The sequence below is a fragment of the Sarcophilus harrisii genome, chromosome 1 (assembly GCF_902635505.1).
Source record: "Sarcophilus harrisii chromosome 1, mSarHar1.11, whole genome shotgun sequence".
In the NCBI taxonomy this organism is placed as follows: domain Eukaryota; kingdom Metazoa; phylum Chordata; class Mammalia; order Dasyuromorphia; family Dasyuridae; genus Sarcophilus; species Sarcophilus harrisii.
The window spans coordinates 673,023,940-673,148,380 of record NC_045426.1 but is presented as its reverse complement, the minus strand read 5'-3'; the positions used below and the strand labels follow the sequence as shown (position 1 = coordinate 673,148,380).

At 45.1% G+C, this 124,441-nt stretch overlaps 6 protein-coding genes and 1 long non-coding RNA gene across 10 annotated transcripts; 5 read left to right on the top strand and 2 right to left on the bottom strand.

The window, feature by feature from the left end:
- The first annotated feature begins 10,729 nt into the window (after positions 1–10,729).
- CAMSAP3 (calmodulin regulated spectrin associated protein family member 3) lies at positions 10,730–30,911 on the top strand. The gene is made up of 18 exons (XM_031948367.1): positions 10,730–11,042; positions 19,481–19,734; positions 19,830–19,952; positions 20,084–20,170; positions 20,360–20,392; positions 21,011–21,058; positions 21,360–21,498; positions 22,047–22,186; positions 22,767–22,860; positions 23,257–23,311; positions 23,515–23,588; positions 23,704–23,773; positions 24,333–24,951; positions 27,043–27,346; positions 27,441–27,540; positions 28,753–28,865; positions 29,307–29,425; positions 29,603–30,911. The coding sequence occupies exons 1-18, from the start codon at positions 10,895–10,897 to the stop codon at positions 29,903–29,905; spliced, it is 2,823 nt and encodes a 940-aa protein (XP_031804227.1). The 5' UTR covers positions 10,730–10,894; the 3' UTR covers positions 29,906–30,911.
- A 1,047-nt stretch (positions 30,912–31,958) lies between these two features.
- On the bottom strand, positions 31,959–42,377 carry XAB2 (XPA binding protein 2). The gene is made up of 19 exons (XM_031948341.1): positions 42,185–42,377; positions 39,453–39,601; positions 39,201–39,324; positions 38,908–39,105; positions 38,589–38,723; positions 37,940–38,104; positions 36,706–36,850; positions 36,296–36,447; positions 35,942–36,061; positions 35,706–35,837; positions 35,475–35,606; positions 34,843–34,956; positions 33,877–34,039; positions 33,551–33,741; positions 32,830–32,952; positions 32,563–32,734; positions 32,346–32,475; positions 32,144–32,250; positions 31,959–32,064 (listed from the first exon to the last, which is right to left on the bottom strand). The coding sequence occupies exons 1-19, from the start codon at positions 42,335–42,337 to the stop codon at positions 32,003–32,005; spliced, it is 2,667 nt and encodes an 888-aa protein (XP_031804201.1). The 5' UTR covers positions 42,338–42,377; the 3' UTR covers positions 31,959–32,002.
- An 8-nt stretch (positions 42,378–42,385) lies between these two features.
- LOC100930332 (protein PET100 homolog, mitochondrial) lies at positions 42,386–52,216 on the top strand. The gene is made up of 4 exons (XM_031948346.1): positions 42,386–42,598; positions 50,659–50,745; positions 51,300–51,332; positions 51,745–52,216. Exons 1-4 carry the CDS (start codon positions 42,488–42,490, stop codon positions 51,820–51,822), a joined length of 309 nt encoding a protein of 102 aa, XP_031804206.1. The 5' UTR covers positions 42,386–42,487; the 3' UTR covers positions 51,823–52,216.
- Positions 52,217–58,408, bottom strand: PCP2 (Purkinje cell protein 2). 2 transcript variants are annotated; one of them, XM_031948345.1, is made up of 6 exons: positions 58,252–58,408; positions 55,883–56,009; positions 55,657–55,809; positions 53,667–53,781; positions 53,204–53,346; positions 52,217–52,410 (listed from the first exon to the last, which is right to left on the bottom strand). In XM_031948345.1, the coding sequence occupies exons 2-6, from the start codon at positions 55,892–55,894 to the stop codon at positions 52,291–52,293; spliced, it is 543 nt and encodes a 180-aa protein (XP_031804205.1). In that variant the 5' UTR covers positions 55,895–56,009; positions 58,252–58,408; the 3' UTR covers positions 52,217–52,290. The 2 variants fall into 2 exon arrangements, with proteins under 2 accessions (XP_031804205.1, XP_031804204.1); XM_031948344.1 differs by lacking the exons at positions 55,657–55,809; positions 55,883–56,009; positions 58,252–58,408 and adding an exon at positions 54,494–54,649.
- Positions 58,409–58,476: 68 nt separating this feature from the next.
- STXBP2 (syntaxin binding protein 2) lies at positions 58,477–77,521 on the top strand. Of its 3 annotated transcripts, XM_031948343.1 has the most exons (21): positions 58,477–58,560; positions 59,619–59,668; positions 60,133–60,214; positions 60,447–60,523; positions 60,617–60,695; positions 60,805–60,908; positions 61,032–61,180; positions 62,108–62,192; positions 62,288–62,418; positions 62,530–62,637; positions 62,955–63,012; positions 63,486–63,551; positions 64,145–64,225; positions 64,426–64,564; positions 64,696–64,805; positions 65,150–65,245; positions 65,542–65,627; positions 65,763–65,923; positions 76,518–76,658; positions 77,006–77,083; positions 77,279–77,521. In XM_031948343.1, the coding sequence occupies exons 1-21, from the start codon at positions 58,524–58,526 to the stop codon at positions 77,407–77,409; spliced, it is 2,049 nt and encodes a 682-aa protein (XP_031804203.1). In that variant the 5' UTR covers positions 58,477–58,523; the 3' UTR covers positions 77,410–77,521. The 3 variants fall into 3 exon arrangements, 2 of the variants coding, with proteins under 2 accessions (XP_031804203.1, XP_031804202.1); XR_004231260.1 differs by lacking the exons at positions 76,518–76,658; positions 77,006–77,083; positions 77,279–77,521 and adding an exon at positions 66,073–66,194 and having other exon boundaries at positions 65,068–65,245; XM_031948342.1 differs by lacking the exons at positions 76,518–76,658; positions 77,006–77,083; positions 77,279–77,521 and adding an exon at positions 66,073–66,839.
- A 14,192-nt stretch (positions 77,522–91,713) lies between these two features.
- MCEMP1 (mast cell expressed membrane protein 1) lies at positions 91,714–98,823 on the top strand. The gene is made up of 7 exons (XM_023498798.2): positions 91,714–91,852; positions 93,028–93,135; positions 96,103–96,234; positions 96,771–96,821; positions 98,148–98,261; positions 98,460–98,534; positions 98,640–98,823. The coding sequence occupies exons 1-7, from the start codon at positions 91,774–91,776 to the stop codon at positions 98,669–98,671; spliced, it is 591 nt and encodes a 196-aa protein (XP_023354566.1). The 5' UTR covers positions 91,714–91,773; the 3' UTR covers positions 98,672–98,823.
- A 4,786-nt stretch (positions 98,824–103,609) lies between these two features.
- LOC116420811 lies at positions 103,610–113,649 on the top strand. Its single transcript, XR_004231259.1, has 3 exons — positions 103,610–103,647; positions 105,747–105,857; positions 113,501–113,649. It is a non-coding gene; the product is annotated as an uncharacterized LOC116420811 (long non-coding RNA).
- Positions 113,650–124,441: the final 10,792 nt, after the last annotated feature.

The following is a 124,441-nucleotide window of genomic DNA, read 5'->3' as shown; positions in this document are numbered from 1 at the left end:
TCTATTCTATCTAGCTCAAGTTCTCCAAGCCCAGTGTAATCTCTGGTTTTCTCTAAACCTGAATTCTCTAGTCGCCTTTCAGACAACGCTGTTTGCCACCCCCAAATATTCCACACTCCAAGTGGGGATTCACCCACCTGAACTGCAACATCCAGGCCCAGCTCTGGAACCACTCAGCCAATCAGGAAGCCTCCTGATAGAAGCAGCTGGCTTGGGGGCTTTCTGCCCACATTCTTCTACAATCTAATCACTATCTCCCTCATCCCCCTGAGCGAGACAGACAAGGAAAGTTAAGCGGTCGATGAGATGCTGCCCATCGTTTAGGGAAAAAAAAATCAGAATAATAGAACTTAATTCACATGGTGAGAGGCAGGTTGGCACTGTAGCAGGAGAGCCAGCCAGATTGGGGCCCTGGGCATATAATGGCTCTGCGGGTCTCTTGTCCTTGAGAGTGCTAGGCAGCTAAGACAGTTAATTTGTAGACAAGGTGCTGATCTTCATATACATCTTCCTTGTCTGTTCTTTATTGTTGAATTTCTGTGCCTGGGTCAGAGTAGGTTTTTAATAAATGCTTGCCTTTCCACTGTGGTAGAGGGAGTTCCTCACTTGCCACACTCATGCACCCTGGGTCTGTTTTTTAAAAATGGCACGGGTCATCTGCAGTGCTCCCAAATGAGAGTCTTGTTCAAGAGACTCTGTGGTATTGGAAGAGGCTGGACCTAGAAAGCAGAGACTTGGCTTTGAGTGAGTGTGGGACCCTGGGCAAATAACTCAAACTCATTGTGCCTCTGTTTCCTCACCTGTGAAATAAGGGAAGAACATGATTCATTGTCAAGCTCCAGCGTTGCTGTGCAGAAAGCCCTTTGTAAGCTACAAAGCGCCATAGAAATAGGAGTTCTTGCTGTTATTACAGACAAGACGTAATTAAGCCTGTGCATTAATAGGAAGATTATTCTGGCATCAGTGTGAAGGATGGGTCTGAGCAGGGAGAATGGAGTCAGGGAGACCAGGTGAGTCTATTGTAATAGTCCAGGGGAGAGGTGAGGAGACTCTGAATTAGGGTGGGGGCCGTGGGAATGGAGAGGAAGGATGGAAAAGATACTGCAGAGATAGAATCAGCGGGACTTGGCAAAAGCTTGATTGTGAGAAATGAGAAAGAGGGCTCAAGTCCTGAAGTTTCAGGTCTGGGTAGCCAAGAGGATGGTGCAATGAGCAAAATGTAGAGGGAAGCGACCACGTTTATCAGGGAAGGTAAATGTGGTTTTGAACCTGCTGCATCTGTGGTATCAGGGGACGCCCCCGTGTCTGTCAGGCAGAACAGAGGGCAGAGAGGTAGGGTGAGTGACAGATTTGGCCAGCATCTGGGTAGGAGTGATAGTTGAAGCCATGAGAGTGGATGAAATCACCGAGGAAGAAAGTGTTGAGAGAAAAATTAAGAAGCCTGAGGGTAGCACTCTGCAGAAATGCTTAGGAATTGAGAGAATGAGGAAAGACTGGAGAGACAATCGAAGAAAGGGGAACCAGGGAGAGGCCACAGGAAACCCAGGTCAGAGGGGAGTGGGACGATCTAGTAGGTTTTGCCTGGCTGGTCTAGCCTAGTTCCACCTGCTAGGACCCAGGTGTCCTTCCTCCTTGGCTGGCCAGCCCTTGTCCCTCACAGTTCAGAGGCCATACCATCCCTGGGCAAGAATTCTCTTTACAGCATGCTCACAGATGGTCATCATACTTTGAAGACCTGTGAGGAACACTCTGTCTCTTACGGTCACCTTAGGGATCTTTCCCTTCCCCCTAATGACTTCTACCCGTGCTCTAGCTGTGCCCTCTACAGCCAATCTTATCTTCTTTCACATGACGGCCCTTCAAACACGGAATAGCAGGCCTCGCCCCTGAGTCTGCTCCAGGCTAAATCACTCCCCCCCAACCCAGTTCCGCCCCTCCAGAGGGCTCTTTGTTCTTTCTCTGGAATGTATCTTTAGGGACTTTAAAGTCCCAGGCAAGAAATCAAAGTATTTAAAAAAAACATTTGTAGAATTTCTCTTCTATCAGGTGAAAGTTGGGACTTTGGAAGGAAAAGAAAGACAGGAATTGAAGCACTGGAGATTATCTATCTACCTTTTCATATAATTTGCCATCACATATAGACAATATTGATATGAATATGTATGAATACATACACACACACACACACACATATAAATGAAGGAGCAGGGGTGTGTGTAATGACAAATTAGATTTTCTTGATATGGCTTGGGCTACTCCAATGATGGGCCCTTCCTATCTAAGAATGTATTTGGCTGGAGGCTTGTCAATATTCAGATAAAAGTGTACACTTGATTCCTGTGAAGGATACTAGGTGGGGCACAGGAAGAAAATTGGAGATGGACAAGGTGTGTGGGAAGGACAAGGACATGGGAAAATAATTCAAAAGCATTGAGAGCAAGGCTTATATGTATACTCTTAAGGATTCTAGTTAGGAAGATTCCACATATCAAAAGATTGATGACTTAATCAGCATGAACGCTACCGTCATCCATCTCTCATAACCCACTGTACCTTGGAAAACCATTTCATGGGTTACCTTGGTCAAAAGATGCCATTATCTGCCTGATTATTTCTAGATAGAAATATGGAGATAGCTGTGTGTGTGTGTGTGTGTGTGTGTGTGTGTGTGTACGATCTACATGGCATAAATGTTTGTGTCTATATGCATATGGTCATGCAGAACATTTTTTAATATTAACCATGTTGTAAAAAGGAACCTAGACCAAAAGGGGAAAAAAAAGGTTAAAAAAGTCTGCTTCGATCTGCATTCACATACTTCATCAGATCTTTCTCTGGCGGCGGATAACGTCTTTTCATCATAAATCCCTTGGAATTGTCTTGGTGAGAATAGCTAAGACTGAAGGCATTTTTATCTTGGTAGGAACTATTAAAACTTATGGAGCACAATCACAGCCTTCAGGAATAAGCATTCCTACTTCTTGACCAGGTACTGGAGGGAGAACTTTAATGGAAAAAAAGATTTAGCACAAAATAAAATAAAACATATTATAAAATAGAAATAATTTTATCAGTATCCCCAAATCTTGGTGGAATGGACTCATTAGTCTGGAGTATGGTGAAAGGGAGGTACGTTGTTGGGAAGAAACATTTAACTGAGGGTACTTTGGAATAGTACTGTATATCAGGATTGACACCCATGTGGAAATTTACAAACTACTGGGAGAAATGCAGTGGAGAGAATGCAGGTGAGGTTCAAGAAAACAGGTGATGTCACTTTTGGAGTACACACAGAAGAGGAGGGATGGGATGTTCTCCAAGAATGAAATTCTGTTGACACAGGATTGTATCAACAATTCTGCGAAGAAGAAAAGAGAATGATCTAAAGACATTAATGGGGCTCTTCTGGGAGCTCTTGTTAACTTTAAACCAGTATGTACAAGGGGTAAAAGTGAGCACAGGTAACTGAGGAGAATACCAAAGTCTGAAGGATTTCTGTACAAATACTGTCATGGAGATGGGTGGAAGCTTATTGCTGAACACACCAAGAATCGTAATGGGAGCAATAAGGAAATAAAGGCCACTTCTTGGAATGATGGCCTAATGTTAACAAGTGAGAGGGGACAATTAACTATTTAGCTGAATTGAACTGAAGGAATAGAAGGGAAGTTATGATTTCTTTAGTATAAGGGATCTCCTCCAGCTTAGCAGCATCTAGAATTCAATAGATGAAGAAAGGAAATAAGCTTTTATTAGACACCTACTAGGTACCAGGCAGTGTGCTAAATTCTTTAACTTCTCACAATACCCTTGGGAATTAGATACTATTATTATTCCTATTTTACAGTTGAGGAAACTGAGACAAACATTTAAGTGACTTAAGCATTTATATGCTTACTATGTGCATTATTATCTATATAACTGGGCAAGTCACTTCTGTGCCTCAGTTGACTCATTTGTAAAATGAAGAGGTTGGACTAGAGAGTCTCTGAGGTCTAAATTCATAATGCTCTCATGCAAAAATGACGAAAAACAATCACTACTCTCAAAAAGGTTACATTCTCCAGAAGTTTACAACCTGTAAATAGAAAAAATAAACAAATTTTGCATAAGGGGAGAGCACCAACGATTAGAAGCAGAGAAGACTGGGTAGGAGCTGACATTTGAATTAAACCTGGAAGGAAGCTAAAGATTCTATTGTTCTTCCATCTTTTCTAACTAGGAGATTTATCTCAGACTGAGAAGAGTAAGACAAACACAGTAAACCAGGAATTAAAGTCCTAGATAAGGGAGTTGATTGTAAGAGAGCTCTTAGCTGCTTTAAAATCCAAAAATCTGCTGATGTGATTGCTGAGCCGTTGCCAGTAAAATTGGAATTGTGAATGGGAGAATCACAGAAGATTCGAGATGGGCCTCCATTTTACAGTCATATTGATATTCAGAAGGAAGAAAGAAGATGGCTTCTGTCCATCAGAGGCAGTGCAGTACACATGTTTGATAACCTCATTAAGGCAAGCAATGATCATTAGGAGCCAGCACAGATTCATTTGGACCACATCGGGCGACTGATCTGATTTCCTTTTTTGATAGATACTAGCTTGGAAGAGCTGGAGAACAAAGTAGACAAGCATCTAGTTTTTCAGGAGGCATTTGGCTGTTTCATAGTATCCTTGTGGATGAATAGAAAGTATCGAAGTTGGATGTACATGGTTATTGAGAGTATCAATGGGTTGAATAGGTTTCAAAGAGTATTAGTGTTAACCCTTGTAAAAGTAGGTCTCTGATAGTATGTTACCACTACTTCCCTGTGGCTCTGTTTTGTGCAATGTTGGATCCTAGCTATAAAGCTAACAGGGATCTTGGGGGTCATCTATTCTATCCCTTTCAATTTACAGATGAGAAAACTGAGGCTCTAGGAGCTTACCTATCTTGCTTAGGCTTATACAAATAGTATTTGGCAGAGGCAAGAATCAGACCCAGGGATTTGACTTCAAATCCAGCACTTTTTTCCACTGTAACATTAGTGTATATTAGAGACAGTCAGGCAAACTTCCTATGGAGCAGCTTCCCTGGTAATTAGTGCTCAGGATTTGGTGCTTTCCCTGGACAGGATAAGACCTCCCTTGAGAAACTATCAAAGCTCTTTCCATAGATATTCCCTCCAATCTAGCGTCAGGAAAAATGAAATAGGGAAAAGCATCCAGACAAAAACAAAAAGGTGGAGGTGGGGTTGATTTACATCAGTCATTCCTGGCCTACAATCCTATATCCAAAAGGGACATCAATATCTGCTTTATAAGGTTATCTGGACTCTCACCAAGAGTCAAGTAGAAAGGAACAAAACTGGATATCCCTAAACATTGTGATGGGTTTCTCCTTTAAGCATTGTAACAGTCTGAGGCTCGAGATGGATCCAGGATCCAGATTTAGAGATTAGAAGGAAAAGGGATTAGAGGATGGGAGAAGGCTCATATTCAGTTTATGGGAAAGTGTAGATGGCCCCTAATGTCCCTTCCATCATATGATCAGAGATTTTGAGCTGGAAACAATCTTCAGAGGCGACCTTGTCTAGTTTCTCCATTTTACCCACAAATATCTGAAGCCTCCCCCCAAAAATATGACTTGCTCAGAGTCACATAATCTGTAATCATAAAAGACAAAGTTAGGAATTAAAGTCATGAATTGTGATTCTGAATCCAGTGCTCTGTCTAGGATATCTTCAGATTTTCACATGGGCAAAGCTAGAAGGGACAGCTGTTTCTTTAGACATCAGATTCAGGATCCAGAGATATTTTAATGCCTTCAATCCCCACTCTCATTCTTAAAAGAGGGACTACAAGATGGAAAGGTAGCCGATAGGCCCCATATCACATTGGCACTCTTGTGGTATCAGGAAAATTGAAGGAAGGCCTCTTATATGGTGGCAGATGCCCTGTGTCAGATTTAGGGAAGGTCATGTATGAGATTAGAGGGAATAGATGAATTTCAATCTGCATCAAGTGAGAGGATACCCATACTGACGAGATCACAGATCTATGAGGAAAGCCCTTTGCAGACCTTAAAAGGCTTTATATAATGTGAGCTGTTATCATTATTGACAGGCCGGAATGATGAGACAATTATAACAGGATGAAATCACACAAGTCGGGAGGGGGGAAGGAGATGTAGAAAAAAAATAGTTCATGTCAAAAGGATAAGGGGCTATGGCTGGGCTGCAAGCACAGTATGAGCTGATGACATGACATCAAGAAAAGTCAATTCAATTAGGTTGGGAAGACATGTCACTGTGGGACAGATCACTTAGGGAACACTCTGTAGTTTTTGTCACTACATTTCAGGAAGGCTGTGACATTGAAAGACAGGAGAGGGAAATTAAGGACTAATGGACAGGAATTCTATATGGGAGCAGATATTAATATTAAAAAACTTTAAAACAGCTGTCTAATAATGGACTAGGCTATTCTTCTAGGGAATAAGTTCCTGTTTTACTGCCGCTGTTCAAGCAGAGGTTGGATATTGTGGAGGGGGTTTCTGAATTAGATGAAAAGCTGACCTAGATGACTATTAAGAGTCCCACCTCCAAGAATATGATTCTGGGATCAGAGTGGTGATCACTGGGGGATTCCCACATTTGAATGAGGAAAAGAGAACCAGGACAGTGAAATGTTTCTTTAAAAAAAAAAAAAAAAAGGTGGGAGGGGGAAGAATAAGGGAATGATGGTAGAGTCAAGGAATATGAGGACAGAAAAAAGATTGAAAAATCTGCAGGGACCATTTTGATGGAAACAGAACCCAGATTTCTAAGGATTTCAGAAGTACACACTTCTATTTTCGAACAATTTGGAAATTCAAGCCAATTTGGGAGGCACTGAATGACAACTATGTGCCAAGCACTGGGGATAAAAAGACTCAGAAGACATTTCCTGCCCTTAAGGAGATTATATTCTTCATGTAAACAGATGAGTATATACTTGGGGGGAGGGATAGAGGAGGGAGATCATGAAAGATATCCAGTAGCACACAAAATAAGCCAACATAGGTAATTCAGGTGGAAGTAGAGTGATGGAGGGAAGTTTTTTTTTTTTTCTTCTTTTAAGCTAGGGGAGACCCAACATGTTGGTAGGCTGAAGAGAAGCCAGAAGGAGGGAGAGATTAAAGATGCTGGAAAAAATATCCCTGGGGATGCTGGAATAGTTGGGATCTTAGGCACAAGTAGGAGGGTGGCAGTTAGTTCTCAGCATTAGAAGGGATGGATATTTTTTCCTTAGGGACAAGAAGGAAGCAGGGAGGGATGGCAAAAACATGTGTGGTAAAAGAAACTCAGGACAGATGACCAACCTTCTTTGAATTGTAGGCAGTTCAGTTTCCTGATGGGGCAAAGAGGGTAAAGTTGGAGATTTGAGGAAAGAGAGATTTTATGAGAATTTGATTAATTGAGAAGTAAAAGACTTGCTGAACGACAGCCGGCCAGCTCTTCTCCCCTCTCCTCAGCCATGGGGCCCCCCCTGTCTGTTCCATCTCTTTTGGATAGGTCAGGGAAGGCTATAGCCTCAGTGGGAGGGACAGAACCCATTAAAGACCAGGGGAATTCTGGGAACATGGATCAGAGCAGTAATTTCTAAGGCCAGACTGGAATCCTGAGGACTAACTAATCCGCTTAACTGGGCTGTGGTCCAGAATGGTGGGAATGGCTTTAGGGGAAGGTGGAGCGCCCCCTCCAAATCCCCCTTGGGAATGATGTTGGGAGGGGGAAATAGAGACTTCCCCCTCCAAATCCCTTTGGGAAATGGATCGTGGGGGCTAAGATAGGAACCCCCCACCCCCACCACTTAAAATCATTGTTGGGAGTAGTGCTGCTGGTGGGGAGATGGAAACCTTTCTGTTAAGCTCTCCCTTTAAAGTAGTGTTGAGGAAGAGAAGCCTGTGCCCCCTACTCCAAATTCACTGTTTTCCCATTGTCTAAGAATCTGTATTATTACAAATTTGCATAACGCTTTTATTATTACAGAATATTTTCACAGATTATTTCATTTGATCCTGACAGCATTCCTCTGGGGCAGGCAGAAATGTTTATTGTCCCCATTTTACAGATGAAAAAACTGAGGCACAGGACAGACTTGCCCATAATTAGGATGGATAGTTGGTGGCAGAAATAGAATCAAATTCAGATCGTCTGCCCCTAAGTGCAGTGATCTTTCCACCACTACCCACAACTCTAAAGCTCCCCGGAGACCCCAGAGGCCCTCCCAAATGCCAGTAGCTGGGTCTCAGTCTTTAATGACTGGGACTGGTTAATCAACACCCATTTAATTACACCTGGAAATTCTCCTTCATCAATCCCAGGCTCTAGGGTGCCATGGGTCTTATTTAGGGGAGAATGATATACAAGAAGGGGAAGGGGCCTTAGGCACTCTGGAGAGGGAGAGAAGTTTGGAAAGACTGATGATCTGGGGACCTGGGTCCTGAGGGAGAAAAATAATATCTACAAGGAGGTCAATTAGGGCTTAGATCCCTGGGTCCCCCCTCCCCACACCCCAGAGGAGTTGGGGGAGCCAGGCTGTCTGGGGAAGCTGCCTAGGCCTGTGGGGCCTGCCCTGTCCCAGGGAACAAGCCCCCGGGGGAGGGTTGGGGCTTCAATTAACTGGGCATCATGGGTGGAACCCCAGCAGGAGGCACCCAGCTGCCCTGCCATGCAGCTAGTTCTGGGCTGGGTATACCAGTCAGGCTAGTGTGGGGGTTGGAGGGAGGGCTAAGTGCTTGGTCCTGGATGAGGGAGCAGTTCCAGGGTGGGGGGTAAGCACTTAGGTCTCTTTCACATAAGAACACTCTCCTCTCCCACACTCAGTCCTGTTCCCCTAGCTTTGTTCACAAGATCCAACTGCCAATTTGTAGTCACTAATGTCAGCACTGAATAGGAAGCGAGGGAGACTGGGGGGACAAGGAGACAGACGTGGATGTTCTAGCCCTCACCTAAGAGAGAAGATGCCATCTTGCTTTTCTTTTGTTCATAACAGTTCTAGAGTTGGAAGGGACTTGGAGGAAATCTAGTCCAATCTCTTCATTGAGTAGATATGGCACTGAGGTCAAGAGAGATTAAATGATTTATTCATGGTCACAAAGTTAATGAGTGAGCTGAAATATAAATCCAGGTCTTTTGGATTGAAAGTCCAACAACTTCCACTATATCATACTGTCTCTATATCAAGTACTGTCTGTACTTGAACCCCAGTGTTCTGAACTTTACCAGCATTTTATCCACCATATTAGACTGCCTCTAGGGGTAACGAGTCCCATTTCTAGGTTCCTGGGAGCCAAAAAGGCAGAGCCACCTGGGGCCCGGAACGGGGTCCTTGGACTCCCCTATTCCTAAAGCCCTTCTTTAAGGCAGGCTTTTCTATTCCTCTCTCCAAGCCTGTCTCCTCTGGGCTCCCAACTAGTTTGAGATCTCCCTAGCTCATAAGGGATTGAATCCAGTAGCTGTCCAGGCTGCCTGGAGCCTGGAGCCTCTGAATCTGTGTCCATGTATCCCCCCAATGTTACACACTTGGGCATATAGAGATCTACAGCTCTGTGAGAGGCTATGTCCATACATGTACTGGTGCTCTCGCACCAGTTTGTCCTTTGCTGCTGAAAAGGTCATGGAATCATTGTTGGTCATCACGTGAAAAATGAGCACATAGGTGTGACTACTGGCAGCCACATGTTAAGTTCCTGGCTCCAGTATATACACAGACAGGTAGACTTAACTCCATTTAGCTCCCCACAGACATGGATTTGTCCGGCAAATCCTGGAGTCCAAATTTCTCACTTTATAGGTGAAGTAAGAGGCAGGGGAATGGACTTGCCCAAGGTCACCGGGCGCGTTAGAATCAAAGCTGGACTAGAAGCCAGGTCTCTGCACTTCTCTCTCAGATCCCTTGGGATCAAGCGTTCTAGTGATACACAAGAACATCTTCCACGCGCAGAGCTACAACCCGGGTCCCCTCCCCTACGTACAGACACACCTCTCCTATGCACACACATACACACGTCTCCCTTCCCCAAGCACACTGAGCCAGTCATACACCCTTCTCATGTGAGCACATACAAACCCACGCCCGGGTCTCAGGTGTCCACGCCCGCCTCCCGGCACAGACACATCCACACACACGCTGGAACAACGCAAGCCCCAACACACCCCGATTCCCATCCCCACCTGCCCGCCCGCCGCGCTCCCACCCACGAGCAGGCGGCCGGGCGCAGACCCAGCGGACACACAGGCCTTCTTTGTGTGGAGAGTTCAGGTGCGCCCAGGAGCTGCACAATGGAGGCCTGTCTGTCTGTCTGTCTGGGACTAAACCGCCCCGGGGTGGGGGGGGGAGAGGACGGGGGAGGAAGGCGGTGCCTCCGGGGGTGTCCAGGAAGCACCACCCCTTACACACACCCCCTCTCTCCGCCACCGCTACATTGCACCCCAAGACAGGGGAGACCCAGAGGATTCCCCTCTTAGACACGCCCCCCATCAGACACCGCCTGGGACACGCGGGGAGCCTCCGCGCCCCGCGTCGGTCCCCGAGCTCGGCGCCCACATCCCGGCGGCCGAGGTCTCTTCTCGGAGATCTGGGAAGAGGGGGCTCGGCCGCCCGGGTCCGGGAGAGGGCGCGGGCGGGGGGCGGGGCGTACCTGAGGTCCGGCCCCCGGGGCGGGGCGGCGGCGGCCGCGGCGGCGGAGAAGGGGAGGGTTGTGGGGGGACGCTGCTGCACCTGGAGCCGGAGCCCGGCAGCTGCGGCGGCGGCGGCGGCGGCGGCAGCGAGGGTGGCGGCGGCGGCCGGGCCCGGTGCTAGCCCAACAGAGGAGAGCCAGGGCCGGTCCGGCTCGGGCCGGCCACACCAGACAGCGCATCCCCGGCGCCGTCATGGTGGAGGCGGCGCCCGCCGGCCCCGGGCCGCTGCGGAAAACCTTCCTGGTGCCCGAGATCAAGCCACTGGATCAGTACGACTTCCCGCGGGCCAAGACGGCCGCCAGCCTGGCCTGGGTGCTGCGGGCCGCCTTCGGGGGCGCAGGTAGCGCGGGCCGCCGGGGCCGGGGGGTTGCGGGGCCGGGGCCGGGGCGCGGCAGGTGCGGGGGGCGGGGCTCGGGTTCCGGACCCCGCGGGGAAAGGCCCGGGGCCCCGGGGGAACAATGGCCGGCCTGGGGAAGGGGCTGCGGGGCGGCCGCGGGCTCCCAGCCGCCGCCGCCGCCGCCGCCGCCCGCTTTGTGCGCTCTGGCCGCCGCCTCTGCTCGGGGGGGGGGGGCAGGGGACTCCTGGGTTCCCGGGGGCTCGGGGCCTCCTCCTTTTCTTCGTCGTCCTCCTCTCCCTTCCCTGTCCCAGGCCGCGTCCCCTCCCCCGGCTCGCTCTCTATCTGCTTGGACTTTGCCTCCCCCGCCTGCTGCTAGAGCTGGGGCCAGGGAGGGGTTGGGAGGGAAGGGACCGGCCATCCACCCTCCCAAGATCCAGGTATTGGAGCCCCTGCCTCCTCCCCCAGGACCTAGCTGCCTTAGAATCCCAGCCACAGCACCTGGCATTCTAGGTGTCTGAGTACCCCTTCCCACTCCACCCAGCCGAACCCCACCCTTCCCCAAGCCATCCTACCCAGGCCCTAGCCCGGCAAGACTGAGGTCAAGGTTCCTGCCTTATGGTGGGCCGTTCCCCTCTTGTCCCCCTTTTATTTAAATCTGATGCGGGGCTCACTGGCCCCTAATATGGGAATGTCCCCAGTCAGGTGGCCTAGCAAAGACTGGAGCTGCTACCCTTCCTTAACGAGCCGGGGGCCTAGCCTTCCGTGTCACCGCACTGACCCACATGGGACTCAACCCCTTCCTCAGTCACCTAGCTGCCCCCAGCCTCTCCAAAGGCAGGCCTGCTTTCCTTAGCTGAAGCCTTAGCTCCTCCCTGGCCTCAGTTGCCCCTGGGAATACCCTCCCCTCCGAGGGTGGAGTTGGGAGCCGAATATCCTCACCTCCTCATGGCTGCCTGGGAGGGGAGGTGACCTGGGTTAATTAAAACTGGGCCTTTAAGAGCTCCATGGATGGAAGAGAGAAGCAGTGATCAAATGCATCATCCTTCCCTTCAAAGCTAAGGGATATCTCTTCCCCCCCCTCCTACCCAAGGAGCTGCCCCAGGCTAGACCAACCTGTTCTGTGGGTGTTTGGGAGAGGGACACACTCAGCCGAATGGAAGGGATGAAATCCCAGCCCTTGTATCCTGTTCTCCCTCCACAGCTTGTTTACCCATAAATCCCTTTGCCCCTTTCCCTGCCCAGGTCCTTCTCAAAGGAAGAGGAAGCACTTTACAGGGACCCAGGAGTCTTGGCTCTTAGATTGGACTCTTTCCTGGTTATCTGACCTTTAGCCAAGTCTACTTTGCTCAAAGAAATGAGGAGAACCTTTTAATCTGAGGAGATGGCCCAGAAATGAAAGTCAGAGGGTCTGGGGTTTAATTCAGCTCATGTCACTAATTTGCTGTGTGACCTTGGATCGGTCCCTAACTGACCCCCTTCTGTCTTTGTAGGATGAGGGGTTAGACTCTAGAACTTCTCTCAGACGATCTATGATTCTGTGGAAGTTCTGAGACATAGCAACTTAAGGGAAACTCCTTGTTTGTGAAGTAGCTACAGTGAAGTAGGAGGCAGGAGATCTGGATTCGAGTTCACATTGTTCTCAGGATCAAATGACACAAAACACATAGTGCATTTTGAGTTTGTAAATTTGCACTATCTCTGGAGACTGTATGCGCAGGGGTCAGAGATGGGTGGGCAAGGAAACCTGGGTTCCCATGATCCTTGGAAACAGAAACAGCAGTGCCTGGAATCTATTCTGGCCCTGGGGGCTGCTGAGCCAGGAGAAATAAGGATTTCAATCCTGCCTTTGACACTGTGCTATGCTGGGCAATTTACGTAGCTTTTCTGAACCTCAGTTTCCTTTTCTCTAAAAGGGGGAGGAGTAATTATACCTCTAGTTCTTACCTTCCAGAATTGCTCTGAAGATTGAATGAGATAATGCATGGAAAGGGCTTTACGAATCTTTGTCCTCATACCTTAGTGCTCCCTGCTAACTCAATCTGATGTTCCCTCTCTCCTACTTATCTCTAAGCACCATAATCTTGTGGATTCCTACAGGTTTTTTCCTAGCCTGTCTCTTTCCTCTTCCCTCTTCTCCAGATAGCACCTGTCTAATCTGTCCTTGACATTAGCTTTATTGATCACTTCTCTGCTTTCAGTGACCCCAAATTTGCACCTCCAGCTGTTTTCCCCACTTCTGAGATTCCTAACCCTAATTTCCAGTCTCTTCCAGGCCATTCCTACTAGATTGTCCAAGAGATTGTTGAGAGATCTCAGTCTCAACATGCCCCAAAAGACACTATTCTCTTGACTTTACTATTTCTGATGCTGGCAATATGTATCCAGCAACCCATCTTCTAAACTTTAGGATTATTCTCAACTTTTTCCTTTCCTCTACCCCTTCAGTTAGTTAGTTTCCAAAATATGGCTCATGGGTGGGTCTCCTTACTATTAATGATAGGGGGCGGGAGGAAAGAGGATGTCATCAAAGCCTGATTAGTCTTTCTGCTTCTAGTCTTGCCCTTCTGCCACCTTTACTCCACACAAGTGCCAAAGTAATCTTTCCATAAGTACAAAGCTTATCATATCACTCCTGTGCTCCCCAGTCCTCACAGGTTCCCTATTACCTTCAGAATAAAGCATACATTTTCTTCCCTGATATTTAAGGTTCTTCACAGTCTGGGTCCAATTTACCTTTTTTGTATTTCATACTTTTCTCCTACGTGTATTCTGAGTCTCTGCCAAACTGGACTGCTGCTAGCAGTTCCTCAATTTCATCTCACTCTCTTTTTATTTCGATGTGCCTGGAATACACTTCATCTTTATCTCTTCTTGAAGTCTTACAAAACCTAGCTGAAGTGTCACCCCTTTCTCAGACCTCTACCCCATCCCAGCTGAAAAGTTCTCCCCCTCCTTTGATTTTCCTAGAGCCCTCTCTTGAATCTCCCTACTTTGTTTCTGTTATTGTTGTTGTTTGGTTAATTCAATCATATCTGCTTTTATGATGCCCTTTGGGGTTTTCTTGGCAAAGACACTGGAGTGGTTTGTCATTTTCTTCTCCAGCTCATTTGACAGATGAGGAAACTGAGCTAAAGTTGAGTGACTTGTTCAGTGTTACTCAGCTAGGAAGTGTCTGAGGCCAGATTTGAATTCAGAAAGAAGAGCTTTCCTGACTCCACCACTAGCTGTTCTATCTTAATCTTAAGAATATACCTTAAAGTTTCCAAAACCTTTGACAAACAACTTTCACATGTGTCTCAGAACAAGCTTGGAAAGCAGAAATGACAGGCATTTTCTTCCATTTTAGATTTGAGGAAATGGGGACTTAGAGAAGCTGGGTTCAGACCTTGATATATAAACTGCAGTATTGTTTCCAGTTCACTCCTCTCCTTCAGCAATTCATTCTCCTGAGGAGTATGTAGCCTTGAGGCCTGAGACCACAGGGTAAACCTTGTGTATCTCTAAAATCTGTCCCAGAATAGGTGTTTTTAAAAATTTTGAATTGAATTTGAGGAGCTCTTTGTTGTCCATGAAAATGCTCTGTGCACTTGCTTCCATTAACAGATTTATATTAAGCACCTACTATGTGCTCAGCACATAGCCAGATATTGGGCACGTGTAGGTGAAACTCAATACCTGTTCTCAGAGTTTAAATCCGGCCTCAGTCACTCAGTAACCGTGTGAACCTGTGCAAATCATTTAACCTGCATTTGTTTTCCCATCTGTAACACGGGGATGATAATAAAACCTATTTCCCAGGATTGTTGTTGAGGCTCAAATGAAATAATATTTGTAAAGCGATTTGCAAACCTTAAAGGGCCATATAAAGCTAGCCATCATTATAGGGGTTAAGAGACACAGGCGAATATCTAATTCATGCTGGAATCAATCAGGTCAACAAGCCAAGTCAACAACCATTTTAGGAGTACCTATTGTGTATTAGGGACAGTATCATATTAAACTCAAGAAAGGGAAAAACAGTGCCTTCCCTCGAGGAGCTCCCAGTGTAAGGGGGGAGATAACATGTAACTAACCGTGGACATGCAAGCTATCTACAGAGTAGATTGGAAGTAGCATAGAAAGGGGGGTGGAGCTGAGATGGCAGAGTAAAGGCAAGTATCATAAAGGGGAAGGCACTTGGGGGACCAGGGGGACAGAACTGGTATTTAATGTTCTCCACAACTGACTCTAATCTACTTTTCTTGTATTTCATACTATTTCCCTACGTGTATTCTGGGTCTCTGCCAAATTGGACTGCTGCTACAGTTCCTCAATCTCATCTCAATTCTCTTTATTTCGATGTGCCACCTTTATTTCTGCCTCTTGAAGTCCTGGAAAACCTAGCTTAAGTGCCACCCCTTCCTCAAACCTCTACCCCATCCCAGCTGAAAAGTTCTCTCCCTCCTTTGGTTTTCCTAGAGCCCTCTCTATTTTGTTCCTCCCTACTTTGTTCCTGTTGTTGTTGTTGTTCAGTCCCTTTAGTCATGCTTGATTTTTTTGTGATGCAAAAGGTGGGACTTAATCTGTTTGAAAGGAAGCTGGGAGTCTGAGGTAGTGAAAAGGAACAGATTAGAAAGATGGGAGTTCCCCCCAGAAACAGTGAGGACTCAAGGTTGTGATCTGAAGGTCTTGGAGGAGAGGAAAGTGTAGGAAGATTGGAAAATTAAGAAGGGGTCAGGTTGTGAAGGATGTTAGATGTCAGAGGGCTTTATGTTTGATCCCAGATGTAATAGGAAGCCACCAGATCTTATTGGGAAGGCAGGTGGAGATGATACGATCTACATACGCTTGACGAGACCAATTTGATAGCCCAGTGGAGGATTAACAGGAATGGAGAGAGACTTCAGGCAGGGAGAGGAGTCAGCAGGCTCCCGCAGTTGTCTTTTTTGGAGGGGCCCAAGACCATCATCTGGGTGGTGAGAGTGTCAGAGGAGAGAGGGGAGCAGGTATGAGTTACTGGGAAGATGAAATCGACAGATTGGCCATGGAGGGCGAGGAAGAATGAGGGGTCCTGGATGGCTCCGGGGTTAACAGCCTGGAGTCTGGGAGGATGGTGACTTCTTGGATAGGGGAAAGGTTTAGGGGAAAGGAAAGTAAGTTTCAAACATCTGTGTTTGTTTTTCCCCCTTTGACAGAACATAAGCTCCTTGTGGGCAGGGTTTGTTTTTTTTCATTTTATCTTCCTATCCTCAATGTTCATAATAAACAATAAAAGTTTGTTGAATTTAATTAAGGTCAAAGGAAGTATCATTTGGAGGAGGCATTTGGGGTTAAGTGACTTGTCCAAGGTCACACAGCTAGGGTTACTTGTCTGAGGTTACACTTGAACGCAAGTCCTCCTGACTCCAAGGCCAATGCTCTACCCACTGCACCATGTAGCTGCCCTGAGGTCAGAAGAGGGAGGCCTCCTGACTTAGGGAGAATCTAGAATAGTTACGTGAAAAAGGTAGCATCAGAGTGGGACCTTGAAGGACCAGTAGTAGGGTTTCAGCAGGTGTAGATGAGCAGGGCAGGGGAGGCAACGTCCTTGGCAAAGGAGACAATTTGAACGAATCCTTAAAATTACTGAGGATGATACAGGGTTGGATGTGGAGCCAGCAAAACCTGCATTCAAAACATGTTTCAGATACTTACTAGCTATATGAGCCTAAAAAAGTCATTAAAAATAAATCTTTGCCTCAGTTTCCTCAATTGTAAAATGGGGATAATAATGGCACCTACCTCCGAGGGTTGTTGTGTGATATAGGGTTGGATATGGAGCCAGCAAGACCTGCAATCAAAACATGCCTCATATACTTACTAGATATGTGACCCTAGAAAAGTCATTTACTTTCTCTTTGCCTCAGTTTCCTCATCTGTAAAATGGGAATAATCATTGCACTTACCTCCAAGGGTTGTTGTAAGGATCAAATGAGAAAACATATGGAAAGGGCTTTATGAATTTTAAAGTACTATTAATATATTGTAGTATAAAGTACTATAAATATATTGTAGTATGTGCAGGGGAGGGAGGGATCATCCTGTTCTATCTATCTGGAGTATAGAATAAGTCAAGTCAACAGACATTTATTAAGCACCTACTCTGTGCAGGGCCCTAAAGATACCAAGAAAGGCAGATATGGGAGTGGCAGCTTGCAAATGGTTACACCAAGAGAAACTACAGACAGCGTTGGTGCTATCTGCGATTGGTGATAATCTGCGGGTGAAGGCGCTAGGCTTAAAGGAGTACTGTGAGAAAGGCTTCCTGTGGAAGGTGGGATTTTAGCTGGGGGTTGGAGGAAGCCGGGGAAGCCAGGAGGTGGAGATAAGGAGGGAGTGAATCCAAAGCATGGGGGACAGCCAGAGATTTGAGAGACAGAACATCTTGTAAGAGCTAGAGCAAAGAAGTCAGTGTCACTGATCAAAGAGAACGTGGCAGGGGCTGAGGGAGGAGGCATATGGTATGAGACATGAGAAGACTGGAAAGATTGGGGAGCTTCAGATGATTAAGGGCTTTAAAAGCCAATCAGAGGTTTTATATTTGATCCTGAAGGCCGTTTAAGGGGCTCCTGGAATTTATCGAGGATAGGGATGACCATCCAAAACTGAACTCATTAACCCCTCCTAAACATTATCTTTTCCATCATCATCCTCGGCTCCATACTTTGTCCACTTCATTTCCATACTTTGTCCAGTCCCTATTCGATCTCTAAACACTTTTTCAGTCATTGTCCTTGGCTCATACTTTGTCCAGCCCCTATATCTGATCTCTTGCCAAATTGTGTCCCTTTGGCTTCTGTCACATCTCTTCTACCTTTCTCCCGGACTACCACTGTTCTGGTGCAGGCCCCCATCATCTCATGTTGGCAGGAGGGTCTCCCTGCCTCAACTTGATCCCCGTTCCAGTCCTTGGAGCTACGTGAAGACTGGAACCATTTCTTATCCAAACCCCTGTGTCTTCCTCAGCTCTGAGTGAGGTCCCCTGCATGCGCACAATCAACGTTTACCCTATGAATGATAATTTGAATTTTTATCGGACTTCCCATTCCTTCCATATCCTTCACAATAACTTTTTGAGGCTCTATTTTATAGATGAGGCAAATGAGGCAAACAGAGATGAAGTGAAGGCAAGGGAACTTCTTTGTGAGGAAGGTTATTTCTACCCCTGTTTTTACAGAAGAAACTGATACTTTAGAAGTGTCAGGCTGGATTTGAACCCAGATCACCCAAATTGAAATCTAACACTCCCCAGTATCCAGGTTTTATCAGTGAACAACTGTTGAAGCTGGGATTCCCTTCCATAAGGACAGACAGCAAGAATAAATGAAGCAGCTAATCCGGGAAGAGTAAGATGATTGGAGGTTGTATAAATAAAGCTTTGGAGAGTTTGGGTTTTTTCTCTTGCCAGGAATAATATTAATAGGAACAATAGTGGGCGAGTATAATTTGTATCCTCACATTTATATTTGATCCTCACAACAGCTCTGGGAGATAGGTGCTATCATTAATTTTACAGATGAGGAAATTGAGGTAGACACAGGTAAGTGACTTACTCAGGGTTATCCAGTTAGTGAGTATCTGAGGGGAGATTTAAATCCAGGTTCTCCTAATCCCGAGTCCAGTGGGTAAGATGGATTAAAATTCAGACTCTGAAACAGTGTATGAGGAACAGTAGGGAGCTGGGATCTCATTGGATTCTCATAATAGGGAGGTAAATTGAGGCCCAGGAAGGCAACTGGTTTCCCTAGGCTAGTCCTGTGTTCTCCTTTTCACCTGAGAAATTTTCATGTGACCCTGTGTATATAGATTATAAAATAAATATCCAGATCAAACATAATTTCATAATGCCTGCATTTCCTTTTTTTTCCTCTTTTAAAGCTTTTTATTTTCAATGCATAGGCCCCGCATTCACTTATGACATCCCATGAGGGGTCGGGCTCAAAGCTGAAGAAGCTCTGATGGAGCAGAGCTTTAGTGTCAGGTCTTTCTCTCCTCCCCACCCCCAACCCCTCTTGAATCCGGATCTCATCCACTTTTGCCAGGTTATTAGTGATTGCAACAGCCCCTTAACCTCAGGCTCTACCTTTTGTTCTTCCTGAGTTCTCCTGCTCCGTGCAAGGCCACAGCCCACTTCCCCCTTCCCAGCCCAGGGCAGCTTCAGCAGCCTGACTTAGGTTTGGCCCAGATACCAAAGGAGTGAGCCCTCCGTCGGTGTGGGGAAACCTGTCCTTGCTCCCTGCCCTGAATGCTCCGGCCACACCTAGACTTAACCGGCAGGCCCTGAAGCTCCAGTCCCCTTCCTGGGAAGACTCCCCTCTGGCTCCCTCCCTCAGGAAGTTCTGGGAGCCTCAGAGGAGCCCCATGTGTAGGAGGGGCCGGCTCTGGGTCAGGGCCATGATCACCGATTGTGTCTCCTCCCGCAGAGCATGTGCCTTCGGAGCTATGGGAGCCTTTCTACACCGACCAGTACGCCCAGGAGCACGTGAAGCCTCCGGTGACGCGGCTGCTTCTCTCGGCCGAGCTGTATTGCCGGGCCTGGCGGCTGGCGCTGCCCAAGCTGGAGGCTCCGCCCGGTCCCGCCGCCCTGTTAACACTGCTGGCCCGGCGGGGTCTGACCCCGACCCTGCCCGATCGGCCCGTGCGGGAGGCTGACCTGCGGCATCAGCCCATTCTCATGGTGAGGCTCTGAGTGCTCTCCTGCCGTCTCCTATGGGCTGCTGGGAGGGGGGCAACGGCCGCCCTTCCTGATGCCCCATGGCTTTTTTTCTGTAGGGCGCCCACTTGGCTGTGATTGATGCCCTTATGACGGCCTTTGCCACAGAGTGGACCGCCTCCCTGCCCGTCCCTGCGGCTCCGGGCAGCTGGGAGCACAAGCTCCTTCTCTGGGTGGACTCGGTAGGCAGCTGAGGCCGTGGGAGCTGGGTCAGGGGGACTGCTGGAATGATTGGGGTGACCCCAGCCAGAAAGGAGATCGATCCTCCGGGCCCCTTAAAAGGCCGCTCAGTGACCCTTCTTGCCCCTCCCAGACCATGCGGCGACTGCAGGAGCTGACCGAGCGGGAGGCGGCCCAGAGAACCCCTGTGCCCCCAGCAGACAGCGCTGCCCAGCCCTCGGTGAGACCTGGCAGGTGGGGTGGGCCCCGGGGACCTGTCCCCCGCCTCCCGGGGCCAGGCTGTCCCTGTGCCTCCTCCTCGGGGTGAGGGCTGGGCCGGGCCGAGCTGGGTGTGACTTTCTCTGTATCTCTCTGTCTCTGCCCCCCGCACTGCCGCCTCCTCTTCCTCTCTCTGCCCTCTGCACCTCAGTGTCCCACCCGCTGGTACTGGAAGCTCGTTCCCGTAAGTGGGTGCTCCTGGCCCCCAGCTCCACTCTGTCCCTCCACCCTGATCTGTGAGCAGAGGATCTGCGGCCCTGGGGAAGGGGAGGGGGGACATGCTCTGGGTGGGCCGGGCAGGGAGAGCTGGGCGTTCATCCCCAGAAAGAAGTTGGGGGTCTCAGATCCTCTGCTCACGTTGGCCTCCGCAGTCCTGAGGGCCCCCGGGGAGGTGTCCTGCTGCATGCTCTCGCTGCCCTGCCTGCTTCTCCTGGGCTCCCTCCGGGCCACCCCAAGGTGCCAGAGCTGGGGGGTCAGCAGGTCTCACTGAGGCCCGACCTTACGAACGGCTCAGGGCTGACTGGGGACAAGCCTCTTACCTGTCTCTGAGGTCGGAGCCGGCGCTGAGGGAACCCCAGAGAAGAGGGGGAGAGGCGCCAGAAAGCCCCGAGGCAGACTAGGAGTAGGGCTCCCTCCAAGGTGTGACTGTGGTGGTCTGAGCCTTAGGGATGTCCCGGGGGTGGGACTGGCTGGGGGAGGGGAGCCCTCTGCAGTCAGGGTGAGGTCAGGGTCTCCCCCCGGCCTGGAGCCTGTGTCCCGCTGCGGCCCCCGCGCTGACGCCCCCTCCTCTCCGCCCCCTCAGCACGCCGTTGCCTTCTGTTTGAAGGAGTCAGGGAGCAAACCCCCTGTGGTAACGTATCTCCAAACCTCCGTCCTCCCTGCTTTCTGCTCCCCCTGTCACTGCTGTCGTGCCCCACCAGGCCGGGCTGGGCCGGCTCCCGCCAGCTGTCCAGAGCTTGAGGACCCCTCCTGCTCCGCGCTTGCTCCTTCTCGCTCCAGGGGCCACTCGATGTCCCTCTCTGCTGCATGTTGCTCCCTCCCCCTGTAGCCTCAAGGACTCACGCACTTGGCCTCCCTGCACCGGCTGCATGCTCTCCACCTCTAGTGGCTCCGTGACTGCTGACCTCTGACCTCTGGCTTTTGCCCCACAGATCCGGTACCGAAAGGACCGGGCCGTGGCCCGCAGGGCCCCCTGTTTCCCTGTGGTGTCGGGTCTCCAGGACTTGGCTAGCGGAGCCGCCCTAGCTGCCATCATCCACTGCTACTGCCCCCAGCTGCTGAGGCTTGAGGGTAAGTGGGCAGGGATCCCTAACCTTGGACTCAGGATTGGGAGGGGGTCCAGGGAGGACTCTCCAGCTCCTGGCATCAATGCCCCCACCTAACCAAGCAATAAGGATTTATTAGGCACCTCCTTGGGGCAGCTAGAGCACACAGCGGGCGGAGCGTTGGGCATGGAGTTAGGAACACTCGAGTTCAAATCTGGCCCCAGTTACTGGCTGTGGGATCCCGGGCAAGTCACTTACTCTGCCTCAGTTTCCCCCTCTAAAATGAGCTGAGAAATGGTGATGCTCCTGAATCTCTGCCAAGAAAACCCCAAATAACAGGATCAGGAGGGATCAGATGTGGCTGAAATCACGAAGAAAACAAGTGCCTGCCGCCTGCCAGGCGTAGTGCAGGAGAGACAAGGAAAAATGGCTCATCCGTGGCCTCAAGATGGAGAGAAATAACCGTGGGCAAATCGAGGGTGCTCTGGCAGGAGCTGGCAGGGGGGCGGAAGTTAGCTCTCCATCCAGGGCCCTCTCCCCAGTAATCAGGGGCTCCTTCCTCTCTTTCTACAGATGTGTGCCTGAAGGACACCATGTCTGTGGCCGACAGTCTGTACAATCTGCAGCTAGTCCAGGACTTCTGTGCTGCCCGCTTGCCGGGGGGCTGCCCCCTGGCTCTGGAGGACTTGCTCTATGTGCCGCCCCTCCTCAAGGTGACCCTGGTGTCTGGGACCCCCCCCCCCCCCCCCGCCCCGGGAGCCCTGAAGGCCAAGCTGGGACCAGGGGAAGGGGGATGGGGATGCCTGGGTCCCGGGGGATCCACAAAGGGAGCAGCATCAGGACCCCCTCCCCTGGCAGCGGGCTTTTCCCTCTCAGCCCGTCCCTGTCCCAAGAGGCACTTCGCATGGAGACCACGTCACAGAACGTGGATGGGACGGGGGCTGTTTGCCCTAGAGGAGAGGTGGCTGCTGGGAGTGGGAGCGGGGATAGCGCTGGGAAGGCTCGAAAGGACTTGTTTCGTTATGTTGGCCCTGGGAGGCAGAACTGGGAAGAAAGGGAGGAGATTGTAGGGAGTACATTGAGGCTCAGATGGAAAAACTTGGCAAGAGCCAGAGCTACCCTTCAGTGGACTGGATTGCCTTGGGAGGTAGTGAGCTCCCCGCCGCGGGGGTTTCTCCCCTCAGGGCTGATGGAGGGCTTGCTGGGGTTGTTGTGGAGGGCCGTGTTGTGGACCGGCTGGTGGGCCACAAAGGCCCATTCCTAATCTTGCCTTTTGTGCCCCTCCGTCTCCAGACTAACGTGGCCGTGCTGCTAGCCGAGCTGTTTCTGTGCTTTGAGGTGGTGAAGCCAGACTTTGTGAGGCCCAAGGAGCTGCCGGATGGGCGAGGTGAGGCTGGAGCTGGGAGGGGAGAGTGAATTAGTGCGAGGGGCGAGTCTCAAGCGCTTCTGGGATGTCGCTGCATTGGACTTGGAGTCGGGAAGGCCTGAATTCAAATCCTATCCCAGATAGTTCCTAGCTGTGTGACCCCTGCCTGGGCAAGTTATTGAAGCTCTTTGCCTCAGTTTCTCCATCTGTAAAATGGGGAGAATTATGGCCCCTACTTCTCAGGATTGTTGGTATTTTGTAAGCCCTTGAGTACTAGGTAAATGCTGCTGTTGTTGGGCGAGGAGAGGTCAGGGAGCTGAGGGATCCAGATAGGGAAGGTGAACTGTGTGGGAACGCTCCCTAGAGGGAGGCCGGGATTGAGGCTGGGGCCCCTTATTCCCTCCTTCTCTGCCTCAGGTTCCTCTCCTGGGGTCAGTGAAGCCTCTACTCCACCGAGTGGCAATGGAGCCAGGTACGGTCTCCTCCCCATCCCAGGTCCCCTAGATTTGTCTCCCTCCTCCTTGTCCTGCCTCCTGCTCTCTCCCCCTTCCCCTCGGCCACTGGATTCTCCTTGGAGGCTTGGGACAGAGGCCCTAGGTCCTGTTGCTCTGAATTTGGGGACTCAGGGGGCCGGGGGCAGCAGGTGGGTTGATCGTGTTTCCTTCCTACCTGCAGCTCCCCTGTTTTCAATTTCCGGCACCCTCTTCTGTCTCCAGGGGGGCCACAGTCCCCTCTCCGTAGGTCATCAGGTGAGAAGGAGCTAGGTGGGGGTGGGAGGAGAGGGTCTCCCGCCTTCTGGCCCCCCATTCCTCCCGTACTGTCCCTCCAATGAGTTGGCTGGAGCTGACCTCTGACTCCCCACAGGTTCCTTACAGTCCTCTCCCTCCATGACCCACATTGAAGCTTTTGGGAAGGCATGGAACCGGCAGCTCAGGTGAGCAGTCAAAGCAAAGGGGTTTGGGGGGCGAGGGGAGGAGCCCCACCTCAGCGTGGGGTTGGGGCCAGGGCTGGGGGACCAGAGGTCAAGTGCCTGAGGTGCGTTAGCCCCTTGGTCCTTTGCTCTCTAGAGTGGTCAGTGAAGCGGGCCATGGCTTCCTGCAGGCCTGCCGGGTCCCTCGGGAGTGACTCATTCCCCAGCAGTCTGTGCTCTGGCCAGACTAATCTTAGGAATAACGGGTCTTTTGGGAAGTCCCCCAAGTATAGTGCTTGTGCTTTGGGCTCCTTGGCTGCTCCAGCTGGAGCTGCGCTGAATTTTTGGGTGTCAGACAATGTTTAACACCCTTTCCTTGGTCAGTCTGGGGTGCCCCAGCTCTCAGAGGGCCGGGCCAGGCCCTGGGCCTCCTGCTGAGAAACAAGACCCTCCACGAGCCCGGTGGGGGGGAGGTCCCCTGGCCAAGGGCCAGAGCCAGACTTTGGAGAGGGAGTGACTGGGGGGCCGTGGGGTGGGCCAGGGGTTCAAGGCCAGAGTCTTAGCCCCCGTCTGGCCCCCCCAGCCGCCCCCTGTCCCAGGCTGTATCCTTCAGCACTCCCTTTGGCCTGGACAGCGACGTGGACGTGGTCATGGGGGACCCAGTGCTGTTACGCTCTGCCAGTTCCGACAGCCTGGGCCCCCCAAGGGTTTCAGCGTCGCAGCCTCCCCCAGAGCCAGCCCCGGAGCCTGGGGACCTCCCCACCATAGAAGAAGCCCTGCAGATCATCCATAGTGCTGAGCCCCGCCTGCTCCCGGATGGGGCTGCTGATGGCGGCTTCTATCTCCATTCCCCCGAGGGACCCTCCAAACCCACCCTGTCTTCATCGTACCCCTCCGAGACCTCAAAGCTTCCTGCTTACTACCCTCACCCGGAGGGGGGCTCGAAGGCCTCCAAGCCGCCCTTGACTTCATCCTACCCGCCTGGAGAAGCCTCCAAGCCCGTCCCGCCTGAGGGCTCCCCAGCAACTCCCACCCCCCGAAAGAGACCAGCCTTTGCTGGAGGAAGAAGCAGCTGGGAAACCCAAGGCGGGCCGGGAGGAAACCGGGGGCCCCTCCCGAGGCCCCTCCCGAGGCCCCCAAACTCAGAAGAAAGCAAGCCTTGCAAACTGGAAAAGAAAAGGCGCGCCATCCAGGCTCAAACGGCATAAACCATCTTTTCCAACAACGGACTAACAAATCCTTCCCCAAGGTCAACCGAAACTGGGGAAACGACTGGCGGTATGGGGAACAATGCTCTGGCCCCAATGGAAAAGGGCCCCCTCCTGGTCCCGGGAGAAACCACCTTGAGGAGAAACCTCCCAAAAAGGCCCAAAACGGTAACCTTTCTCCGAGGTGGGAAACGGCAACCGGAATAAACTGGGGACCATAACCGGGCCGGCCAACAAGCCAAATGCCCTAAACTCTTTAAAGGGAACATCAACTCCAGACCAACAAGTCCCTAGGAAACCCAAACACCCCCCAGGGCCCCCCCCTTTCCTGGATATCCCCCCTCCCGGGCCCCCCTCCCCCTTCCCGCCCGTCCCCCACCCCCAATCCCCAACCTCCCCCTTTCCAAAACCTCCCTCCCTCTTCCACCCCGGCTCCCGAAACCCAAACCGCCGCCCCTGCAAACTTCGGGCTGGCCCCTTGCTTCAATGCCCCCTCCCATAATGTGGAACACGCCCCCACCTCGCAAATTTTTCCCCGTCCCAAGTCCCCGTCCAAACCCCCTATCCTCGTAAAGGATCAATTGCCTGGCTCTTGGCCCCCCAAACCCAAACCCGGGCGGGAAATACCTTGGAAACCCCTGGCAAAACCACCACCCCCTCCGGCCCCCCTCTTAAAATCCCCTGGGAAACCTGGACAAGGAAAGAACGGAAACCCCCCTAGGGGAAAACTCTCTGAGGAAACCGTAAAATGAAACCCGGCCAAATGGGGCTTCTTCTACAAAAGGCCGGAGGGGCCCTGTTCTCCCGGGTCAAGCAAATGAAAAACTGGAATTTCTACGGAACAAAAACCAGAAATGAATGGCCCAAAGCCGGCCAACCCTACGGCAACCAAGCAAACCCAAACAATTAGTTGGAAAAACAAGGAAAAACCAAAAGGTAACCTAAATTTCCCTCCCTCTCCTAAACCTCAAAACCCTTAACCCGAAAACCTTTGTCTCCCCTTTCCACCGCTAAAAATGGGACTCGAGGCCCACCTCCCAACTCCCTCTAAAGAAATTAAAAATCTTACCCTGTGAAGTCTGTATATGCTTTTTATTTTCAATTTTGTCAATTAATCCCCCTTCTCAAAACCAGGTCCCCAACCTCATATGTCTTTGCCTGAATTAAACTTTAAAATCATGACTTATTATCAGTAAAATTTTGCTTTGTATACATATTTCATATATCCCTATACTTGGGCTCATGTAAAAGTTTCTTGAGCATCAGTAAATTTTTGCTTTGCTAACTTTTATTACAATTGGCTATCATAAGCTAGATCCCCGCTTCTTTTTGTTTTTGTTTTTTTTGCTGAGGCAATTGGGGTTAAGTGACTTGCCCAGGGTCACACAGAGAAGGGTTAAGTGTCTGAGGCCAGATTTGAACTCGGGTCCTCCTGACTTCAGGGCTGGGGCTCTAGCCACTGCACCACCCAGCTACCCCCTAGATCTCTGCTTCTTAAACTGTGGCTCACGACCTTTTATGGAGTCTTGTAACTGAACGTGGGGGGGTGCAGAATTATGATTCATTATCAATAAACTTTTGTTTTGTATACATATTTTATATACCTATATACTGGGAGTAACAAATATTTCTCGGTATCAATCAGTAAGTTTTTGCTTTGCATGCTTATTTTATATTCCTATATCTCAGGGTCACGTAAAAACTTCTCTGGTGAAAAAGGATGGGGAGTGAAAAAAGTTTAAGAAGTCCTGAGCTAGATAAATGGGCCCTGAGGTCCTTTCCTACTGTATGGCCGGTTTCAGCTTTAATCTTATGGGCCTCTAATCATCCCCAGGCTCTGTCAGATCAGTTGGGGCTTGGCCTTCCTGGGAGGAAGCTCATTGGCCCATTCCACACAGCCAATCTGGAAACCTCTTTGTGGATTTAAGAGTGCTTTGGCCACAATCTTACCTAATATTAGAGCCGCTGCTCCTCAAAGGGGACGCTGCTCCTCAAAGGGGACGTGGTACAAATTTCTGTGTCAAACTTTTCAAATTAAAATCATTTGACTTACACACTGGTCACTTCCAAGCACTCCAAAGATAGGTCTGTTCTTTATCCCCACCTCTGGGCCTCTTTATGTTTTCCCTCAGGTTGGCCCAGGAAGAGAGGGCCCGAGTTGGAGCCGGGGCCAGCCTGGAAGAGGAGGGCCCATCCCGGAGAGGGGACTTTACACGACAAGAATATGAGAGACGGGCACAACTCAAGTTGATGGACGACCTGGAAAAAGTACTACGACCTCGAGGGACGGGGGGTGGGCCTGGAAGAGGGGGTGCCCGTCGGCCCCCTCGACCTCGATCCGGCTGCTGTGATGACTCGGCCCTGGGCCGCAGTCCCCGAGGTCTCTTGGGTAAGGAGGAGCATGATGGAGCCGGTGGTGATGGTGGAAGTTGCCAAAAGAAAAAATAGGACCAAAGCTCTTACTTCCTATTTCTCCCTACCAGGATCCCGACTTAGCAAAGTGTACTCCCAGTCTACCCTGTCCCTTTCCACTGTGGCCAACGATTCTTCCAACAACCTTGGGGTGAAAAGGCCCACATCCAGGTAAATGTACACTCCTCCCCCCAATACCTACCCAATCTAAGCTTGTATGTCAGTGTCTGTCTGTCAGTATATATACTTCAAATGTGACTGTGTATCTTCCCATACAGATGGGTAGTCTGTTCACTGGTTGGATTAGCTTAGAACTTTCTCAAATATACCATCCTTATGGACATAAAGAGTTCAACCTTGGGCAAGCTAAACTCACACTGGAGTTTATGTATTTATTTAATCAGTTATTCCCTATACCAGTTTTGAGTTCAACCTTGGGCAAGCTAAAAATCATACTGGAGTTTATTTATTTGTTTATTTAATCCGTTGTTCTCTATACCAGTCTTGAGGTCAACCTTGGGCAAACTAAACTCATACTGGAGTTTTTTTTTTTTTTCTTTTTTAACCAGTTATTCTCTGTATCAGTCTTGTGTGCCCTTACAATTGGGGCAAACTTGCAAAATTCTAGAATGTCATTGAAGGGATGATTTACAAGCATTTAGAAGCAGAAGCGCCGATCACTAGGAATCAGCTTGGGCTCGTCAAGAACAAGTCTCGCTGGCTGGCTGGCTGCCCATTTTCTTTGACCAGACTGATAGAAAGGAAAATGTGATCGCCTCATTGAGCTTGGATTTCGGCAAAATATTTGATGTCATTCTTGAGGACCCATTGGAAACAGTGTGCTGGATAATAGTATAGTTAACACTGTTCACAGCGGTTGAATTTCCAGGTGCAAAAGGTAGTGATTAATGCATTGATGTCAACTTGGAGGGCCTACAAGAAATGGAGAGATGTGCACGTACTCTTGGCATCCATTGTCTGGCACGAACTAGGCAATTAATGAATGTTTGTTTGGTGAATTGGATCATTTGAAAAAACTAGGGGTATTTACCCCAGAGGGGAAAAAAAACTTATAGGAAAAGGCATATGGAAGCTACATGTAAAGGGTGGAAGTTGCTGGGAGGCAAATTTAGGTTTAATCTAACTAAGAACTTCCCAGTCATCCAGGGCTTTCCATTACAAGGTCTTTAAGCAAAGGATGAATGAAGATTCATTGAAAATATGATAGTTAGGGATTATCCATAAAGTGGGCAGTTGGACAAACTGATCTTGAGGGTTCCTTCTAAATCGGAGATTCTAAGAATCAAGGGACTGACTCCCCAGGAGTAAGAGGCAACTGGAAGACTTTCTTCCCCACTGACAGTCACATCTCTTTCCTTCCAGGGCTCCTTCTCCATCAGGCCTCATGTCCCCCAGTCGCCTGTTGGGTAACCGTGATCGGGATTGGGAAAATGGGAGTACTGCTTCATCACCAGCCTCTGTCCCAGAATACACGGGTAAGGCCTTGACTGGGCACTAGTTAGAACAAAAATGGAGAAAGAATGCTGGCAAGGTGGGGCGTCAAGAGGGCAGGTTATACATCTCTGGCTCTACACCTAGCACACGGTATAGGGGGAAAAAACCACCAGATCCCCAGCATCAGGATACGTGGCTTTGAATTTTGATTTGGACCCTTCTCTGAACTCGGTTTACTTTTGACATCCATTTTTGTAAGATTGAGATTCTACATCTTTTCCCCTTCGCTCCCCGGTCGGATCTAGGTTATACAAGCACGGTGCTTTGAACATATTTCCATGGAGCTCAGTTTATTTATTGCAGAATGAGGGGTCAGATACCGTCAGGCAGTTACACCAGCTGCTCCCAGGGCTTTTAGGCTTTACGGAGGCGAGACCGAGCTGCTGCTCGTGCTCTGACTTCCTGCCCTCCCCCCGCCCCAGGTCCCAAGCTGTACAAGGAGCCCAGTGCCAAGTCCAACAAATACATCATCCACAACGCCCTGGCCCACTGCTGCCTGGCTGGCAAGGTCAATGAATCTCACAAGAACCGCATCCTGGAGGTGAGGCCGGGGCTGGGCCCTTGGGATCCTGGTAGAAATCCCCCTCCGTCCTGCTCCAAGCCCAGCTCTCCCCCACCTCCTTCCTCCCCCCAAGGTCCCAGTTCTCCCGGGGATCCGGCCCCTGTTCTCTCGCCTCCCCCACCGTCCCCCTCATTCTAACCAAGTATCTGCTCCCAGGAAATTGAGAAGAGCAAAGCCAACCATTTCCTGATCCTCTTCCGGGACTCGAGCTGCCAGTTCCGAGCACTGTACACCTTCTCTGGGGAGACGGAGGAGATGTCCCGACTGGCCGGCTACGGCCCCCGCACCATCACCAAGTCCATGGTCGAGGGGATCTACAAGTACAACTCGGACCGGAAACGCTTCACCCAGATTCCCGCCAAGACCATGTCCATGAGTGTGGACGCCATCACCATCCAGGGCCACTTCTGGCAGACCAAGAAGCCCAGCACCCCAAAGAAGCCCAGCACCCCTAAATAGCCCAGACATTTCCTGTCTGAGGCCTGGACTCTGCTCCACAGCCAGCTGGGGGCCTTCTGTCCCCAAGGGTGGTTCCGGAGAGGGAGGGGGAGAAGGGAGGTGCTTTGTACCCCCTCTTCCAGCCTGGTCCCTTCTCCCCTCCCTGGTTAGGAGACTGGGCAGGAAGGAGATCTGGACTCCTCGTGCCCTGGACTCTCCTCAATCCTCTCCCCAACTGCATGTTTCTTCTACCCCGGTGCCTCTTGGAGGCAATGTCTCTGTTCCCTACTCCCCCGCCTCCCAGCCACCTCTTGCCTGGACAGATTTGGTCCCCAGTGTTGGGGGGCTCCCAGTCTCCAAGCCTTTGGAAAACCAATTTATAAATTCTGGCCTGAGCCCAGGGTAGGATTCCAAAGGAGCCTGGATCTGCATTCTACTTTTTTTTGGGAGGGGATATTGGGGGGGGGGGGTGGTTTTCTTGCTCCCCATCTCTCCAGGTCCTTTTCTTCCCTGGAAGATTCTGGAGGGAGCCTCTTCATCTCTGTGTCGTGTCCTGCTGTGGGGAGGGGGAAGCTGGGAGCTTCAGGGACTCAAGGCTCAGCTCAACCACCCCCTGCCCCTGTCTGTCCTCTCTACCTTGAATAAAATAATTTAAAGAGATGTTCTTGACCTCTTCCTTCTCAAGGATGGGGTGACTGGAAGCTTGGGGAGGGATGGAAGGTAGGCGCAGGGCTCCCCTGTTCAGAAGCATTCAAAGAAGAGAAATCCCTCCAGCCTCCACCCAAGAACTCCAGCGATGGAAACTCTTCATATTTCTGTGGCAGCTTATTCCTATCTTTCTGAGCCAGACTTGCTCCTCCCGGCTCTTCCTTCTGAGGCCGATCTAGGCAAGCAAGTCTCTTCAAGTGTCAGTCCTCCCAGGACTGAAGGGAACCAACATGGTGCCATCTAAGCCTGGGCCACCATTCACTTCTGAATCTTGTTGGTCTCCATCCTAAAACATGGCATCCAGGGAAACCCACAACTCTCCTGGAGGGCAGTGGCCCAGTCACCTCCCTGGTTCTGGATGCCACGCTCTTAATACGGCCTCCATTACAGGTTCTTTTTGTACCGGTCCCAATTCATGTTGCCCTTGCAGTCCCTTAAAGCTCCCAGATCTTCTTTACATGGACTCTCATCAAGCCACACCCCTCCTCCTGTTTTTGCCTGGGTTTTTTGAACCCAGAGGACAATTCTTACTCAATTTTCCTCTAAGCAGAAGTTATTTTTAGGTGCTGTCAGCCAGCGTGGCAGCGGTCTCTGAGCCGGGACACTTCCCGCCCAGCCCTCTCCCCTTCAGCTGAAGGTCTGCCCTGTACAACAGTAATTCCCATTGATAAGCGATGAAGCGCAGGAGCCTCTGGGGAGAAGGGGCTGGCTATGCAAGAAATGCCTTCTGGAGATGTCCTGAACATGAGAAAGTGGAGCTAGGCTAGGGCCAAGGAGCCCTGAATGCCTGGGGGACCAGAAGTTAATTGGGTACCAGACCATAGCACTTAGGAGATGACCAGAACTGGGGTGCCTGTTACACAGCAAGGATTGGGAAGCCACGAGTGGAGATTAAAGAGATTAGCACAATAGGCCAGAGGGAGGGAAGCTCGGTTAGGGCCGAGTCAGCCTGGGTTGACCCTCGGGGCAGCTGAAGTGGGTGGTTATGGTCAAGTGAAGCTCCTGGTCTGGCCCCTTGAGGAGGCCCCATTTCTCATGGGGCAGATGGTCCGGCTCTAACGTATGCAGTGTGCTCGGGCACTGGCCCAAGGGGGAGTGGCGGGAGCAGGGGTGCCGGTCTGCTTCCTGCTCTGCGGGGCTCAGGGCCAGGAACCGGCTCTACAAGGTGGGGGGTTGGGCCGAGTACTTTGGCCGCCGTTCTGCTACATAGGAGGAGGTGAACCTGGGCCCTGGGCCAGCGGGCACTGCCACGCGGGGTGGCGACTCCCAGCATGCCCCAGCTGGGCAGGTGACCGTGTCATACCGACCCCTCCCCAGAAAGCCAGAACTGGGTGTGTTCACACGTGTTTGCATAAAACCCGGCAGCTGAGAGAAGTACAAACATAAAGAATTTATTGAGGGCGATCGGCATCAGTCTTCCTTGAGGCTCCCAAAGACGGTGGCCGGCACGCTCTGCTGCTCCAACGACACCTCTGGGGAAAGGAAGGGGGGAGGTGAGGAGCCGACCCAACCAGGGCCAGGGCTGGCGTGCTGGGGGCCCCCCCCACTCACCATTGGGCTGCAGGTCCTCCTCTTCCTCTTCCTCTTCCCCTATCTCAATCTCCTCAGGGTTGGCCTGCTGGGCCAGTTCGGCCAGCTCCGAGCGGGAGGCGTCACTCCTGGGGAAAGGGAAGCTGGCCCTCAGTCCTCGCCCCACCCAAGGCCCGCAGTCCCCAGGCCTACCCTGCCTGCCTCCCAGACGCCGGGTGCCCACCTGACAAAGAGGATCTTGCCCTGGGAGCGCGAGGGCTGGTCCCGCTCTGCTTCGGCCGCCAGCTGCTCGGCCCGGTGCTCCAGCAGCTTCATGTCGTCCATCCCGCTCTGTCCAGGGGCAAGGTCGGACACTGGGGGGAGAGAGGAGGGTCAGGCCCCGGCACTGGCGGCGACGGGCCGCCGAGGGATGCGGGCTGGCCTGAGGGGCTGCGGCTCACCGGTGCCTGTGGCGTTGCTGTACACCTTCAGCATCTGGGAGGCCATGAAGTTGACCTGTGTGTTGTACGTGGCCTGGACGCTGCGCCGGATCCGGAGCATCTCACGGATGGTGTCCTCGTTCCCGTGCCGGATCTCGAAGTCCTTCCACGTCTGCCAGAACGTTCCCGTCGTCTGCAGGTGGGCAGCACAAGGAAGGTGGTCAGGGGGGCCCGCCAGGCCTGATGCTCGCCCCGCCCCCCGCCCCCTCTGAGCCTCAGGCCCCCTACCCGGGGATCGCAGATCTGTGAGCAGAAGCTGTAAATGGCCCGGGCCCGGTCGATCTCCCCCAGTTTACACTCCATGTCAGCAAAGCGAAGACACATTTCTCGCGCGTGCTCGTCCGACAACACCTGAAACCAGAGGAGAACCCGGGGCGTGAGGGGGCTGGGGCTACGGTGCCCCCCCCCCCCCGGCAGATTCCACCTCCTCAGCCACTCTAGCGCCCCCAGGATGGCCAGAAGAGCCCCATCTCTTCCTGCCCAAGATGCCGGCTACCTCGTCTCCATCCTCAGCCCACCTCCCACTGGGGGCCACCGGTGAGCACAGAGGCCAGTTGCCAGCCCTGGGTTCTACTGCTTTTTACTCCTCCTTCCATCCCCACTTCCTGGGGGTCTGCAGGTCCCCCTCAACTTGTGGCTAGACTGAGAAGGGTCTGGCCACAGGAAGTGGGTCAGCGCTTGGCAGCTGGGCTGGGCACAGAGAGAAAAGGGGGGCTCCAAGCACTAGGCAGAGTGAGCCGGAGGAAAGGCAGGATTGGAGAATCACCGGATGTGTTTCAAGGCTCCCATTCTGTAGGTAGGAAAACTGGGAAAGCAAGAGAAGGATGGAGGGGTCCAAGGAAAGAAACCGGCGACGGTAGAAGGGCAAGGACCTGACTTGGCTGTCTCCTGGATCTGTGCCCTATCCCACAGACCAACCCTGACCCCCACCCCCCGCCCATCCTGGCACCTCAATGGCTTTCTGGTAGATGCTGCGGGTGTGGGTGACCCCATAGATCTCGGCGGCGCGTTTGATGTAGATGTTGAACATTTCGTGCTGCTGGGAGGGCTCCACGGCACGGGTGGCACGCTCATACACTGCCATGGCATGGCGGGCCAGCCCCCACTCTTCCTCCAGCCGGGCATACAACAGGTAGAGAGCTGAGAAGTGGGAGAAGGTCAGGGCCTGGAGCTGCTCAGAAAGCATGTGCTGAGCCTACCCTGAACCCCTCTCTTCCCAGACACACATGCCCCCCCCCATCTCCACTGGGGCCCCCCTCACTCATGGCCCCTCACTTTTGGCGTATTTGGGGGGGCAGCCATCCAGTGCTTGTTCAAAGAGGTCCCGGGCCCGCTCCAGCTTGCGGCCTCCATAACGAGCAATAAACTTGGTCAAGTATGTGCTCCAGATATCCGACACATTGGGCCACTTAAAAAGTGAGATGCCCCGCTCGTAGGCCTGAAAAGGAAGGGGAGACATGGAGCTTGCCCTGAGAATGGGCCTGCACACACGCGACAGAATCCGGGGCTGAGCTCCCGGAGCCAGAGCCACGCCCAGTTTCCTAGTTATTTGCTCACCCCCACCCTGAAGGAAGACGCCAGAAGCTGTCCTGGGTCTCCAAGGCACTAAAGGCCGGTGGGGGCCTGCATTCAAACCCAGGCTCTTTTGTTACCAAATTCTGTGCTAATTTGCCTCTGCTTTCTCATCTGTAAAATGAGCAGCACAATACTTCTATCTCGTGCAATCTCTGAAATCTTAGCGTTCATCTCATCTAACCCCCCCCCCCCCCCCCCCCCCCCCCCCCCCCCCCCCCCCCCCCCCCAAGGCAGGACTTTCCCTTCTGCTACACCCCTGCCTTTCCTGGAAGACCTCGGGAGAGGCCTTTACCACACAGCCCTAATTGCCAGGAAATCTGTGCTTCTTTCAGGCCTCCATTTGCCTCGCGGTACCTCCATCGCTCCTTCTGCCTCTGGGACCAAAGAGAAGTGCACGATCTGACTCCCCCATGACAGCCGTCACATGCGGATCGCTATCATGTCCCCAGAGGGATTCTCCAGGCTGATGACACTTCCCTCCCCCAGAGCCTGGCACTGCGCTAGCCCCTGGGAGGCCCTGAGCCCGCCGCTTCCTCAACTGAAGCTAGTGTGGCGTGAGCAGGAGCTGGGTGGTCCCGCCCCCCCCGCAACCCCCCTCCCCAGCATCTTCCCTGCGAGGGAAACCCTTTGTAAACTGGCCCAGAAATGGCAGCTCTCCTCACCCACCTTGAAGCTCTCTTCAAAGTAGCTGTGCTCCTCCAGGAACATGGCATAATTGATGACAATCTGGGGGGTGGCAATGCGCAGGTCCAGGATCCGCTCGTACACGGCCTTGGTGGACTGTGGACAGCAACGGGGACACAAATGGGGCACCATCTCCCTAACTCAGACCCCTCCTCTGCTCTTCCCACGTGGGGACACAGTGCTCTGGGGGGGTGTCCCCAAGCAGGGACAGTCTGGGATTAACTTAACTTCCCTTGGGACCAGTGCACTTGGCTGCTTAATCAATGACCTAACGGTCATTAACAGCTCACTGGGTGACAGCCATGCTTGAACTGGGAGAGACTGAAGGATGATGTTGCCTGTGCCTTTGCAGTCTAGATGGGTGGGGCTAGGAGCGAGGATGCTAACAGAGAATATGGCCCAGCTTGCAGGGGCCGGGGCCCTGTGCCACACTCTGGGTGCCCAGATCACCTCTCCCTTCTGGGGGACGAGTGCTCCAGAGGAGTGAACAAGGCGACTAAAGGTCGTTACTGACCAGGGCTCAGGAAGGGCTTTGGGAAGCCGCCTGGGGGAGGAAGGGCGCACCTTTGGGGCTGTGCCAAGGTGTTTTTGGAGGTTTCCTGGGGAGCACTCACCTGGAAGGTACCCAGACTCTCCTCCAGGTCAGCCAGCATAGACCACACCTTCAAGGACTTGTAGACCCGATTCTGCACAGGCTCAGAACCATCAAAGTACTCGGCCCGGCGGGCAGGCAGGGCAGTCGCCTTCTGCGGGGGACAAGAAGACACACCTAGGGTCACCACAACCCCCCAAAGGTGAGCTCCTGCCTGCCCTGCCCCCGGCCCTTCCCCATGACAGCCACGCACCCGCAGCAGCCGCAGGGCCTGGTCATAGTTGTCGTGCCTGAGCTCCATCTCGCCGTACTCACACCACACACTGGCCAAATCCTCCACCTGCTTGAAGTTCACCTTGGTGGCCTTCTCCAGGATGGTGCGGGCCTAGGCAGGCAAGAAGAGTCACCTGGGGCTTCAGATGGAACCAACCCACCAACAACCTCCCACAGTCTCCCTCCTTCCCCCACATCCCCCTCCCTCCAGCTCACATCATCCAGCTGCCCGTTATCCTCATAGAACTTGGCAAAGGCGACCCACAGTGTGTGGGGTTTGCCTGTGGCCTTGAAGGGATCTACGGTCTGTACGGCCTCGGTGTATGTGTTGATGACCTGGAGGAGGCAGAAGGGAGGCCTTGGCTGCTCGCCTGGGCTTGTGTGGAATGAGGAGGCCAGGGAGGCTGAGGCGGGATGGGCGGGAGGTAGTGTGGGGAGGAGAGAGGCTCTGAGTTCAGAGGCTTAGGGACCAGGGGGAGAAAGGCAGGGATATCTGTGTGGGAGCGGCGGTCAGGATGGGCAGAGGGAATGGAGCAAGGGGAGGGGCTCTGTGTTTGGAAGGCTCCTCACCTCTCTGGGTCGGCCCTGATGCAGGGCCACTCGCTTGTGCCACTCATGCACATGGTGTGGGTTCTGGCGTAGCAGGACGCTGTTGAGGAGGAGGGGCCGGCGGCTGATAAGCTGCTCAAAACGCGCCAAACGCAGCTCCAGGTCCACGTCATCTGAGGCAAAAGCAGCAGCAGCAATGGGCCAGGGGATAAAAGGCAGGACCCTCCAAGTGGCCACATTCTAGAGGTACCTGCCCTTCAGCTGGCATGGCAGCCCCTCTGAGGTGCCCACACTTCAGCCTGCATGGCCTGGCCCCTCTGAGGTGCCCACCTTCCAGCCTGCACGGCCTGGCCCCTCTGAGGTGCCCACCCTCCAGACCACATTCCACATGGCTTGGCTCTTCTGGCTCTATCTCTATCTCCCCCCCTCACCTTCTTCCTCCCGCCCCAGCTCGGAAGTTGTCTCCATCTTGGCTGCAATCATGCTCTCCTCAAACTGGGCATAGCTGTCAAACACCTGGGTAAAGTCTCGTACGGTCATCACGGTCTGGATTGCTTCCTCATACACGTCACGGGCCTGAGAGACAGAGAGCATCATGAATACATTGTGGCTCCCCCTCAGATGTCGTGTCCATCTTGGGCAGTGCCCAGTGTTAGGAGCCAGAAAGTGACCGTAAAGAGCCCTGCTTCTAATTCCGGTACATTCTATTATCCTGAGGACATCACGTTCTACATCTGTACAATAGGATTAAAATTTGCTCCTATAAGAGCTCCTAGGACTTTTATGAAGGAAATACCACATAAAACTTGAGAGTTAAATAAATGCTTGATAATTGGAAAAATTAATTAAAACATGCTATCCAATCTAATCAGCATTTATTAAGTGCCTATTGTGTACATGGCACAAAAAACCAAATCATGCCCTCAAAAAGCTAACATTTTACTGGATGAGACAGATACAACATAGAAACAGAAAAGAGCCTTCATGATCACTGGAGGCATAGAAGGGAAAGATCACTAACCAATGGGGCCAGGAAAGGCTTCCCCTGGAAGGTGGTCCAGGAGCCCTCCTGAAAAGAAGCCAGGAAGGAGGAGATCCTAGGCAAGGGGAAAGAGCTCTGGGCAAGGCAAGAAACAGGAAATGGGATGTCAAGGGCAGACAACAGCAGCACCATAGGGGACACTGGTGTCGGGCGCTATAGTGCCCAGAACATTGGGTTTAACATATATTGGACTACTTGCCATCTAGGGGAAGGGGAATGGGGGAACATTTGGAACACAAGGTTTTGCAAGGGTCAACGCTGTCCATGTATATGTTTTGAAAATAAATAAAACAAACAAAAAATGAAACAAGCAAAAAAAAAATTAGTGCACATCTGGCCTCAGATACTACCTAGCTGACAAGTCTATCCTGGACAAGTCCTATCATTAACTCTTTGCCTCAGTTTCTTCACCTGTAAAATGGGAATAATAAGAGCCCATTCCTATCAGGATTGATAATGAGGATCAACTGAATATTAAGTGTTTGGCACACAGTAGGTGCTTACCTAATGTCAGCTATCATTATTGTTACTGAAGGTTCTGAGGGAAGAGGGACAAGGTCAGACTTGAGATGATTTGGACAAGGTCCATGAGTTCTAGGTCGGTCCCACCCCAGGCCCGGTACCTTCTCAAAGTGTCCACTTCGGATGTAGTAGTCAGCCAGGGAGCACCAGAGCTTGCCGAGCTGGTCAGTGAAACGCGTGAGACCCCCTCGGATGATGGCGCCCACATTTAAGGACTGCACTTTGTCAGGATTTTGGGAGATCAGGTCACACAGTTCATGCCACAGCTGGAGAGAAGAGGGAGAAAGGCTCAACCCACAGCTCACACAGCTCAGTGGGCCCTTGCCTGGAGCTTAGGAAGGGGTATATGTGTGAGTGTGAGTGTGTGTGAGTATGTGTGAGTGTGAGTGTGTGCGCATGAGGTTAGCATATGGGACTGTGTGATAGCCAAGAAGGCGGCAGGGAGTAAGGACAAGCCCTCCAGGTCTGGAGTCCCAGGAGCTCCTGGACCCGAAGCGTGGCCCTGCTACTTATTACCTAGGTGATCGCAGACAGCCTCTTCTCTTCTGGGGGCCTCAGTTTCCTCATCTGCAAAGTGAGGGGTTGAAACTGATGACCTGCCAAGTCCTTGCCTGCTCTGGATCTCAGCAATGCCATGAGCGTGTGTGCCTGTGTGGCCATGTAAGCATCTGTGTGGGGAGGGCAAGTTTGGGTCTTCGGGGCTTCCTGGGAGCTCTGAAGGGGGCTGGGGGCTGGGCAGGGGAGCCTGACCTGGTAGTTGGACTTTCCTTCCTTGGACACAAATCGTTCATCATTGACCACGGTTGCCAGGCGCTGAGCTGCCTCGTCCAGCCGGTCGATGGAACGTAGATACTCGATATATTCCTCTGCACTCTCGGGGCTCAGCTGGGGACACCCCAACAAAGAAACTGGTCAGTGGTTTCCTGTGTCTCCCCTACCCTCTGCCTCAAGATGTCCTTGTCCTCTCCTTCTCCAGAGCGCATTTCATTGGGTTTTGGGGGTCAGACGGCACAGGACAGGAAATCATAATAGTAGCATGATCGGCCACCCATTCCCCTGCCAGGCTCACCTTGAGGAAGCGGCGATACACACGCACTGCAGTCTCAGGCAGAGGGTGGGAACGTACAAATCGAAGATAGAGGGGCCAGATGCGTGAGTGCTGAGTGATGGGCAGAGCTCTCAGAGCACGGTCAAAAGTGCGCCGGGTCCGAGTAATACGACCTTGCTCCATCAAGAACTGGCAGTAATCCAACCACAGACGCGGCATCTGGAGCAGGGAGAAGGCAGAGGTCCCTTCGCACTCCCCTCTCTCCAGCCCCAGACACCTCAGATTCCTTCTGCCCCCTGGTCCCAAGGACTCACCTTGTGCATGAAGACCAAGGCCCGCTCATGGCAGTTGTTGACATCCTCATAGGCAGGGTCAGTCACACAGCGACGCTTCACCTGGGCCCGGCGGGCTTTCAGGTAGTGATACCAAAGCTTGTAACTGGATGACAAGAGGGAACACCATCAGAGCCTTTCACTTTTCCTTGCCCAAGCTCCACCTTCCTGTACTGAAGTGCCCTGTCGGTGAAGGAGAAGGAGGGGAGGCTGGAAAGCTGGAGGGTCCCTTACCTTCCAGGCAGCTCCTTGAGGGCTCGCTCATAGAGCAGATTGAGCACAGCCTGCGATGCGCTCTGTTTGAACTCGATGTACCGAAACCAACATTTGACGGAGAAAGGATTGCGAAGGATTTCCTCCTCATACTGCAAATCTTCCTCTTCCTAAGGAGACAAGAGGCCAGAGAGTCTCTACCAAGTCAGGCCTCCTTCATCCCAATACCCACCCCAGCAATAAGGGGTCTCACTGAGACAAATCCTGTGTTTGGAATCGGGAGACCAGGTTGACAATCCCATCATCTACACTTACTGCATGATGTTGGGCAAATCACTTCACTTCTGGGCTTCCCACTCCAAGCTCCCTTTCAGTTTACTCACTAAATTCCCATCCCCTCTCTGTGCAAGCACCCAGCTTGCAGGTCACTGGCAAAAGTAACATATTTAGGTTCGTGGTTTTAGGTTTCATAGGAAAAATTTTCTAATACCTGGAATTATATCAAAGCAAAATAAGATACCCTGGAGGTAGTGGGTTCTCCCTTTTTTGAAGCATTCATGAAATGGCAAGGTGACCACCTATTAAGCTGATGTAGAAAGAATTCTTGTTTGGGTATAGGTTGTATTAGAAAGCCACTGAAGTCTCTTCTAATTCTGAGACTGTTTATATCTTTGACTGGACAGACGCTCCTGCTGGGTTTGGTGGTCTGTCTAATAAAATGATCTTCCAATTCTAAATCTTCCATTACCTTATTTCCCCATGTTATCTAGTCTCTGCATCTGGCTCAGAGTTCCTTAGAAACATCCTCTTGACTACTTGCATTTTTGTTTTTCTTCCCAGGTTATTTTTACCTTCTGAATCCAACTATTCTTGTGCAACAAGAGAACTGTTTGGTTCTGCGCACATATATTGTATCTAAGATATACCCTGACATATTTAACATGTATAGGACTGCTTGCCATCGAGGGGAGGGGGTAGAGGGAGGAAAGGGAAAAGTCAGGACAGAAGTGAGTGGAAGGGATAATGTTGTAAAAAATTACCCAAGCATATGTACCGTCAATAAAAAGTTATATAAAAAAAAGAAAAAAAAAAAAGAAACATCCTCTTTTTTCTCTCTATCCTCACTCATCATAGCAATAGCCTTCTCTTTGGCTCCCATCTCTCCAACCTTCACCATTCTGCCAGAGTGTCAAGGGCTTGCATGCTACAGCTAGTTCTGATCCAACTCAATTCACTCCATATTTATTAAATACCTATTACAGCAGAGCACTTCATAAGGCACTGATATAGAGTTTAAGTAATTACAGAATCTTAGACCTGAATGGATTTCAAAGGGCATTCAGTCTACATACTTATTATAATAGTAACATCTACAGAGAGTTTACTATGTTCCAAGTACTATGCTAAGTGCTTTAATAACTTTAGCTAACATTCACATAGCACATACTATGTGTCAGATACTGTACTAAGTACTTTAATAATAAAAATAGTTAAGATTCACATAACTTACTTATAGTGTGCCAAACACTATGCTAAGTGCTTAATGATTACAGCTAACATTCACCTAGCACTTACTATATGCCAGGCACTATGCTAAGTACTTTGCAATTATTATCTCATTTCATTCTGATGACAATTGGGAAGTAGGTGCTATCATCACCCCCATTTTACAGATGAGGAAACTGAGGCAAACAGTGGTTAAGTGCCTTGCCCAGAGGCATTGTCTGAGTGAGGGTGGTCATCCTGACTCCACTCTCAGAGCTCTATCCCCCAAAGTGGAAATGCTGCCTCAGCTTGAAGATGTCCAATGATGAGGAACCTAGAATCTTGTGGGACAGCACTAACTTTATGTTTTTCCTAACATTCACTTCTATTAAGTTTCCGTTCCTCGCTTCTACCTCCTGGATCCAAGCAGAGGAACAACAGAATCTTTTTTTCTTACACCTTTTCCCCATGCCCAAAGAGACGTTACCATGATAAGACTTTGTCCCCGCCCTTCTGTAGTTTACAGTTTAAGAGAAAGGCATCATTGCAGAAAACTGCGCAGATAATGTGACTAAGTGCAGCAGAGGGGGCACGAGGGCGGGTGAAGCCTGAAAAGTTGTAACTGACTCAGCGGGAGATCTAGGAACGTTTCCTGGAGAGCACGGACGGGCGGGCTGGGCTTTAAAGGTAAACCACAAATTCAACAAGTGAAGAAGGGGCCGCAGAGTCCAGGCAACGGGGACAGCAAGAACAGGACCCAATTGGCAGCCCTGTGTCTCAAGAGGGGAACAATACCTTTGTAAAGAGGCAACATTGTGGCAAGCTTGGAATACCACGCAAACGAGTCTGCGGTTTACTGGGGATTTCTGAGCAGATTCACCCTTTAAAGTCCTGATCTTTTTCCATGCAAACGAGTCTGCGGTTTACTGGGGATTTCTGAGCAGACCTCAGCACCTGGGAGCCCTTTAAAGTCCTGATCTTTTTCTCGGCTTCGCTCAAGAAGTTGCAGTGGTTCCCTAGGGTTCCCCCCCTCCGCTTTGTCTCAAGAAATGCACCAGGAGCAAAGCGCCCAGATGGCAGCAGCCTCCCCTCGCCCATTCCCAGGTGAGCGGAGGCTTTTTCACGCGCTTGCACTCTCCCGAGGCTCCCGGAGCCGCGCCTGCGCACTCCTCGCCTCCGTCGGGCTGGCTCCCCATCCCAGGTTTCAGAGCCCGCCCGCCGCCTCGTGGCGCATACAGCGTCTGTGCGCTCCTCCCGCTCGTACTCACGAAGAAGAGGTCGGGTCTCTCAGGCCGAGTCTTCAGCTTTGCCTCCGCTGGGACTGCATCCCCGATCTCGGGCATCCCCGCTCCTTCCCGGGCTGTAGTCACCAGCCTGAACACTGTGATCCCGCCTCCATCCGTCCTACCGCTGTTCCTCATTGGCCAGATGCAACCCACTTCCGTGCCCTTCCTCAAAACAACTTCCGCCTGCTCTGGTGTGGGAGAAGAGGCGGGACACCTTCTCCTCTTGCTTCCGCTTTGGACCTCTGGGGCCAATAGGCTCCAGCATCCAGCCTTGGGTTCTAACCAATGATCGTACGTCTTGCTGCGGAGTTTGGCTTTGGGCGGATGTGGTTTCAGAGACTGGCGGAAGCAGCCGTCGGACCCGACAGGATGGGGGTGAAGCTTGAGGTTTTTCGGGTCAGTGCTTGGGGCCTGGGGCGGGGGTCACTATTTTCCCGGGGCCTGGGTCGGGAGTGGGAAGGGGCTTTGGAAATGGAATCTAGAAGCTGAATAAGAATCCCCCTCCCCACCTACCCGCAGACTTTTAGTCTCGGGAGCTGTTGACCGCCCCCTCCCTTACCCCTCTGCGTCGTGGTCAGGCGGCGTTTTTTGATGGAGAACCTAAATCTGCCTCTTCAGGCTCCGAAGCCTTGCCTACGGCAGCAGCCCCGTCTCCCCTCAATTTTTTCAGCCAATCTTCAAGTAATAAGAACTGAAGAATCTTCACCTTGGGGTCCTCCTCTTGTCGCTCCGTGGTGGGTAGAACTGAGCCCCCGACTCCAAATGGGATCCGAGCTGGGTGCAGGCGCGGTGGCGTTATGACAAAGCACCTTACAAGTATCTCATTTTTTCCTGGCAAGGAAAGGAACAAGCATCTGTTAAGTGCCTACTATGTGCTAAGTGCTTTACAAACAGTACCTCATTTAATCCTCACGAAAATCTTGGCATTACTTGCTTTTTACTAAAGATGAGGAAACTGAGACCTCGCCACTTGTCCAGGGTCATAGTAAGCATCTGAGGTAGGACTTGTGCCCCAAAGCCGCTCTAAAGACCATAGTAGGTGGCAGTGGTGCTGTCACTTCCTGATTTTGGGGAGCTATAGAAGATTGTTCTGGATCGGTGACTTCTCAGGGATAGGGAGCCCCCAGGAGGGCTCCTCTCGGTGCTGGTCAGAACCTTCTCTTTAACTTGCGATCACAGAGGATGGCTTAAAACAAGTACAGATTTACTCAGCTAACCTATATTAAAGGCTGAACTGGAATCCAACTCCAAACCTAACTTTCTGTCACCTTCTCTCTCGAATTCTCTTGACTTCTTCCCAGAATCCCATTAGTTGTTGTTTTTCTCCCCTTACCACTCAATGACTACTTTATATTGAGTTTACTAAAAACTTCCAGATTTTTTCCTCCTCAAACTTTAATTGAGCTCTGACTCCTTCGTCCTATGCTTTTGAAATTGATTTTTTAAACCCAAATCTAAGACTTGGCATTTGTCCATATTAAATTTCATCTTTTCAGGTTTAGCTCAGTGTTCTTATAGTATTAATTCTTCTTATCTAATTCCTACTTCTATGTCATTTACAAATTTGATGAGCATGCTGTCCAGTTTTTATCCAAATATTTGACTGAAAATGCTAAGAGTGGAACATAGATCCTTGGGTCTCTCAGGCCACTTCACTGAAGACCTGTTTATTGACACTGAAACCCTAATAACATTCCTCTTTGACCTTGGTTTTTCAACTAGTTTTTAAAATATGTAATTGTGATACAGGACAGTTAGGTGTTGAAATGGATATATCACTGGGCCTAAAGTCAAGAAGACTCTTTTTCTTGAGTTCAAATCTGACTTCAGATATATACTAACTTTGTGACCTGGGACAACTAACTACTACTTCTTTTTTTGGAAAGTGATATATGATCTGTATTTTCATTTGTTTTTCTTTCTTTTTTTTTAAATTTTGTGTTCTAAATTTTTCTCCCTCCTTTTTCTTCTCCCTCTCAAGACAAGTGATCTGATATAGGTTAAATATAGGCAATTAAAAAAAAATTTCCATATTTGTCATATTGTTCAACAAAAATCAGATCAACAGCAGTGTTACTGCTGAGCTTATATCCCAAAGAGATCTTAAAGAAGGGAAAGGGACCTGTTTGTGAAAAAATGTTTGTGGCCTCCCTTTTTGTGATGGCTAGAAACTGGAAATTGAATGGATGCCCATCAATTAGAGAATGGCTGAATAAATTGTGGTATATGAATGTTATGGAATATCATTGTTCTATAAGAAATGACCAACAGGAGGATTTCAGAAAGGCCTGGAGAGACTTACATGAACTGATGCTGAGTGAAATAAGCAGGACCAGGAGATCATTATATAATTCAACAACAATACTATATGATGATCAATTCTGATGGACATGACTCTCTTCAACAATGAGATGAGCCAAATCAGTTCCATTTGTTCAATAATAAAGAGAACCAGTCACACCCAGCGAAAGAACTCTAAGAAAGGAGTGTCAACCACAACATAGCATTTCCAATCCCTCTGTTTTTGTCCGCTTGCAGTTTTGGTTTCCTTCTCAGGTTAATTGGACTTATTTCTAAGTCCAATTTTTTTTGTGCAGCAAAATAACTATGGATATGTATACATATATTGTATTTAACATATACTTTAACATATTTAACATGTATTGGTCTACCTGCCATCTGGGAGAGGGAGTGAAGGAAAGGAGGGGAAAAGTTGGAACAGAAGGTTTTGCAAGGGTCAATGCTGAAAAATTACCCATGCATATATCTTGTAAATAAAAAGCTATGATAAATTTAAATAAAAAAAAATCAGATCAAATGGAAAACCATGAGAAAGAAAAAAAAAAAAAACAAGCAAACGGACAACAACAACAACAAGGTGAAAATATTGTATTTCTATTCCTTTCACATAATCTCTCTGCATGTGGATGGCCCTTTCCATCACAAGTTTACTGGAATTACCTTGAATCACTGTGTTGTTGAAAAGAACTATGTCCATTATAGTTGATCATCACATAGTTTTGTTGTTACTCTATACAGTGCATTCTTGATTTTGGTCACTTCACTCAACATCAGTTCATGTAAATCTTTCCAGACTTTTCTGAAATCAGCTTGCTCATCATTTCTATAGACCAATAATATTCCATTACATTCATATACTGCAACTTACTCAACTATTTCCCAAATGATGGGCATCTACTCAATTTGCTGAGACAAGTCACTTAACTATTTGCCTGTGTTTCTTCCTCTGTAAAATGAGCTGGAAAAGGAAGTGAGAAACCACTCCAAATGGGTTTGCAAGAAGTCAGAAGTGACTAAATAATAATAAATTATATTGTAGTCTATGCCTTCCTATGTTTTCCACAAGAATAGAATAAGATACTTTATCAAATACTTTGTTAAGATCCTAGGAAACCGTATCTTCAGTTTAAGCTATTTGGAACCCTTTCAGAAAAGGAAATAGTTAGTCTTGCATGACCTGTCCTTGATGAAACTAAACTGACTCAATGTTTCTTTTCTGGATATTTCAGGGTTTCTCAAGGAAGGAGCTTTCCTCAGGGGATCTTTTTCTGAAAGTGATAGATGGATTCTTTCAATCAGAATTTCCTCCTCTTTCTAGAATATTGGGGCAATTTTCCTTAATTATTTCTCGTAGAATGTTATCTAGGCTCTTTTTTTGGTCATGGCTTTCAAATAGGCCAATAATCTTTAACTTTTCTTTTCTAGATCTATTTTTTTCAATGAAGTTATTTCACATTTTCTTTCATTTTTTCATCCTTTTTAGTTTGACTTATTCTTGCTGCTTCACACACTCATGAGCTTCCATTTTCCTGGTTCTAGTTTTTAATATGTTGTTTTCTTGGTTAGCTTTTGTATGTCTTTTTCCATTTGGTTAATTCTACTGTTTTAAGGAGTTGTTTTCTTAGACAATTTTTTTCTTTCTTTTTTCAAGCTGTTGTCTCTCTTCTGCATACTTCTCATTTCCTTTCTCATTTTTTCTTCTACCTTATTGCCTTTTAAAGTTTTTTATGAGCACTTTTAAGTAGCCTTTTTGGGCTTGAAACCAATTCATATCACTCTTTGAGATTTCCTCTGTGGACATTCTGCCCTCATCTGAGTTTGTGTTTTGGTCTGCCCTGATCCCACAGTAGCTTTCTATGGTCAAGATTCTTTTCTGTTTCTTGCTTATTTTCTTTCCTTTTCTTTTGGTATTTTTTTTTTTTTTTTTAAACTTTTATGGTTGAGCTCTGCTCCTGGGCTAAAGAGGGCGCTGTCCCAAATTTCTTCTTGTGCAGCTCTGAGCCTTGTCTTTGAATATAAGGAGCCCCTTGTGTTTGCAGGGATTTGCCTGTTCTTTTTAGAAGACATCCTGGTTTCCCAGAGTTTGCCTTCTGAGCTGAGACTGGTAGCTGCCTCACTGATTTGCTCCTCTGCTGAGCCAGGAATGAGGAATTTAGTTGCTGATTTGCTGTGATTAAGACCCTCTCACTGGCTTACCCAGAATCCACTGAGCTGGGCTGAACACCCTTTTAGCCACAGTGATACTGACCTTTCTTGAATTGTAGAGTGGTTTCATTCCACCAAACTCTGTTCAGGGATTTGTTTTCATGTGGTTTTCAAGGGAAACTGGGAGAGCTTGAGCAGTTTCCTGACTGTATTCTACCATCATGGCTCTACTCCTGGAAGTTTCTGGATGTTTCTTAATCATCCTTTCACTGTTACATTTTAAAATTTCCCCAAGAATTGAAGTCAAGCTTAGTAAATTAAAATTTTCAGGTTTTGTTCTCTTGGTGAAAAGTGTCTTTTTGAACTTGTTGGGGGATGTTTTAGAGAGGAGTCCTGTTAAGGTATGAGTTGAGCTGGATTTGTTCTGAGATTCCTGCTAAACTCAAGATTCTTAATTTTGAATAATCCAGTTTGTCTGGAAGGAAGTAAATAAGGTAAGATTAGAAAAGCAGAATGACCCAAGATTGGAGAGAATCTTGCTTGTCAAGCAAAATAGTTTTGACAAGGGGAGCCTGAAACTGAAGGGGGGATCCTGAAACTCTTCTGACATTCTTTTCTGACCCATGTTAGCGCTGGGAGCTAGAAGATTTTAAAGAGTGGTACAGAATGGTTAAGATCTCTTGGTGTATAGTATCAGAAACTCTCAGAAATTCTCCTTGAACCCTGCCTCTGTGAGATCCACCCCAGGGAACCAAGATAAAGTGGTTTATCTTGGTGACTAGTTGAAGTAATCTCATTTAGCTGGACATCTAGATTTCTATCCACTCCTATTGTTGGCTCAAAACCACTCCCAGTAAGTGGTCTCTTCTTGGCCTGGGGGCAGTTTATTATAAAAACAGTTACTTGGAGCTCAATCCTTGCAGAGGAACTAACATGCCAAGGAACCTCACACTGGCATAGTGTCAGCCTCTGTCTGCTGAAATGATATTCTTGTTCAGAGTTACCCTCTCTTTATCTTTCTTACCTATTTCCTTAAAAAGACTTTATACCTCTCTGTTGGGATTTCTTTGCTAAAAATTCTCTGTCTTTCTGCCAGGACCTTGCCACTAAGGAATTCAGTCTTTCTATTCATACATAGCAAAGGCTGACTTCCCAATGCCCATAATTAACTTCTTTTTACCAGTCCAGCTTTTTGGGTTCATAAATTCCTTTACAAAGGATTTCTGCGCCGCCAAAAGGTGGTTCCCACAACTTCCTACCTTGCGCCGAATCCTAAGGGGATTTAGGGAAGTCAAAGCCTGGTTTGGTTCCCTGACCCCCAAACCTGCCACTAACCTCATCATTTAACTCCCTGACCACCAGGAACCCTAATCTCATCTTTTGGTTCCCTGACTGGGAATCCTGAAATCCTGTAAACTCCAAGACAAGTTCATTTCTTTTGCTGTTTTTGCAGGGGTTGGAGGTCTCTTGTTTCACTCTCAGTCGTGTGTGTGTGTGTGTGTGTGCGCGCGCATCTCTCTCGCCTCAGCTACAAATACAAGGATAATGAAGCTCCAACATCCAACTTTTTAATGGCTTCACTTTCATGCTTCCTTCATCCTTCTGATGCAGCCTGGGCAATGTGACCTTGGTCAACAATGGCCAACAATCAACTGGCTTACCAGGTCCTCTCTTAGTTTGAACTTGGTAGCCTCTAAAGAGATACTGAAGATCTTTGAATCAAGTGACAGGAGCAGAGACCTATTCATAAGGAAGGTTATTCTGAAAGTATAGTAAAGGATAATTTAGAAGCAGGGAAAGAAGGGAATCAGAAATTCAATTCTATAAGCATTTAGTAAATATCTACTATGTACATGCTGGGCACTGTGCTAGGTGCTGGATAGAAAAACAATCCAGTGCTTATCCCTCAAGGATATAACAGTTTCCTGGGGAGGTAGGATAGGTAAGGAATTACAAAGTAATAATGGGAAGCCCTAACAATTGGAGGAAACCAGAAAGTTCTGGAAGTAGTAGTGCTTGAGCCAAGCTCTGAAGGAAAATAGGGGTGCTGATGTTCAGAGGAGACAAGGCATAGCATGCCAGGCATGAGAGGTGTGAATGGAGGATACAGAATTTCATTCACATCAACTAGGTCATTATGATTGGAGAGTAAAGTAAGAGGGAATAATGTAAAATATTATAATATGGAAATTTGAAAGGAGAGAGTAGAGCCCAATTGGAGAAGGCTTTAAATGCTCTACAGAAGTTAAGATTTTATCTCAGAGGCAATGGGAAGCCATTCTTCAATTTGGGGGGTTTCAGTGGCTATTGATTCTGAAACAATGTGGTATAGTGGTTAGAGAACTAGAATCAGAAATAGGCAGATTTGGATTCAAATCTAGCCTCACTAGCTGTGTAGGCAAATCATTTACTCTCTCTGGGTTCGTTTCCTATGTTTTAGAAATATGAATCTGGTAACTGTAGAGAATGGATTGTAGGGGAGGAGATCCACTCTTCAGACAAGCAGGACAATTAGGAGGTCTAGGGAAGATGAGAGCTAGTTGCAGATTTTGGGGTCATCTGCATAGGGGAAGTAGTTGAGGTCTTGGAGGTGAATGAGATTGCCTGAGGAGAAAAGAAGAAAGCCCAGGACAGATCCCTAGAAGTAGCTATGTTAAGAGTTTGTGAAAAGTGAAGAGAAAGAATAGTCAGTAAAGAGGCAAGAGAATCTAGGTGGTGTAGAATTGGTCCATCCCTGCTGGGCTTCAATTTCCCCATCTGTAAAACAAAGGAGGTTGAGCCAAATGGTCTCTGAAGCCTTCCAGTTCTAGAGCCAGGATCATAGGGTCTCCTATGATCCCTGTGCAGCCAAGGCTAGGGTCCTGGGTAGATTTGAGGGGATTGGTGAATTTGGATAGGAAAAATCCTAACATTTTTATTTTCACTATTTTCATTTCCTTCAATGATTTAAATACATTGTTTTGAGAAGGCCTCCATAGGTGTCATCAGACAATAGAAGGGCAGAATAATAACTGCATTCTCTTCTGACATTCTTTTCTGACCCATGTTAGCGCCAGGAGCTAGAAGATTTTAAAGAGTGGTACAGAATGGTTAAAATCCCTTGGTGTATAGTATCAGAAATATCAGAAACACCACCTAGAGAAGGAAGAAAGGGACCAAGAAAAGTCCATTGGATTTGGCAGAACAGAAGTTAATTGGTGATGGTGGAGAGAGCAATTCAGGAGGGTGATGGGGCCAACACTGGATTGCATTGGGGTTCCCTCAGCAAACGTGAGGTTCCTGTTATGTATTTGGCTCTGAGTGAGGTATTGGGGGATAGAAAGACAAAAACAGTGTCCCTGCCCTCAAGTTTATTTTCTCTTAGGGGTGGTAGTATGAATAAAGCTTATACAAGGATAATTAGAGAGGGAAAGAGCCCTGGCAGTTGCAGGAAAAGATGCAAGGAGAGATGGTAAAGACTTGGAGGAATTCAGCATGGGTATATTCCAAAGTATGTTTATTCCTCAAAATACATTTGTGGCTGAAGATATTTTTTTTTAAATCGGTAAGAAAAAGAGATTTCACAACCATAGTCCAACATGGCTTTAAAAGACTAAAGAAATTTTCAATTATACATGGAAAGTAATGTAGCAAACTGATTTCTCTTTTTTCTTTTTTTTTTTTTCAAATTGATTTCTAAAATGAAAAATGGGAACTTAAAATTTTACTTTCCCAAATAGGAAAATCCATGTTTCAATCTGAAATTCTACAAAGTGAGAATTGTTTTATATGCAGTGGTTCATTAATCTTGAGAAACGATATCTAAGCTAGCTGCATGCTTCCTAGTTAGAGCAAGTCCAAGACAATCATTCTCTATGGGTGAATGATTATTATTTTTAAATTTTTTCATTCTTATTTGACTAAAAGTCTTCTCTAGATGACTTTTTAAAAGAAATTTGACTTTGAAGTGGGGGGTAGGGGGAGTAGAGGGAGGGGGAGAGACATGACCTTAATTCTTTGTCCCTTTATAGATGGTGCTGTACCTCACCTTCCCAGTGGCCATGTTCTGGGTCTCCAACCAAGCTGATTATTTTGAGGAATATGTTGTTCAGCGCAAGGTATATGAGGGGCTCAGGATGGAGGGGCCTGATGCATTCTTGGCAACAATGTGGGGACCCACTGGGAGGAGAACATATCCTGTTTTCCACACTCTGGCCTCAGAAGTCAGGCTTGCTGTGCTTTCCCAAATTATGATTGTACCTAATGGGGCATTGACATACCCTTGGACTTGGAATCTGGACAATCGGCTTCTCTTGCTAGCTTTGCTATTGACTTACTCTGTGGCTGCCAACTCTTGCTATTTTCTACAATAGGAGGTCCCTGAGGTTCCTTCTAGCTCTGCTATTTGGATGAGAAAAATCCTAACATTTTTATTTTCACTATTTTCAATACTACTAATTGAACTACCCTCACACCCTCCACCACATTCTTCTAAGTAGCAGTAAGGACTGGAGGCAATAGGGAGAAAGGTCAGAAGTCCTGAGAGGCCTCTTTTGCCTAGAAGAGGACACTGTTCTTCCTATTCTCCTGGCCCTGCTGGGGTAGGGGTGAGGAATGCCATGACTCGTTTGGTCTTCTGCCTCTCCTCCAGTGATTTCTTCTCTTTCTGCAGCGGGAGATCTTCCCTCCAGAGCGAGAAGACCAGGTGAATCCTCGAATTTTCCCCATCATATGTGTTTGTGTGGAATGATTGAGTTGGGATGGCAGTTGGAAGTATCTTTGGGGTCTGTATCAGTTCTCACTCAGAGTAGGTGAAAGCCTAATTTCAGGTAAGAACTCCTTGGCTCAAACTCCTGCTGTGAATGCAGGAAAAACTAGAGAATCCTCACAAAAGAACAGGTGAGAGACAGATTCTGGGTGTAGGACGCTGTAGCCCAGGAAGGAGTGCAGCCCAAGGGGGAAGCCTATGGAAATTGGAGGGAATTGGCTGGGGGTACTTCACTCTTTCTTGCCCCTCCCACCATGTATTCTCCATTGGAATGGGGCTGGCTTCTGGGGTTTGTGGGGCAGGATAATAACTGCATTCTTTTCTGACATTCTTTTCTGACCCATGTTAGCGCCAGGAGCTAGAAGATTTTAAAGAACGAATGCGGAAACAGCGTGAGGAGAGGCTACTCCGAACTGCCCAGCAGTGACCTGGGCTTTATCTGGAAATCGAAGTGCCCCATCCCTTCCCCCACAGTCTGGATGCTGCACAGTAGAAGTTGGGAGATGGGCCTTTTACAAGGGGGCTCCTTCCATCCTTGTCTTCTGATGAGAAACTCTGGAGGTGCCATATCCCCTCCTCAGTCCCTGGCTCCACTGTACCTGTAGAAGCTTGTGACCTTGAAAAATAGCCCACCTGGACTAGCCCATCATCACCCAAACACACATTCACCCTGTACCCTTCCCCACTTTGGTTCTTGTCTTTCAGGGCTCTAGCCAAGAGTCATCAGGATAACCATCCAAGGAGAGTTGGGAGAAAACCTTATATTCTTCTACCCCAATTCCTTAATCTAATGACAATAACAACTCAGTTTGACCCCTCACTCAGTTTATGTGCAAGCCTTTTATTTGGTGCTGAGGGACTGGTTGAGTATAAAAACTAAGTCAGTCCCTATCCCTCAGGGGCCAGTAGTTTGTGGATGGGGACTGCTGTTCCTTCGGAAGCTGAGGGCAGAGGGGTCTTGAGGAACCAACAGGGGATTGTGGCTTCGATTCCCAGTTCCTTGCTCCACACCATCCTGTGGGGACAGGAAGAAGAACCGGTTTAAGAAATGTTCTTCTGGAAAGCAGAGACGTGGCTGATCTGACAGGGAGCCATAGAAAGTCTGATCTGCTCAATATATACCTTAGGAAATTAAAGCCTACAGAGAGACGTGGACTTATCCAAGGTTACATATTCAGATCGGGACCGAGCCCTGACATCCTGCCTCCCAGGTCTACTTCTCTCCTGGTCTACCTTCAGTAAAGGCAGAAACAAACCTCCTCCCCTAGAAACAGGACTTTTTTATTTTGTCTACCTGAGGCCTTTTTCTTACACTTTTGGATCTTCTGAACCCAAGAAAATTTCCCAGCAGAGCCAGTGAGGTTATCTTGGCATGATGGGAATTGACTGATGACTTCACGGAAGGGAGGTTAAAGAATGTGGGGCCTGAAGGAGAAGCTAATGAATGGAGTTGGGGGAAATGTCTTGATTCTTGGGGTTGCAGAGAGACGATGTCCAGGATATCTGGGTTCTGTTCCTAGAGCGTCTAACCTCTACTTTTGTGGGACTGGAATGCTCAGGCTTAAGAGGAGGGAGACCAGAGATTAAGAAGAGGTGGATTAAAGGAAGTGGAGCAGCCCCTTTTTTCCCACCTCCCCAAAAATAAAAACTCAAACCGGAAAAAAAACAACCTTTCCTATCTTTTCTTCCCAGCGTTATGCTAAATTGCTAAACACATTCTTTAGAACCTGAGCAATCTATTTCCCAGCTTTCCCCCTCTGACTCAAGCACCTGCTTTCCTTTCCCAATCTCACACTGTAGCCCTGTACCTTAGGGGTCCCAGACTGGAAGCCAGGCAGGTAGTTGATGCTGGCACGTTGGTCATCCATACGACGTCCCTGGGTGTGGGCCAGCATATCTATCAGATTGTCCATCTCCGGAGGAGTAGCAGGGCTGGGGCTATGACTGTTCTCTGTGGGAAGAAGATGAAAAAGGACAGAATAGATGGCGAGGTGAGGCTTGAGCACTCTGAAGGATGTTGGGGCCAGCTGCACAATCCCAGCTGTGGAGGGAATCTGGGAAGATAAATGCCTGGGGGTGGGCTGGGAATGTCTGGGAAGGTGACCAAAAGCCCAGTCCTGCAGGAAACAGGAGACCCAAGAACCTAATTCTAATTACAAGAGGGCTTTCTGGGCATAGTTATACAAATGTATACTCATGGAATGAACGCGGATAATTTGCATTCATCCAGGTTCACCTGATATAGACATTCACCCTTCTGGGTTCACTCACTGTTGGGAGGTCCCTGGCCTGGTTCAATCTGCAGAGAGCAGCGCTGCTCCTCCATCCGACCACCCTGGACATGGGTTAGCAGGTTGAAGAATCCATCCTCCTCCGCGGTCCCTGCCTGAGTTATTGATGTCTGGAGTTAGCCTTAGTACCATCACCCTCCAATCCTGAGAGCCTCTCTCCACTAGGGATCCTAGATCTAGTTCTAGAAGGGATCTTAGAGGCCACTGGGTTCAACTGTCTCATTTTTCAGATAAAGAAACTCAAGCACAGAGAGATTAAGTGACATCCCAGGTCACAGTAGAGTCGGTCACGATTTGAACCTAGGTCTTCCTGATTGCAAATGGACCTACTTCATCCAGACTTTTTACTTCATATCCCCTCCTCTTTAGGCTTCTCCCCCCAGCCACCCCACCTCCACACACACACTCTTGCCAAACCTCTTGACTTTTGAAATTACCTGGGATCAAGTGGAGAAATGGAGCTGACAGCTCTTGTTGTAAATCTCCCCTTCCCCATGAGAACAGGGGAGTCTTCTCTTCCCCTTGACTTCATCTGTTGCCCTCCACCCCAAGTGAGGATGGTCTCAGGCCACCTCCAGCGCACCCACCATGCTCCCCAAGTCTTGGCCCACCCCTGAGCCCCTTCTCCATGATCTGGATTCCTGTTCTTCATTCCTTTCCCAAGCCTAGGTCACTAGTTTTCTCCCAGTTGTGGGGAAGGGCAGAAATAATCTTTTTGTCCCCACCTCCATAAAGAAGAAAGAAAACCCCTTTCCCTTCCTTACCCTAGTGATGATGAGTGACCCCCTGCCACCCTGCCCATCTTACCATGGTCTGAAGCTGCACTGTCTGCTCTCTGGCATGAGAATGCAATGTGAATGATATAAATGGCTTGCCTTCCTGCACTGTCCCCACTCCTACTTCTGCCCCTAGGGACCCCTGAATCAGGATAGTTCTGGCTACAGCCATGTGGCTGCAGCTGACTCTGGGGAGAGGCATCTGTTAGTGCCAACTCCAATGCCCTAGATCAGAGGCTGAAGTAGATGTTTGGGAACAAGTTACTCCCTTGGGAGAGTCACAACCTCCCCCTCCTATAGCTTCTGGATTGCCGCTGACCCCTCTCCCCATGATTTTGCGACCTCACCTTAACTAGGGTTTTGCACCCAAGTATCCCTTTCCATCCTCCTCCCTCCCCCTCAAACTGGAAACTGGGTCATTGGCCTCCTTTTTGGCTCTAAGCCTTTGGAGACACTGGCCTTGCTAATGAGATACCTGCTAATTAGAGTCGAGTTGGTACAAGCGGGAGATCTGAGACCTGGCAGGACATGGAGATCACAAGGGAGCACTAGGTGGGATGGGAAAATGGAGGAGCTGCTCCGATGTCTTCCCTTTCTGAGCTATTAATCCCCCAGATCCTCCTGACCGGAATGGGTCCCCTATTACCTCATTGGGAGCACTTGAATCTGATGCTTCCTCCTTTTTCTCTTCCAGATCAGCCATCAGACTGGATCCCTAGGTAATCCCTTACTAGACCTCTTGCTCCCCCTCTTGTGTTCCCCTTCTTCTGGAGTTCTGCCCCTAGACTCACTGCAGATGCCTGATTCCAGCTCCCACTGTTGCTCTTGGCATCTGGAGTAGGACTTTTAAAGGGTGGGGGAACGCCACCCACGATCCTCCACCAAGCCCCAAATCCTAGACTCCATCTGGGAGTCCCCCCCCTCTCCATCTGCTCCCACCCAGACTAAGCCCCATAAAGATCATCCAGATAATTGTTTTTGTAGAACTACACTAGGTGCTGGTTGGGGGTGAGATGCCCAGGCCTCCTCCTCCCCCCCCCCCAACTTTACCTCGCTCCCTAGGTCCTGGCTCTCTCTCCCTCAACACATGATTTCTACATTTTTTGACCTGTAGCCCCTTTCCTAAACTCACCTGTGCCATACACACCAGAGTCATAGGATCTATCCCCTTGCCCCTGCCCTAGCAGCTCTCACCTGGGATAGCAGAGTCTGGGAGCAGGTGTACTGAAGGCTCAAGGTAGGGTCTCCCAGACACCTGGGGGGCAAGGCTGCATAGGGGGAGGCCAAGCGGGAGATGGCATGGAGAAGACGGAGCCCGTGGCCTCGGGGGCGGTGCTCAGAGCCTCTCTGTAGGAGAGAGGAATTGGAGATTTGCTCCTCACTTTACTCCCGTCCCAGCCCAAGCCCTCCTAACTTTTACCTGGGAATGCATCCTTCCCACAAAAAGCCTTTTCCTGCGGTATGAAGACCTTTGAGCGTCAGGGCATCTTCCCTTGACTTTCCACTCTCACCACCCCCAACCAATGTCTCCTTTCTCTTCTGTCCACCTGTCCAAAGATATGGAGGGACCTTTCTGGTCAGACTGGTATTGGTTGACTCAGTCTCCTTGGTTATGCTTTCTTAGGGAATTATTTTCCTCCCTAGAGGGGTTTTTACCTCCTTATATACCCACAAGGGCCTTATTTACCAGCTCTGCATAGCCTTTGGGTCCAAGCTTTGGAGTAGTTACCACAACAACCTGGCTAGGGGAGGAGCAGGAGCTGGAGGTACCCAAGATCTCCATCCCTCATTTCCCCAAACTGCCAGCCCCCCCAAGCTTTTCCAGCTCCTCAAACTGAAGTCTTCAAAATTCTATTTTCTGAATCCCCCATTCGGAACTTGTGTGTGTGTGTGTGTGTGTGTGTGTGTGTATAAGGTCTTGGGTCAGATCCTTCCATAGCAGAAGCAGATCATGAATGCTGTTTTAGAGTGTTGGAGGTGATGTTAGGGGAGAGCAGTATCATGAATCCTTTATTTTCTGCATCATTTTTCACAGTCTTGGGATGGAGAATGATACGTAGTTGTTCCCAAATACATACATTCTCCCCGGTGACAAATCCCTCTACCTCCCCCTTCTTCTGATGACTCCATGGTAGGTGCCTGGGGTTTTGACCACAATGATCCCTCCTAGGGACAGAGGGGGTTCCGGGCCCTCCCTGTAAGGGGGTTAGAATGTATGGCTGCCTTTCTGTATGTGTGTCAGAGGTTGGGAAGAAGCTGAATATCTAGTTCAATCACCTCATTTTAGAGAGGAGGAATCAGCCCCAGAGAGTGGCAGGGGGCTTATCTGTGTGTGAGATAAATGCATCCCTGTGTCCTTTGCCCGTGTGAGCATACACTAGTGAATGCAGAACTGTGCCACTGTGTCTGTCCTTGAGACAGCTCACGAGGCAGTAGACTTGATGAAGCATGCTATCTGCTTCCTAACAGAGAAGTGATTGACTCAGGGGGCAGAATGAGCGAAGTTTTTGGACCCGGCAAATACAGGAATTTGTTGTGCTTGACTGCATATTTGTTACAAGGGTTTTGTTTTGTTTTGTTTTTCCCTGTGGGAAAGAGGTGCTGGTTGGAAGGAGAAGAAATGAATTTGTTAATTGAAAAAAAAAATTTTTTTTTAAAGAGGCAGTGCAATGTAATGGTTATAGTATTGGAGCTGGAGTTAGAGCTAGGTTTGCCTTCCACTTCTGACACTCACCGACTGTATGGTCTTGGGTGAGTCTCCTAATGACAATAGTAGGATTAGGTCTGGCAGTAGGTGGTTTGTGTGAGTGTGTGGGAGAGACAGGCCCAGTAATTGTTGCACTGGCACAGTGGAGGCAGAGTTAGTGGCAGGAAGATATGGATTCCAGTCCTACCTCAGCTGAATACTGGCTGTGTGACTCTGGACAAATCCCTTAGCCTTTCATTTCACTACGCAGTTCTCTGACTATAAGAATAATAAACTTTTAAGTAGTTCTCATAGGGGTTTCCAGAGGCAGATCTACATATATCAATGAAATCAGCAAGAAAAGAAGGAAGGAAGGAGAGTGGGGAGAAAGAAAAAAAGGAAGGTAGGAAGGAAGAAAATAAAGGAAGGAAAGGAAGGAAGAAGAAAGTAGGGAAGGAAGGGGGGCGGGAGACCTAATTAACCGGGATGATACCATTTGTGTTTTATGACCCATAGGTAAATCTCTGATCTTTTATTTATTTATTTTTATTAAACCTTTTTATTTTTAAAACACATGCATAGATGATTCTCAACATTCACCTTGGAAAACCTTGTGTTCCAAATTTCCCCCCTCCCTTTCTCTCATCCCCTCCAATATGTTAAACCTGTGCAATTCCTCTATACATATTTTCACAACTATCTTGCTGCACAAGAAAAATCAGATCAAAAAGGGAAAAACAAAAAGCAACAACAAAAGAAGTGAGAACACTTGTGATCCACCCTCAGCCCCCTAGTCCTCTGTCTGGCTGCAGATGGCTCTGTCCATCACAAGACCATCGGAACTGGCGGGAATCACCTCACTGTAGAAAAGAGTCACGTCCGTCAGAATTGAGTTCCCCGATCGTTTCTAACCCAGTAGCGACAACAGCGTTTGCAAACTTTCACGCTCTGTATAAACGAGATCTTATTGGGTGAGTTTGTGGCTGTGTCCGGGGAGCCTCTGTGTAATTGACAATAATACCGGCCCCAGAGAGCGCTCTGCGGTCTGCAAAGCGACCACACCCCCCGGAGCTAGTGCTAGTGTCGTCCCCATCTTTTATTACCTTTGGGAAACTATTATCGGGAGTCCGTTACAGCGGGCACCAGGGCGGCGGACGCCAAACAGACCTTTCCCATCTCTCCACCTTCTCCAAACAAGCTCCGGGAGAAGAAACTGACTTGGGCTGGGGCGCTAGGGAGCTGGGTCAGGTGGTTGGGGCGTGGCCAGGTGAGGAAAGGGGCCCAGCCAGGTGGGAAGGGGCGTGGCCTCCTGTCCTGACGCGTGGGAGCCACGCCCCTCCTGGCCAGACCCGGAAGCGGTGGCCCCAGGGGGAAGATGGCGCCCTCGGGGCTGAAGGCGGTGGTGGGGGAGAGTGAGTAGCGCCCTTTATCCTGTTGGGGAGGGGGAGTGAGAGCGGAGACCCCTGGTCCTCGGGAGGGGGGAGGGGCTGGGAGCCCGGACACCTGCTCCCTGAAGGAGAGCGGCCGGGAGCTTGGGAGAGGGATTAGGGGGCGCCCAGCCCCGGCTCCCCTGGAAGAGGGGGCGCCCAGCCCCGGCTCCCCTGGAAGAGGGGGCGCCCAGCCCCGGCTCCCCTGGAAGAGGGGGCGCTGGGGAACCTACGAGTTGGGATTCCCGGGTCCCTGGAGGGCGGGTCTCGGCGCCCCCCCCTTGGGGGGGAGGCTTCCGGAAGAGGGGGTCGAGGGGGTCTGGGTCTCCTGGGAGGGGGATGGGAGGCCCGTATATAATAGGCGCTTAATAAATGCTTATTGAATGACTGAGGGGCTTGAGAGACCAGACTGGGGGGGGGGGGGGGGCAGAGACAGGCGCCCGAACCCTCTGGGGAGGGAGGAATCCAGGCGCTTGGGCTCGGGACGCTTAGTGGGGGCTCGGGAGCCCTGGGGCTCCGGGCAGGGAACTTTCAGGGGGCGAGAAGCTGGATGACCGGGTCCCTGGGGAAGGCCAGAAGCGAGGGCCGGAGGGTGCCTCGGTGCCCTCTGCGCCACCCCCACCCCCCACCCCCCACCCCCCACCCCCCATTAACTCGCTTTGGGATCCTCAATGGAGGGAGTGGTAGCCGGAAGCAGAAGCCGGCCCCACCCCGGTCAGTTGCCGGAGGGAAGGGGGAGCTGGGTCCCGTGTTTTCCCAGCCTTGGCCCAGATGCTTGGGGCTCCGCTGTTTCCTTTAGCAGCGATAAGGAGGGAGTGATAAGGCCCCTCTGACCCTGGCTTGGCCCTTCTCCTCCCCGGCCTGGGTGGGCTTTCTGGGCGGGGCCGTTTTGCCCAGAGAGATGGGCTGGGAAATTTTAATGTCCAGGGACTCGGTTCTAGCCCGGCTCAGCCCGGAGCTCTCGCTGCAAGGGGCAGGATAAAGGTCTAGGATGTCCGGGCTGGTCCCAGGCCAGCCTTTCTCACCCTCCTCTCCCTTCGCAGAGATTCTGAGTGGAGTTATTCGAAGCGTTAAGAAGAATGGAGAATGGAAGGTAGGATCCTGGGAGCCAGGATATCTGGATTCCCCAGGGGAACTTTAAGGTGGAAGCACTTGCTCTAGGTCGCCTAGGTGAGACTTCTCAGACAGGGCCTTCAGGCTTAAGAGGAGCCACGGGGAGAATGGCGGGAGCTCCGCCTCTTGAGATGGGAGAGCAGAAAGGTCAAAGGCCCTGGTCATTGAGGGGCTGCTCATCCTGGAATTGGGGGTGGGCCTTGAGGAGCCGTCACAATTGGAAATCTTGGTACTTTGGTCAGATTCAGACGGGGCTGGTCCTCAGCATGCTACGCCTGGGACGGGGTGACCTGCCCCCTGCTTCTCTAACTTTCACTCCCCCGTGGCACCTTCCTCTCTCCTGGGTCCTCCTTCCCCCTGCCACCCCTTCTGGGGGTACGAAGGGCAGAGGACCATAGGGTGCCCCTCCAGTGACATTATCCTAGTGACAGCTCTGTACCGTAGGTCCTCGTCATGGACCGCCCCAGCATGCGGATCCTGTCTTCCTGCTGTAAGATGTCTGACATTTTGGCGGAGGGCATCACCAGTGAGTATGGGGCCCCCAACTTGCTGGGCAGTGCGTCCCGTGACTCACCGAGGGAATGACTCCGTCTGCGTCCCCACTGGACTAGGGCCATGGCTCTCCTCTAGCTCCTGCTGGGAGGGTGGGGGTGCTGGGGAGCTGGCCTCCTGGGACCTCCCCACAGTCTGCCATGTTGTTTGTTCCCTCTCCTTCTCCCGTTACATCGCTTGGTGTGGTGCCATGAATGGATATCCAGTTGTGGAGGACATTAACAAGCGCAGGGAACCCATCCCCAGCTTGGAAGCCATTTACCTGTTGAGCCCGTGTGAGAAGGTAAAGGCCATTGGGCTGGAAAGTCCTCAGGCTGAGAGCTTTCTCTCCTGCCTCTGTTGGGGCCGGAGGGAGTGACTCTCCTATTTTTCCCAGTCTGTCCAGGCTCTGATCAATGACTTCCGGGGAACCCCTACCTTTACCTACAAAGCGGCCCACATCTTCTTCACAGACAGTGAGTGTCAGGGTCGCGGGCTTTGGGGGAAGGAGACCGGGAATGAGCTCTGGGGGCCGGACCAGGAGTCCTGCTGTGACTCTCCTTGTCCACTTTCCTCCCCACCCAGCGTGTCCTGAGCCCCTTTTCCTCGAATTGGGCCGATCGAGGCTGGCCAAGGCGGTGAAGACACTGAAGGAGATTCATTTGGCTTTCCTTCCCTACGAGTCCCAGGTGGGGCTCAGCCCTGGGATGATGGCGATAAGGGTTGTGCAGGATTGAGCAGGGAAGGAAGGTCAGGGTTACTTCAGTCAGGGATGTCCCCCAGACTCTACAACTTTAGCCTTCACCTCCTAGGTGTTTTCCCTGGATGCGGCCCATAGTACTTACAACTTGTACTGCCCCTTCCGGGCTAACACAAGGATCCAGCAGCTGGAGAGGTTGGCCCAGCAGATCGCCACGCTCTGCGCCACTCTGCATGAGTACCCTGCTATTCGCTACCGAAGGTGTGACTTCTCCTCTCACTTCCCTTTCCTGCCCCCGGACCCTGCCCTTCCCCTACCCTGTGGGCTGTATCGCTCTTGTCCCACAGACCTCCCCTCGCTTCTGGAAGTCCCTAGGATGCTTTTCTTGTCTCCTAATTTTTCCCTTCAACCTTTTCCCTCATTTCCTACCTCACCCCCCACTCTCCTGTCATCATCTACTGTCCTGTACTATGGTGCCACACTGGAGTCCTTTCCCTTCTACCCCAGTCCCTGATCCTGCCTCTGATCCCTTGCCCCCATCTTTCCCAGTCAGACCAAACATACTCTGTGGAGAAAACCACAAGCTTAGGCCCTTGTTGGTCCAACTTATAGTCTTAGAACAGTTTGGGAACCTCCAGTTCCTCCCTCTCCCCTACTTGTATCTCCTACATTTTCTTTTTGTTTTTTAAATATATTTATTTCTACAGGAATTTATTATTCTCCAGTTATTATTCTCTCTATTTTGCTCTTCTACTTGTGTCTCCTACATTTAAAAAAAAAAAAAGTATTTCTTTCTGCAAGCATTTATTATTTAATATCCTACACCCCCAGTGAACAATTAAAAAGAAAACCCTCATACTAAACATGCACAGTCTAGCAACATAAATTCCCATACTGGCCATTTTTAAATGTATGTCTTCTTCTGCACTTTAAGTCTTATTTCCTCTGGCAGGAAGTGAATGGCATTTATCTTCAGTCCTCAGGACTTGTGGTTGGTCATTGGCATTGACCAGAGTTCTCAGATCTTTCAGAGTTGCATGTCTTTCTAATGTCACTATCATTGTATAAATTGTTTTCTGGGTCTGTATCAGTTCACAGATTTTTCTCTTTTACTCAGTTTCCTTGTAAACTCTTTGTGGTCATTTCTTATGGCATAAATTTATTCCAGTACCCTTGACCTTTTCACAGGGGGTCTGAGGACACAGCCCAGCTTGCCCACGCTGTCCTCGCCAAGCTCAATGCCTTCAAAGCAGATAATCCCAGCCTGGGGGAGGTGAGAACCAGCCTGAGTAGGGGGATGCGGGTGGGGGCAGGGGTGGTACCTTTCTTGGGCTCAGCTCTCCCCCTCTCCTCTATGTCTGCCTCCAGGGCCCTGAGAAGATGCGCTCTCAGCTCCTGATTGTGGACCGGGGCTCAGACCCTGTGTCTCCTTTGCTGCATGAGCTCACTTTCCAGGCCATGGCCTATGACCTTCTGGACATCCAGCAGGATACCTACAGGTGTGAATGTGGGGATGGCAGTGGCCACCTTTGGGAGAGGGATATTGGGGAGGACTAGGCCCATCCCCCAGACCAGTCTGCGTGTAGGAGCATTGTGTCCTGTTCTTCCAGGTATGAGACCACAGGTCTGAGTGAGGCGCGGGAGAAGTCTGTACTGCTGGATGAAGATGATGAGTTGTGGGTGGAACTGAGGCACATGCACATTGCAGATGTGTCCAGGTAGGTCCCCTTAGGGGGAGAGGGGGTCAAATCCAGGCTGACCTCCCTATTTGGAAGGTGGCAAGAGGTAGGGAGAAGAGCTGCATTCATACCCTCCCTAGCTCTGGTCTATTGTGCATGTGATCTGGGCCTCAGTTTCCCCACTTGCAAAATGAGGGGCTTGGACTGGACTCATATGATTCCTTCCACCTTTAAATCTGCAAACCTTTTCCCTTTGTGCCCACCTTTCCCAATCCCTGCGTGCCAAGCCAATCAGCCCAGCCCCTATTGTGCTTGTTCCTATATTATGTCCTCAATATCCTCCTTGACATATTTAGGAAGGTCACAGAGCTGCTGAAGACCTTCTGTGAGAGCAAGAGGCTGACCACAGATAAGGTGAGAGGGGCTCCTGTTTGTCTGGGGCCAGGTTGAGTGGAAGAGAACAGACCTGTGGGGAGGAAGAAGTGAGTTGGGGACACCATGATGAGGTGAATCCCTTGACTGTTGGTGTTAGGAAAGGATTTGGGGTAGTAAGGGTTCAGCTCTGCTGGAGCAAAAGTAGTGGGTGCAGGATTGTGGAGCAGATCTTGGGGTATAGAAGGGACTTTGAGTGATAGTGGTGGGGTGAGTTTGAGTGGGCTGGGCTTGAGAGCCTTGGGGTTTGAGGAGCTAGGACTGGCTGGAGGGAGCTCAGATCTAGAATGTTGGAGATGGGAGCATTTTGGATGGGCTGGACCTCAGAAGTGGGATGGGGAATGGGTCCGAGTTGGGTAACTAGGCCTAGGGCATTGGGGTGATGTTCAGCATTTTGGGGAGAAGAGGCTGATTGGAAGGCCTGAACCCCACTGTTTTGTCTCTTTCCTCCCAAGGCCAATATCAAAGATCTCTCCCACATCTTGAAAAAGATGCCCCAGTATCAGAAGGAACTGAACAAGGTGAGGGGAGCCCAAGGCCCACTGGCTGGGTGTACTGTGGGAACTGTACTGAGGCACCAATTGAGTAGAGGGACCAGGTACCCCACTTTCTTGCCAGTTTCTCCCCTGGGGGCTGGATCAGGCTTTTACTGGCTCCTCTGTCGCCGAGTCATGCAGCAAACATTTATTAAGCTCTTCCTGAATACTAAGTGCTAGGGATAGGATGAAAGGCAAAACATAGTCCTTGTTCTCAAGGAGGTCATCGTCTATTGGAGAGACAGCTTGTAAACAACGCCATTCAGGCAAGATCTGTGGAGGAGATGGGAGGTAATCTGAAAGGGAAACTTGGTGCAACTTCCTCCCAAAGGTGGTTTGAACCAAGTCTTGAAGGATGCCAGGTGGGAAGCAGGTAGGCAAAGTGAGGAGGGAGAGCAAATTAAACATAAGAGACGGTCCTGCAAAGGGATGGTGATGGAAGATGGAGCATTTCATTGGACGAATGTGGAGGCAGCAGAGTGGGATCTTGGGGTATGGGGAGGAAGCAGCCCAACTGGGGAAGGAGGGTGCGGGTTATGTTTTAGCACCCGCCAGGACACTTGATGTTTGGTTCCTAGTACTCAACACACTTGAACTTGGCTGATGACTGCATGAAGCACTTCAAGGGCACCGTGGAGAGGCTCTGCAGCGTCGAGCAGGTAAAGGGCCCTCAGTTCTTGGGGGTTGGCAACTAAGGACCTGGGGCTCAGGGCTCCAGGGGGCTGGGCTCAGCGGAGGGGCAGGGGCTCAGAACTCCAAGGGGGGCCAGACTCAGTGGAGGGATAGAGATCTTGGGGTTCCTGGGCCATGTGGGCCCCATGGTGGTGGCTGAGCCCTTGCCTCTACCCTGGCTCCCCAGGATCTGGCTTTGGGCACAGATGCAGAAGGGGAGAAGATTAAAGATGCCATGAAGCTCATTGTTCCTGTGCTGTTGGACACAGGGGTCCCTGCGTATGATAAGATCCGTATCCTCCTACTCTATATCTTGCTACGGAATGGTATGAACATGAATGGCGGGGTAGAGCTTTGGTCACTATCCTCTCCCATCATCTCCTGATCTCTTCTTCTTGGGATACCCAGGGACATGTCATGTATCTAAACATGGACCCCCATGTATATGTATCCCCAGGAGTAACCGAGGAGAATCTGGCCAAGCTCATCCAACATGCCAACGTGCAGGAGTATAGCAACCTCATCCGAAACCTGGAGCTGCTAGGGACCACGGTCACCATCGCCACGGTATGGGGCCAGGAGGGATGGTAGCAGGCATTGTTGCCCCCTGGCATGGAGCTGGTCCTTGGTGTGAGTGAGGGAGTCGTGGAGGAGGTGTCAGACCCTGGAAGACATGGTGGTGGGAGACCCCCCAAGGAGGAAGACAAATTCTTGGCTTGGTCCCATATTGAAGCTGCAGCCTCTCCCGTTTCTCCCCTTTCCTCTGTTCTGTCTCTGGGCTCAGCCTCTGTCTTTCTGTGTCTCTTTTTCTGTCTATTCTTCTTTCTAGCCTGGACTGCTTTGCTGCTTGGGAAGGTGCCCCCCTCCCACCACCCTGTCCATGACCCCCTCCCCTCCATCCCCTGCCCCAGGCCTCCGGGGTCCCTACCCGAGGGGAGCGAAAGGAGAGGTTGGAGCCGACCTACCAGCTATCCCGCTGGACACCTATCATCAAGGACGTGATGGAGGTGAGAGGGAGGGCAATAATCCTGTGATGATCATTAGTCATCTCCCAGTCTCCCCCAGTCTCCATAAGCTCTGACCTCCTGCTTCCCTATTTCCCTTCCCTGCTCTTTCCCAGAGCTCCCCCCAACACCCACGCCACTCTCATCCACCTTGCCCGCCCCCTTAAGCCACAGCGAGGCTTAATGGCAAATCCCTCATTACGGGCATTATCCTGGCATCTGATCCATGATCCCTGGGAGCTCCCCTGGAGGAGGCGGGGTGATGAAGGACACTGAGCCTGTGTGTGCTCCCTCCCCAGGATGCTGTGGAGGACAAGCTGGACCGGAAACTGTGGCCCTTTGTGTCTGACCCGGCCCCTGCCGCCAGCTCCCAGACTGCCGTCAGGTGAGGGGGGGAGGAGGGGATGTGGGAGCTGCCCTTTGTCATCAGCCAGCTCGGGGTTCTTAAGAACCACCTGGGGCTGGGGGAGGGAAAGGCCTTGGTCTTTCCAGGATTCAGTCCGCTTCCTGTCCTCCTCAGCGCCCGCTTTGGTCACTGGCACAAGAACAAAGCTTCGGTGGAATCTTCCCGAGCCGGGCCTCGACTCCTGGTTTACATACTGGGTGGCGTGGCTATGTCTGAGATGCGGGCAGCCTATGAGGTGACCCGGGCCACCGAGGGAAAGTGGGAGGTGCTCATTGGTGAGTTGGGGCTAGCTTGGGGGCCTGAGGCTTGGAGGAGCTGGGGGTGGGGGCAGGACCCTTGGACCCCTGAGGGGAAGCGGGCTGGGACATCTGCTGCCCAACTCTTGGAGGGCGGAAGCTCCAGCTAACCTTTCTGTACCTGATAGGCTCTTCGCACATCCTCACTCCCACCCAGTTCTTGGATGACCTCAAGAATCTGGACCAGAAGCTGGAGGACCACCCCATGCCTTGAGGCCAGAGCAGCTTGATGCATTCCCCTCCCCTGCACCCAACAGGCAATAAAATCCCATCGACCCTTGATCTCACCTCACCCCCTCTCTGGGTCACCTTCTTCCTGCGTCCAGACCCTCCTAGCAGCCCTGACCTCAGGGAGCCTTCACCATTGGAGCACAGGAGTAAGGGGACGGATGTGTACCTTTGATGCCTTGTGAAGATGGATCCCAGCCCGGCGGCTCCTTCTTGGCCCGTGTGACGCTTGTCCCTGCCCCCCCTGTTGGGGGTGGTGTCCACCTGACAGGCGGCGGTCTTCCTCGAGCTCTCACATCCTCTAGGTACCAGCCCCACGCTCTGATGTCCCTCCGTCATCCCTCAGTCTTACTGCTGGGCTGGCCCACTTCCTTTTCTAATCATGTGCATAGCGAAGATGGCACTGGCCGTGACGTGAAGGTTTGATTGGATTGGAGGGAGAAGACGTGGAAGTGGAAGACGGCGCTCGGGGCGGGTGGTGATGAGCTCTTGGATGAATGGTGGTGTTGGCCACTGCTGTCCTTTTGGGCATCTGAGGGCTCGTTATAAAGAAAGTAAGGGACTTTCCCCTAGATTAGGGGCTCTTAACCTGGGGTCTGTGGATAGATTTTCAGGATCTCTGTGGACTTCAGTGGGAAGAAAAAATTACATCTTTATATCAATATAATTGGTTTCCTCCTCTGTATTTTGTTTTATGCATTTAAAAACCTGGTTCTGAGAAGGGAAGGGTTCATAAGCTTCACCAGACTGACTCCCAGAAGGGCCTGGGACATGGAAAAGACATCACTCCTGAAGTCTCGTGTGCTGCCAGGCTTTCCCTTCCCTTGTGCCCCAGGTTCACAGCAACCCTTTGGTCCCATCCTTCCATTGGGGGCAAGGCTAAGGCATGTATCCCAATCAATCTAATTTAGGCAGCGGATACATTCACGACCTCCCAGATAGTAATTAAGCTTAGTCTTTGCTAACTTGCTCCAGCTTATAAAGATTAAGAGCAAGATGGTCCCTACCCTCAAGTGGCTGGGCTGATTCATTTTCCCGTCTTGGGTGATGTTTCCTCAACTGTGTGATGAAAGGGTCGGGCTAGATGCCCTCTAGGACCCTGTCCAGTTGTAGATGTGTAGTCCTGGGGGTGACCGTGTCCTAAGACGTCTTCTCTAAGTGTTAGGCTACTTTGGCTCCAAGGTGAGGGTGCTCATTTTGCCCGGAGAAGGGCAGAGCTGGTGGCAGGGAGACCATGTAGGTGAAAAGTGATGGGAAGGACCTGGAGAATAGGACTGAGAAAAGGGGATGGGTCCTAGTGGTGTGGGGGAGCATAGGAGAAGGATGAGTCAGAATTGAGCCTGGGGGATGGCAATCAGTTCAGAGAGGTAGGAGGAAATTCAAGTAACTCCAAAAACTAGAGGAAGGTCAGAGAAAAAAGACTGAGAATAGGGCCCTAGGTTTGGCCGTGAAGACTGTTGCCTGCTGGGAGAATGGAAGCCATCGTTCAGGGAGTGAGAGGTGGTGATAAAGGTGGGGATAGCCCACCAGGAGGTTTTGGCCCAAAGATGGAGGTGGTTTGCCCCAGAATGCCAAGAGTTGGAAGGCACTGACTACTTGCTTGTCTGCTGCAAACAAGTGAATTTAGTTATTGGCAAAGTTTATCAGACAACTAGGTGCTGCTATAGTGGAGAGAGCACCTGACCTGGAGTCAGATTCCTCCTCCTGGGTTCAAATCTAGCCTCAGCCCCTCACTAGTTGTGTGATTCTGGACAAGTCACTTCACTCTGCCTCAGTTTCCCCATCTGTAAAACGAGTTGAAGGAAATGGCAAACCGCTCCAGCCTCTCTGTCTGCCAAGAAAACTGGAATTGGGGACAACAACAAAACCGACCGACCACAAAACTTTATTAGTTAAAATTGGAAGCTCCCAGATGGCGCTTACTTCCTCTCTGCAGCTATTTCTCCCTTCCCCCACACCTTCCTTCCCCTTTGGGGCAGACCGCCCTCTCTGTCCGGACACCACCACCTTCCCCAATTGAGCTTGTGGGTAGAAGGTCGACTGAAGGTGCTTTTTAGGGGAAGGGATGGGGAGCTGGCAGGTTTTATAAAGCTTGACCTAGACTTAGGAATGATGGTGATGGCTCACCAAGGAGGTAGGAGTGACCAATGGGAAAAAGTCAATCATGGGGCAAGGATAGGAGGGACCAGCAGCAAGGGCTGATGCTTGGGTACATGGAGGAATGGTCCCGGGGCAGCTGAAGTTTGGCTCTGAGGGCCTCCTAATCATGGCGATTCTGCCTTCCCCGGGTGACGGACCCTTAGAAACGGAATCTGAAAACGCATCCGGATTGACGCTTTCCCTCCCCGTGCTCCCGTTTAATCCAATATACCCCAAGTCTAGAACACTTGAGAAATAGGTACCTTATGTTTTCTCATCTTCAGTCCCCTGCGTATTCTTCCTTCTGCTCTGCCCAGAACTATTATAATAGCATATATGTAGCATCTTAAGAGTTTGCAAAGTGCTTTACAATGTATGATCTCATTTGATTCTCATAAACATCTCTGGGAATGAGGGGCTAGTATTACCTCCATTTTATAGTGGGGGAAGCAGAGGCAGACAGGTTAAGTGACTTGTCTAGGGTCATACAGCTGGCAAGTGTCTGAGGCTGGTTTTGAACTCGGGTTTTCCTGACACACCAGCCCAGAACTCTACCATCTAGCTGATAACCAAGAAAAAAAATTACTTCAGCCAAACCAACCACTAACCAACACACTGATAGAGTCCAACTTATTTAACATCCATAGTCCCTCACCCCATTTTTTTTCCCAAGCCTTTCCCGATTCCCGACCCTTCCCACCAGGGGAATGACATTGCCTTAGTTGTGCACCTCAAGAGCATTGCTTTGTCATTTGGGAGAAAGATCAGAGCAGGGGAGTGACTGGAGGCAAAAGACCCTTAAGAGATGAATACAATTGTCAGGGGATGAGAGTCTGAGCTAAGGCTGCGGCTTTGTGAGTGTAGAGAAAGGGATGATGTGAAGGAAACTGGGGAGGAGGCAGGGTGGTGTCCTCAGAAGAAACAGGGAAGTTGAGAAGAAAGGCTAGTTTGAGGGGAAGATGATGACATCAGTTTTGCACAAGCTGAGTTTGAGAATCCCAGTAGGTACAAAGGAGTCCAGTAGAAATTCAGAAATGTTAGACTTCTCGGGGTAGATTTTAGAGCTGATTCCAAGGGTCTTGGAGACACCTACATGGAGATGCTAGTTGAACTCGAGCCGATGGATGAGATGTCCAAGAGAGGATAGCCCATACTCTTTAGGAAAGAGTGTGCTTCCATTGTGCATGGAAGAATCCTATGACTCCTATGTGGGGCAATGGAAAGAGAAAACAGAGACTTAACTGTGTGACCCTGGGCAATTCTCACTATTATTTTTATCTGTAAGATGGGCATCATCATAATCTACTAAAGAGGGCTGCTATAAGGATCAAATGGACCGACACACATAAAGTGCTTGGTGCTTTCTATAAACGCTCATTGTTATTCTCTTGTACTGTGGGAACTTGAGAGGATATGTCAGCGTCATTTTCACTTCTCTCACTAACCAGCTGCAGTCAGCTGCTAACTGTGTGACCCTGGGCAAGTCTCACTATTATTTTCATCTGTAAAATGGTCATCATAATAATCTACTTCACAGGCTGCTATAAGGATCAAATGGAAGGACACACATAAAGTGCTTTGCAAACCTCGGTGCTTTCTATAAACGCTAATTGTTATTCCCTTGTACTGAACTCATGGAGACTTGAGAAGATATGTCACAGGGTCATTTTCACTTCTCCTTCACTGGCCGGCTGCAATCAGCTGCTAAGTCCTTTTGATTCCCTCTTCACTACATAGATCCATCCCCTCCTCTGCAATCACACTGCCAACCTGTGGCAGAGCCTTCCGGGCATGTATGGACAAACTGGCTCTAATAGTAATGTCATACTGGTCTTCTCCGAGAATGAAGGGCAATGACTAAACAACCAATTTGACCCACATTACTTGGGGGGGGGGGGGCATGGCTTTCAGGGCCCTAACTTGCCATAGAAGTGCAGACTGCACGGCCAGTCAGTGAGCAGGGATTCTGGGAAGATCAAGATGTCTCCTGAAGTGACCTTTCTGAATTGCCTCTGAGCCAGCCAGGGTTTTGAAAGATCCACCACGACGGCATACTGGGAATGGGCGGTGAAGGATTGTCTTCTGCCAAAGCCTTCTGGAAGCATTAGTTCATTTCCTTGGGAAGATAAAATGTGTGAATGGTCACCTGCACTATTACAGGGGACAGATTCCTCACCCTTTTACCTGAGCAGAAAGTATTCACTTGGGGAGTCTCAATAACCTGTTTTATATTCTTTCTGTCCCATATGGCAAAAATAGAGCAAAACTATGTTTTCTGGGAAGTCATATGGAATGAGGGAGGAGGCTCAATTTAGAATTTATTGGAATAGTGGATGAGGGACATGGTAACCAAAGTTGTGATAATTTTATGATCTATTATAGACAAGTGAGTCATTATTTTGAAAACTCTATATTAAGTGAGGAGGGATCTGGGCCAAGGTGAGGGGCGTGGGATGTGGAGAGAAATCCTTGCATCTTAAAGCAAGAACAACTTCCTCAACTGCCTGCAATTGCAGCATCAGTTTTTCTTCTACGCACCCCTCCTCCTAGACAGGTGAGCTACATATTCCCTCCATGCATTCACACATAGAGATCAAAACCCTTAGTTCATAAGAAAGGAAAGAAGAGGTTTCAGGTACTATTTTTGGGAGACAACCGTTCTTAAGGGATAGGAGATAAATGATGAATTAGCAAAGAAGATTGAGAAATGATCGGTAGGAAAAGGATCAAGAAGCACTGCTAACTCCCTGCTATTTGCCAGGTACTGTGCTAAGCAGTCAGGCTACAAAGGAATTAACAAAAAAGCAAGTCCCTTCCTTTAAAGAGCCTTCAGTCTAATGAGGGAGACTACATGCTGTGTACAAACAGGATTTATGTAGAGCAAATTGGAGGTAATCTCAGAGGGCAGGTTCTAGCAGTGGAGGAGATCCGGCAAAGCTGCTAAGTTTGTGGATTAATGGCTAAAGCAGGGAAGAGTCGTTGCCTTGAAACCCAGTACAACTTGTTACTACCTTCTAGAGGTCATTTTCAGACATTCAGTTCAGACATTCAACAGAGGGAAACTGTTTATATTAAAGTAGTATTAAAATGGAGGCTTTAATTCTTCTTAACTTTTCAAAGGAAGGGAAGGGAATAAACATTTATAAGCACCTACTATATTATAGGTATTGTGCTAAGTGCTCTTCACAATCATCCTTCCAGGTAGACGCTATTGTTATCTCTATCTTACAGTTGAGGAAACTGAGGCAGATTAAGTGATTTGCACGGGGTCACAAATAGTAATTGTCTGAGCGTACTCAGCTCTCTACTGTACCACCAGCTGCCTGTATTTCAAGATTTTCAGGTTTTACTGGGGTGACTTACCTGCTGGAAATAGATAATATAGATGTATAATATGATATTAAAACAAATACAAGCTTTGGTTTGGTAGCTGATATCTGAGAGGTGCTATGACCAGAAACCAAACCAAACCAAATAAAAAAACAAATCAAAAATCAAAACCAAAACCAAATCCCCTCCCTGAAGCCATGCTCTGAAGAGAGACTGACCCTCAGCCAGGAGATACACAGTCCAGTAATGGGATTATATCCAAAACCTTTTGAGCTCGGTAGGAAGGACTCCAATTAGACAGCTTTCATGATAAATGGAGCACAGTAATGGCAGAAGAGGGATGCATAGTGCTCAGAGACTATGGGAGGAAAGGATAGGCCCCAGCCTGAAGCAGAAATGGACTTTCAGAGATGTCTGGATGTCTGGATGTTTGAAGGCCAGGGTGGGGAAGATCATTTCAGGAATGGGACAAAATGAGATACTAAAATGGAATTGTTATCTTCATGCTCCCTCACCCTCTCTATCCAATCCATTGCTGTGTCTTGTCTATTCCATCCCCTCAACATCTCTGGGGCTTGTCCCTGTCTTTCCACTCACACAGTCGCCACGCTAGGGCAGATCCTCAATATTTTCCTCCTGGGTTGTTCAGTAGCCTCCTAATTGTTTTCCTTGCCTCCAGTTTCTCCCTTCCTCAATTCATTCCACATACAGCTGCTAAAGTGACATTCTTTCCCCCTACTTCATTTTTTTTTCAATTACACATAAAGATAGTTTTTAACATTCACTTTTATAAGATTTTGAGTTCCAGTTTTTTCTCCCTCCCCAGGACAGCAATTATATAAACGTTATTATATTTGTGCAATCATGTTACATATATTTCCACATTAAGCATGATGTAAAAGAAAAATCAGGACAGAAGGGAAAAACCACGAGAAAGAAAAAAACAAGAACAAAAAAGTGAAAATAGTATGCTTCGATCTGCATTCAGATTCTGGATGTGGTCAGTATTTCCGTCTCGAATCTTTTGGAATTGTCTTCAATCATTTTATTGCTGAGAAGAGCCAAGTCTACTGTAGTTGCTCACTACACTATGTTGCTCTTATTAGATACAATGTTGCTGTTGCTCTGTACACTGTTCTCCTGCTTTTGCTCATTTTATTAAGCATCAGTTCATCAGGTTTTTTCTGAAATCCACCTGCTCATCACTTCCTATAATATTCCATTACATGCATATACCCAAAGTGATATTCTAAAACCCCAGATCCGAACATGTCACTATGGTGCTCCAGAAGCATCAGTAGCTTCAGGATAAAACCCAAACTTTTCTGTTTGGTATTTAAAGCTCTTTGTAATTTGACTCCAACTTCTCTTTCCAAGAGGGTTATACGTTACCCCACCTTGTGTACTCTATATTGCAGCCAAATGGTCCAATTTGCTGTCGCCCATTCACGATCTTTGTCTCCTGCTTCTGTATCTTTGCACAGGTTGTGCCCCCTGCCTGGAACGCTCTCCTTGCCTTCAAATATTGGAGTCCCTAGTACCTTTTAAGCTCAGGTACCATCTTCTTAAAAGGGCCTTTGTGGCTTTCCTCAGTATACTCAAATCAATCAGTTGTTCAATCAACAAGCATTTCTTGAGCACCTTCTATGTGATAACCACGAGGATTGTTGTTGTTTGACCTTCATTTTCAAATTGACATCTGGGATGAAAGTAGATTGGATTTAAGTGAGGGAAGTCGGTGTAAGGTTATCTGCCTCAATTTCCCCTCCAAAGCCATCTGGGTTCAATGGCCAGATGTAGATCAGGATGACTGGAGATGGGCCTGGATGCAGTGGGAGACTTGCTAAGGTTTGACTTAGGCAATGATCAATTAGTATTTCAGACTAGGTAAGAAATGGTTCCTAGAAGATCTGGATTCAAGTCTCTCTTTTGTTATAAGCTGGCTGTGCAACCCTAGTGGTATTATTGACCTCTCATAGTTCTAGGCAACTCCTTGACAGTGGTTCTCCAAGGATGGTCAGGAACCCCTAAGGATGGTGAGTGAAACAGGATCCCCTATAAGGAAATGGTGTTTCCAACACCATTTCTGGAGGTCCATGAGTTTAAAACTATTTTCATAATTTTGAGAAATGGCCTATTATTCATTCCTTTGTTGTTTGTCCTTTATTCTTGAAAAGGACCATGATATCAGAGAGATGGAAGGACTTGAAAATGGGTTGAATTTAAGTGAGGGAAGGCTGTACGGAATCATCAGCCTCTCTCCTCCAGAGTCATTTGGGTCTAAGGGCTTATAGAAAGGATTCCCTGTAATGACTGATTTACCTCCGAATATAGCGGAAGTTTTTATGTACAAACAATTGACTTGTTTAGGTTAAAAGAGCAAAGTTAGCAAACTTCATCTAATTCAGTTATTTAAGATTAATGAATTTTACCAACCACAGTGTCCTTGTTTGTTAGGGGGGAGTGATAGTGCAGACTACCCATGGATTGATTGTCCCTGAGATTTTCCTGGGGTTGCTAGATGGTGCCATAGTGCATAGAACACCAGACCTGGAGTCAAGAAGACTCATCTTCTTAAATTCAAATCCTGTCTCAGATACTTACTATCTATGTGACCTTGGGCAAGTCACTTCACCCTATTTGCCTCAGTTTCCTCATCTGTAAAATGAGCTGGAGAAGAAAATGGCTAATTTCTCCAACTATCTTTATCAAGAAAATCCCAATAGGGCTCATGAAGAGATGAACACAATTAAAAAATGACTGAACAAAATAAAACAAAAGATTTTCCTCCCAGTCTCCGTGAATCTGTCCAGCAACAACAATTAGATCAAAGGGCAAAAATCCAAGAAGTCTGAACTTTCCACTGGGGTCCACATCCCATTGCATAACTAAGCCATTGGGCACTTTTGTTTCCTGCTGAAGCTGTAGGTCGGGGGAGCCACATACTTTTGTGCCTGTTTGTTAGTAGCAAACAGCCTGACTTGTGATTCTTCTAGCTCTTATTTTCCTTCTTAGCCGCTCACATTAATAATACCGATATTTTAATTTCTAATACTATAAATACTGCTAGAAGTAACCCACATTAACAAACGTTCTTGGTAGGGGCAGGAGATAGTGTTTAATGATTTCAGAGTGTAAAGGAGGCCTGAGACCAACAAGTTTGAGAACTGCTCAAGATTATAAATTATAAATTGCAAGGAAACGCTGACCTGTATTGGTGGAGAGAGTTGCTTTATTTGAGAGAACCCACCGGTCCAGTCCCTATCCCTATATATCTATCTGCCCTTTACTGATCTGGGAACGTGTTCCCTGCTTCCCTCCCATTGAATATAAGCTTCCTGAGGGCAGTGAAGTTCTGTAGAAAGAGTGTTGACTTTGGAGCCAAGAGGACCTGGGATCAAATTATGCCTTTGATACTTATTATCTAGGGCAAGCTTCTTGTCTCAGTTTCTTTTTCTGTAAAATGAAGGGCTTGCGGTAGATGACTTCTTAGGTCCTTCTAGCTCTAATCTATGATCCTATGTCTGTAGCACAGTGCCTGGCTCACAGCAATCATTACTAACTGCTTGTTTGATTATTGATTGTTGTTTAATTGTGGCTGACTTTGTGACCTTACGGTTGGTACTTTCCATGGGATTTTCTTGGCAGAGATATTGAAGTGTTGTGCCATTTCCTTCTCTACCTCATTTTATAGATGGGGAAACTGAGGCAAACAGGGTGAAGTGACTTGCCCAGGCCCACCATTTTCTTAGCAGACATTTGAATAGTTTGCCATTTCCTTCTTCGATTCATTTTACAGATGGGGAAACCGAGGCAAACAGGGTGAATTGACTTCCCAGGCTCACATAGCTAGTAAGTGTTTGAGGCTGGATTTGAACTGAGGTTTTAGTAATTCCAGGTCCTGTTAAGTGTGTGAGTGAAATAGTATGTAGAGGGCAGAAAAACTGTGAATGCTGACTTGTGAGGATCACAGGGCGTGTGAGTGGGTGGGCAGGTGGCTGGGGTGGGGGGTGTCAGAGTACTGCCCCAAAGGTAGGGCAGGTCAATCTCACATTCCTTTCCTCAGGCCCTCAGGCCCTCAGGCCCTCAGGCCCCTGATTGCTCCCAAACTCCCTTGCCCCTTCATACCCTCCACCCTCTCTCTTCCCAGTCCTCAGCTCCCATCCCTGAGGTAGGTGCTGACACTCCCCATATAGGCTGAAGAGAAGAAACAATTGACTAAGATTCAGCCCTCCCACAAGGGAAAGGAAGTTGCTTAAGTGACAAGATGGCTTATTTGCCCAGAGGATTCATATTGATGGTAGGATTTTAGGTAGAGTCATTTGCCAGAGGGGGAGAGGTCTTAGGGCACTGGGTGCTCTCCTGGGATCCAAAAGCACTCCCTGCCCCAGGGAGATGCTCTACTCCAGTCTCTCTATCCAACCAAGCTCTGCCCTCCCCCCAGCCTCCGGGGTCTGTGCTATTGGGAAACCAAAGGCCTAGAGCCAGAACTGGAAGGCTCACTTGCCCAAGACCGGAAACCACAGTCAGCATTTCTTCTTTTGGAAGATGGAGAAGGGTGGGGAAAGGTTGAGAGTGGGGAAGAGGAGGGGCAGGACGGTACACTGGGACTTGGAGGGCCTGTCATCTGAGAGTCTGGCAGACCATCATCAACACCTTCTCCATTCTGCTGAAAGGTGAGAGATATTCCTCCTTCCTACTCCCCTTGCCCCCCACTCTTCCCCTGACAAAGCTCCAGGGCCCCATCTCTGGAAGCTGTTATGTTGACTTTTATAGAAAAAACCCAGATGTCCCAGCCCCTTGTCCTAAATCTAGTGAGGACCAAGTCTCCTTGTTTTCATTGGGATGGCTGATTCCAAATTTCTCTTCTCTCCAGGAGCCAGTGGGATGATGACTGCCTCCTTCTGCCTCTTCCTCATCTTCCTCATCCTTCCTGGGCAGCTGGTCTTAGGACAGTCTCAATGTTCCCTAGATGATCTCTTAAACAAGAAGATCGAGGAGCAGGCCAGCTCCTATGGTACCATAGCCCCTGGATGTGAATAGACTCCAACCTTGACCCTCATCCCAGATCCACATCTGACCTCCCTCTTGACCCAACCCTGGCCCCTTACCCCAAATCTAATCCCAAACTAAGCTGAATTAGACCCTATCACTTTGCCTGATCTGTCAGGATCTGCCTGCTCTTCCTCTGACCATTGGACTCAGAGCCCATTGGAGTAGGTTCCAATGGGAAGAGGAGGGGACCCAACCATAGACATGGGAAGGTCTGGGAGCTCCCTGGCTGGCACCAAAGGGGAATCATCTTGGTCCAGGAGAAGGCTGGACAGGAATCTTACAATCTTGTTCTTCTTTGTAATGGTTCAGTGCTGGCCACCCTTCAAAAGCTTCAACTGATCTGCTCCAGTGTGACTTCTCGGGGTGCTCTAGCCACCTGCCCCTCAGGTAAGTTTGGAATCTAATGTTCAAGCCCTAGCTCCCTCTACCCTCTTTAGCCCCCAGTCATCTGGCATCTAGGGCTCAGTGCTCTTTACCCAAAGGACCCAGTTTCCTTCTCCTCCAGGACTGTGGTATCAAAACTTCAGTTTTCCTCCCTACCCAGGACTCCAGAGTCCAAGCTTCAGACTCTCTTCTCCTTAGAATCCACTGTCACAGGCTGTTCATGTGGCTCGGCGTGTGGCTCCTGGGATGTTCGTGGGAGCACCACTTGTCACTGTCAATGTGCTGGAATGGACTGGACTAGTGCCCGCTGCTGCAGGTTTGGGAACTGATGAGCTAAGACAGATTCTTCCCTTGCTTTCTTCCCACCAAATCCTTCTTGAGTCTGACCTGCTCCCAGGAGTCAAAGCTGGAGAGTTAAATAAATGTGGCGTGTGGACAGAGTGTCTGGAGTGATTGTTTAGGGTCAGGACGGGGTCTGCCCAAATTTCTGCTTAGTCCTCTCCCTCTATAACTTAATGTTTCTGTTGGCCCTAACCAGGGAGGTCCCAGAATTTCAGGCCCTGCTAATGGGGAGCATCTGTCATGCTAGGATATTGAAGGAACTGGGAGGTAAAGTTTGAGCCTGGATCCCTGGGTCTTCTACCTTGACAGGTAGAAGTTTGTCTGGGAGTACTCCAGGAACAATTATTTCCTCCCCCTTCCATCTCCACAGGAGGACTTTCTAGTTGGGGTTATGGATCCCAGAGAGGATGGGGATAGGGAGCTGTCTATGAACTCATGCAGAGGAAAACATGGAGGCTGAACCCAGTTCAGGATTATCTGCAATTCTTTTGTTCCCCTTGGCCCACACCCACCAGGGAATTTGATTGTTGCCAAAGCTATGTTTCTGCAACTTTGTGTTCACTTTGTTTACTGTCCAGTTGGGCAGTTCATGTGTAAGTTGATCAGCTTGTGTCAGGTATCAGACTCGGGGATGGACGCCTGGGTTGTGTGCACAGGAAAGATGGGGGTTGGACATCCAGGTCTTGTGAGGGAGCATAGGATAGAGCAGATGATGAAGGAAAGGAAGAACTTCTGATGGGATCAGTCCTAGTTTCAGCCACTAATTCCATGTGACAAATCACTCTTTTAAAAAAATAGTATTTTCTTTTTTTAAATACTGGCAAAGATAGTTTCCAAAATTCACCTTTGCAAAATTTTGTCTTCCAAATTTTTGTCTCTCTCTCCCCTTTCCATGCCCTAGATGACAAACAATCTGATGTAGGTTAAACATGTGCAATTCTTCTAAATATATTTCCATATTCATCATGCTGTGCAAGAAAAATCAGATCAGAAAAAAAGCACAAGAAAGAAAAAAAACAAGCAAACAACAACAAAAAGATGAAAAATCCTAGGTTTTGACCCACGGTCAGTCTCCATATTTTTTCCTCTGGATGTGGTTGGCTCCTTCCATCACAAGTCTATTGGAATTGCCCTGAATCATTTCAGATAATTCACTCTTGGTTATGATGATTCCTCTCTCTCAGCAACTTGGCTTTTCCTACACTGCTGTACTCCCATCACCCTGGGCTCCATAAGTGGACCTCCCACTCTGACCCTTAAGCCTCCAGCCCTGGAAAGTTCCCCAGAATCATAGGGAATCTTCCATCCTTGGTGTCCAACTGTCCAATGTCAAGGAGCCCTAATGTCCTACTTTTGAATGGTCTTGGTGTTATTAGTCTCTCCCTAGTTTCAACAAGTTTTCTCCTTTCCTTGGAGTGCCTGACCTTTAGCATCTTCAGTACTTAATTACTTAAGGCCCTGCTCACCCCTCCTTTTGGATGGAATTTCTCTGCCCTTATTTCCCAAAGGGAGATGGGTTCTCTTAGGACCACTGATGGATTGGAGGGACCAAAAGATCTGTGCCCTGAGTAAAGATCTGTACCTTGGGTCAAGGTCCAAGCTTGGATGGCTCTTCCATGATAGTCATACTTTCCCTGGTTTGATCTCTGTGCTGTCAGTCAATCAGATGACTGAGAGGCAAAGAGATGGCAGAGGGAAGGCACAGTAATAGGCACACACTATGTTTCCAAGAGTCATATACACAAAGATTACATATTACTCACTCTACATGTGCACATACGTATGTGTATATTAATAGGTATATGCACAGAAACTAGAAACCTGTTTCTATATGCTTCACATTTCTACACACAGAATTAGAACACTTTCCCAGACTCTTCTCCACATTCTATGCTGTCCCTGGTGCTGAAGTTAAAGAGGGGAGAGGATGGAAAGAGAGACTGGATATCTGGGATTGGGTGCAATCTCCTGCCCCTGTAGGTTTGACTTCACTCCTTGTATGGCTTCTTCCTTCATGATCCACAAGACCAATAAAAACTCAGGAGTCATCAGCCCCTCAACTCCAATCCCACTTTCCTAACCTAAATCACTGAACACCCCAGCATGGGAGGATAGACATAATGCTTACACAGAGTAAGGAAGAGAGAAGTTAAGGGCAGGGCAGCTGGTGAAGGTGGGTCTTAAAAGGATAGAGTATGAGGCAGTGGGAAACAGAAGTGCAGGGTCCCAAAAAATAAAGATTGAATTTATTGAGACCAGGGATAGAAGGATCCAGGACAAATGGATTAAGGACAGAATAGGAATAGGCAAATAAAAGGATTGAGTCCTAGAAGATAGAGAGAATGAAAGGAGAGGGAAGCGGCATGATACAGAAAATGCCAAAGTGAATTTGAGTGGGGAAGCCATGACAAAGTCAGAGTGAATATTTTTCTAGCCTAGGGCAGTTCAAGGAGAGAGAGAGAGAGAGAGAGAGAGAGAGAGAGAGAGAGAGAGAGAGAGAGGAGAGACACAGAGACAGAGAGAGACAGAGACAGAGAGACAGAGAAATCTGCAGACTTGATGTGGCTTTTGGGTATCGAACAGACAAGTGCCTAGGGATGGTGAAGGAATTAACACTTGCTCAGAAAGAGATCCCAGGAGACCCCTGTACAAACACTGGTTACAGGATTAGGTGCTATCAGGCAGCTCTGTTACCCAGTTCCAGGTCACAGTTCCAGGGAGGTTGAAGTTATGAGGGAACAGGGTCCCAACATGTATAGAGCAGAGTTCAGACCAGGAAGGCATAGCCAGATCTCTCCTCAGACTATGCTGCATTGGAAAAACAAAAACTTATAGGTCCCCAGACCAAGCTATGAAAGCAACATAAATACAAAAAAAAAAAAAAAAAATCACAGAAGCTTAGGCTACTCTTACCCCATTCTCCTGCCCCACCCCCAATCTTCAGGTGGGCAGAGCCTAACTTTAATATAAGGTCTAAGTCAAGAACATAACAAAGTCAAGAAATAAGCTGGAAAATGAACCAAAAAAAAAAAAAAAAAAAAAAAGCCCAACCTGGCCAGAAAAAGTTGCTATGTTGACAGGAAGGTTCCAGGCACAAACTCAGAAGAAGTCAATGACCTGAAAATGTCTATAAGTAAAGCTTAAACTGTATATGAACCCAAGAAGAATTCCTAGAAGAACTAAAGAGATTTTTGAAAAACAGCAAAAAAAATTATTAAAAGTCAAATAAGAGTGTGTAGATGAAAAGTTGAGGAAAGAAGTGAGAGCTATGCAAGAAAAGTGGATTAAAAGAGGATTAATAGCTCTGTAAAAGAAGCACAAAAATGCTGATGAAAAAACAAGCACAAAATAGCTTTTACAGTGGAGAGGGCAATAGTCCAGTGGTGGTGGGTAATGTTTGATCCTTACTTCCACCAGAACTGGCTCAAAGAGGAAATAACAAATACTCACTTGGGTACGGAAATCTTTCTTACTCTACCGGGTAATAGGGGAGAATGGGGCAAGAGAAGGGAGGATTTAGAAAAGGGAAGGAGATTTGGGGGAGGTAGTAGTCAGTAGCAAAATAGTTTTGTGGAGGAACAAGGTGAAAAGAGAGAGAAAGATAAATAGAATGGAGGGGAAAGTAGGTTGGAGGGAAATGCACAATAATCATAACTGTGAATATGTGAATATGAAAACTTTGAACTCACCCATAAAACAGAAACACATACATTGTGTTTACAAGACACATACTTGAAACATCCCCCCTTCTCCTACTCCCTTACCCCCCACACACAGAAAGGCAAAAGGCTGGGGAAGATTCTACTATGTTTCGACTTAAGTTAAAAAAAAAAAGCAGGGTAGCAATCATGATCTCAGACAAGCAAAAGTAAAAACAGATCTAATTAAAAGCGATAAACAGGGAAACTACATTTTGTTAAAAGGTACCATAAAAATGAAGTAATATTGATACTGAATATATACATCAAATACTATGGCATTCAAATTCTTAAAGGAAAGATTAAATGAGTTACAAGAGGAAATAGACAGTAAAACTATTCTAGTGAGGGATCTCAGCTTTCCCCTCAGAACTAGATTAATTTACCCCTCCCCCCAAAAAATCAGAAAGAAGTTAAAAATATGATAGAAAATTGAATGTGAATAGAAAGAAATATACTTTTTTCTCAGTGGTACATGGCACCTAAAGAATATTTGATCATGTATTAGTACATAAAATTTTTATAACCAAAGGCAGAAAGCATAAATATTAAATGCATCTTTTCAGATCATAGTGTATAATTATTATAAATAAATGCATAAATCATAAACAAAATTATTTTTAATAAAGGGCCATGGAAACAGATTAAAATTAATTGGAAACTAAGTAATGTAATTCTAAAGAATAAATGGGTCAAAAACCAAATCATAAGAACAATCAATACTTTCATTAAAGACAATGACTATGAGACAACATACCAAAATTCATGGGATGGAGCTAAAACAGCGCTTCAGGGAAAATTTGTATCTCTAAATGCTTATATAAGCAAAATAGAGAATGAACAGATCAATATGGAACAAAAAGAAATAGAAAATAACAAGTAAATATCCCCAGTTAGACACTAAATTGGCAACTCTGAAAATCAAAGGAGAATTTAATAAAACTGAAACTAAGAAAACCATTGAACTAATAAATAAAATTAAAGCTAGTTTTATTTAAAAAAAAAAAAACTAGATTAAGCCATTAGTTAATTTGGTTTTTTTAAAAAGACAGAAGAAAAGCAAATCACCAGTATCAAAAATGAAAAGAGCAAATTCACCACCATTGCCCATGAAATTAAGGGATTATTAGGAACTATTTTATGCAATCATATTTCAATAAATCCGACAGTTAACTAAATGAATACTTACCAAAAAATAAACTGCCCAGAAGAATAGAAGAGAAAATAGAATAATTAAATAACCCTATCTTGTAAAAGGATATCTAACAAGCCATCAATGAGCTCCATAAGGAAAAAAAATCAAGTGAATTCCACAAACTATTTAAAAAACAAATAATTCTAATACTGTATAAATTATTTTGAAAAATAGGCAAAGAAGTTCTTCCAAATTCCTTTTGCAACACAAATATGGCACAGAGAAAGAAGGTTTTAGAACAATTTCCTTAATAAAAATTGATGCAAAAAATTGAAATAAAATATTATCAAGGAGAGTACAGTAATATACCTCAGAGATCATACACTTTGATAAATATAAGTATGGTTCAAAATTGGAAAACTATCAGCATGATTGGTCTTATCAATAACAAAATCAACAGAAATCATATGGTTATCTCAATATATGCAGAAAAACTCATAGCTAACCTAAAAACATTAGAACTCTATATCCAGAAAAAGGACTGATAGAGACTGAAGCATATTATTTTTACTTTCTTTCTTTCTTTTTTGGGGGAAGGGGGAGTTTTTTTCTTTTTTGGTTTTTCTTTTTGGTCTGTTCCTTCTTTTCCAACATGACTAACAAAGAAATATGTTTTACATGATTTGCATATCATAGTCAAAATCCAGCACCCCCAGGTGAAAGAAAAACATTACAAGTATGCAGGAAGGAATAATTCAAATACCATGGAGCAACTGTTAGAATTACACAAAATAAAGCAGTTACTATGATAAAGGAGCAGAGGGCTTAGAATATGATATTCTGGAAGACAAAGGAATTACAATTATAACCAAGAACAACCTACCCATCAAAACTGAGTAAAATCCTACAAGATTAAAAACATAGATATTTAATTAAATAGAAGAATTCTATTTAATTAAATAGAAGACTTTTCTGATGAAAAGATCAGAGATGAATGGAAATCTGATCTTCAAACAGAAGATTCAACAGAAATATAAAGATAAATATGAGTGAGAAGTCATGTGAGATTAAACAATGTTAAACTGTTTACATTCCTATAGGCAAAGATGATACATGTAATGCTTAACAATTGTATCTTCATTAGGTCAGTTAGAGAAGTCTTTTTTGACAGATGCCACAGATTATGAGTCTATTATATTGGACTGTTCTCAAAAACAGAATAAAATTGTGAGAAAGTGGGATGCAATTCGAGAAAGGGGAAGTGAGAAGAATGCATAAAATTGTAATGGTCTTGTTAGCTTTCTGGAGGTCTTGGAGCAGCTTTCTTTCAGCAGATTAATCACCACAAGAATAGCCAGGTGTTAAAGTCCAAATCCTTTATTAGCTCCTTTACAATCTAGTTTCCTTGCCTGGGGCCTGGGCTAGTTTTCTTAGAGGCCTTCTGGAGTCTTGGTTTCAGTGGAGAAGCTAAGGAGGAACCTACCACCACATTCCTTAATTTCATCAGAATTGTATTTAACTCCTTTTTTGTCTAATTCTTCATCCTTTTCACCTAGTTAATCAGTATCCTCCCCCTCCTGCACTTCCTTTTTTTCCCTTATTCTATAACTTATATAATTTCCTAAAGCCAATTGTATTAAATTGTATGTTTAGAGTGTTTCTTTAGGAATTGAATCAGGGCCATTATCATTGTAATATTCACTTAATTGCTCTCCTGTTAATTTCCACTCATCTGGATCTAATGTGGAAAAGGCTCCTTTTCTAAACATTTGTCCCATTTTAGCTGAAACACTACTTTAGTCCTTAACAAAGCTTCCTTCTTGTCTGTTTTTGTACTCACCCTAATTTCTGGGTCACAGATGTAAGTCCTTAGTCCCACATTCAGGCACTAAAATGTAATGTTCTTGTTTGGTTTTCTGAAGGTCTTTGAAGCAGCCTTCATTTCAGTTGAGTAAGCACCACAAGAATAGCCAGGTGTTAAAGTCCAAATTCTTTATTGTCTCCTTCAAAGTCTTGTTTCCTTGCCTGGGTCCAGCTAGCTTTCTTGAGAGCCTTCAGATGGGCCTTGGTCTCAGTGGAGGAAATGCAGGAGGCCAGCCACCATGGTGGTGTGAGATGAAGTGAATGAATCTGGCTCTGAATCCGAGGGCTTGTGCTTCAGCCTCCAGCCACCACAAAGGTGGACAAAGGAATGAATCTGTCTCTGAGTCTCTGCTGACTGTTATATACTCTATGATAATTACATTATCATAGGTGTGAATCTTGTAGAATAGGTGTCAATCTTGTGGAACTATATTAAGTACTAAATATATGTACTGAACTAGAGAACTATTAATCACCATGCTAAAGTAGATAATCATTCTTTATCCTTTCCACTAACTTAACAACTTATAAGAATTCTTGTTTCAGAGTGTTGGCCCATAACATAAAATGATCTCACGTAAAGGAGGTGTGCAAAGAACTTATATAATGGAATGGCTAAGGGGGGTGAGGACTGGATAATGTTTGAACTTCACTCTCATCTGAAAGAGAGAAGGATATATATACAAAGATAATTTGGCATGGAAATTCATCTTATCTCTCAGGGAAGTAAGAGAGGAAGGAGCCAAGAGAAAGGGGTGGGATAAGAAGGATAGATTAAGGAGGACAAATAGGAGTAAAATATACTAATCAGAGAATAAAAAAGAAAAGAATAAGTGTAAGAGAATAGGATGGAGGGAAATACAGGTAGTGATTATAACAGAAAGTGATTGAGATAACTTGCCCATAAAATTTAAAGAGGATAGCAGAATAGATTGGAAAATAGAATTCAACAATATGTAGTTTACAAAAGAGTCACTCAAAAGAGAAAAAAATACACATAGAGTTAAAATAAGGTCCTAGAGCATAATCTATTCTGTTTCATCTTAACTAAAAAAAGACAAGGATTGCTAGCCTTGGACAAAGTAAAAGCAAAAATAAGTTTAATTACAATAAATAATCAGGGACACTCTATTTTGCTAAAAGGTGCCATAGACAATGAGTTCATATCAATACTGAATATATATGCACCAAATGATATAGCATTCAAATTCTTAAAGGAAAATTAAATTAAAACAAATAATAATTTAAAATTAAAAATAAAAAAATTTAAATTTAAATAAATAAAAAATAGTTATGGGAGGATTATAGGATAGTAAAACTATGCTAAGGTGTGATTCTCAATTTATCCCTCCCAGAAGTTAAGGAGATCAAAAAAACTTTAGAAAAGTTAGATATGATAGACCTCTGGAAAATAGTGAGTAGAAATAGAAAGAAATATATCAAATTTTCATCTTCACCAAAACTGAGCATGTATTAGTGATGAGGTGTGAGAATTGAGGGTAAGAGATCCCCTAACAGCAATGGGACTCCCTTGGCCAGTTGCACAGGTTTTGTGAAAAATTTGCAAACTCCAATAAATACAGGTGTGAGGTTTGTGGCAAAGAATGGATTTATTTTCACTAAGAAAACAGTACACTAAGAAGACAGCTTTCTTAGTGGGCAAGGTCCTGTTAGGACTATTGCAAAAATGAGTTTACACTAAGAAGAAAATATCTTCATCAGTGGGCTAAGTCCAGAAGGGCAAATAGCAAAGATTTGGGGTTCAGAGTTGCCTTTTATTAGCCTTCCGAGGTTTGAAGCTGAGGTGATTAAGGGCTAATTTTTCCATTCAATAGAAGGTGGTGATTATGCCACTGGCCAAGATCTCCAATTGAATGAGATTATTTATCATGAATGGATGTGTGGTCCCTTCCAGAGGCTGGGAGGGTTTGAGACCCTGAATTACTCTTCCCCCACAGATTCCTTTCCAACCCTTTCCCCCCAAAGATTAAAGGGGACACAGCTTACATCATTAGGATGTAAAAACCTTATAAACAAATACAGAAACGTAGAAATATTAAATGTACCTTTTGGGGAGACCATAATGCTCCTCTGTCCCTCCTAGCACTTATGGTGGCTGTTTGAACATAGAAGCTAGATAAAATGCCCACCTACATGAGCCTGAGTAAGAATCTTAGGGCCTTAACAGCCTCTTCTGCTTTGTGTCTTTTTCCATATGGTTAGGTGACCAAAAAATGATCTCAAGATACCCATTTCCCACTTAAGAGGTAATTTCATGAGATCCTTCATCTCTTAGTCCTTGCTGACCTGTGGCAGGTGCTCCTTGAAGTTCTTACAGCACTTCCTAAAGGAGACTATTACTACGATAAGATAGATCTAAACATCGGCTAAATTTGCCAGAAGACATGGACTCTGAGTGTTTAAACAATACAGAGTAGGATGAAGACAAAACACCTATTCAGTAAAACCACTAAATGTGTCAAATTTTATTTTCAGTTCCAAATTTCCTCTCTCTCTCTCTCTCTCTCTCTCATTGAGGAGGCAGGGAATACAATACTTATTATACGTGTGTAGTCATACAAAACACAATTTTACATTATCCATGTTGCAAAAAACAAAATAAGAAAACTATAGAAAAAGGAAAAAACATGCTTCAATCTGCACTCAGAGTGCATCAGATCTCTTTTGGAAGGTGGATTTCATCTTGAGTGCTTTAGAATTGTCATGACTTATTGTACTGATCAGAGTTGTTAAGTCTTTTACAGTTAATTATTATTAAAATATTGCTGCTACTATCTATGCTGTTCTCTGGTTCTGTTTTTTACTTTGCAATTGGGTCATGTAAAACTTCCCAGGTTTTTCTGAAACCATTCCCTGTATCATTTCTTACATTACAATAGCATCCCATCATAATCATATACCATAAGTTGTTCAACCATTCCTCAAATCATGTGCATACCCTTGATGAGATGGGAGAATTGGGGTGGGAGATCCCCTGTGGTCGGAGCCGCAGGTCTTATGTGAAAGAATTCGCAAACCTGAAATCTGCGTGGCAAAAAGGGATTTATTTCCACTGAGAAGGTAGCTTGCTAGGAAGTCAGCCTTCTTAGTTGGCAAGGAATAAGCAAAGGTGGGTTATGGTGAGAAGAGACTATCTTCAACAGTGGGCATGGTCCTGTTTAGGACGTCTGCAAAGATTCGGGATTCAGAGTTATCTTTAATTAGCCATCTGAGGCTTGGGGCTTCAATTCAAAAATTAGATTCACTCAATGTTGACAATGCCCCAGGCCTAGATCTCCAATTGAAAAGAGATTACTTATCTTGGGAGTTTGAGCTACTGGGAGTAGTTTTGGACTAATCTTCAACTCAATAGAGGGTGCCACCATGTCCCTTGCCATGCTCTCCAAATGAGTAAGACCACCCAACTGGGCTCCCTGAGGGTGGGCCTCTTTCAAAGGAGAGTTTGAGACTCAGGAACTTCCCAGAAGGGGGAAGTTTCAGGGTTCACCCCTGTCATTTCCCCCCCCCCAAAATCTCAGTTTATATCACTCTCAGTTTCGAATTCTCTGCTACCATCCAAAGAGCTGCTATAAATATTTTTGTACATGTAATTTCTTTTTCTTCTTTTAAAAACTCTCCTGGGAGTACAGACCTAGCAGTAACATTGCTGAGGCAAGGGCACACACCATTTTACAACCCTTTGGGTATAGTTTCAATTGGTCTCCAGAATCGTTTGATTAGTTCATTGCTCCATCAACAATGTATTAGTGTAACTATTTTCCCACATGCCCTCCAGCAATTATTATTTTCCTTTTCGGTCAGTACTTATAGAAATGGTGATGATTTGTGAGGGTTTCTTTCATATGCTGCAACTTTTCTTGCTGTTGTTAATTGTTTCATCTAGTTTTTTAGTTGATTTCTAGGGTTCTCTAAGTATATCATCATATCATCTGCAAAAAAATGGTAATTTGTTTCCTTTTGCCTATTTTTTATTCTTTCGATTTCTTTTTCTCATTTATATAGCTAAAGCTAGCATTTCTAGTACCAAGTTGACTATAATGCAATAAAAGTTACACTAATAAAATGCTTTTGAAGCATAGAATGAAAATTAATTAGAAACTAAATAACCTAATCATAAAGAATGAATGGATCAAATAACAAATCACAGAAACAATTATTTTATTAAAAATAATGATAAAAATGAGACAATATATAAGCAGTCAAACAGGACCTAGAGGAAAATTTATATCTCTACCACATCAATAAAGGAGAGAAAGAACAGATCAAGAAATTGGATATGCAATTCACCTAACCCTATTTCTGGTGAACAACATACATTTTGGTTCAACATTTAAAGAACCTGGGGCTTTGAGATGGTGAAGCAATTCTTTTTTTAGTTGAGCCATGAAGAGTTTTTCCTCAGTAGCTTTTAAAGGGATAGATAGACCTAGTTCTTTCTCTTCTCTTTCCAGAAAGCAGGACATAGCAGTCTCTTTCTCTAAGACTCTCTATGAGGAATGGTCAGGGATCATGTACACCTCCATTGTAACTCTTTTTGCTCATTTGCCACTTGTAAGGTCAGTCTTATCCTTTCTCAGCATAGATCCAAAGAATTTACCCAAATATGATTTAAATTTGTTTCTGTTTAAATTTTTTTCTTTTCATCAACAAATAATGAATATTTCTGCATATAAAGAACAAGAAGAGAGGCAGCTAGATGGCACAGTGGATAGAGCATCAGCCTTGAAGTCAGGAGGACCTGAATTCAAATCAGGCCTCAGACACTTAACACTTCCTAGCTGTGTGACGCTGGGCAAGTCACTTAATCCTAATTGCCTCAGCAAAACAAACAAATCAAAAAAAGAACAAGAAAAGGGTTGTATATGACACCTACATCTCTTATATACAGCTTTGTTTTTAATGAATATAGTAGATAACTCAGTAATAACAGCACATTGCCTTCCTTGCCTGTCTGCTTATAAATTTAAGCCTTTTTAAAAGTATGTTCTTATGTGTCACTGATACTTTTTTCTTTTCTTTTTTGATAACATTATCACTAATCACCTACTGCTCTCCTATAATTCTGTCACCCCTCCAAATAAATGTCTTCCTCCCTGATAACAAATAGTTATAGCAAGTAAAACAAATTCATACATGGACGATGTCCACCTTGCATCTCCTTACCTTTGCATTGACTAATTTCATTGGTTTTGCTCCTATTTTCTTTCAAGTGTTAGCTGCTCTGCAGAAGACTTTCCCCAGTCTGCCTTGATGTTAGAGCTTTCCCCTGTGAGGTTACTTTCTACTTATTTTGTGAATATCTTGAGTGTATCCATTTCCTTACTTAGTAAGTGTGGGAGAGGAGAGATTTTCGACTGACTATTAAACTGAAGGTCTACAGAGCAGAGCGTTGTGTTGACTTCATTGTTGTGTGCTTGTGAAACCTGGACGGCATACCAGCCCAGTGCCGGGAAACTGAATCACTTCCATTTGAATTGTCTTGGGAAAATTCCGAAGATCACCTGGCTGATAAGATTCTTTCTCAAACTAAACTGCCAAACATTCAAATTCTACTGCAGAGAGCGCAACTCTGGCCAATTGTTCCAGTGCCAAATGTACGTGTGCCAAAAGGACTATTTTATGGAGAGCTCACACAGGGCAAGTGCTCACAGGGTGGTTAGAAAAAGCAATACAAAGACATTCTCAAAGTCTCTCTTAAGAACTTTAGAATTGATTGTGTGACAGGGGAGACAATGGCACAGGATCATCCAGCATGGCGTGCCCTCATCAGAGAAGGTGCTGTGCTCTACGAGCAAAACGGAATTGAATTAGCTCAAAAGAAACATGAAATGTGCCAAGTTAGAGAGTCAACTCAAAATGTTCGTAGGGACCATTTGTGTCTGATATATGGCAGAGCATTCCTGGCTTGTCCTGGTCTGATTAGCCATATCAGACATACTAATTTGATTCTTATGTAGTGATGTCAATTGGGTCCTCTTCAAGAACAAAGGATAATAATCAACCATTTAATAAGAGAAAGGGTCTTGGTTCCCTCGTGTAAGGGGGATAACAGATAAGTTAAAATTTTTTCTTAATGAACAAAAACCTATTTCTTTTCTCCTTCTTATCCTGCCCACTCTCCCCACTGGAAAAAAAGAAAAAAGAAAAGAAAATGATCCTTACGATAAATATGTACTCTCAGATAAAAAAAGAGAAATCCTTATATTGGCCATATCCAAAAAGGAATACATCTTATTCTGCACTGAGTTCATTGTCTCTTTATCAATAAGTGGTAACATACTTTTTCATCTGTAGTAGGAATGGTAGTGGGTCCACTAGGTGGGGCAAAGGATAGCGTGATGGATCTTGACTCAGGAAGACATGACTTCAAATCCCAATTTAGAAACTTACTAGCTGTGTGACCCTGGGTAAAAACTTTTGCCTGCTTTAGTTTCCCCATCTATAAAATGGGGATAATAATAGCATCTATCTTTCAGGGATGTTGTGAAGTTGAGGAGGATGGGAATGAGGGAGTGGGAATGGGGTTTGTATCATGACAAGAACTCATCATGATCAATGAAATGAGAATGGTATGACTAGGTGGGAGTTTATTAATGCTAGAAGGAATAGGCTCTAGAAGACAGATGCTATTATTATCTTCAAGGACAGGAGCTACTTTTTCTTTTCTTTTTATCCTCAGCACTTAGCATGGTGTCTGACACAGAGTAGGTGCTTAATGAATGTTAATAACTGATGGATTATGTTCACTTTGGAGAGCCATGTTTTAGGAAGGACTTTGACAAATGGAGGAAAGCTACCAGGAATGATGATGGGCCTGGAGACCAGGCTATCTGTAGATTACTTAAGGTACCAAGGATGTATAGTTAAGATAAGAAAATACTTAGGGGAATATGATAGTTCTCTTCAAATATTTGAAGGTTCTTGTGTTTGTAGTACTTTGAATTAGTTTTTTTCCTCTTATGGAACTCAGTTTGCTCATCTGTAAAATGAGAGGGTTGACTATTAGAGAATTTCTAACTCTGTATGATATGATGCCTTGGGAATATCGGATTTACTATGCTTGGTCCCAGAGGGCAGAACCAGGAACAATGGAGGAAAGTTGTAGAGGGTTAATAACTTTCTAGCCATTAAAATTGCCCCAAAGTGGAATGGATGCTTTGGAAAGTAGTGAGTTTCCCAACTCCATCACTATAGCAGGGCTTTTAAAATTTTTTTCACTTGTGACCCTTTTTTGCCAAAAAAATTTTTATGTGACCCCAGATATATCGGTATATAAAATAGATCTACAAATCAAATTTACTGATTTATTATTTATTGATAATAAATTGAAATTTTGTGACTCCCACGTTCAGTTACAAGACCCCATAAGGGATCGTTTAAGAAGCTGGGCATTAGTGTTTGCAGATTGAATTGTCAAAGATGTCATAGAAGGTCTCCTATTTAGGTAGAGAAGCCTCTGTCGCTTCATTTTGGTCCCAAGAGTCTAAGGTCTTCCTCTTTCTTTTTCTACTTCTCCCCAGTAGATATCCTGAATGATTGCTCCATCCATCCTCTGACACCATCTCCTGTGTGGGTGTGTGGGTGGGGAGAGTGGAGTCCCACAGAAACAGGGAAGATCAATTGTTGGCAGGACCATGGAAGGGACCGAGGATATTTATATAAATCAAGGGTTGTCCCCCAAGAAGAGGGTCAAGAAGAAAGATCCCCCAGCAGGTACCACCAATGAGTAAAAGTAGGGGTGGTGGTGGTGGTGGTGGTGAGGACCAGGGAATGTCTCCTTGGAGGTTGTGATTCTAAAGAGAGGAGCAAGGGGAAACTAAAGGCCCGCAATCTGGGCCTTTGCCATGCTTAAGGGTGTATCCATTTGTCTCTACCTTCTCCATATACTTCTATTGGTTACATGCAGGTACCTAGAGATTCTTTAGTCTGCTTTCATTTAAACCTCTGATTTGTTTCTTCTGGGGCTTGGGAGTAACATGGGGCTCCAGGATGCCAGAAAGAAGGCATTTTAGACAGAAGGAGAGATTTGAGGTTGATGGGGACAGTGAGTGAACAGTTCTAGAAGTCATAATGACTGTGTTCCTTTAAAAATATTTACTTATGTATTCTGTTTTTTTTCTTTTTTATTATTATAATAACTTTTTATTGACAGATACTTATGTATTCTGAACTTAAATAAAACACCAAGTAAAATGAACATTTCTTTTTTTTCCCCTTGAGGCTGTTGGGGTTAAGTGACTTGTCCAGGGTCACATAGCAAGGTAGTATTAAGTATCTGAGGTCAAATTTGAACTCAGGTCTTCCTGATTTCAGGGCTGGTGCTCTATCCACTGTGCCATCTAGCTGCCCCTTAAAATGAATATTTCTATATAAAAAATAGAACAGAAAAAAAGAGGATTGTTCACGAAACCCAAAACTTCCCTTAGGTACTTCTTGCTTTTTCTTTTAAATATATAATGAAGTCAACATGTAACTTTCAAAGCTGTCCTGCTTGTCTGTTTTCTTCTGGACTTTCTTCCTCTTCTTCTTCTTTTTTTGGTGCATTTAAAAAACTGTTTCAAGTGAAGTACTTTTCCTCTTCCTTTTTAGTGATTCTGTTGCTAGCCTTCCTCTCAACTCCACCATCTTTAGTTTAAAAAAAGAAAAAGAAAACCAGATCCTCACAACAAATATACATAGTCAAGCAAATTCACTTGTTGACTGTGTCTGATAATATATGTTGTCTTATAACATGAGTCCGGCCCTTCCGTGTCAGCCAGGATGCTTCATCAGTGATGTTTCTGAATCTTGGTGGGACACTCAGGCTCTTCAAGGGAAGGGAGCCTGGCCCTGAGAAACAGGATGCCTGGGTTCTTTGAACCTCTAAAACCCTTGTTTGGTCTCTCCAGGTGCCGATAAATTTAAAGAAGACAATGAACCTGATTATGAAAACATCTCGGTGATCACAAAGAACAAAAATGATCCTCTGAAGCAACAATCAGTGTCCATCCAATGGGGTAAGGAATATTCCTTGCCCCTTGTCTCACTTCTTCCGCAACCCTGCTGGTCCCACACTCAGGCTCAGCTAAGGAGGCGATGGGGCATCATGGGAGGGACAACACTAGTTAGGGTGGTAGGCAAAAATAAAATAATCCCTACTCTCAAGGACCTTATATTTACTGGAGGGAGGGGAAACATAGATATAGACTTCATATATGTTTGGTATTTATGTATATGTATACGTGTTATTCCCCCAATAGAATATAAGTTCTTTGAAGTCAGGGAGTACTTTTGTTTTGTTTTGTTTTTTGCAATCCCAGGATCAAACTCAGGTAATAGCACATAGTAAGTAGGTGCTTAACAAATTAGTAGGTGAAAATAACACAAACATTATTTCTGGAATCAAGGGCACTAGCAGCTGGGGGGAGGGATCAGGAAAGGCCTGATGTGGGAGGATTTGGGCTCAGCACTGATCTTAGCCTAGCATGTCTCATAGAAAACTATCAGATGGTTTCTTCCTCTGGTGAGTTTCTATTTAGTCTGGCCTTACCCTGATTCTCTCTTTCCCCTACAGTCAGATACCCTGGGATTTTTGCCCAAAGGGAGGTTAAGTTGAGGGTTTGTTTTATGCTTATTTCATCCAACTCATCTAAGGAAAGAGTCTGAAAGTAGCCGTGATATAGGGGAAAATGCCACTTAGACAAGGAGAAATCTGGATTTGAACACAGGTTTTGACATTAGTTACACAACCACGAGTCACCCATTTATCCTCTCTGTGTTTCAGTCTCTTTCATTTAGGTGGGGAAAGTAACACCTGGACCATTTACTTCATAGGATTGAGGTGAAGAAAACACTTTAAGTATTAAAGTAGGATGGAAAAAGTTCTTGTGATTGCAGAGGATTGGAACCTTGGAGGCTCAGAGTGGGCAGGACTTTCTGGTCCAACTCACAGCTGAAATGAAAACCATTAGCAACATTCTAGGCAAGAGATCAGTGATATTTGGCTTCAAAACCTCAACTGAATGTCCTTCTCATCTACTTCTTTCCTATGATTCCCTGTTTAATCTAGTGTTTCATATTAGGGAGTTTTTCCTGAATTCACCTTTTATAGCTTCAAGCTTTCCTTCTTGCAAGCAGAGTAAATCTCATCCCTCATGGGACAGCCTTTTCCACCCTTTTATGTAGCTAACATGGCCTCCAAAGTCTTCTCTTTTCCTAAGCTAGACAGGCCCTTCTCCTTGAACTGATCGAGAAGTCCAGGAAAAGCTGTGGGGAAACTGAGGAAGGAGAGATCCTTTCCAACTAGGGTTGGGAATGTCAGGGGGAGGCTTCTAGGAGGAGGTTTCTCCTGAGTTGAGGATGTTTGGAGATTAGAGAATGAGTAAGACTCCAATAGATGAAGAGGGAAGGGAAGGTCATTCAGGGCCTCTTGAAGACTAGTGTGATGAAAAGTAAATAGATAATGTGTATGTTCTGGTCAGGTAAACCAAGAAAACCAAGTTTGCTGGAGGGTAGAGTCTATGGGTAGAACTGTTAGGAGATTCATTCATTCATTCAATGAATGTTTAAGTGTGCAACATATTACTCTGAGGCAACTATCCCAACTCCTATTTCCATTGACTTGGTCACTAGGTCTCGTTATATTCCCTTGGGCCTCTTTAGGTCAGCCCTGAGGGAATGGGGATACATTTTTCTAGTGTTATAGCTCACAAGCCTCTACCAGTGTGCTTCCAGACATGATATCAATTAATCAACCAGATGTATTGGACTTTTAGGAAGTGATATTTTACTATCTATATGTTGTGGGTAGAAATAATTGGTACAAATCTTTGCCTCAAAGATTGTTTCACACTCTTCCACAAGTATGTACAAAGTTAAGGGGAAAGTGGTTCCAAAATTAGAAAGCACATTTACTCAATAAATGTAGTCAATAAGCATGTATTAAGTATTTATTAATAATAACAATTATTATATTTATAATATATAACATATTTATATAAAACAAAAAATAAATAAAATTATTAATAAATAAGTACCTGGGACAGCGTGGTGGTGCAGTGGATAAAGCATCAGCTCCTGAAGTCAGGAGGACCTGAGTTCAAATCTGGTCTCAGATATTTAACATTTCCTAGCTGTGTGACCCTGAGCAAGTTATTTAACCTCAATTGTCTCAGCAAAACAAACAAACAAACAAACAAATAAGTACCTACTATGTTCCAGGACTCTGCTAAGCACTGGTGATACAAATACAAAAAATGAAAATTCCTGTCCTTAAGGAGCTTACTTATTGAGGGATAACTCATAACTCCTTAAGACCATCTTAAAGAAGTCCCCTTCACGTATGATGTACTGATAATAGAAGTATGTATAGAATAATTTTATATATACATATACACAAACATACCTATATATATATATATACACACATGGACGCATAATACATACCCATAATATGTACCTATTTGTGACTGATGATAGCCATATCTAGGGCAGGGGGTAAGAAAAAAAGAAATTTACATGACAGTTTTGTTGGATATTTGGAAGGAATAGCAAGTTATATAGAATAGACTTGTAGTTTCATTGTAGCCATCTTTTTTTTATTGTATCATATCATAGAAATGCTTATTTTATTCCATAAATTAAAAATAAAATTTAATAATGGTTTAAAAAATATGGTGTACCTTTCTTCCTGGTTTCTTTGTATATCCTTGAGTATCCTATCAACCAGCTGGTTCTCGGCTCCAGCAATTGATGTCTAGATGGTCACTGGGAGGACAAGGATGGCAAGAAGTTTCTCCTTCGTTATGTATGAAGAGGGGGCGGGGAAGGGTTCCAAGTCTGGAGATGAGAAGAAAGTATCCTTTCTTCCTTTCCTTCCCCTCTAAGCAGTTCCTGCTCAGGAGATAGGCTGGAATATTCTCTCCTGGGTTGTTGTTCACCTGTTGGGCCCAGGGGTCACTCAATCAGGTCTCTCTCATCCTCAGCCCCTCCTGCTTCAGCTCCAAGCAATTCTTCAAGACATTCCTCAGTGCAAAAGTCTCTCCTGGGAATTTACCTCTTCCTGGGCCTGGCTTTCCTGCTGTGCATTGTCTCCGTGTCTCTGTTAGTGGTGAAAAGTGAGTGTGAGATGAGGGAGAGGGTGGTAAAGGGGGAATTGGAGAGGGAGGGTCATGGACCCACATCCCCATATCTGCCTGGGTACCTGGGTCTGGCACCCTCTCAGTTCCATCATTACTTCCAGTCTAGACCACCACCATCCTATCTAGACCTCATGTTGCACTTACTCGATCTTATCTCATACCTTTTCACAGACCTTAACCATTGCCCCTAGTGTTAGCCTCTGCCCACAACCTCCAACCCTTCTATTATCACCCTCTTTTATTCTTGTCTTCCTTTTCTTTCTGACTGTCCTTTCTATCTCTGTCTCTGTCTCTCTGTCTCTCTCTCTCTCTCTGTTTGTCTTTTTCTCTCTTTTTGTCTCTCACTGTCTTTCTCACTCTGTTCCTAATTTTTCTCTGTCTCTGTCCTTTTATCTTTCTATCCCTATCTCTCTTCATTATTTCCCTATCTCACCATTTTGTTCCTTCATCTCTTCTCCTGACCAGTTCCAGGCTGAATCACATACTTACCTTCTCCTTTCTCTTCTTCCCAGATTCTGAATTTTCCATGCACCTGAGGAGTATGAAAATTGAGCTGTGGAATGGTGAGGTGGAAGAGTTGGGCAGGGGGACCTCCTGAGGCCACTAGGAAAGGCACAGGGACTATGGGGAAAAAGTTAGATCTGAGTAGAGGGTCAGGATTCAAACTCTGGGTACCTGAGAAAGGTCAATTCAACACTTTTCCTCTTTCCCTCTTGGCTTTCCTTTTTCTAAAAAAAATTTTCTTTCTCTCTGTCTCTCCTTTTCTATATCTCTGTCTCTGTCTGTCTCTCTCTCTCTATAGTTTCCCTCTCTCTTTTTCTTTCTCTTATTCTTCATAAAAATAGTAACATTTATATGGAACATTATGATTTTTGAAAATTTTTGTAAAAAATGCATTTCTCTGTAAATCCAAATCCAAACAACACTCCACTGGAAAAATACTAGCCATTAATATTGAAAACTTTACTTATATTTAACAAATAGAACATTCAAAATTCTGGCTATAAACCAATTTTTAAAAAATACCCCCCCCAAACCCCCCCCCCCAAAAAAAAACAATCCCTTTCTACAAAGTGGCAAGAATGATAGGCCTGAAGGCATAAGCCATTCAATAGCTTTACTTTCTTTTTAAAATGATCACAATTCAATTAAGCCACGTCAACTATATGCACACATGAAGTCTTTTCGATGGTTCAAAAACTGAAGCCAATTTACTAAAACTACCAGTCGTAGAGACTGATCTAATAACACACATGGCTATACTTTAATGTAACTGCCTAGCATCCTACTTCTATTTCTCACCCCTGTGCAATACTGTCATTGGTAAATACAAATGAATCCATACTGATGGAGATTCCTGCTCACTTCATAGGGATCAAGAGCTCAACTCTCAAAGACAAATGCCTGGGATGTACTCCCATATTTATTAAATATTATATAAAATGGAAATATACATGTATACTGTAACAAAAAGGTACAAGGATGTCTACTATATACAACTGTGAAATAAATATTGCTAATGAACAATTTGGTTCATTATCGATTTGGAAATCTAACCAGAACAATTTGATTTCCAAAATATTTTACATAGTTTCTCATTTGATCTTTACTTACTTATCTGTGTACATGTTGCCTTCTCCAATTAGAATATAAACTTCTTGAGGTAGGGATTGTCTGTTTTGGTCTTTATATCCTCATTTGAGCTTTATATATTTCACATTTAATTATCTGTGTACATGTTGCCTTCTCTAGTTAGAATATAAGCCCCTCGAGGATGGGGATTGTTTATTTTTGTCTATGTCTTCATTGGCTAGCTTAGTGCCTACCACTCAGTAGAGACTTAATAAATATTTTTAGAATGAATGAATATCTTCTTCTGGATCTCCCAGTCTCTAGCATGCTCCAGAAGGAGCAGGATAATGCTCAGCAACTGAAGACTCAGATCACCGAAATAAAGAACACCACAAAAGTCTATAACAAAGTCTTTCAACAAATTTTAAGAGGTATCTGCTATTCTTTAGCACCCAGTGCTGGGTGGCTGTGAGGGTGGGGGAGGGTGGGACTGCTCTGTTTTGATGTGGAGGGAGACATCTCTGGGAGAGGTATATCTCTGGGAGACACAGCTTTCGGAGAGGTATCTCTATAGGCTGTATCTAGGGTCTTTTCTCCATTACCTTCTTCTTCTTTTTTTTTTTTTACAGACCTGTCGGACAGTAGTTCTAAGTTGAATTATTTGAAAAATCAATTACAAAAACTGAAAGAGGCTCAAAAATCAGGTTCAGTGGGCAGAAATCCTTTATAGGGGAAGGGAGGTGCAAGACGTGACTCCCAGCGGCATATAATGGGGATCCTGTCTGATCTTGTGTCTCTCTCCTTCCCAGGACCAAGTTCCAAACATAATTCAACTGGCTAAAAAAGGAGACCAACCTATCGTCTGGAAGACTGCACCTTTGGGAGAAGCTTTGGGAGGGCCTCTGTGTCCTTCCTATTATGAGCTGGGTGTGTTTCTACATTTGTGAATAGAATGTAACATGCTTTAAGATTCTCAAAGAAAAAGAAAAATCAGACTCTGAACATCACTCCCTCTTCTCTTAGTGTGTGCTCTCCCAAGTGTAGGTCTATGAGGGTGCCTTGGTGTGTATAATTATATCAGGTCTTGTCTTTCTGTGTCTGGGGTTTACAAAAGGGGATGAGTGTGTACAAGAGTAGGGCAGAGACCACCTCCAGGTATAGGCTGTTAGGTAGGTACTGGAGGAAGAAAAGATAGAAAGGTGTAAAGATAGTATAAAAAACAAAAGATAGAAATAAAAAAATTTTAAAGAAAAGAAAAGAAAAAAATTCAAATTAAGCCATTGGTAAATACTGACCCCACTGAGGTCCCAGTGGCTATCTTTACTTCCCAGTAATATTCCCTCAGTGGCTAAGCTTGGTGTAGATCTCTGGATACAGTTTACATTTTAAAATGTAAAATCATTAATTTATGATATTTTATTTTTGGTCTGAACCTTTGATTTCATTGGTGGAGAGAATTCCTTGGTGAAGAAAATCTATTACTGCAAATGGACAATATACACATGACAGATTACGGGTTATTTGCTAAAGGGATAAATGACATAGAGAATAATGGAGAGGCACATGGTGGGTATGAACACCCTGTAACATATAACCAGTGAGGAATTCTGAAGGAGACCAGGTTTAAATGATGTCCTCAAGAAGAGAAGATGGGATGGACAGATGGATAGCCACAGGTACCTTTGTGATACCTTCTTCAAAAGTCTCCAGGATGTTGGTTGAACTGATGAAGGAACAAGAAAATAATAAGCATTTATTGAGCACCTATTATATTCCAGTTGCTGTACTAAATGGACACTGTTTGGTGGATGCTATTGTGATTCCTCCAAGGAGGATGGGATTTGAACACACATGTGCAAAGCATAATGAATTAGCAGTTCATTGCCTCAATCACTCAGCCACCAGAGCATTCGGATCATATTGGTCTGATCAGCCACAATCAGATGCATTGTAACTCCATTCTACCAGAGTGATGTCATTTTGGTCTGCTTTGAAAAGACAATAACCATTGTGATTCTTATTTTACAGTTGGGTAAACTGAGGTAGTTTTTTTTTTTTTTTTGCTCAAGGATATACAGCAATTAAGTGTCTGAAGCTTGAGTCCTCCTGACTCTGGGGTTAATGCTCTGTCTACTACATCACCCAGCTGTGCCTCAGTTTTCACAATTCTAAAATGGGGATAATAAAAGCATTTACTTCACAGGGTTGTGAGAATCAAATGAGATAATGTTTGTAAAAGGTTTAGTATAGAGATTTGCACAGAGAAAATACAGTAAAAACACTCAGTTCCTTCCTTTTAACATTTGATACACTTGGTCATATCATTGCTCTATTCTGGGTTAAGGGATGGGGAAAGAGGCTTTTAAGTGGGTTAATTTAGGGCCCTTTGTCCTTTGTCCTTCTTGTCTAACCTAACCCTATCAAAAATAAGGTGAGAGTTCCTTGCTGAATTTTTTATGAGATTTCCTCAAAGATTGTGAGGTTAGCTCTTTACTAAGAGGAAACAGGAATTTAGTTGAATCTTGCTTTTGGAATTGAGAATGAATGAAAGACTGAGGGTATTTCTCATTCAGATCAATCCAAAGGCTTCAGTCATTCAGGCAGTCAACAAGCACTTATTAAGCATCTAGGAGGTGCATTGGATAAAGTAGCTAGTGTGGAGTCAGGAAGGCCTGAATTCAAACATTTACTATCCGTGTGACTCTGGGCAAGTCATATGCCTCATTTGCCTCAGTTTCCTTATCTGTAAAATAAACCAGAAAAGGAATTGGCAAGTCACTGTACTATTTTTGCCAAGAAAATCCCCCAAAAGGGTCATGAAGAGTCAAACATGACTGAAAAACAGTCCATTTTTTTTAAATTATAAAATTTATTTATTTTTAATACACATTGCTTTATGACTCATATTGGGAGAGAAAAATCAGAGCAAAAGGGGAAAAGCATGGGAGAGATTAAAAAAAAAACAGAAAAAGAAGTGAACATAGCATGTGCTGATTTACACTCAGTCTCAGCTCTTAAATAACTTTCTTTCAAGGAACTACAGTTAATGAGGGAGACAACACGTGAACCATTATGTACAAACAAGATATAGCCAGAACAATTTGGAGATAATCAACAGAGGAAAGATATTGACATTAAGGGGAATCAGGAAAGGTTTCGTGTAAAAGTTGGGATTTTATCTGAGACTTGAGGATAGTCAGAGAAGTAAGAGCAAGAAATGAGGAAGGAGAGAGTTCCAGGATGGGAGATAGACATGAATCTGTCTGGAATCAGGAGATGGAATGTTTGGTATGAGAAGCAGTGAGGAGAAGCAAGTAGGATGCTGGCAAATGTTTAACAACCAGCTCTCTGGGAAAAAAAAAAGTACCTATGGCACATTTTTATTTTTAATATATTTTAGCAACTTTTTTCCCATCACTTTCTTAAGTTTGGACAATCAGCAGAATGATAGATCAAGTCCTGATGTGTAGGGGTTTGCTAATTTTTGAGGTATAAACATTCATACTGAAAATTTAACAATCAGCTGTGGGCTGGCTCCAACAAACCCTTGACAAAGGCCAGTGTCACTGAATTGCAGGTGATGAATTGTGGTGGTGGTATGATGTGTGAGAAGACTGGAAAAGCAAGAAGGAGTCAAGTACTGGGGACCTTAAAAGTCAAACAGGACAGCTAGGTGATCCCAGAGTGCACAGAGCACTGGGCTTGGAGTCAAGGAAAACTCATCTTCTGAATTCAAATCTCACCTCAGATACTTACTAACTGCATGATCTTGGGCAACTAACTTAACCCTGTCTACCTCTGTTTCCTCATCTGTAAAAATGAGCTGGAAAAGGGAAATGACAAACTATTTCAGTTTTTTTTTGTTTTTTTTTTTTGCCAAGAAAGCCCCAAATAGGTCAGGAAGAATTGGACATTATTGAAATGACTAAACAACTCCAGGCTAGCAGCAATGTCAGAGGAGAGAAGGGGGCTTCTAAGAGATGCTAGAAAAGCCAAATAAACAAGCCTTTGCAAAAGATTGAATGGAGGAGGGGAAGAGAATGAAGAGTTGAGGAAGATACTTAGGTAGAGACCCCAGGTGACTGGGAGGATGTTGATACCCTCTACAATAGTTGGAAATTTAGGAAGGGGGAGAGTTTAGAGGGAAAGATGAGTTCAGATCTGTATCTGCTGAGTCTTTTTTTTTTTTTATTTATGAGACATACAATTTGAGATGTCCAATAAATGGTGGGAGATCAAAGACTAGGATTCAGGCAAGAGTTTGAAGCTGGACAAATAAGTCTGAGATTCATCTGCATAGAGATGATAGTTGAGTCGTGGGAGCTAAAGAGATCATCACTGAGAAAAAATTTTTTTCTTAATATTTAAAATGTTCTTAATATTTTCTTAATATTCTTAATATTTATATTTTTAAAGGGTGCAGAGAGACCTTTGTCAGTTTCCACAATGGGTTGGCATGGAATGAATGGCTTGAGATCTGCATTATTTGGAATTTCAAGATAGATGAAACCACTTTCCCAAAGTAGTATTAAATGGAACAAAAAGATACGGCTGAAACCCATCACTTGTCTGGATTCCCAACTCAACTTGAAACTTCACTTTCACCAAGGGAATAACTATTCTTCACAACACTGTACTGAGAAGGACTAAGGGCCATTCCCCCTCAATATAATAGTCATAAATTGGCAAAATGTTTGGTTTCATCTTGTCAGTGTTAACTCAATTTTGACTTCCATACTGATGTCCAAACCCTGGAGCTTGGAAATTGTCTTGAGGGAGTGCTGGTCAATGTTGTAAACTCTCCCTCTATCCCCATACTTTCCTCAAAGTTTGTAGCACCAAAAATTCAGACTGAAAACTTCCTACTCAGGTTGCATCTTGGAAGAAATTTGGGTTTTCCATGTATCTAGGCAGCCTTTGCTTCTCCAGAAACTTGGTTGCCTCAAATCACAGATGCCACTGAGACAAGGGGACTATTTCCTGCTTCCATGTCATAGGCAGTGACTCCCATCCAGAATCTCATGATGACTAAATCTATGGTGTTCTCTTTTGTATAATATATGATGGTTCTCTGTGGGCAGGTTTCTTGGGGAGATTTTATGGAGATCGTCTCAGTTTCAGTTCAGAGTAATAATCACCTCAAATGCAGCCAGCTGATAAAATCCAAACGTTTATTTTCTTCTTCCAAGTCTTTCTTTCCTTGGGCCCAGAAAGCTTTCTTAGAGGCCTCAGCTTTCCTTGCTTCCGAGAGCTCTCGTTGCTAGTCTTTTGCCTCTAGCTCAACTCTGACTCTTGGCAATCTTCTGAACTGACACTCCTCCACTCTGAATCTTTTCAACTGAACTCTGCTGACTTAGCTCAGCTCATTTTATGCTCGGTGTAAAAGGTTGCCTCCTCCGAGAGAGAGTGGGATTGTGGGTTTCTGACTTGTGAATCTCATACTGAATACTGACTTGTGAATCTCTCAAAAGTGTGAACTCCAATGAGTACTTAAATACATTAGTGAGCTAGAGGATTTGCTAAGTACCATGCTAAATTAGGCAACTGACTTATCACTTTGTAAGGATTATAACATCTCCCCTTTTCTTTTGATTTAGAACATAGGTGGTCATGACCTCCCTGACTTCTCAAGGAGGTGAGAACCCCCAAAAAGAAGGTGATCATGTCTTCCCTGACTGCTCAAAAAAGAAGTGAAAACACCATAAAAAGAAGGTGGTCACACCCTCCTTGACATCTCAGGAAGGGAGACAAAAACACCAAAGGAAATAGGAAATCAAATCAGATTAGCGTGTTTCTGAAGGGGCTCATTTGAAACAGGTATACATAAATTCATCAATATGGGAGGTATTGCACATAATTACATAAGCACATACCAATATAACACAGGCTAGTAGTAATGTAACAAATAACATGAATCAACACGAGGATTTATATATGTCCATAAGTCCTAGAAATAATCCAAAAGGAATCCATTGTCCATTAGTTCATGTGCCAGGAAGCCAATAATTTCTGCAAGCTTTGAAGTACTGCAATAGTCTCATCAACAATTTTTCATTTCAAGGAATCCAATGATTCCTGCTGGTTTTCAAGAACTGAAACAGTTTAATCTTGTGTTAGGGAATCCAATGATTCCTGAAGATTTTCAAGTTCTTTTGACAGTCTCATTGTCAGCCATGCTCTTTCAGTGTCAGATGCTTCTTAAATCTTCTCCTTTGTTTTGAGGTTTTTTCTCTTTTTTCTGTTTCTCTCTGATGGACAAGGAGAATATGGCTCGTTGGCACCCATCTGATTCCTTCTCCATCTGTAGAGATACAAGCAAACTCTCTTCCCCGAGCAGTTAGCCTATCTGCTCCCTTCCATTCACCACTTTCTGGATCTCTCCACATCACCTGGTGATTATCTAAAGATAATAGAGCTGCTCACACTGGACACTGCCCTTCTGGTGGGTTATAAAACCTGTCTGCTGGAGCATCTTTATCAAAAATTGAAAAATGAATGGTATAGAGAACTAAATCTAGAAGTTCTCTAGGGTTACCTATGGCTCCCCCTTTCTTTTGTTTTTGGAGGAGTGTCTTAATGTCTCTGTTTCTTCTCTCTATGATTGCTTGACCTTGAGGATTAAAGGGTATGCCAGTGGTGTGTAAAATCTTATACATAATAATCTAAATGTTTAGGGTCTAAATCAAATGCTTATAATTTAAATGTTTACTGCCATCTGGGGGAGGGGGTAGGGGAAAGGGGAAAAATTGGAACAAGAGGTTTGGCAATTGTCAATGCTGTAAAGTTACCCAAACATATAACTGTAAATAAAAGGCTATTAAATTAAAATAATAATAATAATTTAAATGTTTAGGGTCTAAATCAAATGTTCCTCTCCATCATGGTGCCCTTCAGGCCCTTGGAAAAGCAGTCTAATCCTTCACTGACCATTTGGCAATTTCCTCTGTAGGCAATTCATCCTGCATTTTAGGTCCTTGCCTAAGGGCCATCCAGAAAGAAATGACAATGACATTTGAAAGAATTGATCAATTAATATTTTTTAGGCACCTACTATGTGTCAGGCCTATAGTAGATATTAGCGATATAGATAAAAAGAATGAAGTGTGGTAAGCCTTTAAGTGCTTGACATTCTAAAGGATGTATTTGTGTGTGTGTGTGTGTGTGTGTGTGTGTGTGTGTATATGAATGTATTTTTTAATAAGAAAAACCCAGAGGACTGTGCCCTTTCAGTTTATAAGGAGAGATTGATGGAGACAATGGATTCCTTTTCTCTTTCTTTCTTTCTTTCTTTCTTTCTTTCTTTCTTTCTTTCTTTCTTTCTTTCTTTCTTTCTTTCTTTCTTTCTTTCTTTCTTTCTTCTTTCCTCTTTCTGTTCACTATTAAATACCATTTACTTAAGTTGAGGAAAATGATGTGTAGTACATGATCCTCCATCAGATGGCACTGTGGCTATCCATCTGTACCCTACTCCCCCACTCATTGCCTTTTTCTCCAGAACCAGCTATTGGTTGGTTGGTACCCAGGTCCACTAGAAATCTAGCTTTTATGTTCTGGAATATGTCCCATAGTTATGCATACAAAATCCTCTTCATCAAGTGTTAATTAAAATGCCCCCTCATTCATAAAGCCCAGAAATTAAGTTTTTTCCTTTTAAAAAAAAGGAATTTTATTGATATCATTTGGTTTTATAGTATCTTCTCTGAATATATCCCTCTGTCCTCCCGTCCCCAGCAAACCATCCTTTGTAACAAAGAATAAAAAAAATAAGAGGGAGAATACAACTCAGCAAAACTAACCAATAAATATAATAACAGTTGGTATTTGTATAGTACTTTGAACTTTGGGAAGCACTTTATATGACCTCATTTGATCTTCAAGACAATCCTGCCAGATAAATTATTATCTTTATTTTACAGATGGGGAAACTGAGTCAGACAGCAGTTAAATGATTTGCCCAGAGTACTATCTTATACAGGATGTGAACTCACCTGAACTTCTGGACTCCAGTCCTCTGGACACCAGATTAGGTACACTTTTCATGGCACTACTTATCTGCCCCTTACCTTGACATCACTTGAATCTGACATTATATGCAATTTGACAGCTCATTGCTGTCATGTGATTTATTAACACAATCAGGCATCATAAAAACCAAGAGTAAAACCAAGACTTGTAAATTGCAATATGTGGTATTGTGAAGTTTGTGTTGGTTCCCCTTTTTGCCATTCTTACTTTCAGTCAGTCTGAGAGGTAGCAAAAAGGAAAAGCATTGGGTAAGTTTCTTTTTTGTGATTTATATTTTATTTTATTTTTGCCACCGATTACATGTAAAAACAACTTGTAATATTCTTAAAAAATTTTTTTGAGTTCCAAATGTTCTCCCTCCCTCGTTTCCTCTCCTACTCATTGGAAAGATAATTGCTATAGGCTATACCTGTGTAGTCATGTAAAACATATTTCCATATTACTCATGTTATGAAAGAAAACACAGACAAAAAAAAAAAAACAACTCAAGAAAAAATAGTAAAAAAAGAAAAGAAAAGAAAAATGTAAAGAGAAAGTCTGTTTAAATCTGCAGATTTAGATACCATCAGTTTCTTCTTTGGAAGTGGATAGCATTTTTCATCATAAGTGGGTTGAGTAAGTTTCAAAGCAAGAAGTTTCCTCAACAAATACCCTGAAGAAATAGGAGGGGGAGACGATGACAAACTCAAATTTTCTTTGACCTCACTGGAATTGGATTTTAATTTGTTTTGATCAGATCCACATTCCATTCATGGGCTTGCCAGCTCTCAGTTTCTGCCTTCCCCCTCCCCCCTTTTGGTCCTCCATTGTGGTGTAGAGCCAAGAAAAGCTTCATAGTTACTTTAGTTCTTCTTCCACTTTCCTCTTATGAAAATTCTGGTAAAGCTTGGACTAGCAGAGAAGTACTGGGGAGGATGTGCTGTTGATTTCACCACCCTGGCCACTGTTGCATGGCTAAGAGGGCCTACCCTCTCTGCTCTCCTTTCCCTCTCTGGCTCTTTCTCAGTCTATCTCCCATCACCCCCAACTTCAACCTCTTCCTATCTATTCATTACTCTTTAAACATGCCCAACTCTCCTTTTTCTTTAAAAACAAAACAAATTTCACCCATTTTGTCATTCCCCTCAAATTCTTATCCTATATCTCTCCTTCCCATCTTGGCCAAAGTCCCTGAAAGAGTTATCTACATACTCATTGCCTCCATTTCCTCTCCTCTTAATCCTCAAATCTTTGCAGTTTAGCCTCTGACCTCATCATCATATGAAACCAATCTCTCCAAATGTTATCAGTGATCCCTAACAACTGACTCTGATGACCTTTTCTCCCACCCCAACTTTTCTAACCTTCTGTGGCATTTAACTATTATTGTTCATTGGCTTCTTCTGGGGGTTTTTGATACCATTTTATCTTGGTTTCCTATCTAACTTTTCTTTCTCTGGCTCATTATCCACATCATTGTGGATCTCTCTGTCTTTGTTTCTCTCCCCTCTTCCCCTCCCCGTCTCTCCAGACACACACACACACACACATAGGTATATGTATATCACATATATGTGTACACACATACCTCTTTCTGAATCTCAGTTTTCTTCTCTGTAAAATAAATTATACTATCTATAAATAATAAATATTTATACTATTTATTTCCCCAGACAATTGTGAAAGAAGTATTTTAAAATTTTCATTTCTTCTTGAAATATGAACTCTGGCTGATATTATTATTATTAATAGTAGTGAATCTCAGAGACCATTTGTTCCATCACCCTATTGCTTTATTTTGCAGATAATAAAACAGTCCTAAGTAAGTTAAATGATATTCTAACAAGTAGCAGAGATAGAATTTGAACACAGCTCTCTGACTCTTGAGTCATATTTTTTCTCTCACACCACAATATTTCTCTCTCAATGTATCTACAATGCTAGTAATAGCATTTACATTCAGTGGAGACCTAATGTTTAGGGCTTTACAAATCTTAAAATTCTATATAAATATCAACTACTATCATTAATAACAATACTAACCTGTGCATGTATCCCCAAAGTAGTATGTAAACTCCTTGAAGATAGGGTATCATAAATTTGTATCCTTCACATTCAGTTATGTGAACTCATATGAGGTGTCAACACACAGTTTAAGAAGCTTTGGGCTAGGGTACTGAGAAGTCAGCAAAGGCTGTCCTGCAGCTCCTTCAGATGTTATGATCCACAGGTGTTGCAGACTAGGAATGAGATAAATTGGAGGCAGAGGGAAGAGGAGAGAGGTTAGACAACGCAACGGCCTCTCAGTCAGAGAACAGCAACTGCCTTCATCTCCTTGTATCATTCTCTCACAAGAGCAGATCCATTCTGGGTTGGAGCTCTAGCGGCCACTGTCAGATGGCACCTGTGTATTCCAACAGCTGTGTGATAAAAATGCCTCCAATTAGCCTTTAAAGCATTTTACAACCTTGTCTCAATCTATCTTTCTTGCCTCACTGAACATTGCTCCCTCTTCACACTCTGGGATCCAGCTAAACCAGCTTTCTCTGTGTTCCTCACACACAATGCTCCCTTTCCCAACCCAGAGCCTAAGTCAATGCCTGATATGCTCTTTCTCCTCACTTCTGGTTCATAAAGAACTTTTCTTCCTTGAAGGGAACCAGCTTCTCCATAAAACCTTTTCTTATCCCCCAAATGCTTGTGTCCTTCCTCCCAAATTACACTGTATTTAATTACTTTTCATTTACACATACACTTTATATTTTGGCTATATATGTTTTAAAATATGCTTGTCTCTTCTATTAGAATAAAAGCTCCTAACTACACTATATGTCAGCTATATTAATCAATATTGTTTTAGACTACTTAAAATAACCAAACAGTATGTTTGGAACAATGCTCTGGTATAGGAAATGATGAATTCATAGTTATAAAAAAATATGGAAAGACTTGTACTAATAAAGGTTACCCAAGTCATACATATACATCATGGCCCTGGATGGCTTCAGAATAGGAAGAATTTTGGGGAGGAATATTATAGTAAAGACAAATCAGGTCAAGTTGTAGTAACGTATATAGGACACTGTAGAAATTTGAATGGCTTATATAAATGTTAGTTTTTAAACATTTGAATATATTAACAATAACATCAGAAAAAAGGAGTGTGCATGTGTGTGTGTGTTTGTGTGTGTGTGTGTGTGTGTGTGTGCGTGTGTAGAACAAAAACCCGTCCTAGGGGGCCAATTTAAACTGACTCAGGAGAACTGATTGGTAATTTTTTTTTAATATGAGTATTTATACCTGAAAACAAATCAGAGCTTGATTTATTGTTTTGCTGATTGTCTAGACTTAAAACAGCCAATGTTAAAAAAAATTAATCAAAATTGAAAAGCTGGAAAGTTGAATACACCAATACAATTTGCGTTAAGTTTTGAAGAGGGAAAATTTCTGGCAAGTATGGTTGGGAAAAGTGAAATAGACTAATATTCTGGAAAGCAATTTGGAATTATGCTAAAAAGGTGACAAAAGTGTTCATACTCATTGACTCAGAGATACCACTTCCAGGCATATACCCCAAAGTGGTCAAAATTAGTGGAATTAGGGAATTACCTTCAACTCCCCTCTCCATCTGCTGGACTAAAATATGTACCCTGGAACTGAGCATGCACCCTGACCCCTTATCGTAGTCAGGATTCTTGCTAAAGACCAGAGGTGTCTGGTTGGTCCCAATGCCCTTCTGTCTTGTAAAAGAGGATTGTCCACTAAAGCAGCAAGACTTATTAAAAGAAAAGACAACATCTTTCATTATCTTCTTTCTTTTCAGAAATGTGAATTGGGACATTGACATCTCTTCTTTGGACTTTCCATAGGAAGTTGAGATTTTAAAAAATTTCCTTCTCTATTCTCTCTGTGGCACCTGCCCTGTACGTGGGCTAGTTTAGACAATACTGAGATTGTATCTTGAGTCTCTGTCTCTTCAGCTTTCCCTGAGTATTGCAAACTCTGAAAAAGACTATCCTAGTATTGATAGCAAATTTATGTTTGAGAGTTTGGGATTTCTTGGGTCTAGGTGCTACTATTCCCATAGGAAGACATCTAGGAAACAACTTCTGAGAGAAGATGGCAATTTGGTTGCTAAATACGTGCTTAATAACCTCCCAAAATGGTTCAAAATTTTAGAAATAAATGGAAATTCAACTATATCAAAGTATTTGTCAATGCATGCTAATTAGTCTTTTGTAATAGAAGAAATATGTAGCTATACTATTTTCAGTCAACTTTGTACATAGTACTTTTTTTGAAAGAAACTCAATCCTTTTTTGGGGAGAGCTCATACATGAGCAAAACTTAAATTTTGCTTAAGAGGTTCCTTCTGGAATTAGGCTCTTAGATAGGTACAAAAAAAGCCAGAATGAAAAAAAAATCTGACTCCTTCCTTTAGAGTCAGATCCCCATGACTTATATCTGGTCAGATATATAAGGAAAATTATAAATATAGGAAAATTTAAAGAGAAAAGGAAAAAACAATTTTAACTGCAGCATCAGGAAGGCTTCATAGAGAAGATGTTCCCTAAGCTAAGCCTTGAAGGAATTTGGGATTTTTGAGAACCAGAGGAAAAGAAGGAGTGTATTTCAAGCATGAGGCAGAACATAGAATACCAAATTGGAGAGGTACTAGTAGTCTTGTCTGAGGGAAGATCAAGCATGTCACAGAAAATAATAAAAGCCCAGAGCTGGGGTACTATTAGTGGGAAAGTGTGAACCTGCTCCCCTGGACCAATGAAATGTTAGAATAATAAAAATATTTACAGCAGCACTTGTGGTTGTAACAAAGAAGTAGAAACAAAATAGATCAGTTGGGGACTGACTGAACAAATAATTATGGTACATGAATGTAGTGGGATATTACTGCTCTGTAAGAAATTAAGAATATGATGAATTCAGAGAAGAATGTGGACTTATGTGAACTGATGAAGAGTGAAGAAAGCAGAAACAGGATAACAATATATACAATGACTACAATAACAATGCAAACGAAAAATACAAAAGACCATGCAAATGGAAACATCTCCCTTCCCCACCCCCTAGTATTGTTCCTGTAATTTTTTATCTGACTATTAACATTATTCCAAAGAGTAGGACCTTCAAGGTGGGAGGCAGTTTGACTGGTCAGCTTTCATTTCTCTTCTCCTTCTGCTTCTGACTTTCCAAGTTATGTCATTATGTCTCAGCCACAATCTTACCTTGGAACATTCCTCACTACCTGGAGCATCGTCACCCTGGAACATTCAATTACCTTTGTGGCCTTCTCACCTAAGAATATCCCTCTACCACAAAAGGCTTCTTTTTCCTATTGGTGAGTTTATCCTGGGCCTCCATTTTGTGAAGGGATCCAGGCTGGCCAACTTTCATTTTACTCCTAGCTTTGCTTCCAAATTTTTGCACTTAAACACTATGCCAACAAGTGCACATCCCTTCCCTTTTTCATTCCTTTTACCTGATTAGAATGTAAGCTCTTTGAGGGTAAGGAAAAATCTATTGATCTATGATAGAAATTTCCAGAGATTAGCACACAGAAAAGATGTTAATCGTGGAATAAACAGAAACAGGAACTGTAATAAGGGATTTGAAGGCTTCCTTTATTCATAGCTATTGTGAATCCTTTTGAATTGATGAGTCGGTAGAGAAGACAAATCTTTTTCATTGTCCCTTCTCTGCTTTCTCTTGTTATTATAGTCTATAATTTACTCAACTCATATGTCCCTTCCTTTTTTTCTTTACATGAGTTGTAGTTGCAAGATATCCCAGAATTTCGCATGCTAACTCCCCAAAGCTAAGAGGGCAAGAAGGAAGTTTAGATGATACCCGGAAATAGATCGTTACATGTAGGACTCTGTGTCAAAATTTCCTTATACTTTTATTATGTTCAATAAACCTTGTGATCAGATTATAGTAAACACTTGAAGCCAGCGCTCAGTGAAAAGGGAGAAGTTTGGTATCTGTAGGTTGAGTCCTCTGGTGGCCAGTAGAGATAATGCAGTACTTTAGGATGGTAATCCCACACATATTCCCAACATGATTCTGACATGGTGGCTAAAGTAGAGAGCCATCTTGTGGCCATCGTAGACATGCCTTTTCCTCCTTGTAGTAACACAGTATCAGTATACCTTTCTGCAGGCTTCACGTGGGCTACAGTTTAGCCACATGATACAAAGAAGGAACCAAGGGTTACAAAGTAATTTCAGGGGTCAGTTCTGTAAGGGGGGCATGTAGTATTAGAAAAATCTTCACACATTTCTTTGTTGGTATTATAAAGTTATACTTGTTTTTCTCCATTTCTCTTTCTAAACTCTTAGCAACTTCATTCAACCCCATGACTTCAAACATCCGTCACCTTTATACATATAAATACAAAGGTAGAACATAGTGCCAGATAACTACAGAGAACTACCATCCTTGGGTGCAACACTACCTAGATAAGAAGAATGAGAGTCAATCTTGGAGACATTTTTGACTCTATCTTCCCATAACCTCTATATTCAATTAACTGCCAAATTCTGAAGATTATTTCCCCATTATTTTCTCTCCACTCACATTATCATTATCTTAATATAGACCATTATCACTTCTCAGTTGGACTACTCCCTATTTCCAGTCTTTTTCCCTCAATAGTCTATCCTTCATATAAAATGTATAATCTTTCTATGGCTTTGGGCTGGTCATGTTGCTATCTGGCTCAAAAAATCTTCCATGGCAACCTATTAGCTCTAGCATAAGAAATAAAGGCTGGCATTGAAAGCCCTCCACAATCTGACTATCACCTATCCTCCAAGCCTTTTCTTTTATTATTTTCTGTGACATGCTTGATCTTCCCTCAGACAAGACTACTAGTACCTCTCCAATTTGGTATTCTATGTTCTGCCTCATGCTTGAAATACACTCCTTCTTTTCCTCTGGTTCTCAAAAATCCCAAATTCCTTCAAGGCTTAGCTTAGGGAACATCTTCTCTATGAAGCCTTCCTGATGCTGTAGTTAAAATTGTTTTTTCCTTTTCTCTTTAAATTTTCCTAGTATATTTTATCTAAATTTCTTCTATGACCTCATCATACTCAAATCTGTACTTTACTTAACAAGTATACATGCCATATATTCCAAAAGAATGCCCTTGAGGGCAGGAACTATGCTGGTTTTTTTTTAAAGGGCATTATATGAAAAACATGATTTGTTTTATAATCTCTATTATATTAAATCCCTAGATTGCATTAGAAATTAATAAAATGATATGAAAAAAAAACAATTTTGACAATATGAGTTATCAGAACACTTGTAAACACTTGTTTCTACTCAAACTTATTCTAAATTAAAATTTGAAAATATTACTTTTGGTTTATTTCTTCTGGTTTTGTTGTGATTGCACTTTGTTCACATTTTAATGATTGGATTTTCTGCTGTTTTCTTAATCAGACTAGTTCTAGATTTATTTTATTGGTCTTTTGAATGAACCTGATTTTAATTTTATTTATATTATCTATAATTTTTTGTTTTTTAATTTATCCTTTAAATTTAAATTTAATTTTCTCTTTTGTGTTTATTTTAGATTTGTTTTCTAACTAAAAATGCATATTCAGCTAATTTATTCTCTCTTTTTCTATTTTGCAATGCATAGGTGTAGGGATAGGATTTTACCCCTAAGAAAAGGACCCACATGTGCAAAAATGTTTGCAACAGCTCTTTCTGTTGTAGCAAAGAATCGGAAAAGGAGTGGATGTCTATCAATTGGGGAATGGTTGAACAAGTTGTGGTATGTGAAGGTAATGGGATATTATTGTTCTATAAAAAATGATGAACAAGCTGATTATAGAAAGACCTGGAAATATTTACATGAACTGATGCTGAGTGAAACAAGCAGAACCAGAAATACATTGTACACAATAACAGCAAGAATGTATGATGATCAACTATGAAAGGCTTGGTTCTTTTTAATGTTAAGTGATTCAAAGCAATCCCAATAGACTTTGGACAGGAAATGCCATCTGTATCCAGAAAAAAGAACTAAGAAGACTGAATGTAAAACAATACATGCTATGTTCATTTCTTTTTTCTGTTTTTTTTTTTTTTTTTTTATTTCTCCCATGGTTTTTCCCCTTTGCTTTGATTTTTCTCTCCTAACACAATCCATAAAGCAATGTGTATTAAAAATAAACAAACTTTTTACAATAAAAAAGGGGATTTTGCCCCTGAGGGCTGCTTTAGTTATATTCCAGAAATTTTAGTACATTATTTTTATCATCTTTATTATGCTTGTTAATTATTTCTGTGATTTCTTCTCTGACCTACTCATTATTTAGAACTTCATTGTTAAGTCTCCATTTGGATTTGTGTCTTTTATTTGTGGTTCTTGAACCAATGATATATTGTGTCATGGTCTATAAAAATATATTTACCATTTCTTCAAGCTTACACTTGTTTGCAATGCTTCTGTGGTCTAGTATATGGTCAGTTTTTATAAAAGTTCCATGTAGTGCTGAGAATATATAGATTCTTTTGCAGTCCCATTTAGAGGAAAACATAAGTTCTAGTTTCTCTAATTTGTTCATTTCTAAATTGTCTATTTTTCTTTTGTTTTTGCTTTCTGTTAGACTTATTTAAAACTGAGTAAGGATAAAAAGTGTTCTATCACTTACTGTCTTTTTCTATCTCCTTTACTATTTCCTTTATGAATTTGGATACTAAGGCATTTGGAGCATATACATTTATTACTAATATTGACTTGTTGTCTATGATTTCTTTTAGTAGTTTACTTGTTTATCTTTTTTATTTTTTGAGTATTTGTTTTTGCTTTTGTTAGATTGTACTTCCTGTCTTTTTGTATTCACTCGATACATAATAAAGTTTTCTCTAATCCCTCAGTTTTATTTTGTATACATTTTTTTAGTGTATTTTTTGAAAGCAACATATTGTAAAGTTTTATATTCTTATCCAATCTGTCACTTTACTGAATTATTTAGTCTATTCCCATTTAAAGTTATGAGTTGGGTTTATTAAACTTTCCTATATTTATCTCTAGTTGGGTATTTTTTAAAGTTATGATTTCTCCCCCTTCATCTGCAAACCCGATACTATGTCTGTTTGATTAATATGTATATAGTCTTTTTCTCCCTCTCCCTTCCTCCCTCCTTCCCCCTCCTCTTCCTTTCTTCCCCTCCCCCCCTTTCTTTCCTGAGGCAATTAGGGTTATGTGATTTGCCCAGGGTCACACAGATAGGAAGTGTTAAATGTCTGTGTTTAGATTTGAACTCAGGTCCTCCTGACTTCAGGACTGGTGCTCTATCTGCTGTTCCACCTAGTTGCCCCTGCTTATTAATTTCTTTTTCTTTCCTGCCTTTTATCTGCTTATTTAATTCTTCCTCTCTTTAAGAAAATTTTTTTAGTCAAGTTGATTCATTCTTCTTCTCTTTTCCTTTAAATAATTTTCTTTAGTTTTTACAATTTCATTTTTTTGCCCTCATTTCCAGGAAGAATCTCTCTTTCTGTGTAGTCTACACCTTCATTCACTGGTTTGTGATCCCTATATACTTATCTAATCTTTCTTGATTCTCTACATTCCTCATAGAATTAATACTTTTGAGGGATCCATTCTGAGCTCTCCCCTCTATTCAGTTTCTGCCACTGCCTTATAGAGTTTGTTCCCTGAATTCTCCTTTTACAGTGTGTCTCCCAGAAAAATGGCAATTCCTTTTGGTGATAGAAAAGACATTGCCCCCTTGGCAGGACCCCTCACCCCACATATCTGATTATGCAGCCCACCATTATCCCTATCCCTTCCCCCCCGCCCCCCCCATCTCCTTCCTTTCTTATTTTCCTCTATGGCCCTTTGCTGAGTTCCTGCCTGGCTCTCCAATGTGCCCTCAGGAGTTCCAACTCCACTCCTTTCTGAGACTGGATGAGTGATCTCTTCAAACACCAAATCCCTGCAGACAACATTCAGAACAGGTTTCTGCCTCCGTTTATATGTCTTTCTTCACCCAAGAGAGATTCATCAGTGTAATCTCTACCAACATCAAAACTCCCTATTTCATCATTTCCCCTTCTTCCTCACTTATTGCTCTGTAGGTTCTTCTCTTCCTGGAAGAAGACAGGTATTACTTTCCTCTCATTGCTAGCTCTTCATTTGCCCAGGGCATATCACAGATTCCCCTCTGTTACATCCTCCCCCCCCCCATTTCCATGAATTCTTCCTTTTTGTAAAGTAGTCTCACAAAAAACATTGACTCACCTCTAGGTGAACTATTGCAAGGTTCTGTCCATAATGTCCCAGGTCTGCCTCTTCATCATTTTCTCTACCTTATTTCTGCCTTCATCTCCATCTCCTTGTATAAAGTTAGAAAGAAGTCTCTTCTTTCTCTCTCTACTGTCACCCTGATACTGTTGTTATCCACGCTACTTCATTAATTTGCTCTTTCTGCCTTTCTTTATGTTTTTTTGGGTGTTCAAAAGGCAAATTTCTTTAGTTCCGTTTTTCCCTCTAAGATTGTTTCAAGTGCCTTTTTTATTACTGAACATCCATCTTTTTGCATTTAAGAGTAAGCTCAGATTTGCAGGGTAGGTCATCTTGGGTTGAATCATGAGTTCCATTGTTCTTAACATTGTTCTCTATTTTCTTACATTTTTGGTAGGTGGAGAATTGTCTTGTGTTATTCAAATTTTCTGTTCTTTATATTTGTCTTTTTCTTGGTTGTTTACAGATTTGTTGTTTCTGAATTGAATTGTTAACTTTAACGACTAGGTATTTTGAGAGTTTGCAGCCTTGTTTTATTTTTTTGGGCGGGGAGGATGGGAGAAGTCATCTCTGCAATTAATTTTCAATTTTCATATTCAGAAGTTTTGGAAAGTTTTCCTGTATTATTTCTTGCTTTATGATGTTCATTTTTTTTTTTTTTTTGTCTTATGTTCTTTGTAGAGAGCTATAATCCTTAGGTAGTTTCTTCTCACTTTTCCTGAAGATCAGTGTTTTGCTTGAATAGAGAGCTATATTCTTTCAATGTTATTGCTTTTTGCTTCTTTTCTCCTAGGCTGTTCTTCCATGCATTTTGTTCCCAGTCAATTGTCCTGTCTTGTTTTGTTTTGTTTTGTTTTTTTTGTTGAGACATCACAGCAGATTCAAGTTTTTCTATTTTACCAACTATTTCTGCTATGTATTTCATTCAGTATTTCATACTGAAATCTTTCCAGAGTTCCCAATTGCCTCAGCAAAAAAAGCAAATACTTCACAAATATTAATAATGTACTAGACTAAAGGATTCAAGATTTTTCATACTGAAATCTTTCCAGAGTACATGTGACTTATTTTAATCTTTAACCTAATGCTTTTCTTACATAATTGCTGGAGGCAACATTAGCATTCCTGTACTACTGGGATGCCAAAAATATTGCTTTTGCTCATTTCCTGCTTTGAGATAGCTTTCTTCAGTGATGAAAAGCTTTATAAGTCCTCAGACACTTAGGCTGTCCTAAAAGAACTCATTTAAAGTCATTGTAGGTTCAAGGAAAAGGAAACATGAAATCATAGACAGAAATGTGAGTATTTCTTGTTCTTTGTTAAAATTTTTAGGTTACATGTATGCAGATAAGCACACAAAGATATTTACATATTTCTTAATCATTCAGTCAAGTCTTAGTGTTGACATAGAGGTAACCTTCAGTTCTTGCAGGCAGACTTTTTACCAAATTAGAAAGACTTAAAAGAATGGATGCCTATATGCATCCCAAAACTAAGTGGATTTAATTTTAGGTTTAGAGTGGCCATCAAGTAATTTGATTAGCCATCAAGTAATAAATTTAGGGGGCATAGAAACTCATAAAGATTATCTGCTCTGTCATAGATGGGTTGCAATCTATGTCAAATTAACAAACCAATAAGTATTTATTGAGTACCTACTATGTGCTAGCCACTATACTAAGCACTTTTCTTGTTGAGTCATTTTAATCATATCCAACTCTTTGTGAACCATTTGGGGTTTCCTCGGCAAAGGTACAAGAAGGGTTTGTCATTTTCTTCTCCAGCTCATTTTATAGATGAGGTAACTGAAGCAAACAGGATGAAGGGTTGTAAAGGGCTGAAACTCTGAGTTGATGCACTGAGGTCGGACAACCCAGTACTTAAGGCTATTTATCGATTGGACAATACTCTATTAGCATATGCTTGGAAAATGGCCCTTCCCAGCACTATTCTGTACTGGTTCAATCTTTTGGTATATACAGAGAATTGTGGGAAGGATTAGGTGTGGAGTAAGACAAGCCAGAGTCACTTTGGCAGAAGATGAGGAAGGAGGTCATGGAGATCCTGTGTCCATTCCCTTCACTTCTACCCCTAAAGACCAAGAATAAAGACCAAGGACTTTTGCTTATCCTAACTCTGGCTGATTCTAAGGTATCCAGGGTGCTAACTCGGTCTTCACATTTGGTGCCCAACGTGTGAACCAAAGACCCTAATTTCACTAAGAAGTCCCTGGTGACCAGGAAATATGGTGAGTGTTTTAATAGACAAACAGGGAACTTACTTTGTTAAGGGCTAAACTAGTAACCTTTTCTAGCTGAAATGGGGCAGATATTAGGAAAAGATTCTCCCCCATCCCCAGCCCCACTCCCATCCCTCCCCAAGGGGGCACTATAGAAAGCATACTTAAGTTGATCAAGGGACAAGGCTTAATTGTAACTTGGGAGCAGATCACTAGACTCTTGGGTACATTAGAACACACGTCCCCTTGGTTCTTAAAGGAAGAAGATATTGGGCCAGATAATTGGAACCTAGTAGGAGATCAACTGTGTGAATGCTACAATGATAAAGGTCCTTTTTCAATTTACCAAGGAAGCATTCTATATATACAACATAATACAATTGGCCTTAAAGAATCCTGCAAATTATAGAAAAAAGAAAAGTTTTAAGAACAGCCAGATGAGGAAATGTGAGGAAAAAGAGGAAGAAGACAAAGGACAGATTAATGGCAATATCACCAGAGGGCATGAGGATTCAAGTGAAGTTGAAGGGTGTGGTGAAGGGCAGGGTGATTCTCACTCTCACAAGGCAGCTTCAACCCTGCCTAAACCAGAACTGGTTCTTGACACGTCTCCATCAACTTCACCTTCCTGGGTGGAGGAAGGAGGAGTAGTGGGAGGGGCAGTGATATCACCAGCACCTCCCCCCCAACAATCACCCCCTCCTATGACTAGATTGCAAAAGGCACTACTTAAAACCACATAAAAAGGGCAGGATTTAGCTGATTTGAAAATAGGAATGTATCCTGTGATTCAACAGTTTAACTCTTCAGGTCAAGAAAGTAGAATTTTGATCTAGAAATCCTCAAAGACCTGAAAAAGGCTTGCTCTCTTTATGGGGCTACATCAGCTTATGTTAAGATGTTATTATAGAATTTGGCTTATGAAGTCTTAACCCTTAAGAACTGGAAATCTATAGCAAGGACATGCTTAGAACCTGGACAAAACTTGTGAGCTCTATAGGATACAAGCCCAACAAAATAGTCAAAGTGGAGTTAATCCTCCAATCACCTATGACCAACTAACAGGTGTAGGTTCTTATGCAGACATTTCAGTACAGATTAATTACCCCATAGCAGCATATGAGCAAATTGCTGCTACTGCTATCAAAGCATGGGCTTTTTTCCCTGGTAAAAACAAGGGTGAAGCCTTCACAAAAATTGCACAAGGGCCAAATGAACCCTTTGCTGATTTTGTGGGACATTTGCAGACAGCTGTCATATGAACTAATGCTGAAAATGCAGTAACAGAAATTATGATAAGGCAACTTGCTAAAGAAAATGCTAATGAGGTTTGTAGAAGAATTATACTAGGACTACACAAGGATGCTCCTTTAGAGGAGATCATAAGACTCTATGCCACAGTGGGCACAAATGCCTTTTATAACCAGACTATGATTCAGACTTCCCAAAATACAAACATGGGGAGACAGGGTCCAGAGACTCTTCCAGAGTCACTCATTTTTTTGGCTAGGGACTTCCAGAGAGACTCATCAATGCTTTCAATGTGGTAAAATAGCACATCTGAAAGCTCAATGTTGGCATAGAGAAAGAGTGAGAAAACAAGGTGGGAGAACAAGACCCAATACCCCCTGCCCAAAATGCAACAGAGGCTTCCATTGGGCATCAGAATGTAGACTGATTCAGGGAAACGGAATGAGGGGCCCAGCCTCAGGGCCCAAGGCAAAAAATACTTGGGGCACGATGGCAGCATCATGGGCCTAGAAGTTCAGTACCCAGACATGACCAGTCAGCCAGGAAGCAACCTGATGAGAGAAACAGATTAAAATTGGGGAGAATAGAGTATGCAGCTGGGACAACTGAGATACTCCCTGGAGAGGTGAAATCTGTTCCTCTCAGCCTATGGGTCCCTTGCCTCCAGATACAGTAGGCTTAACCATTTCACCTCCTGAGAGTACGTACAAAACAGTGTCCATCCATACACTGATGTGGGGAACTGGGGAATGTGTAGATGTGTAGATAATATCCCAGTCACTAATACAGGTAGACAATGTGTGATTTATCAACCAGGAGAAGTAGTAGCATCAGGTTTACTGATACAGACTCCTAATAAGCAATCTGGTGATAGCTGCCCAGATTCTGACTCCAAGCAACAAAATCTAGGAATATACTGGACTGCAGCTGTGACAGCTGACCGACTTATGCTCACTATCTATATAAATGGCATACCATTAGAAGGATTGGTAGACACAGGTGCAGATTGTACAGTCATTAGAGATGCCAACTGGCCCAGTCATTGGCCAGAGATTAAGGCAGACACCTACATGTCTGGCGTAGGAGGATCAATAGCAGCTGAAGTTAGTGCTACCCCTTTGAGATGGATTTTTGAAGGTGAAATAGGAGTTTTTACTCCTTTTATAGTTGAAAAACTCCCCATCAATCTGTGGGGAAGAGACATTTTACAACAATTAGGATTAAAAATGAGTACCTCGGTTTTTTTAGGCAGGGCTGCTGTTGAAGGCCTGCCAACACTTTCACCTGTTCCTATTCAATGGAAAACTGATACACCAGTGTGGATAGAACAGTGGTCCTTAGATAGCAATAAAATTCAGGCCTTATTAGATATAGTATAGGAGCGACTTGACCAAGGACACTTACAACCCTCTTTAAGTCCTTGGAATTCCCCTGTATTTGTTGTAAAAAAGAAATTTGGAAAATTGAGGATGTTGACTGATTTAAGAAAGGTAAATGAACAGATGGAAACTATGGGAACTCTTTAACCTGGACTTCCATCTCCTATTCAATTGCCTAGAGAATGGCCTCTTTGGGTTATAGACATTAAGGATTGTTTCTATTCTATCCCTCTAGATAAGGAGGATATGAAAAGATTTGCCTTTTCAGTACCCAGCGTTAACTTAGCTGAGCCTTACAAAAGATATGAATGGATAGTTTTGCCACAGGGAATGAAAAACAGCCCTACTATGTGCCAAAGGTATGTTGCTGCTGTTCTTACTGCATTAAGAAAAGCATTTCCAAAAGTAATGTTATTACATTATATGCATGATATATTGGGATGTGCACTGAGGAACAAATGTTAGAAGCATGTCTACAAAAGACCATAGAAACACTAAGAAACTGCAAATTGCATATAGCTCCAGAAAAATTCAAAGACATGCTCCTTTTCAATATTTAGGATACGAACTATACCCTAAAGTACTTACAGTACAAAAACTTTCCTTAAGAACAGAGAAACTAAACATCTTAAATGACTTTCAGAAATTAATAGGAGATATCCATGCAACCAGTGTTAGGCTTGACTACCTATCAATTGTAACCATTGTATGACATTTTAAGGGGAGATAGTACTTTAAATTCACCATGTCAGCTTACAAAAGAAGCTCAAGAGGCTATGAGAGAAGTTGAACTGGCTTTATCCAATGTGGTTGAAAGAGTCACTCAAAAACCCTTGGAAATATCAGTTTTTGCTACACAAGAAGCACTCACAGCAGTCCTTCATCAAGGAGAGAGTATGATAGTGGGTGAACCTCCCAGCACAACCAGAACAAAGCTTTACTCCTTACCCAGTGTTTGTGGCTAGAATTTTATTCAAGGCCATTAAGTGAACAGTACAATTATCTGGGATAAGACCTGACAAGATATACACCTTTTATATTAATGCACAAATTAATGTGTGCTGTGAGACCATCCCAGAGTGGCAAATTTTATTAGCCTTGGCTCCAAATTTTACACACGGGTCTCCATTAAAGATAACCAGACTATTACATAATTGGCAATGGATTCTTGAAGAAAAAGTTTCTAAAGTTCCTCTTAAAGGACCAACTATCTTTATAGATGCATCCAAACATAATATTTGTGCTGTATACTCTCGTGACTTAACTATAAAGAGAGTAGTCAGAACTCCTTTTCAATCCATTCAGCAGAATGAATTGTATGCAATCGTTCTAGCTCTTACTTATTATCCAGGAGACATAAATATAATATCTGATTCGGCCTATTCAGTAGGTGTGGTACAAAGAATTGCCACCACCCAAATAAAATTTGTAACCTCTAATATATATCAGCTCTTTAAGGAACTTCAAGAGCAAGTGAGAAAGCATGCAGGTAAGATTTATATCTTCCATCCACTCTCATAGTGGACTTCCAGGTCCTATTTTTGATGGTAATTCAAAGTCAGATAGCCTTCTAACTATGTTGGCCAATACTCCTTTATTTCAGACAGCCCAAGAATCTCATATTTCAAATATCATCAGGCTGCTTGAGCTTTGCATTTACAATTTGGAATAACAAGAGAGGAAGCTAGGAGCATAGTAAAAGCCTGTACGGCTTGCCTTCCTTTTCATGCTCCTGCACTGCCTCCAGGGAAGAACCCTCGTGTTTTGGACCCAATGAAATCTGGCAAATGGATGTGACCCATTATAAATCTTTTGGTCATCTGTCTTTTATCCATGCTGTGGTAGACACCTTTTCAGGATTCACTTTTGCAATACCAGCAGCAAAAGAGATAGCCCGAGTAGTCACTGAATTCCTTATACAAGCATTTGCAATTATGGGTGTGCCACAAGCAATAAAAACAGATAATGGACCTGCATATACTTCTAAACATTTTGTATACTTTTGTGCACAGTATTAGATTTTACACACTACTGGCATACCCTTTAATCCTTAAGGACAGGCAATAGTAGAGAGGAGAAACAGAGACATTAAGACGCTCCTTCAAAAACAAAAGAAAGGGGGAGCCACAGGTAACCCTAGAGAACTTCTAAATCTAGCCCTTTATACTATTAACTTCTTGATTTTTGACAAAGATTCACTGGCTCCGGCAGACAGGTTTTATAACCCACTGGAAGGGCAGAGTCCAGTGCAAACAGCTCCACTATCTTTAGATAGTCGACAGATGATGTGGAGAGACCCAGAAAGTGGTGAATGGAAGGGACCAGATAGGTTAACTGCTTGGGGGAGAGGGTTTGCTTGTATCTCTACAGGTGGAGAAGGAATCAGATGGGTGCCAACGAGCCATATTCACCTTGTCCATCAGAGAGACGGAGCAGATCCTTGAAACGAAGGAGAAGACCCAAAAAACATCGGGTGGTTCCATTGCTGACTGTGCCCACCACTCAATGAGCATGGCAGTTATGGCGATTGACTCATGGACATCACAGACTTCAAAATCCTCAGGAATCATTGGATTCTCTGAGACATGATAAGATCGTTGTAGGACTTCAAAATGCTCAGGAATCATTGGATTTTCTGAGACATGATAAGATTGTTGTAGGACTTGAAAACCCTCAGGAATCACTGGATTCTCTGAGACATGATAAGACTGTTGTAGGACTTGAAAACCCTCAGGAATCACTGGATTCTCTGAGACATGATAAGACTGTTGTAGGACTTGAAAACCCTCAGGAATCATTGGATTTTCTGAGATATGATAAGATTGTTATAGGACTTGAAAACCGTCAGGAATCATTGGATTCTCTGAGACATGATAGGATTGTTGTAGGACTTGAAAATCCTCAGGAATCAATGGATTTTCTGTGAAATGATAAGACTGTTACAGGACTTCAAATCTGCTGGAATCATTGGATTCCCTAACACGTAAAAAGACTGTTGCAGGACTTCAAAAACTTGCAGGGATCATTGACTGACAGGTGAAGCAATGGACAATAGATTGGTTTTGGACTATCTCTTGGCTGCTGAAGAAGGTGTATGTATGACTGTTGTTTACATACCCTTCTTCTAGGACTTCTGGAAATCTTTTACAACACCATGTTGATTTATATTGTTTGTTATATCACTACTTGCATGTACAATTCATGTTTGTTGCACCACATCAAGCCTGCACTGACTGAGGGAAGGGTTACCACTAATAGCCTCTGCATTATTGCTATGTGCGTGTCTAATACCTCCCATGCTGATGGGTTTGTGCATACCTGTTTCTAATAAGAGTCTTCAGCCCAGAAACCCACTAGCAATATCCACTTGTATTTGGTGCTTTTCATCTCCCTTCCTGAGAAGTCAGGGAGGGTGTGACCACCTGTGTTCTAAAACAAAAGAAAGCGGGAGTTGTAAAG

Coding starts and splice junctions, on each gene's coding strand:
- CAMSAP3 (XM_031948367.1), top strand. CDS start 10,895: ATGGTGGAGGCGGCGCCCGCCGGCCCCGGGCCGCTGCGGAAAACCTTC. Junction 21,059..21,359: donor CAGGGAGCAAACCCCCTGTG/GTAACGTATCTC, acceptor TTTGCCCCACAG/ATCCGGTACCGAAAGGACCG. Junction 23,589..23,703: donor CCCTCTCCGTAGGTCATCAG/GTGAGAAGGAGC, acceptor GACTCCCCACAG/GTTCCTTACAGTCCTCTCCC.
- XAB2 (XM_031948341.1), bottom strand. CDS start 42,337: ATGAGGAACAGCGGTAGGACGGATGGAGGCGGGATCACAGTGTTCAGG. Junction 36,448..36,705: donor GCTGGGGCGGGAGGAAGAAG/GTGAGGGGGGGA, acceptor CTTTTGCCTCAG/ATGACGTGGACCTGGAGCTG. Junction 32,953..33,550: donor TCTACCAGAAAGCCATTGAG/GTGCCAGGATGG, acceptor CTCTGGTTTCAG/GTGTTGTCGGACGAGCACGC.
- LOC100930332 (XM_031948346.1), top strand. CDS start 42,488: ATGATCGTACGTCTTGCTGCGGAGTTTGGCTTTGGGCGGATGTGGTTT. Junction 42,599..50,658: donor TGAAGCTTGAGGTTTTTCGG/GTCAGTGCTTGG, acceptor GTCCCTTTATAG/ATGGTGCTGTACCTCACCTT. Junction 50,746..51,299: donor AATATGTTGTTCAGCGCAAG/GTATATGAGGGG, acceptor CTCTTTCTGCAG/CGGGAGATCTTCCCTCCAGA.
- PCP2 (XM_031948345.1), bottom strand. Junction 53,782..55,656: donor CCCAGACTCTGCTATCCCAG/GTGAGAGCTGCT, acceptor TCAATAACTCAG/GCAGGGACCGCGGAGGAGGA. Junction 53,347..53,666: donor AGGCCAGGGACCTCCCAACA/GTGAGTGAACCC, acceptor TTCTTCCCACAG/AGAACAGTCATAGCCCCAGC.
- STXBP2 (XM_031948343.1), top strand. CDS start 58,524: ATGGCGCCCTCGGGGCTGAAGGCGGTGGTGGGGGAGA. Junction 61,181..62,107: donor CCTGCTATTCGCTACCGAAG/GTGTGACTTCTC, acceptor ACCTTTTCACAG/GGGGTCTGAGGACACAGCCC. Junction 62,419..62,529: donor ATCCAGCAGGATACCTACAG/GTGTGAATGTGG, acceptor CTGTTCTTCCAG/GTATGAGACCACAGGTCTGA.
- MCEMP1 (XM_023498798.2), top strand. CDS start 91,774: ATGGAAGGGACCGAGGATATTTATATAAATCAAGGGTTGTCCCCCAAG. Junction 91,853..93,027: donor GAAGAAAGATCCCCCAGCAG/GTACCACCAATG, acceptor TGGTCTCTCCAG/GTGCCGATAAATTTAAAGAA. Junction 93,136..96,102: donor ATCAGTGTCCATCCAATGGG/GTAAGGAATATT, acceptor TCTCATCCTCAG/CCCCTCCTGCTTCAGCTCCA.